Raw genomic sequence first — 144179 nt, 5'->3', positions numbered from 1 at the left:
GAGAGCCCCTGTGTGCCCAAACATTGGAGCTCCCCCACAAGTGATCCCATTTTGGAAACTAGACCCCCCAAGGCACCTATCTAGATGCATAGTGAGCACTTGGAACCCCCAGGTGCTTCACAAATTGATTCATAAAAATGAAAATGTGTTTTTTTTTTCACTTTTTCATTTTTACGAATCAATTTGTGAAGCACCTAGAGGTTCCAAGTGCTCACTATGCATCTAGATAGGTGCCTTGGGGGGTCTAGTTTCCAAAACGGGGTCACTTGTGGGGGTGCTCCAATGTTTGGGCACACAGGGACTCTCCAAATGCAACATGGTATCCGCTAACAAATTGAATATAAAATCGGCTCAAATTGTTAGCGGACACCATGTTGCGTTTGGAGAGCCCCTGTGTGCCCAAGCATTGGAGCTCCCCCACAAGTGATCCCATTTTGGAAACTAGACCCCCCAAGGCACCTATCTAGATGCATAGTGAGCACTTGGAACCCCCAGGTGCTTCACAAATTGATTCGTAAAAATGAAAAAGTGAAAAAAAAAACAATTTTTCATTTTTATGAATCAATTTGTGAAGCACCTGGGGGTTCCAAGTGCTCACTATGCATCTAGATAGGTGCCTTGGGGGGTCTAGTTTCCAAAATGGGGTCACTTGTGGGGGAGCTCCAATGTTTGGGCACACAGGGACTCTCCAAATGCAACATGGTATCCGCTAACAAATTGAATGGAAAATCGGCTCAAATTGTTAGCGGACACCATGTTGTGTTTGGAGAGCCCCTGTGTGCCCAAACATTGGAGCTCCCCCACAAGTGACCCCATTTTGGAAACTAGACCCCACAAGGCACCTATGTAGATGCATGGTGAGCACTTGGAACCCCCAGGTGCTTCACAAATTGATGCATAAAAATGAAAAAGTGAAAAAAAAACACTTTTTCATTTTTCTGAATCAATTTATGAAGCACCTGGGGGTTCCAAGTGCTCACTATGCATCTAGATAGGTGCCTTGGGGGGTCTAGTTTCCAAATGGGGTCACTTGTGGGGGAGCTCCAATGTTTGGGCACACAGGGGCTCTCCAAACGCAACATGGCGTCCGCTAACAATTTGAGCCGATTTTCCATTCAATTTGTTAGCGGACACCATGTTGCGTTTGGAGAGCCCGTGATGTGCCTAAACAGTGGAGCTGCCCCACAAGTGACCCCATTTTGTAAACTATACCCCTCAAGGATTTTATTAAGGTGTATAGTGAACATTTTGAACCCAGAGGTACGACGCAGAATTTGTTTACATTAGGTCATCATATTGAATAAGTTGTCATTAGTCTTGAGCGCAAGTGCTCACTACTTGAGTTTGCATCGGGTACTCAGGTATGCACCATGTACAGCGTGTGCTCGAGTGACATGCTCGAGACCCTGCTCCGCATGTTTCACGGTTATTAGACACCCAAAAAAAAACATGCGGGGATCGCTCGTGCATGGCAGGCAATCCCTGTAAAGTTTTTTTGGCCGCGAAGCCTATGGGGCAGAGACTCGAGCATGTCACTCAAATACCCACGATACTCAATGCAACCAGAGCACCCGATGCAAACTCAAGTAGCGAGCACTTGCGCTCAACACTAGTCGCCATATTGTCATCTTTTTTTCTTTTGAAAAAAATCCCAACTCCATCACAACCCTAACCCCAACCCTAACCCCAACCCCAGCCCTAACCCTAGCACAACCCTAACCCTAGCACAACCCTAACCCTAGCACAACCCTAACCCCAAACCCAGCCCTAACCCTAGCCCAATCCTCACCCAAGAGTTTATTTTTGACGCCGTTCCTCGTGCGGTATAAGTGATTAGACGACTTTATTCTTCGGGTCGATGTGATTACAGCAGTACCAGAATCATATGGGGTTTTTATGACTGACAGCTGTCACACACTAAAAGACGCATTTTTTGTAAAATCTAGTTTTTGCATCGCCATATTTTGAGAGCTATAATTTTTCCAGATTTTGGCAGACAGTCATGTGATGGCTTGTTTTTTGCGGGATGAGTTGACGTTGTTATTAGTGCCATTTTCAGGCACGTGACATTTTTTGATCGCTTTCTATTCCGATTTTTGGGAGGCAGAATAAACAAAAACCAACAATTCAGGAATTGTGCTTTTTTTGTTTTTTTTTATTCTGTTCCACGTGTGGTAAAATTGATAAGGTAGCTTTATTCTTCGGGTCAGTACATTTACAGCGGTACCACATTTATATCGGTTTTCTATGTTCTCCACTTTTACATAATAAAAGCAATTTTATAGAAAAAAATATTTTTTAGCATAGCTTTATTCTGAGAGCTATAACTTTTTTATTTTTCGGCTGATGGAGCTGTATATTGGCTTGTTTTTTGCGGGACGAGATGACGTTTTCAGCGGTACCATTTTTATTTATATTTGTCTTTTTGATCGCGTGTTATTCCATTTTTTGTTTGGCGGTATGGTGATAAAGCATTGTTTTTTGCTTCGTTTTTTTTTTTTTTTTTTACCGTGTTCACTGAAGGGGTTAACTAGTTGGACAGTTTTATAGGTCAGGCTGTTCCGGACGCGGCGATATCAAATATGTGTACTTTTATTGTTTTTTTTTTTTTGTTTTATAATAATATTTATTGATTGGTACATTATATTTTTATTTTTGGTGAATTATTATTTTTTTTATTTTTTTATTTTTTTTTTAATTTTTTTTTCACTTTCTGGGTGTTTTTACACTTTTTTACTCTGTCCCACTCTGGGACTTTCATTTTTTTTCTCTGATCGCCTGCATGGCACAGGAATGCAGCACCATCCCTGTGTCATGCAGGCTGTCAGCGCTGGACGGGGAGAAGATTGTTTGGAGATGCACTGCGCATGTCCAAACAATCTTCCTGCTGCCTGGTGACCCTGATGTTGTCAGGACGACATCGGGTCGTCATGGCAACACCCGGGAAGCCTTTGCAGACAGCGCTGGAAGCCGGAAGAGGAGGTGAGTATCTGCGATCACCTCCCCTTGCCCCCGCAATGCTGCGATCGACTTCGATCGACTCCGATCGCAGCATTGCGGGGGTTAATGTGCTGGGAGCGGTGCAGGGCCGCTCCCTGCACATAGTATCGGGTGTCAGCTGTGACAATCAGCTGACACCCGGGGCGATCGCGCCCGCACAGCCTGTGTGCGCGCGCGATCGCCATGACGTACTAATACGGGTCTGGCTCTTAAGTCCCAGGGCACAGACGCGTATTAGTACGTCAGATGTTGTTAAGGGGTTAAACTCCCAAAAAAATAAAAAAAAATTTTCTGGATTGAATTTGTCAGTTTTACGTGCTTTGTGTTAAATTACGGTAGTATATTAAAACAACAAAAGAGAGAGACTATGACAGTGATATAAAAATAAAGCCCCATTTATCATGGAAAAAAGACACAAATATCACTTGAATATTCGAACATGAAAAAGTCTTATAGCTCTTTAAATCACATGTACTATAAAGACCAAAAATGTGTCTATTTAGGGGGTAATGAACTGGTCAAACTAAGTCAGTTGTTTTGTTGCTTTGTTTACTAAGCATTCTGTCCTCTGTGATAGAGAGAAGAAACTGATGCAAACACACTTTTTATATTTTGTGCTCTTTATTTTTCTTCTTCTTTTATACTATTGTGTTGCCAGAACCAATAAAATAATTTCTTTTTGGCTAGGCTTTATTGGACAAGTTCATGGTTGTATATTTATCAATAGCAATCATAATAATTATTTAGAATAAATGCCAAATACATTATTATATTGCTGTGTTAATGCCAATTGAAAAATGATTCTGGAATCAACATTTGCAGAATGTTTTTCTCTTATAAAACATAATGAACATTATATTAATTTAGAGATCCTTCATGTACACAAGTGAATGATTAGTGTTCCTAAGTATATTGTAACCAGAAAATATTGATCTTATATATCTACAGTAATTAATAGCAAAATCTTACAGGAGTTTTCCATTATTAACCCGTAAACGGCCGGTTCATTAATTTTGACGTTACGCATGCTAGTAATAATAAAGGGCTCATTGGAGTATGATGCACCAAATTCATTAAGAGGTGCAAGCCACTTAATGAATTTGGTACATTTTCTCAGAGGCACGTGTGGTATCCCAGTACCCTGTTAACTGCTGCTGAGTGAAACAGTTGTCGTGTGGCAGTGGATTTCTTCCAGTGTGTCAGAATTACTTTGAGCACTGAGAGTTAGGAGATGTAATACATTTCATGTCCATACACTGAGGATTCATAAATGTACATTGTAAATTGTACTTTGCTGCCATCTACTGGACAATGTATGCGCATGAAAGTTAAGTGATTAATTTCCTCACAAGCTACCATAGAAACAGCAGGGAGGAGCCTCCCAGCTCCATGCACACACTTCCAGTGAGCTGGTACAAACCAGTTTGGTCTATTCCTGGAATAGAGAAGGAAGGAAGGAAGCTCCACTGCTCCCTGAATCAGTTCCAGTCCACGCTGAGAGGACATCATTCTCCACATAATCACCTCCAAAAAGGAGTGAAGCTTCAGGAAAGATGAGGCTGAACAAGTGCTTTCCTGCATACCAATCTTCCTATGTGCTGCCAGCCAGAAACCAGATCCACATGTCTGCCACGCCACAAACTTAGGGCCTAAACTGTGAGTACCTTTATAATGCAGGTAAACAGTATGCAACAGTGGAGACGCAGGCGGATCAAAAGTATATTTCTTTTATTTAAAAACTAATATTAATTGTAAAACACGTATTATACGGTAACAATTTCTTAACAATGTTTGACAGTAAAATAAGCAGGAAATCACATAACAGAATAAAATATCAGAATACAAAAATTCAGGGACTGGTAGTTTAAAATGATGTGCTGGAGGGAAGGGGAACTAGATTGTCATAATAAAAAAAACAACCACAAATACTACCGCGCTAAGTACACTCAGAGCTGGTGGCTCTGACCAGATGGATGTAGATAAATACAAAAAAAGGAAAATGAAAATGCAACCCAAATGGATATCTTACTTCTAACTCTATCCTCAGTGAGGATACACACATTGATCCTAGCTATAATCAACAATAGCTCTATGAGAAGGAAACAGAGAGGGAAAAGTGGCTGCACTTACTCTGAGAAGTGTGGGCTACTTCCATGGAAAGGTGTGTTGATTAGGCAGGCTTTGCAGAATCACAGCCATCAGCTGTTGGTTGTGGCATGGAGGTCCTCAGCCAGCCAGACCGAGCGCAATAGTTCAGCAGTTGATGCGCGTTTTTACCATACATCCCGCTGGTTCTGTACTGATGAGCCGACGGGGTAAAGCGGGAGCGTCTACCCGAAAAGGTGCCTCTTACCCACTCTGTAACGCTGGTACAAACGCGGCGTGCTCCGGCCGGAAGCTTGGCCGCGTGAGGGCAGAGCTGGTGAGGGCGTGGCACTGTCCAAGGTACAAGATGTACAGGGGGCCACAAAAAAACCAACGCGTTTCGAAGGTCGCAGTCCTTCTTCCTCAGGGTGTGGCTCACCTAGACCTCCTGCCTTTAACTAGCACTGCCAGCCTGCCACCAACCAATAAGAACAAACAGGAAAGAGAAAAAAAAAAAGGGAGAATATCCAAACAGAAACACATACTTAAAAAGGAAAGAAAAAAAAACCTGTATACTCCATACACACCACCACTGGTAGATTCAACTGTTAAAAAACTGTTTATTTCATAATTAAAAGTGTAAACTAAAAACCTGTGTGGTGATGCAACTATACTATATACCTATGTGTCCCAGAGCATAGGAACCTAATAGGGATCGTTGCCTAGTTGTAAGATATGTGAATAGATAGCACCTAATTATATACCTCTATATACTTTTTACTGTCAGACTATACGATGTCAACATGATTACCTGACGGTAAGTGGAAATAAAATGCTCCTACTGATACATGTAGTTAAAAAAGATTAAAATTCAACACACAAAATGTTAATTTAAAAGGTCCCATATATGTGAAAATGTAGTGTTAGCTCGTACCCTGAGATACCCTTAAAAAGAAAAGGTCAGCAGTGCTTGGTAAATGAAAAACGCGCACAAGCGCATCTCTGTGTGTGCAAACTATAGGTTTGCCCCTCTTAGATGTACCTAACTGAGGGGCACCTCATATTGTGCGCTAGGATCTACCTGATCGCATGCGCTTAACACGTGGCCTAACCAACCAATCTGCCACCTTTTGAGGGGATAAATCCCATGAGCACTAGATTTAAAAGGCGTACAATTCAATTTCGTGATTTAGCCCTTTCGGTGCCAAACTGTCCAGAGTAAATATCCATTTGTACTCCACTCTGGACATTTGTTTTAAAAAATACCCTCCTCTCCAGTTTCTTTTGACCACCTGAATACCACAAAAATGGACCCCCTCACAAGACTGATTGTGCTTTTCAGCAAAATGGCGTGACAATGGGTGCCCTGTATAGCCTTTGTTGATATTGTCCAGATGTTCCTTGATTCTTTTTGTTAACTGCCTTTTCGTGCGCCCAATATAAATTTTCCCGCATGGGCACTGGAAAATATATATGACGCCCATTGTGTAACATGAAATTGCTTCTTTAATAGTAAAATGATTATTACCACTTGAATTAGAAAAGCTAGTTTGAAGGCTTTTCTTGATCTTTGTGCGAACACAACATGAGCACCTCCCGCATGGGATGAATCCCATATGGGAGGGCAAAAAATTGTTTGCATACGCCATTGACGGTTTGCTAGCCTTTGTTTTCATTTTAGTTGTCGGCGCTACCAGATTACCCAAGGTTTGAGCTTTTCTATAGGTGAACCATGGATGTTTAGGTAAGAGTTCACCTATAACCTTATCTTGTTGGAGAATCGGCCAGTATTTGCAGATGATATTGCTGAATACCCTATGGTTCGAATGATATTGGGTCAAAATGGCTAATTTGTTAATTTGTTGGGAGAGGCTTGGGATCTCTTTTACTGCTTTTTCTTTATACACCAGTTCTTGTCTCGGAATGGATCTCACCTCCTTTGCAGATCTTTCCAGCAAAGATGCCTCATAACCCTTGTTCAAAAATTGTTGCTTAAAATATTCACCTTCCGTAATAAAATCTTCCATCTTCGTGCATTTGCGACGAATCCTGGTGAACTGACCTTTTGGAATATTGGTAAGCCAAACAGGTAAATGACAGCTAGAAGTATGTATATAACTGTTAGAGTCTACTTCCTTTCGGTAACATTTTGTAGTGAGATGATTTTGTTCTACACAAATAGTCAGGTCCAAAAAATTAACCGTAGACATACTTACAGTAGGAGTAAATTCAAGACCAAAATCATTATCATTTAGTTCAGACAGAAATAGACTAAGGTCTCCTAGTGATCCATCCCAAACAAAAAGAATGTCGTCAATAAATCGACGCCAAAGAATGAGGCCTTCACGTAATTTACCATTATTGAAGATATTGAATTCCTCCCACCTCCCTACATATAAGTTTGCATAGCTAGGGGCAAATTTTGTCCCCATGGCAGTGCCCCATGTTTGGAGGTAAAATTGTTGGGCATAACTAAAATAATTATGAGTTAGGATGAATTCAATGCAATTCAAAATTAATTGAATTTGGGTTACCTCATATAAATTAGATAATTCTAGAAAGTGCCCCGCTGCTTCACATCCCTTCTCTTGGTTGATCACTGTATACAGAGATTTAATGTCCAAAGTCCCCAAAATGTAACTGCTCTTCCATTCAATAGGGGCCAAAAATGTTCTTATTGGTTGGTGGCAGGCTGGTAGTGCTATTTAAAGGCAGGAGGTCAAGGTGAGCCACACCCTGAGGAAGAAGGACTGTGTCCTTCGAAACGCGTCGTTTTTTTTGCGGCCCCCTGTACATCTTGTACCTTGGGCTGTGACGTCACAGTGCCACGCCCTCACCAGCTCTGCGCTCACGCGGCCAAGCTTCCGGCCGGAGCACGCTGCGTTTGTACCAGCGTTACAGAGTGGGTAAGAGGCACCTTTTCGGGAGGACGCTCCCGCTTTACCCCGCCGGCTCATCAGTAACGTATGGTAACAGCGCGCATCAACTGCTGAACTATTGCGCTCGGTCTGGCTGGCTGAGCGCGCATCAACTGCTGAACTATTGCGCTCGGTCTGGCTGGCTGATGACTTCCACGCCACAACCAACAGCTGATGGCTGTGATCCTGCAAAGCCTGCCTAATCAACACACCTTTCTATGGAAGCAGCTCACACTTCTCAGAGTAAGTGCAGCCACTTTTCCCTCTCTGTTTCTTTCTCATAGAGCTATTGTTGATTATAGCTAGGATTAATGTGTGTATCCTCACTGAGGATAGAGTTACAAGTAAGATATCCATTTGGGTTGCATTTTCATTTTCCTTTTTTTGTATTTATCTACATCCATCTAGTCAGAGCCACCAGCTCTGAGTGTACTTAGCGCGGTAGTATTTGTGGTTGTTTTTTTATTATTATTATTATTACATTGTGCTGGCAGGTTTTTATTATTATTATTATTATTATTACATTGTGCAGGCAGTTACACACAGAGCCTGCTTACTACCAGCAGCTTTTATATCCTGTGTGAAGCGCCAGTGTGTTTTTTAGTTTTTTATATTTTGAACTAGATTGTCATTAACTATACTGAGCGAGGGGCAGTCTTTTAAAGCTTTGGCAATACTCTGTTCCTATCACAACTTGATGCCCGTTTCCCCCATCATCTGCTGGTCTCCGTCTTACTACTAACTTTCCCTCTACCCGTGCCTGGTACCATATGTCCCTGTCAGAGGTAACGGCCCATCTCGCGTGTCCTTCCTGGTCGCCGACCCGACTGTGAATCTCCGCTCTGCCACCTTCAGAGTTTCTGCAACCTCCTGTCACTGGCACACACGTCTGAGAACTGTGCCGCCGCAACCTGTTTCTGTCCTGTCGACCGACGTTACCCGGGTGAGGAACCTTGACTGGCATCGCTCGAATCTTCGGGGCTTCACAGTCAACGTCTGGGCTGGAAACCTTGACTGGCGTCGCTCGGGTCTTCGGGGCTTGACCGTCGACGTCTGGGCTGGGTGGATATCTGGCATCTTTCTTCCTGACAGGAGCTCCGGATGCTGCTGTTGCTTCTCCCATCTCTCTCTTCGGCGTCAGAATGACCTCAGAATTTGCACACGTTCTGTTTTTCTCCTCAGCTCGTTTCCCTGACAAAGCTGTACTCAGAGTCCTGATCAAACTCCTCCCCTCTGCCATGCCTTCATGCTGTTCTGGTTCCACAGTGTCTTGTCTCCTTACACTTTCACACTACTAGTGTGTCACCATGGGTAGCCAACCTGTGAAGGTCCCTCCATCAGTGTACAGTGGGTACGGAAAGTATTCAGACCCCTTTACATTTTTCACTCTTTGTTTCATTGCAGTCATTTGGTAAATTCTAAAAAGTTAATTTTTTTTCTCATTAATGTACACTCTGCATCCCATCTTGACTGAAAAAATACAGAAATGTAGAAATTTTTGCAAATTTATTAAAGGAAAACTGAAATATCACATGGTCATAAGTATTCAGACCCTTTGCTCAGTATTGAGTAGAAGCACCCTTTTGAGCTAGTATAGCCATGAGTCTTGGGAATGATGCAACAAGTTTTTCACACCTGGATTTGGGGATCCTCTGCCATTCTTCCTTGCAGATACTCTCCAGTTCTGTCAGGTTGGATGGTGAATGTTGGTGGACAGCCATTTTCAGGTCTCTCCAGAGATGCACAATTGGGTTTAGGTCAGGGCTCTGGCTGGGCCAATCAATAATGGTCACAGAGTTGTTCTGAAGCCACTCCTTTGTTATTTTAGCTGTGTGCTTAGGGTCATTGTCTTGTTGGAAGGTGAACCTTCAGCCAAGTCTGAGGTCCAGAGCACTGTGGAAGAGATTTTCATCCAGGATATCTCTGTACTTGGCCGCATTCATGTTTCCTTCAATTGCAACCAGTCGTTCTGTCCCTGCAGCTGAAAAACACCCCCATAGCATGATGCTGCCACCACCATGTTTCACTGTTTGGATTGTATTGGGCGGGCAGGTGATGAGCAGTGCCTGGTTTTCTCCACACATACCGTTTAGAATGATCACTAAAAAGTTTTATCTTCGTCTCATCAGACCAGAGAATCTTATTTCTCATAGTCTAGAAGTCCTTCATGTTTTTTGGAGCAATCCAATTTTTCGCACTGACTGACCTTCATTTCTTAAAGTATTGATGGCCACTCGTTATTCTTTACTTAGCTGCTTTTTTCTTGCCATAATACAAATTCTAACAGTCTATTCAGTAGGACTATCAGCTGTGCATCCACCTGACTTCTGCACAACAGAACTGATGGTCCCAACCCCATTTATAAGGCAAGAAACCCCACTTATTAAACCTGACAGGGCACACCTGTGAAGTGAAAACCATTTCCGGTGACTACCTCTTGAAGCTCATCAAGAGAATGCCAAGAGTGTGCAAAGCAGTCATCAAAGCAAAAGGTGGCTACTTTGCAGAACCTAGAATATAAGACATATTTTAAGTTGTTTCATACTTTTTTGTTAAGTATATAATTCCACATGTGTTAATTCATAGTTTTGATGCCTTCAGTGTGAATGTACAATTTTCATAGTCGTGAAAATACAGAAAAATCTTTAAATGAGAAGGTGTGTCCAAACTTTTGGTCTGTACTGTAAGTCTATGGGAAACTCGAGCATTTTTCAGGTGGCTCTCCCCGGCGGTCTGCAGAGGGCCTAAAAATTGCCCAAATCGATGGGAACAGTGCTCAAATGACATGGGAACCGCATGGGGAAGACCGCTGGAAGCATCTCTGATGTCAGAGTATTACACCACTTTTACGGACTCACAATAAAACATACAAAAATGAAAACAAAATGGATTTTCCTGGGAAATATGTTAAGGAACATCCTTTCCAGGGTAAGGACTTGTATATAAGGCAAAATAAATAACCAAAAACAAAAATACTCCTCAACACCTTGGGCTATGTTCACACGTAGCGTTTTTGATGCGTTTTTGCACTTTTGCATTGCTTTCAACCAAGACAAATGCATTCGCCAGGAAATGTCATTTTAACATTTTACAACCTTATCTGGCCATGTGGTGTGTGACACATCATCAGACACATGCATACAGTGCTGAAAATACATGGGAACAGCATGGGAAAGACCTCTGGAAGCATCTCTGACTCCCAGGTCACTGCCTAAAAGTGTGCCCATTTTAAGTGATCTTTGGCGCATGCGAAGATGCCTCCCGCCATGCACCTGTTGTTGCAGACTTGCAACAATCACCGTCCACGTCCTTGTCCCAGTGCAGCGTTCAGTTGTCCCTACCGCATTCCTTGGAATGCAAGCGCAAGTATGCAGCCAGCCACCCACCAACCCACAGGCTGCAATACTATACTGCCAAATTTTTGACAGCTGCTTGCACTTGAAATGTGGCCTTTTAGGCTCGTGGAGACGGAAGCTGTCCACAATCTTATGGCGACGGCGACCGGGTATCTATACTCTGTCCCCAGCCACCACTGTTTCTCCTGGTGTCGTCTCCGCCTTCCACAAGCACGGGTCCCACAACATTACCCGTGCCCTCCCCAGTGCACTTACTGGGCAGGACCGCCTAACCACAAACACGTGGACAGGTGAATGTAGCTAGGGACGGTATGGAGCCAGTCCACAGCTTTTTTTGCTGAGAGTTGTATTTCAACACAGCCATATTCTTTAGCTCGGTGAAAGGACTGGCATAGAGGGAAACCGTATCTACTCTGTGTGTCATTTCTCCCAGGAAGTCCTCTAAAGCAGCTTTTGCAGAAGCTATGGCAGCCCGTCCAACATCAACTCGCACTTCTCGGTGGTGCTTTGACACACAAACATCTTTCTTTGCGCATTTAATTTCATGACTACAGAGTGACTACAGAGTTGATAGAGGCCACCATCTGCTTAGTTTTCTGTTACTTGGAATGCAAGTATGCAGCCAGCCACACACCCACAGGCTGCAATACTAAACTGCCAGATTTCTGGGCTGCTGCTTGCACTTGAAATGTGGCCTTTTAGGCTCGTGGAGGTGGAAGCTTTTCACAACCTCATGCCTCCTGTCCATACTCGGTCCCCAGCCGTCACTATTTCTCCCGGTGTTGTCTGTTATGATCTGCAAACAAGAACTAAGGAAAGCAGGGGAAAGCTTTCCCTACAGTAAGACTAAGCTGAATCCCTACGATGTAGCGGGCTGCCTGTTCCTAGCGAACAGACTCGCCTAAGTCCTAGGCTAGTCTGAACGAAGACCTATAGTATAAAGGAAAGGGGTCCCTAAAAGAACTTGCAACTGGAACAAAAATGGGACACCTCCTGAACAGAGAAAGTTGTTGCAGAAAACAAAAGATAAACTGACAAAAGGTACTAGAGGTCCCAAAGGACCAAGTGAACTGAGAGATATAGGCACCGAAGCACATGGCTAGCAAAACAGTCAAACAACACTGTAGTCCAGCACAGCCAAAAAGGCGGAGCTGGAATATAAAGGCAGATGGTCACGTGACCGCAAAACACAAGATGGAAAAAACAAACAGGAGGGTTCTAACAGTACCCCCTCTTTTAAGAGGATCCTCCAGATCCTCCAGGCCCACGCCTATCCGGAAACTTCTTGTGGAAAGCTCTAATAAGCCTAGGAGCAGAGACATCATCAGCCCTTACCCAGGAGTTATCTTCGGGACCGAAACCCTTCCAGGAGACGAGATACTGTACTCTCCCTCTATACCATCTAGAATTCAAGATACGTGAAATTTCACATTCGCCGTCTTCCACCACAGGAGGAACTGAGACAGTGGCATCCCTATCAGATACATCCGCCTTTTTCAACAAGGAAACATGAAACACAGGATTAATCTTCCAGGAAGTACGAACATCCGACCTAACCGCAGACGGGTTAACAACCTGAAGCACTTTAAATGGACCCACAAACTTAGTTTTTTAGAGGGAAACCTCAACCGCAGGTTCCTTGAGGACAACCAAACCATGTCACCCACAGTAAACAAAACCTCCTTTCGTTTCCTGTCAAAATACTTCTTGGACTTCTTGTTAGCCTCTTGAAGGTTGCAACGTACATTAGTCCAAACTCTCTCCAAATCACCGGAAAAATTCTCCTCCTCCGGCACCGCCGACCCCAATTTGGAGAACGAACCAAAAGACGGATGTCTCCCGGTACAACAAAAGAAAGGAGAACACCCAGCTGAGGAGGATGTATGATTGTTAAGAGCAAATTTTGCGAAAGGCAGAAACTCAGACCACACCTCTTGATTGTCTGCCACAAAACATCGCAAAAACTGTTCTACATCCTGGTTCTTTCTTTCAGTCTGTCCATTAGACTCAGGATGATACCCAGACGAAAATGACAAATGGACTCCCAACCTGTCACAAAAAGTATGCCAAAGGCGAGCCACAAACTGAGGTCCTCTATCAGAAGCAATATCCGTGGGAACACCATGAAGCTTGACAATCTCCTTAACAAGCGCCTTAGCAAGTGTCTTGGCGCAGGGCAACTTAATGAATGGAACCAAATGACACATCTTACTAAAACGGTCCACGACCACCCAGATGACAGTAAAACCCTCGGACACGGGCAGATCAGTAATAAAATCCATTGTGAGATGCGTCCAAGGCGCACTAGGAACCTCCAGAGGGCAAAGCAACCCCGCAGCAGAAGTATGTGAAGCCTTTGACCTAGCACACATCGTACATTGACACACCCACTTGATGACTTCTTTCTACCATCCAGGCCACCAAAAACTGTGACTGATAAGTCTCTTAGTCTCAGAAATTCCTGGATGACCTGCCAACCGAGACTCATGACACTCCACAAACAAGTCTCTCCTAAAGGTTCTAGGCACTAGCAACCTCCCATGGGGAGTGTTAGATGGAGCATCATCTTGAGCTTTTAGAATCCCATTCTCCAAAACGGAGTCCAATGCCGCCACCACAACTCCTTTCTGTAAAATGTTCTCCTCCTCCTCGGCACCGACCGCAGGAGAGAAGCTGCGAGATAAAGCATCGGCTTTAACATTCTTAGTACCAGGGATATAGGTAACAGAAAAATGAAACCGAGAAAAAAAAAAAGTGCCCACCTAGCTTGATGGGCATTCAAGCGCTTGGCAGCATCCAGACAGATCAAATTCATATGATCTGTGAAAACCTGAATAGGAAATCTAGCGCCTTCCAAAAAATGACACCAATGTTCAAACCCAAGTTTAATAGTCAGCAACTCCCGATTTCCAACATCATAATTCAATTCGGTTTCTGAATTTTTTTTCGAAAAGAAGGCACAAGGATGTACTCCATCCCTGTTCTCCTGAGACAAAACTGCTCCAACCCCCACCGATGAAGCATCTACCTTTACCAAAAAAGGCTTGATCTCATCAGGCTGCAAAAGGATGGGGCTGAACTGAACCTCTCTTTGAGATACTTAAACGCTTCAATGGCCTCAGTAGTCCATTGGACCGTATTTGCACCTTTCCTGGTGAGATCGGTTAGAGGTTTAACAATTACAGAAAAATTCTTAATGAATTTCCTGTAATAATTGGCAAAACTCAAAAATCTCTGTATAGATTTCAAACCAATAGGCCTAAGCCATTCCTGCACAGCCTGAACCTTCACCGGATCCATCTCAAAGCCCTCGCTGGAGACAATGTAGCCCAAAAAACTAATTTTCTGCACAGCGAACTCACATTTCTCCAGCATAGCAAAGAGTGAATTATCACTCAATAACTGCAAAACTTCACGTACCCTCTGCCAATGGGACTCCAGATCTGGCGAATAAATCAAAATGACATTCAAATACACAACCACATTCTTACCAATCAAAGGTCTCAAAATGTCATTAATAAGGTTCTGAAAAAATGCAGGTGCATTGGTAAGACCAAAAGGCATCACCAGATTCTCAAAATGACCACCGGAGTGTTAAAAGCAGTTTTCCATTCATCACCCTCCTTCACTCGTAACAAATTGTATGCCCCCCAGAGATCAATCTTAGAGAACCACTTGGCCCCCACTAACTGGTTAAACAAGTCAGGAATTAACGGCAATGGGTAGGAATTGCGTTCGGTAATCATATTAATTTCACGAAAATCCAGACGTGGACCCAAACCCCCGTCCTTTTTTTTAACAAAGAAAAATCCAACTGCCACAGGCAACTTAGAAGGTCTAATGTGACCAGCAGCCAGGCTAGTCTGTATGTACTCCTCCAAGGCCTTTCTTTCAGGGATAGTTAGATTAAACAAGCGACTCTTGGGAAGAGTAGCTCCCGGAATAAACTCAATGGTGCAATCATAATCCCTATGAGGAGGTAAAACTTGCGACTCCTCCTCCGAAAAAACCCTCCAAAAATCTTGAATAGGTACAGGTAATTCCCCTTTTCCCACAGCCGCAATGCGACCATTACAACATTTATCATAGCATTTCGGACTCCAAGACTTTATCATATTAGTAGACCAGTCCAGCAAAGGATTGTGCAGTTTTAACCAAGGCAATCCTAGAACGACTGGAGAGGGTAAATTATTTAATACAACCAAGTCCAAAATTTCTTGGTGAAGACCATTGATAGTGAGGGGAAATGCAGCAACCTTGTGAGTAATACATTTCAAGGGAGTGTTATCAATTGAAATAACAGAAATAGGTGATGACAAAGGTTTGGATTTCAATTTAATGTGATTGATAAAGGGTTTTTGGAAAACCTTAAGTGTTGAACCACAATCCACAAATACCTGAAATAAAATCAAATTTTCCTGCAAAGTATTACTCCCTGAAAGAAATACTCCTGCAGAGCGTAAACAACTTTCTTTACTTAAACGAAGCTCACAATACTTAATCAAATGGTCAGTTTTACCACAATAAAGACACAATCCCTCGGCGAACCTCCAGTCTCTTTCCTGAGAGCGGAGCGACATCGCCCCAACCTCCATCGGTTCACCACCATCTGAGCAGATTTTCTGGGGACGAGGACCTGGCATTACAGGAGTCTTTACCTCATTCTGCCTAGATCTCAGCCTCCTGTCCACACGAACAGCTAATTGCATGGCATCCTGCAGAGTCTCAGGTGCAGGGAATGCAATTAGCAAATCCTTAACCCTTTCACTCAGACCAGCAAGAAATAGGATCATTCCATCTGACTTCAGAAGCTCACCTTCTAAAGTGTGTGCAATACATCTCAGCATCATCTGACCCCTGATTCAAATGCCTGAGTTCTGCCTCAGCAGATGAGATTCGATCAGGATCGTCATATAATAGACCCATAGCAGAAAAAAACTCTTCTACCGACTTCAAACATGGATCATTAGGTTGAAGAGAAAAGGCCCACCCTTGTGGTTCATTGCGCAAAAGTGACATAATAAAACCAATGCGCTGTGATTCATTCCCAGAGGACCTTGGTCTCAAATGAAAATATAACAAACAAGCATTCTTAAAGCAAAAAAAATCTTGCTGTTTATCATAAAAAAACATCCGGCAGTCCTACCTTGGGTTCCACAAAATGCGCACCGGAACAGCTATTCACGTGTTGCTGGAGCTCGGCCACCTCCAGAGTCAACCTCTGCAAGCATTGAGCCAAATCCTGGACGGAAGCTATACTGATCCCCATATTAAAATTTCCTTATTTTTTTTGGGCTGGACTTACTGTTATGATCTGCAAACAAGAACTAAGGAAGGCAGGGGAAAGCTTTCCCTACAGTAAGACTAAGCTGAATAACCTGCGATGTAGCGGGCTGCCTGTTCCTAGCGAACAGACCCGCCTAAGTCCTAGGCTAGTCTGAACGAAGACCTATAGTATAAAGGAAAGGGGTCCCTAAAAGAACTTGCAACTGGAACAAAAATGGGACACCTCCTGAACAGAGAAAGTTGTTGCAGAAAACAAAAGATAAACTGACAAAAGGTACTAGAGGTCCCAAAGGACCAAGTGAACTGAGAGATATAGGCACCGAAGCACATGGCTAGCAAAACAGTCAAACAACACTGTAGTCCAGCACAGCCAAAAAGGCGGAGCTGGAATATAAAGGCAGATGGTCACGTGACCCTCAAAACACAAGATGGAGAAAACAAACAGGAGGGTTCTAACATTTTCTCCGCCTTCTACAAGTGCGGGTCCCTGAACATTACTGCTGGTACTTTTCTGTGGGAATTTGCTTGCCTCCTACCAGCCTGGAATATTTCCAGTAAACTATGGTACAACGCCATGGTATTAGCACTGCCCTCAGTAACAGTAGTGAAGCCATCCCCAATTTCCTTCTCATAAATTTTATTTGGTAGACTGAGTGGCTGCCCAAATACATTATTTTCTCACAAAGGAGCTGAAGATAGAGTGGCAGTTGGTGCAAGTTTCTCCAGCCTGTTAGATATTAAAGGGTGAACGGCAGCACATTGGATCAGTGGTTAGCACTGAAGCCTTGCAGCACTGGGATCCTGGGTTCAAGGACAACATCTGCAAGGACTTTGTATGTTCTCCCCACGTTTGCGTGGGTTTCCACCTCAGTAAAAAAGCAGCCATAGAGTGTCCGGGAACCTTCCCACATACTTTTCTTAGCCAGGACTGCTTCTCGGCAGGGTTTGACGGTCCCACCAGAGAATCCTCCGCTGTACCCTGGCTTCTACATCAGGAGAGTTCATGATAGCGCTAACTTTGCAGCTGCTCTTGAGCGGGGGAGAAAGGTGATCCCTCAGAATCAAATCCTCTGGTGGGCACAATGTTTTTCAATCTGAAACAGCTTCTCAGTGGGAGTTGTATTTCACCACAGCCATATTCTTTAGCTCGGTGAAAGGACTGGCATAGAGGGAAACTGTATATACTCCGGCTGTCATTTCTCCGTCACCAGGTTCCACCCATTAGCACATGACCATGCCTGGCTGTATGTTCAGCGGTGAGAGCCACAGATCAAGCTGCTGTGTTACAGGTTTCAAAAACTCTGCAGTGCTGGGCGGTTTGTCACCTATGCATTAAAAGGGTATTCCCATCTCCAAGATCCTATCCCGATATGTAGTAGGTGTAATAATAGTAATATTAGCAAATATCTCCAATTAGAAATGTAGTATATTTTTTCTGATTCGCTATGTCTCTTTTCTCATGTGCAGGCATCACAGGATCTTAGGTATCCATGGTTACGTCCACTGATAAAGTCACAGTTAGTTGGCTAGCTGCTAGTAGTCGTAACCATAGATACCTAAGGTCCTGTGATGCCTGCACATGAGGAAAGAGAGATAGTGAATCAAAAATACTATACTACAGTTCTAATTGGAGGTATTTGCTAATATTATTATTATCATTACACCTACTACATATTGGGATAGGATCTTGGAGATAGGAATACCCCGTTAAGCATGTTATCTTCAGCACAGCCTGTTGCCGCTTGGCCAAGGCAGTGCTGCAGTGCTTTCAACTTGTGCCTGATGTGGTCATTTCGAAGATGGAGGAGGAGGTGCAGGAGCTGAACAATGTGATTGCATTGAAGTTACATTGGTGACTCAGTTTTTATACTAAAGAAAGATCCTACTGTTTTTTTTTTTTACGTTATTTTTTAAGGCAAATGCATTCACCGGGAAATGTCATTTTAACATTTTACAACCTTATCTGGCAATGTGGTGTGTTTAATTGATGTGTCTGATGATGTGTCACACACCACATTGCCAGATAAGGTTATAAAAGGAGAGAATCTGCTATACAGTTATAGGGTATGCAGTGAGTCTAACGGCTGACCAAATTTAGGAAAAACCCTACTAAGAATTTAAAGACACATAGAGCAGGCCCCCAGTAACGACAAATTCCCATTAGAAAGGAGAGAGTGTTGGACTATGCAGTGAATGCAAGGGCTGCCAAAAATTTGGAGGCACTGTCAGGGTAAGAAAGAATATATATTTTCTCTACTTTTATACGCTTTGCTTATGTACTAACCACCATTTTGTGTCTTATAACAATAAGCTTTCCTTGCTACGTGTTACTTAGATCGAAATTTATGCTAAGATGGCGCCGGTATCAGCCAGCACCTGTTTCAGAGAAATGAAACCGGATCATCAACTGACGGTTGTCTGCCCAGAGACTGAGTTAAGGAGACGTGGACCAATCAGGAGTGGCCGGATACTAGACATTTATGGCTTACCCCGCCCCGAACAATCCATTTATGGCTTACCCCGCCCCGAACAACCCCTTTCCCCTCCCCATTATGTAGTGTATTTAGGTTTGTGCATGCGGAAATAAAAGCAGAACATTGCTGAGATCGTGGCTTGCCAGTAGCCTTCTGAGCATGCTCTGAGTTTGAACCAGCTTGTTGTCTGACTCATTCTTTGAATGGTTGACCCATGCTCATAGCCTTAATTTGGAGTGACTGGAGGACGAGTGGAATGTCGCTACGACCCCGACAAATGGCGCCCAACGTGGGGCGTGGCTAGCAGTACGCCGCCCTCCCGGACCCATATTGTTGACTTCCCTGGTGGTGACCGCGGCGGCTGAATTTGAGGCCTGATCAACCTCCATCAAACACGGTAAGTCGAGATATATTTTATATGTTTCACTTGCCTGTGTGTCAGCCGTAGCGGTTCCTGTGGGGTTGTCAGGTTGGATCTGGGTGGGTGACCGGTCGAGTGGTGAGACCTCAGGCGTCCCGCGCCACGTCCTGAACCAGCAACTGTGAGACCGAGTGACGTCGCATGCCTGCGCGTGCTCGTGTGCACACCACCTCCTCCTCCCCCGGTCACTGTACTTTTCTTAGATAGTTGCCTCCCGTGACTGATAGTCGATTCCAAGCCATCCCTAAATTGAAGTGTAAGGAAGAAAGAATCTGTGACGAATTGAGGAGTGCTCTTCGTCTACCACAGAGACTGCTGTAAAGTCAAGGTTAAGAAAGGAGATAGATGAGGTGTCTCTCTGTCTCACCAGTGTATTGAGGTGTGCTCTACACTGACGGGTGGCGACCTGTACTCAGGGTGCCGTGGTGAGTCGCACTGTAAAGTCGCCATTCAAGGTTAGGGAAGGAGATAGATGAGGTGTCTCTCTGTCTCACCAGTGTATTGAGGTGTGCTCTACACTGACCGGTGGCGACCTGTGGACTGCACCAGTGATCTGAGTCGCGACAGATCATTGCATTCTATAAGAAAATGTTGCGTATGTTCAAATCTGAAAGACCTCACAAGTTGCCGGATGGTGCAGTGGGAGTCATCCAGCTAGTAGAGTCACGGGAAGGCAAGAAGGCTGTTAAGAATGTTAGGAATCTGTATAAAATGATAAGCTTACCCAGTACGGGCAGGCTCCAGCCTTCAGTGTGGAAAGAATACGTTATACAAAATAAGGGGATGTTGAGTGACGAAGGACTCCTGCACCAGGCTCAGGCACATTTTAGAGTAGCAAATGATTTAAAGGTTGAGGGCTGGAAAGAAGTAGATGGTGCAGGGGGAACAGAGAATGCCGAGCCTTTGTTCGGATACATGAAAGCTGCAGAATGTGATTTGTTATGTGACCCTAAATTGGCCGTAACCCCGTTGATGCCTGTCACTACACCGAGCCCTCAGCCACCACCCTATAATGGCGCCGACGCCAAATCATCGGAAGGATGGACGTGTCGTATGTGCGGAGAGCAAAACCCGCCCTGGGCGAAGTTCTGCTGTGTCTGTGGGGCGGGCCGCCCATGGCACGATGCCCAGCCTGTCTCCAAGAACAATCCCACTCCCACTCCAACTCCTCCCTCCAACGGCCATCTTACTACACCTTTCCCTGCCCCCGAGAACAATCCCACCCCCACTCCAACTCCTCCCTCCAATGGCCATCTTACTACACCTTTTACTTGTTGTGGGCGGCCCGGGAGACCCCAATCCGGCCTATATCCACTACTAGATTCGTCCGGTGCTTATTACCAGCCGTCAGCACGGGTGGAAAGCCCGCAGTCCCAGAGCACCCATCTGAAACTAATGTGATACCCTCTGCTCCAGTCCACGATGCTGAGGCGCTCCCTCTGTTCCCCATGGGGGTCGCCCATAACTCTGGGGATATCCTCCTCAACTCCCCAGAATTTCAGGCCAGACTGCTCTCGCTCCGCCAACATACTGTTACTCAAGATGATACGGAGCCAGATGAGGGATGGGCTCAAGATACTCCAGCGCCCCCCCCTTTACCCCATACGTCTCCTATGGCATCCTCCACCCCACATTCATTACCCATACTCCGGCCCTTGCTCCAAGCAACTGCTGAAAGAGCACCACCCCCCAGCCCCTCAGAAGTCTGGGACCCCTGCCGCTCCCGGAACCTAGTAGACCCATCAGGACGCCCCGTCACTCTGTCAATAGGCTATGGTGACATCCTTACACATCGGGTGGGGGCCATAGTCAAACCTGCAAACACCCGTATGAGCCATGCTGGAGGATTGGCTCGTAAAATTGCCCTTGCTGCTGGTTCCACTCTGACTGCAGAATGCCAGGCTCACTTAGCCGAAAACGGAGAGCTTTCAAAAGGCCAGACCTTAGTCACCCGTGCGGGTAGACTGCCTGCTGATGTCATCATACATGCAGTGGGTCCTATTTATGACCCCCAGAACCCCGAAGAGTCACGTTCCACTCTCGCATCTACCATCCGTTCAGTACTCCTCCATGCAGGAAAATTGAGTCATCAGTATATGCCCAGACGCACTTTAGCGATACCACTTATATCTTCTGGAATTTTCGGCTACCCACTCGGGCCGTGCATGGAGGAACACGTACTAGCCCTCAAGGAAGGCATGGAGACCCTCCCCCATGGATTGGACTCAATACGCATTGTATGTGTCCGTAGTCCAGCAGTTCATGCTGCTATGCCTTTGGCCCTTAAGCTACTAGTGGCAACCTCCTCCCCGACACCGATACCTAATGCGGTTCTGTTGCCTGAAGAATCCTCCCTAGCGGCCACCCCAAACACCGCCAAGGCACACGCGACGCTGCCCGGTCCCCAACAAGTTCCTGGACCTTTAGGGATGATCAAATATCAACCCTTTACCCCAGTACAAGTAGACACTCTGGTCTCAAAGCTTCCTGATCCCGATAAATCTCCCATGCAGTATGCTAGACGCTTGGACACAACCAGAGCCATTTATGGTGCAACCTGGGCTGATTTGGCAGGTATCACATCTGTGAAGGCCAAGGAATATTTCTTGCCTACTATCGAAAAGGCCATGGATTCCACAAAAGCAGGATCCCTTAGTACGTATGAATCCGGCCTAGAATACATGAAACAGTTAAAAGCCTGGGCTCAGGATCGCTTGTCAGATCAAGCTGGGTCTGTACAAGATGTTCAACAAGACCCTGATGAATCTGTGGAAAGATATGCTGCAAGACTCAGCATGCATTTTGAGGATCTCGGATACAGTCCTCAAGTCAAGACGCAGGCCGCCCTGTTGGTTCAGGCCCTAGTAGATGGCCTACAAGACGCTCTCAGAGATGAGGTTCTGAGGGTACGCCCCGAGATTCGTTCTTCTTCTTTTAACGACGCGGTGGACATTGTCAAAGCTTTCCAAAAAGCCATGCTAAAAATGGAAAAGGATACTAAGCCAAAGAAGAAAGCCGCTCCTGCCATGGTATATCAAGCTCAAGAAAGCTACCCACCCCCTGGCAACCAACATGGAATCAAGTGGGTAATGGTTAAAGGCACAGGTGATGATACTCCTCCCACATATAGAAAACAAGACAGAAGAAATGACAGGGGGCCACCTAGAGACAAGAGACAATCTTGTGATTCTGAAGGACGCATGCTGTGTTGGGAATGTGGTAGCCCTAATCACATTCTCATCAGAGACTGTCCAACCCGCAGACAGTACCATGACCGCTCGTTTCATGACGGTCCACACAACCATGGACCTTCCCGTGAACCATCTCACCCACGCCAATGACGGCCCGGTCAACCAGTGTCCACTTTCCCGGCTACGCACCCCACAGCCGCCTGTGGGACTGTCACTTTACAGGTGGACCATCAACCATTGAAGTTCCTGGTGGACACTGGGGCGGCCACATCTGTCATTTCTTCCACACAGCTCCCTCCCTCGCTATCCCTATCACCGGATACCCTCACCTGTGTTGGGGTGGAAGGCCAACATATTTCCTCTCCACTCACAGTCCCTGTGTCTGCAGGACCATTCACTGGAGTACTCACAAGATTCTTGGTCTCAGAAACTTGCCCCGTTAATTTGTTGGGAGCCGATCTCTTAGAGCGGATGAAGGCAACTATTACCTTCGGAAACCATGGCATGGAGCTTCTTCTGCGAGATCCTCATTCCGAACAAGGGACTGAAGACCGCTGCGTTCTCAAAGCCTTCCCTCTCATGATGATGACCATACAACCTCACACTCTTCTTGATACCTCACAGTTCCCTCACTCTCTGTGGTCCAGCGGGCCAGAGGACGTTGGCCTCCTGCAGGTTCCCCCGGTCCAAGTACACCTCAAGCCTGGACACAGGTACCCACGGTTGCCACAATACCCCCTCAAGGCGGCACAAGAACAAAGCTTGGGTACCCAAATCGCTTCCCTCCTGGAGTCAGGAGTCCTTGTCAGATGTGTATCTCCATGCAATACACCCCTCTTTCCTGTAAAAAAGAAAACCGCTCCGGGAGAGCCTCCAAGATACCGGTTGGTTCAGGATCTCAGAGCCGTCAATGCAGCTACCATTTTAGAAACTCCAGTGGTACCCAACCCAAACACCCTCTTGTCTCAGGTGCCTCCAACGGCCACCTTGTTTACGGTGTTAGATCTGGCCAACGCCTTCTTCAGTATACCCTTGCATGAAGATTCGTGGTTTCTTTTTGCCTTTACCTTTCAAGGAGCACAGCTTACATGGACCAGGACTCCACAAGGAGCCCAGAACTCTCCTAACCAATTCATTCATTCTATGAAGTCTATTCTGGAGCCATGGGTTCAAGAGAACCCTCAGGTCACTCTTCTACAATATGTGGATGATCTTTTACTCTGCGGTACTGAAGAAAATTTGCCAGAGATGTCAGCATCCCTTCTCTGGTTTCTTCACTCAGCTAACTGTAAAGTCTCGAAAGGCAAAGTCCAATGGTGTCTGCCCAAGGTCATTTTCCTCGGACATTGTATATCACAAGGTGCTAGACATCTGACTGAAGAAAGAAAACAAGCCATCATGGATATCACCTTCCCAACCACCTACTCCGCTATGCAGACTTTCCTTGGTCTCATCACTTACTGCAGGCAATGGATCCCGGATGCCTCAAAGCTTATGCAACCCCTGTATGACTGTCTTAAGGACCAAGGCTCCGTCTGGTTTCATGCTGAAGATTCACGTATCTCTCACCAACGCAGACTATGTTTTGACCGCCTTAAACAGGCTGTTGTCTCTGCCCCGGCCTTGGGCTTACCAGACTATACTCAGCCATTTCACCTCTTTGTCTCTGAATCGGAAGGTCATGCCTCTGGAGTTCTAGCACAACGCTATGATCATAAGTATCGGCCTTTAGGCTACTACTCAGCCCGCCTGGACCCTGTCGCCCGAACTGCCCCCACGTGCCTTAAGGCGGTCCACGCTGCTCACATCCTCCTTGACAAGTCAGCTGATATCGTCCTTGGACATGATCTAGTTATACAGGCTGGCCATGATCTCTCGGCTGTTCTGCAACAAACATCTCCGAAACATCTAACCAACCAAAGACACCTGCGGCTGCAGTGTTCCCTATTGTTGCCCTCCAATATAACATTTACCAGATGTCTGACTATCAACCCTGCCACTTTGCTTCCACCTTCTAGGGGGGAAGACGAACAGGGTGAAGGTCCATTGGTGGAACCTCATGATTCTCATGATTGTATAAAAATTTTGCAGGAAGAGACTTCTGCTCCAGAGAATATGGTGGCACATCCGCTCGCACACCCTGCCTTGCACCTATGGACTGATGGATCCCGTTTCGCAGACCCTCAAGGGAAGTTCCACACAGGATATGCTGTCACAACAGACCTAACAGTCCTCAAGGCTGAAGCTCTACCACCATACATGTCTGCACAAGAAGCTGAACTTGTAGCTCTCACAGAAGCCTGCCACCTGGCAGCTGGAACAACGGCAAACATATATACCGATTCTAGGTATGGACATGGAATTTGCAATGATTTTGGACTCTTGTGGAAGTCTAGAGGATTCATCACAGCTGCAGGTACACCAGTGAAACATGCCTCATGGATTAAGGCCCTAATGAAGGCCCTGGAACTACCCATTCAGGTTGCTGTTATCAAGGTCAAGGCTCATGGAAGACTAGATTCCAGGGAAGCCAGGGGCAACCACCTAGCTGACCAAGCAGCCAAGACTGCGGCAGTGGAGAATGTGTCATCAAAGTGGCAGGAAAAGGAAGAAGAGATGGGGGAGACCCTGCAAACCGTAGCTGTGGCGCTCATTAGAGCAAGAGCCAAAGAACAGCCGGCGGAAGACTATACAAGTCCAGCGGAGACACGAGTGGAATCCAGGGGGGTCAGGATGCCTGAAGAAAAATTGTGTGAAGAACAAAGGAAGACCCCACTGAAGAAGTCAAGCAATGGAAAGCGGCGGGAGCTGTGCTGGCAGGTCGCAAAGATTTAAAGGTCGACTCAACTCTTTATCAAGTGGACGGAAAACCTTGCTTGCCCAGGCGCATGTACTCAACCGTGGCAGCATGGGCTCACGGGCCTACACACAGAGGAAAGAATCAAGCCTTGGCATGTATCAAGAAACTGTACTTTGCACCCGGAATCTCTTCCACTGTGACTGCATACTCAAAATCCTGCTCTGTCTGCGCTACTTGCAACCCGTGTACGGCACAGGTCCCTCTCCAACACCTGGCTAAACCAGACTACCCTTGGCAGAGAATACAAGTCGACCATATCCAAATGCCTAAAGCAGGAAAATATGAGTACGTTTTGGTAGCCGTGGATATGTTCTCAGCCTGGCCCGAGGCCTACCCGGTTGTCAACATGACTGCATAAAGTCACAGCCAAGAAACTGATCACTGAAATTGCCTGCAGATTTGGAGTTCCCCAAGTCATAGAATCGGATCAAGGACCAGCTTTCACAGCAAATATCTACAAAGAACTTTGGAACATGTTGGGAACAGATTTGGGCCTCCACACTCCATACCATCCTGCCAGTTCAGGCAAAGTGGAAAGGATGAATTCCACACTCAAGACCCAGCTCTTGAAAATGACCCAAGATCATCCCCTCCCCTGGCCCGACCTACTCCCTATAGTATTGTATCATATCAGACACAACCCACAAACTAAACATGGGCTAACTCCCTATGAAATTTTGTTTGGGACCCCACCTAAAATAGGAGAAATTAGGCCCCAAGAGTTGTCTGAAACACATGATAGAGTAGTAAAATTTGTGATTGCTCTGTCTAAAGAATTGACTAACACCCGCTCTACAGTATCTGCTTCTCTCCCAGAATCCACAGGTGATGCGGTACATGATTTCACCCCAGGCGACCTGGTGTACGTAAAGAAGTTTGTCCGGAAAGACTGTCTCCAACCCAGATTTGAGGGCCCCTACACTGTGATCCTGACTACTCCTACAGCTCTGAAGCTTGAGAGCAAGAGCACCTGGATTGACGCCTCCCACTGCAAGAGAGACAAAGCGAGCCTATAAAAGATGACTACCTTCTTCTATATCCTTTCCATATGCTTACTGTCTGTCCCAGGGTGGACAGCTGCCACATTTTGGGTAGATACGCAAAAATTCAGACGTATCGATTTGATTACTGTGACATAGTGAATTGCGCAGGAATGACATGGTATGCTATATAGTCCCCTTATACAGGAAAGCTATAAACAATGCTGTTCCAACCTCTGGGACCTTTTTGAATCAAGAAACCACATCTCTGTTACATGATGATACCAGTAAGGAAGATATGGAGAAATACACTCCTTTGAACAAGCCTGACCAGACCCCCCATGACAGAGTCCAATTGAGAGATTTAGTTTAGGGTCAGTTGGGAGAACTCCATGTGTCATTTAGGGTAGGGCTCAATTGTTTGGGGCGTCCCATAAGGGGGCAGCTTCTAAGATAATTGGGTGAAGAAATCCACCTCCCCTCCCCCACACATGGACAGTCTCAAAGGCCCCGAAGCAAGGGAAAGCTTAGTGTTTAGGGGGGAATGTCAGGGTAAGAAAGAATATATATTTTCTCTACTTTTATACTTTTATACGCTTTGCTTATGTACTAACCACCATTTTGTGTCTTATAACAATAAGCTTTCCTTGCTACGTGTTACTTAGATTGAAATTTATGCTAAGATGGCGCCGGTATCAGCCAGCACCTGTTTCAGAGAAATGAAACCGAATCATCAACTGACGGTTGTCTGCCCAGAGACTGAGTTAAGGAGACGTGGACCAATCAGGAGTGGCCGGATACTAGACATTTATGGCTTACCCCGCCCCGAACAATCCATTTATGGCTTACCCCGCCCCGAACAACCCCTTTCCCCTCCCCATTATGTAGTGTATTTAGATTTGTGCATGCGGAAATAAAAGCAGAACATTGCTGAGATCGTGGCTTGCCAGTAGCCTTCTGAGCATGCTCTGAGTTTGAACCAGCTTGTTGTCTGACTCATTCTTTGAATGGTTGACCCATGCTCATAGCCTTAATTTGGAGTGACTGGAGGACAAGTGGAATGTCGCCACGACCCCGACAGCACTTCAATGCCCCTTGGAAGAGACGTGGAGGAGGGCCTCATAAAAAAATGTTCCCATTAGAAAGGAGCGGGCCTCCTATACTTGTAATGCCCATGCACTAAGTGTATGGGCTGACAAACATTTACCCCTGGGGGGTATACATGAACATACTATATAATTTATTTTTTTTACGGGTATCATAAATACCCTTTAAAAAAATTATGTGGGTGTTGCATCACAGACCACGGTCACCCTGGTGATATGGTGGTGGAGGATGAGGAGAAAGAGGAGGACAAGAGCAAATAGCCAAAATCAGGAAGCGCATACCCATGTCTGGGTGTGAAAAGGTGCATGGAAATACACCTCCCAAGAAAAGACACTGGATTTGAGTTTATGTTACGCTGCTATCATTCAGTTGTGTTGAGAAGTCTGGCCCAATCCAGCCCTTGTTCATTTTAATAAGAGTCAGCCTGTCAGCATTTTCAGTTGACAGGCGGATGCGCTTATCAGTTATAATTCCACCAGCGGCACTAAAAACCCGCTCTGATAAAACGCTGGCGGCAGGGCAGGCCAGGACCTCCAAGGCATACAGAGCCAATTCATTCCACGTATCCAGCTTGGATACCCAATAATTATAAGGCACAGAGGAATCACGGAGGACGTTGGTACGGTCGGCAAGGTACTCCCTCAGCATCTTCCCAAACTTTGCACTCCTTGTGAGAGTACCCCGCGCCTCAGGGCCTGTGTGATGGGAGGGTCTGAGAAAACTGTCCCAGAACTTTGACAGTGTTCCCCTGCCTCTGCTTGATTGGAGTTGTGTCTCTCTCGCCTGTACTCCTTGGTTGTCCAATGAAGTGTGCCCTCTGCCCCCAGCGTTTTCAGATGGGAATTTTTTTAATAGTTCTGCAACATGGGCCTTCTGGTACAGCCCCATTTTTGTAGACCTGTTCGCCTCAGGAATAAGAGATATAAAGTTCTCCTTGTAGCGTGGGTCTAGAAGTGTCACCAAACAGTAATGACTGTCACCCAAAATTTTGAGAACGCAAGGGTTATGGGAAAGGCAGCGTAACATAAACTCAGCCATGCGTGCCGGACTACTAACAGGCAAGACTTCCGTGTCCTCACCAAGAGGATGACTGACCATGCTCTCCTCCTCCTCTCTGTCCTCTGGCCATCCACACTGAACAGACGGTATGACAGCTGTGCAGGTAGTACCATCTATAGTGCATGAAACTAGCTCATGTCCTTCCTCCTCCTCCCCTTCCTCATTGTGACCCAATCCACGTTGGGATGAGATGAGGCTGGGCTGTATGTAATCACCCTGTATGGTTCCTTGCTCCATCTCATCGTGCTCCGCCTGCAATGCATCCTCTTTGATTGTGAGCAGAGAGCATTTCAGAAGACAGAGAAGCGGGATGGTGATGCTAATTATGGCACCATCGCCGCTCACCATCTTGGTGGAGTCCTCAAAGTTTTGTAGGATGGTACATATGTCTGACATCCATATCAACTCCTGAGGTCTTATGTGTTGAGTCTGAACTGAATACCGATGGCCTTGTTGATGCTGGTACTCAACAACTGCCCTCTTCTGCTCACAAATCCTTCCAAACATCTGCAGTGTAGAGTTCCAACGCGTGGGGACATCAGACACCAGTCTTTGAGCCGGAAGCTGCAAACGCTGCTGAAACACGGCAAGGGCGGCGGAAGCTGTAGCTGACTTTCTAAAATGGGCACACAGGCGGCGTACTTTAACAAGCAGATCCGGCAGCTCCGGGTAGGATTTGAGAAACCGCTGAACCACGAGGTTAAGCACATGGGCCAGGCATGGTACGTGTGTGAGCTCACCTCGCCTCAGAGCCGCCACCAGGTTCCGCCATTGTCACATACGACCATGCCTGGCCGTAGGTTCAGCGGTGTGAGCCACAAATCTGCCTGCTCTTTCAGAGCTGTCCACAACTCTTCAGCATTGTGCGGTTTGTCACCTAAGCATATTAGCTTCAGCACAGCCTGTTGCCGCTTGGCCAGGGCAGTGCTGCAGTGCTTCCAGCTTGTGACTGATGTGGTCATTTCGGAGATGGAGGCTGAAGAGGACAAAGAGGCTGAAGTGCAGGAGCTGTAAACTGTGGGGGCAACCCTGATTGACCTAGGGCCCGCAATCCTTGGCATCAGGAGGACGTGTTCCGTCCCAAGGTTCGACTGGGTCCCAGCTTCCACTATGTTAACCCAGTGTGCCGTCAGCGAGATGTACCATCCCTGCCCACAAGCACTTGTCCAGATGTCCGTGGTTAAGTGGACTTTACCGGTAACTGCGTTGTTGAGGGCACGGCTAATGTTTTGGGTCACGTGCTTGTGTAATGCGGGGACGGCATACCGGGAGAAATAGTGGCGGCTGGGACCGAGTACCGAGGGACAGCCGCCGCCATCAGGTTGCGGAATGCTTCTGTCTCCATGAGCCTAAAAGGCAACATTTCGAGCGCAAGCAATGTGAGAATTTAGTAGTGTGGCCTGTGGGGCATTGGCTGCATATTTGCGCTTGCGTTCCAAGGACTGGGTTATGGACAACTGAACGCTGCGCTGGGGCAAGGACATGGACGTGCTTCCCGATGCTGCTACTTGAGAGTGCGCAACGACAGGTGCAGGGCAGGAGGCATCTTCGCATGCACCATGGACAGGGGATTGGCTTGCAAGCACAACAGCGGAAGAAGCAATGGTGCCACCTGCAGACACTGTTCCTGGACCCTGGGGTTCGGCCCACAAAGTCGGGTGCTTTGCTGCTATGTGCCTGATCATGCTGGTGGTGGTCAGGCTGGTCGTTTTGCCACCCCTGCTTATGCTGGCCTGGCAGGTGGTGCAAATGGCCTTTTTGGGGTTATCGGCAGAGTCTTTAAGAAACAACCAGACTCAGGAAGACCTAACAGTTGTACTGGCAACTTCCTTCGTGTTGGTGTTACGGAGAACGGTTGCCTGCCTTCTGTCTGCGGCCACCACACTGCTTCTTCCTGCCTGTTGGGGTGCTCTGCCTCCCTCCCCCTGTGTGCTGCTGTCCTCACTCTGCATGTCCTCCTGCCAGGTTGGGTCAGTTACTATATCATCCACCACCTCGTCTTCCACTTCCGCACCCTGGTCCTCCTCCTGACTTTCTGGCAATGGTATCTCATCATTGTCCACCTCTTGTGACACTTTCCCACCGTCGCCTTCGTGTGACCGTGGCTGCTCAAATATTTGGGCATCGCTACACGCGATCTTCTCTTGCCCCGCTTCAAGTGGACCAGGCGAGAGGCCCGAATCTATAAATAAAAAAGTGAACAGCTCTTCAGAGTGTCCAAGTGTGGGATCAGTTGTCTCCGGGCACTCGGCATGGTGGGAGGAAGGAGGATCAAGGTGAGGAATATGCGGTCCAATCTCACGGCTACTGAGACTTGACCGTGTGGAAGACAGGGTGGTGGTGGTGGTGGCTAAGTGACTGGAAGCATTATCCGCTATCCAACCAACAACCTTTTGACACTGCTCTGGGTTCAATAGTGGTGTGCTGCGGTCCCCTAGGAATTGGGACAGGAAGGTCAGGAGAGATGATGTGGGTGTTTGTTGCGGCCTTGTCCTCGGCCTCTGCATGCACCATCACCATCACGTCCAGTTCCCCGTCACTTGCCAAGTGCCTTGCCCATTTTAAATGGAGGACAGTATCTTCCACGCTCACTACAAATAACTGAGTTTGGAGCGAACTTATATGTGATCCGTGTGACGGAGAAAACAGAGTTTTAAATTCCTGGCCTGTAGGTATGTAGTTTGAACAGCAAACTGGTGTGAATTGCTTCACTGACACACTGAAGGAAATTTTTAATGGAGGTCAGAAATGGCAGTATTTTCTGACAACATATATGTGATCCGTGTGACGGAGAAAAAACAGTTTTAAATAGCTGCATTTCTAGCGCTGTAATATGGAAAGGACCTGGCTGTATTCTGCAGTGCCAACAAGCACATGGCGCAGAAAAACGGTGTTCTCTGGATTGCTTTTTAAGCAAATAATGAGGATTAAGATCCAAAAAATAGTATTCCTGGCCCCTGAGACCTGGGCCTTTGTATAGAAATATCTAACAGCAGCAGAAGGCAGAATTGAAATGGAGCCTCTTGTGCTATATGCACTGCAGTCTGCTATATACCCTGCCTGCCTGCCTATATACACTGCCTGCCTGATATCTCTGCAGATGGATTAGTTAGTCCTCCAAAGGACTGTTTGTTAAGATGGATATGTGTAATGTACGTTTTTTCTCCCTACACTACCTAATACACAAGCAAATCTATCCCTGATGCAGCAGCACCTCTCCCTACTCTGCCTGATTCCGGAGTGACTGTGAAGAGCACAGCGGCGCCAGGTCTGATATAGACCTGATGACGCTCTGCGGCCATCTAATCACTGTAATGCCACAACCACCATGGCTGCGGCATTACAGTGAGTGGCAGGCAATCCCTGCATGTTCACTGCTCTAAAGAGCGCCAAACATGCAGGGAGGGGACCCGAGCTCCCGCCGAGCAACCCCGGAAATACTCTGCGAGCGCCGAGCATCTCGAGCAGTGAGATGCTCGGGCGAGCACCGAGCAGTAGCGAGCATGCTCGCTCATCACTAGTAGACATATGTCTTTTTAAGATCTAGAACGCTAGAGGGGCTCATACATCTAACCAACATGCAGATGGGGTCCCAGGTCAAATTTTGCACTGGGGCACATAAGACTCTAGTTACACCTCTGGATGTCACTGCTGATATTTTGTCAACTAGGCAGTGATAGGGGAACTGTAGACCATGTGTCTGGTAGACATTAAATAATCTAGGCTGGACCACAATACAGCCACTGCATTCATGAATTACAGGAAGGAGGCACTTTTGTCAATGTAAGTAAATGATAAAAGAGTTATTTAGGATGCTAGGCTATGAATTAAAAGAAAAAGTTGACTCATGAAAAACTCCTTCAAAGTAAAGATCAGTTTATTTACTATGCATGGATTACCCATCACCTATGGAAATGCAGAAATGTAAACACATAGCTGCAAAATGTTCCAGTAACTGGATTCAACAGATTTCAGTTTGTTACAATTATTCTTTATTGCTGCGAGTTTCTGATACATAGCATGCCAACATCTAATCACATTATGTGGTTTGCAGTTATAGCTTATGCCTTCTTAAATCTGAGGAAATAATAATAAAAATTGGATAACAAAACACATGCACATATGGCATCCAAATGTAGAGTTTTAGTGAGGAGTAGACCACCAGATGGAGCTAGAACCATTAGAAATGCTTAACCTATTTTGGCTTGTTGTTCCTACTGGCATACAGGATCCTTGAAACAATCTTGACATGAAAGAAAATGTGTTTAATGTAAAAGATAAAAAATGTCCAATCAATTATATGATATTTATACAATTTTTTTATACATCTGTTCACTGGGGTTTTTAAGATACCTGTCATTAATGTCCATTTTAATTCAATTCAAATTTTAATATTAAATTCAATATATTGTGCGGTGCTTTACAGACATAGTCATCACTCATTGTGCCCGGTGGGGATTTCAAGAAGAATGAAATTAGATCTGCCACATTGGCACAAAAATGAATGACTTGGGCCACAACAATTGTCCAGGGCTGATATTTCCTCTGCTGGTTGATGTGGCTTAGGCACTCACCGTAATGCCTACAGTGGCATGAAAAAGTTTGGGCACCCCTGGTTAAAATTACTGTTATTGTAAATAGTTAAGCAATTTGAAGATTCAGTTATCTCTAAAAAGCCTAGAGTTAAAGATGACACATTTCCTTTTTGTATTTTAGGCAAAAAATATATATATTGTCATCTTTTACATTTTAAAAATTACAGAAAGGAAAATGGGCCGATGCAAAAGTTTGGGCACTCTACATGGTTAGTACCCATGTACCCGTGCACATTTACCAACTGCGCTTGGTTAAAGTCAGATGTTCCATCTTCACACCTGATATTTCTGACTTTTACCACGCTCGACTGTAAATGTTAACATTTACCAAGACTTCACAGTTTTCATTTTGAGCTTTTACCGACGGCCTCGGTAAATGTCCAGATTGACCGGTAAATCCTAGGTTTTACCGGCCTTCTGACTTTTACAGTAACATACACATTTGCATACATACATACACATAGATTATTCCATCATCTCTATATTGATTCACACAGATTAGGTAATCTATTAAAAGAAACTAATTGATTTTCTATAATATATATATTTTACCTTGACAGACCCCCCTAAAATCAATTATTTGCTTTTAATATCCATATGCTAAAAATCAGAGGGGGAGAAGAAATTGACCCTATGTTAAGGCTATTCTAGAACACTACGATGTGACGGGTGCCCCGTCCCTTTTAGAAGGACCCACCGATGTTCCTAAATCTAACTCGTACGAAGACCTACAGGAAAGGGGTGGAGACCCTAAAAGATCTAGTGACTGGGTAATCGAGGGCCATCCCTAACACAGAAATATGGATATTAACTTTACAAACTCATTTACTTCTGGTAATCTCTCTGGTACAACACTTTTGTTCTAAGGGGAACTGTTTGTTCATAGATTTTGAGAGCTTTAGTAACTTTCCCTGTGGGGCTGGTATTGTCTGGGATATATGTACAACAGTGCTCGCCTATCATTTTGCATACCCCTCCTTTCTCTGCAAGTAACATATCCAGAGCTATTCTGTTTTGGAAAGCCATGGTAGATGTGGGTGCTAGTTGGTCAGCTATTCCTTGTTAGGCATCTTTGGTGTAATTGACAAACCTTTGTTAGTTATAATATATGTAATTTATCCATTCTACGTTCTTGTTAACGGTTATTATGGGTATTATGGACTGAAATCCCGCCTTCACTTGGTCTCAGGCCTTGAATTCGTCTGGCACCCCCCTAAGCACTCCGAGAACATCAATATATATATGTGGGGCAAAACTGCCTTTGGGGTTAACTTCTCTCTTGGCCCTGTATGTGCCTGTAAACGCAACCTCTATTTCCTCTTTGGATTCCTGGGACTCAGATATAAGGTAAACAGACACTATTGCTTTAATTATGGCACATTCCCCAGTCTATTTGCCCTCCAATCTAATCCTAATCTTCATGTTACCACATTCAAGGAAGTGTTGTACCAGAAACTGGAATATCATTTTCTCTAGTAATAATTGCTTGGAATGCACGTGTTACCGTAACAAAGGCTTCCACCCCAGCTACTGTCATCAGACAAAGGAACATCAGGGTTGTGGGTTCTTTCTCCAGACAAAATCTCCAGGTTGGATGCTGTGAGCACCTGGTTCTAGATCTGAGTCTGGAATAGAAGAGTACACTGTAGCATCTTAGTTTTAACTCTTTAGCAAGTCCGACAACAAAATTCACAAGCTTATCATTCCCTGAACTAAGCTGCTGTGGGTAATATCGACCCATTCTAGGTGGCCCCCAAACAAGATCTCATATGGTGTGAGCCCTGTGGGTTGTCTTGGGGTATTTCGGACTGAGTATAGGGCAATAGGCAGCACCTCCGGCCATGGAAGTGACAATTCTTTACTGGCTTTAAGAATTTTGTTTTTTTAAAGTGCCATTCATCCTTTCAACTTTGCCATTACTTTGAGGATAATAAGGAGTATGCAGGCCCACATCCGCCCCAATCATCTCCCAGATTGATTTGGTAACTTCTGCATTGAAGGCAGGTCCTTGATCACTTTCAATCACTTCTAGAATCCCGAATCTGTTCTGCCAGAAGCCTTTTCACTGTAGTTCTAGCAGTCATGTTGGCCACTGGGTAAGCATCTGTCCAGCCGGAAAACATATCCACCACCACTAGAACATATTCCGATCTTGCACTCTTCCACTGATCAATTTGGATTCTCTGGAAAGGATACTGTGACTTTGCCAGTTTCTTCTTTGACACATGTTCTGTTCTTCCGGGATTACAAGTGTTACAAATCGCACAGCTCCTAGTATAGTTTGTAGCAAGAGCTAAGATCTCGGGTGCAATATAGAGTTTATTGATAGCTGAAATCATTTGTTTCTTCCCTCTATGTACCTTTCCATGAGCCCACTGAACCACTGCAGGATACATTGGTCTTGGCAGACATATTCTTCTTCCCACTCTCCAGATTCGGTGCTTACAAAACGTTCCTCCCCGTCAGATCCATCCTTGTTTTCCTTCTTCCGTTACTGAATTCTGCCGGTCCACTTAAGTCCTGTGTGTCGTATTCTCTTCCAGTCTTTGCTTCTCTTCATCTTCCAACCCCTTCTTCTTCCAACCCCAAATTTCTCATTCCCGTTTCTTCCTCATCTCCTCGTTGTCTCTGACTTCTGGTGAGCACAAACACCGCCGTACCCCCAGACACCTCTGCTTCCTCTGGAAATATTGGTTCCATAGCTGCTGCTTTTGCTGTAATGTCAGCCCTTGGCTTCCTTTTAATTCAGTTTCCCATGAGCCTTAATTTTGATCACAGCCACTTGCCTAGGTAACTTCAGAGCTTCTAGCCGACTTCTCACTGCCGCTGCATTCCGGATTGGAGCTCCACTGGCTGTCTTGTAGCCCCTCAGGGCCCATATCAGGCCAAAGTCGTGGGCAATGCCGAATCCGTACCTCGAGTCCATGTAGATATTGGCCACTCGACTCTCTGCCACTTGCATGCTTCGGTCAGAGCATAAAGTTCGGCCTCTTGAGCTGACATATAAGATGGCAGTGGTCCAGCAGAAACAACCGTTGGTGGGGACACCACCGCTTATCCGGTATGGTAAGTTCCATATTCATCTGCGTATCTGGACCCGTCAGTATACAGTATTAGATCCGTTTCAGGCAGTGGCTGCTCAGAGACAGTAGGGAGGTGAGATGTTTCTGCCTTCATGACCTCAAGGCAATCATGGTCACTCGAATCAGGGTGTTCATGGTCTTCTGAGGACCCCCCTAAGTCTTCAGGGCAGTCCTCCCTTGACAGAGGAAGCAGAGTGGAGGGGTTTAAGACAGTACATCGCCGAAGAGCTATATTTTGTGGTAAAAGGAGCTCACATTGGATTCTGACACGACGTTGCATAGATATATGGTTGTTCTGGGTTTGTGCAAGGATAGCTTTTAACCCCCATAGTTGTAGGATGGCCAAGTACAACATCTGCTCTTCTGTGGAGGAGTTCTGTAGCTGTAGCTGTAGTAACTTTGCATCCGATGGTGGCCAGAAATTGGAGCAAAGAATAGCTGAACCTGTAGCAAGTTTGGTCATCTGGACAGCAGAGGAATAGATCATCCACATATTGTATCAATGTGACTTCAGGGTTCTCACTCTTCCAGGGTTGGAGACAGGTAGTTTAGGCCAGTGTGAAGTGATGAGGAGAGTTCTGAGCCCCTTGAGGCATAACGGTCCAGGTGTACTGTACTCCTCTGTGCGTAAAAGCAAAAAGATACTGACAGTCTGGATGCAGAGGCACACTGAAGAAGGCATTTGCCAAGTCGATTACTGTAAAATGCGTTGCCTCAGGGGGAATTTCACTGAGTAATGTATGTGGATTTGGCACCGCTGGGGTCTCCAGGATTGTAACTGCATTCACAGCTCTCAGATCTTGCACCATCCTGAATTTATCTGGCTCTCCTCTGCAGTTTTCTTCTTCACTGGAAACAATGGAGTATTAGCAGGAGAAACACAGGGAATTAATGCTCCTTTCTTATAGCAGGAGGTGGGCTTGTTTGTCTAGGAAATAGTTCATTCAGGTTATCTTGTTAGGTCATCTGGCGGCTGAGTGAGTCTGATCTAGCTGTGGCACTTTCCACAGCTCAGGTGAGAATTTGAGATTTGTGATAGTCATTGCTGATTAGTCTTATCTCCTCCAACGTAGTTAGTCCTCTTTACTCCCCTATAGCTTGGACTATCACTTGGGCACAGGCTTGTATAGGAAATCCATTCATTCCAGAACTTATAGCAGGAAGAGCAATAGAAATAAGGTTCCTTGTTCCAACATAGTTCAGAATATTGTTGATTGTAGCTCTAAGTTGTGTCACACACTGATCATGATGATCTTCATCATACACATTCCGGGTGTAGTGTGTATTGCTGCCTGTATTCCTGGTGTGCCAAAATGACCGCCACTGGAAGGCAGCACAGGAAGAGTGCGCCAAGATGGCCGCCACTAAAGGGACATCTGGTCAGAGGCCGGAGGTGATGCAATGGGTGTAGCAACATGGCCGTTGCAGGAAGGGTTGGAACTTTGGGCGGACATAGGTATAACAGATGAGGATGGGGCACTAGGAGTGGCTTGGGTAGTAGCAAGGGGGGGGGTCTTCCTGGACGGGGCGCATGACATGCAACACAATAATCTGCTGACTGCAATTTGTACAGGTCCATCCCTCCCCGTCCGCCATTATCGGGCGGTGGCTGGAGAGCAGTATCTTTGTAATACACATAACATAGCATCTTTGCCTTATTGTCTGTATTTTCTTCCCCAATCCACCCTTCTTTGACAAATTCTCTGCTGTTCTATATCAAGCCAAGGCTGTTTGTAACAATCCTTTATCTTTTAGCTTGCCCTTTTCCTTCTTCAGAATTCCTTGCTATTCTAGCAACTGTTACCGGCCCTTATCTGGTAGCTCGCATATTTTAGTTATCTGTTTAAGTTTCTGCACATACTTTTTCCCTTCTTTCGACAAACTCAGCGCAGCATTTTTCTACATATATGCACTTTCCAACAACCCATTATCTTCCTTGCTGCATCTCGTATTGTAATCTACCCGCCCTGGTACGACCGACACAATGACATTACTCTTTTGGTTTTCTCTACATATTTCCTTCCTTCTCTTCTATTTCAACATATCCTTCATCACAAATCTCATGTGCAACTTTCCTAAACTTTTCTAAACTTAAACACTTTTGGTGCATTCTTAAATGATCTTTTCCCCTCTCGACCGACCATGATAGTCATCACATCCTCTACCTCCTGAGGGGGAGACGCTCTCTTTCTGCTCCACGGAAACATTGATTAATCACTACTGCCTTCCAACTGACAAAGATCCTTGATTTGTGCACAGTACGAGTCCGGCCGGCCTCAGCTGCTGTTCCACTGACTCACCCCTCCCGTCGGGGGAGTCACGTATGGCACTAGGTGAAAGGAGGAGAGCTCTCGTCCGCAGCTCTCCGGACACTCGATATAGTTATATCTGTGTGTGCATCCTACCCAATCTTCGATCACCTGCCGCGACTGAAACTAATAGTGTTCAGTCTCCTAAGAATCTTTGTCAGAAGTTAAGGGAGATTCATACACAGAGCAGCAGTTAGCCAGGAGCGACTAACTACACACCAGAGTTCTTGGAATCACACAGCGGGGACCCGCCCAGTTGCACGGGCTGTCCCTAAGGGCCAATCTAGACACCACAAACTCACCAGAGACCGCTCAAAATACGAGTAAGTACTACGGATTCATTAAATCTGCAGACTTACCGTATTCAGTGATGAGAGTTGATCAGGTTCTCGCTTTGAGCAGTCCCGGCTCGTCCGTAGGTGGTCCGGTGATGGGCACCCCGAGACCTAGAGTTCCCCTCGAGTGTGATCCGAGTCACGGCACCATTTGTGAAGGTTTCACCAATTTAAAATACACTAGGTAACTGCTCTCCTCCAAATTAAAGATGTCCGAGTGCATGCAGAGAAGCTAATTAACCAAATCTGCTAATCTGGTTGATAAACTTCACTCAGAGACTGAACCACGCAAATGGCATACTTTATTACGTAGACATGGGGTTAAATAGCATTCTCCTTCTAGGTGGGATTCGTAAAATTTATTGCTCTTTTCTGATAACTCGGCACGCTGTAATTTGTTCGTCCATGTATCTTTTGACCTCAGTAACGCCTTAGGAAGTCCAATGGGAGGGGTGAGTTCGTTTCTCATCGCCATCTTTGCCAACTGGACATGAATCTCTCTGTTACCAGCTGTGCACATGCATACGTCATTCCCAGGAAATCATTTAGTTGTTCGTGTCTACAAATTAGAACAGAAACTGTTAGTTATATATTATTAACTATTAACATAATCCATGTGCATATACACATTTGCATACATACATACACATAGATTATTCCATCATCTCTATATTGATTCACACTGATTAGGTAATCTATTAAAAGAAACTAATTGATTTTCTATAATATATATATTTTACCTTGACACTTCAACTTGCTTAACTGTCCACAATAATAGTAATTTTGACCATGGGTCCCAGACTTTTACATGCCACTGTATTTACACCATGCTAATGCAGACATTGTTGTTTATTGCTTCATGTACAAGTGAGGGTGCACACTGTTTGTTGTACAACTATTATACAAAATATATGAAAAGTTTAAAGGGTTTCACCACTATTTGGACAACAGTTATACTCACCTCCTGTGCCGACACCATTCCAGTGATGTTGGCTGTCATGTTCCCGATGCTCTCGTGAGGTTGTTATGACATGTGAGCCCTGCGCCCAATCAGCGCTGGTGTTACTGCCCCCGTCTTCAGACGTATAAGTAATCAAGAGGAAGTGAGCGCAGGAGCGCGATGGAGGACACTGTGTGGATGATGTAAAATGTGTCATCCACAAGAAGCGAGAAGACAGGAGGCGCTGGATCAAAACAGCAAAGCCCATCTGTCCAGACTGCCCCGTAGGTGAGTATATTAAAAGCAATTTTTTTGTTTTATGAAGAGCGCATTGGGGACATATATACAGCATTCTAGAATGCTGTCACATAGGGCTTACAATTGTTGGTCCTTCTTTATATGGGAAAAACCTGGAGACAAGGTCCCTTTAATCTCAAGCTACCCTAGAAACAGCTGGGAGGAGCCTTCCAGCTCAGTGCACATTGTGAGCTAGTACAAACCTGTCTAATCCTTTTTAGTGTAAGGAAGGAACAGAAGAGAAGCTTCTCTGCTCCCTGAATCATTTCCAGTCCATGCTGAGTGGACATCATTATCCACATAATCGCCTCCTCAAATGAGTGAAGCCTCAAACAGTCAGGAGTGATAAGGCTGAACAAATGCTCTCACTGGTTTTCCTATGTGTTTCTAGTCGAAACCAGATCCTTGTGTCTTCCATGCCATGAACTTTGTCTGACCTAGCCCTGCAATAGGGAATGGTAGGCCAAATCTGTGAATAATTCCACACTACTAATGTGTCACCATGGGAAGCCAACCCGTGAAGGTCCCTGTCACTGCACAGTTGGATGGTGACCAGGGAACAGGGGCACCTACCCTGTCCCTAAGACTAGGGGGAGCCCTAGATTACCCTATTCCCCGGGATACCTCTGAAGGTGAGGATTCTGGGGCCTCCGCCCTTGCCCTAACTCCTGAGTTAGCCCTCCGTCTGTTCTCCTTCCCCACCCAGGGAAGGGAGCACTACTGTGGACCATAGAACACCCACCCAACAAACAAGACTACACAGACAGGGTTAAACAGAAAACTCCAGACACATGAAATATTCACTCACATATAACAGAGGGAAGCACCAGGGAGTGAAGGTAGGGGAATAAACCAAAATGGAGAAGGATAAGGAATTACCATCCGTACAAACCACACAACAGTCTCTGATAATCCCTCCAACTCTCCTTCTCATAATAACTCCTCTCCCTCCATTAGCCATGCAGCAAGCTAGCTCTGACAAGGACTAAAATCAGAGACCAGATGATAAAGGGAAAAGGAATGGCTAACCAAACTCAGCTGTGAGCACCAAGATTTCCAACATGGCCGTTTAACCGCTGTTCTGCCAGAAGAAATAAAACATGTTTTAAAATGAAGAAGGGCTTCTTCTCGGAGCCGGAGTAGGAGCCCTCAGACGTTGCAGTCTTCTGTCTCTACCCCGTTGCGGTAAACCCGTGACAGTCCCTCAATCAGTGTAGCATTACCAGGACCGTGGATATATTTCCTATAATAGCAAGTGAAAAGAATTTGCTCCTGCCGCCCTGACAGGCCCTAAACTTGCTTGTCAATTCTATATTGAGGGACTTCTTTATATATACATTGATACACACAATCTGCAATGAAAGTAATACTGTAAATTACAGCCACTTTGCCATTAAGTGAGAGACTGTACCCTGTTTTCCACTTCAGTAAAGTGTTATGCTTACAAGTTCACACGTGTGTCTGGCTGCTTGAAATTGCATCAAGGGCGCTCTAACACCTGCACCTCTACAGGATTGCCCCCGAGGGGTCTTACACCATCTGCATAAGTGCCATCTCCCACTATTAACAATTATTGTAGACATGAGGGAATCGTTTAGTGGTCCAGCGATCCACTTCAGCTACCATGACATTAAAATCTGCTTCCAGTGGAACTACATGTCCCAGCTTGCCGCCCTGCTACACCTGGTGCCTCCCGCGTGGCTCACCACATTTATTTTTTGCTCATTCACTTTGCATTTTGTTAGTAGTTTATTTTTTTAATAATCACCACTTTTATTTTTTTATAAAAGCATTTCTTACTTTGTAGCATTTTTTCCATAAATAAATCATAAAGAAATATATTGTTTTATGAGTGAATTATTGCCATGACAATGTGGCAATGAATTTTCATGTGCATGTTGTGACAGAGTCACTGGTGTGATATATGAGGGGAGGTATATGTCACTCAGGTTGCTAGCCTGTGTGAAGTAAAACCTGCAAAATTTCTGCCAGCATGTTATATGCTGGGGGTTAACTCACTAAAGGGTGTGTGGTTTTATGTGAATGACAAAGTAGGTGGGAAGCCATTCACACTACCTCCCCTCAGGGTGTGGCTGAGCAAGGTTTAAATGCTCAGTCACCATTTTTTTTTCTGTTGTTGAGTTTGGAGAGGCAAGGGCTCCAGACTGGAAGGCCACAGCTCAGAGAGGAGCTGAAATCTGGGACTACAACCTGTGTGGGCGAACCCCACACTGCTATGGACCCTATCGTTTATCTTTTGTTTTGTTGTTTTGCCAGTAAAACTGTTTATTTTTGCTGGAGCTGCAGGACTTTATGTTACATAATAAAGCCTTCAGAGAAAACACGGTTCCTGAGTATACTTCTGGAAGCGGCCGAGTGCGGCATCTTACCACAGTTGGTGCGAGAGTGCGTACAAGATTCCAGGAACACGTGTACCTGCCACAGAGACCGGTGGATGTCCTGGGTAAAGGCCACCAGCCAGCCAGAGAAGTCCGGCAGCATGAAGGAGCTCATTAAGCACCTGGTTCAGAGCCAACAACAGATGGACCAGCAGCACTTGCAGACTCAGCAGAGCATGCAGCAGCACCGAGAATAGTTTCAGCAGCAACAAGAGCAACATCAGGAGACAAATAAACTCCGGATGCAGCAAATTCAACTCCTAGCAGAGCAGATCCGAGGCAGGACCACCGCTCCACCCCCAGATCCAGGTGACTCACACATCAGGAAGACAGTAAGGAGAGAGTTACAAAAGATGACCCCGGGAGATGACGTTGAGGCACTCCTGACTGCTTTTGAAAGGGCGGCGGAATGGGAGAGATTGCCTCCGGAGCAGTGGGCAGAGGTTCAAGATGCAAAAGAATATGCCAAATTAAAGACAGAGATATTGGCACGCTCAGGAGTGACTATGTCTGTCAGAGCGCAAAGGGTCCACCACTGGGCATATGCTGGTGACAAACCCCCACGCTCACAGATGTTTGACTTGTTACTTCTTGTCCAGAAATGGCTGTAGCCAGAGTCTTCCTCTCCTGCCCAGATGGTTGAGCGTGTGGTGATAGACAGGTTCATCCATTCCCTACCCAGGCCGGTGCAGACCTGGGTTGCCCAGGGCAACCCTCGAAACGCAGACAACCTCATGGGTCTGGTAGAGAGGTAACAAGTGGTCGAAAAATCCCTGGGGAAACCCGACATAGCCACTTCCCCATACTGGAGTGCCCAAAAGGAGGTGTGTTCACCACGGAAGGGGTTCAGAGCCACAACTGGGGGGCGTCCTACTTCCACTGAAGGGGCTGCAAGGACTGATGTGAAGGATGTGATCTGTTGGCGATGTCGCAATCCAGGACACGTAGCCGCCCAGTGTCATACGTCTGCTGAGCCAATGGATTGCAGCTTAGGTAGACGATATTCATACTATGCTTACCCAGCCTGCAGTGTGGACTGTCAACCCGGTGAGGGGCCACAGGCGTGTGCCGTATCTGTTAATGGAGTAATGGTCCTGGGGCTGTTGGACTCCGTGAGTCTGGTAACCTTAATCAGCGCCACCCTTTCCCACCAGCTGATCCTTACCAAATCTGCATACATGGGGACGCAAAGAACTACTTGGTGGCCAGAGTGACAGTCTCAATAGACTATGGCGCCCAATCCCACAAGGTCGGGGTGGTCAAGGACCTGATACATCCCTTCATATTGGGGTGCGATTTTCCCTTGTTCTGGGACTTGTGTGGAAAGAGATCCAGACTGAGTCATGGGGACAAAAGCCAGGACCCTAGAGAAATACCCTGGTCGACATCAGAAGTGGAGGAGTTCCCACTGTGTGTCCTTGTCAGCGGTGAGGACGAGACTGTGACCGAGGGGGCCGACCTCCCTGAATTAGAGGTGCCCGGAGAGAACTTTGGGTAAGCTCAAGTTCGGGACTTGACCTTGAAAGGGGCGTGGGACAATGTTACGGTTTGTAATGATGTTGCTCAAGAGCCAGGGGCGGACATCAGGTACCCACACTTTGCAGTTCAGGGGGAGCTATTATACCGGGTAGCCAAACTAAAAGGCGAAGAGGTAGAGGAACAGCTCTTAGTTCCAGGGCCATACCGTTGGAGGGTATTGGACATGGCCCACTCACATATTCTGGTGGACACCTGAAAAAACTCAGGAGAGAAATGCCAAGAGTGTGCAAAGCAGTCATCAAAGCAAAAGGTGGCTACTTTGAAGAACCTAGAATATAAGACATATTTTCAGTTGTTTCACACTTTTTTGTTAAGCATATAATTCCACATGTGATAATTCATAGTTTTGATGCCTTCAGTGTGAATGTACAATTTTCATAGTCATGAAAATACAGAAAAATCTTTAAATGAGGAGGTGTCTCCAAACTTTTGGTCTGTACTGTATGTTCAGTAAATGCACTCAATACTTGGTCGGGGCTCCTTTTGTGTCAATTACTGCATGAATGCGGCGTGGCATGGAGGCGATCAGCCTGTGGCACTGCTGAGGATCTTCATGTGGGCACAATTTCCAACAATTATGGGGCACAAAGGTCCAGCAAAAGACCCTCACATTTGAAGCTGCTTTTGAGGCCGTCACTTGAAGCTATGAACTAGTTTTAAATTCAATTTAAATGACCTACAAAATGTGCAAATGTAAAACAGCAAAGTTTATAATCTAAATTAAGGAGGACACACACATTTGTACAGTTTGTATCTGGGCCTGTTCAATTATTCAATAATGTAAAGATATATGTAGAAACAGGGGCGGACACTGACAGCTTGGGGCCTCTGTGCAAGAAGTGTGTCTGGGCCCTTCTGCATTTTTTGCAACAAAGCTACAAATTATATAAACTGTGTGTATATATGTATGTGTATATGTATGTGTATATATATATACAGTTATATGAAAAAGTTTGGGCACCCCTATTAATCTTAAGCTTAATGTTTTCTTAAAATTGGTGTTTTTGCAACAGCTATTTCAGTTTGATATATGTAATAACTGTTGGACACAGTAATGTTTCTGCCTTGAAATGAGGTTTATTGTACTAACAGAAAATGTGCAATCTGCATTCAAACAAAATTTGACAGGTGCATAAGTATGGGCACCCTTATCATTTTCTTGTTTTAAATACTCCTACCTACTTTTTACTGACTTACTAAAGCACTTTTTTTGGTTTTGTAACCTCATTGAGCTTTGAACTTCATAGCCAGTTGTATGCAATCATGAGAAAAGCTACTTAAAGTGGCCACTTGCAAGTTGTTCTCCTGTTTGAATCTCCTCTGAAGAGTGGCATCATGGGCTCCTCAAAACAACTGTCAAATGATCTGAAAACAAAGATTATTCAGCATAGCTGTTCAGGGGAAGGATACAAAAAACTGCCTCAGAGATTTAATCTGTCAGTTTCCACTGTGAGGAACTTAGTAAGGAAATGGAAGAACACAGGGACAGTTCTTGTTAAGGCCAGAAGTGGCAGGCCAAGAAAAACATCAGAAAGGCAGAGAAGAAGAATGGCGAGATCAGTCAAGGACAATCCTGAGACCACCTCCAGAGAGCTGCAGCATTAACTTGCTGCAGATGGTGTCACTGTGCATCGGTCAACTATACAACGCACTTTGCACAAGGAGAAGCTGTATGGGAGAGTGATGCGAAATAAGCCGTTTCTGCAAGCACGCCACAAACAGAGTCGGGTGAGGTATGCAAAAGCACATTTGGAGAAGCCAATTTCTTTTTGGAAGAAGGTCCTGTGGACTGATGAAACCAAGATTGAGTTGTTTGGTCATACAAAAAGGCGTTATGCATGGCGTCAAAAAAACACAGCATTCCAAGAAAAACACTTGCTACCCACAGTAAAATTTGGTGGAGGTTCCATCATGCTTTGGGGCTGTGTGGCCAATGCCGGCACCGGAAATCTTGTTAAAGTTGAGGGACGCATGGATTTCACTCAGTATCAGCAGATTCTTGACAATAATGTTCAAGAATCAGTGATAAAGTTGAAGTTACGCAGGGGATGGATCTTTCAGCAAGACAATGATCCAAAACACCGCTCCAAATCTACTCAGGCATTCATGCAGAGGAACAATTACAATGTTCTGGAATGGCCATCCCAGTCCCCAGACCTGAATATCATTGAACATCTGTGGGATCATTTGAAGATGGCTGTCCATGCTCAGCGACCATCAAACTTAACTGAACTGGAATTGTTTTGTAAAGAGGAATAGTCAAAAATACCTTCATCCAGGATCCAGGAACTCATTAAAAGCTACAGGAAGCGACTAGAGGCTGTTATTTTTGCAAAAGGAGGATCTACTAAATATTAATGTCACTTTTCTGGTGAGGTGCCCATACTTATGCACCTGTCAAATTTTGTTTGAATGCAGATTGCACATTTTCTGTTAGTACAATAAACCTCTTTTCAAGGCAGAAACATTACTGTGTCCAACAGTTATTACATATATCAAACTGAAATAGCTGTTGCAAAAACATCAATTTTAAGAAAACATTAAGCTTAAGATTAATAGGGGTGCCCAAAGTTTTTCATATAACTGTGTATATATATATATATATATATATATATATATATATATATATATATATATATACAGTACAGACCAAAAGTTTGGACACACCTCATTTAAAGATTTTTCTGTATTTTCATGACTATGAAAATTGTACATTCACACTGAGGGCATCAAAACTATGAATTAACACACGTGGAATTATATACTTAACAAAAAAGTGTGAAACAACTGAAAATATGCCTTATATTCTAGGTTCTTCGAAGTAGCCACCTTTTGCTTTGATGACTGCTTTGCACACTCTTGGCATTCTCTTGATGAGCTTCAAGAGGTAGGCACCAGAAATGGTCTTCCAACAATCTTGAAGGAGTTCCCAGAGATGCTTAGCACTTGTTGGCCCTTTTGCCTTCACTCTGCGGTCCAGCTCACCCAAACCCATCTCGATTGGGTTCAGGTCTGGTGACTGTGGAGGCCAGGTCATCTGGCGTAGCACCCCATCATTCTCCTTCTTGGTCAAATAGCCCTTACACAGCCTGGAGGTGTGTTTGGGGTCATTGTCCTGTTGAAAAATAAATGATGGTCCAACTAAACTCAAACCGGATGGAATAGCATGCCGCTGCAAGATGCTGTGGTAGCCATGCTGGTTCAGTATGCCTTCAATTTTGAATAAATCCCGAACAGTGTCACCAGCAAAGCACCCCCACACCATCACACCTCCTCCTCCATGCTTCACGGTGGGAACCAGGCATGTAGAGTCCATTCGTTCACCTTTTCTGCGTCGCACAAAGACGCGGTGGTTGGAACCAAAGGTCTCAAATTTGGACTCATCAGACCAAAGCACAGATTTCCACTGGTCTAATGTCCATTCCTTGAGTTCTTTAGCCCAAACAAGTCTCTTCTGCTTGTTGCTTGTCCTTAGCAGTGATTTTCTAGCAGCTATTTTACCATGAAGGCCTGCTGCACAAAGTCTCCTCTTAACAGTTGTTGAAGAGATTTGTCTGCTGCTAGACCTCTGTGTGGCATTGCCCTAGTCTCTAATCTGAGCTGCTGTTAACCTGCGATTTCTATGGCTTGTGACTCGGATAAACTTATCCTCAGAAGCAGAGGTGACTCTTGGTCTTCCAGAGGTGACTCTTGGTCTTCCTTTCCTGGGGCGGTCCTCATGTGAGCCAGTTTCTTTGTAGCGCTTGATCGTTTTTGCAACTGCACTTCGGGACACTTTCAAAGTTTGCCCAATTTTTCAGACTGACTGACCTTCATTTCTTAAAGTAATGATGGCCTCTCATTTTTCTTTACTTAGCTGTTTTTTTCTTACCATAATACACATTCTAACACTCTATTTAGTAGGACTATCAGCTGTGTATCCACCAGATTTCTGCACAACACAACTGATGGTCCCAACGCAAGAAATCCAACTTATTAAACCTGATAGGGCACACCTGTGAAGTGAAAACCATTTCCGGTGACTACCTCTTGAAGCTCATCAAGAGAATGCCAAGAGGGTGCAAAGCAGTCATCAAAGCAAAAGGTGGCTACTTTGAAGAACCTAGAATATAAGACATATTTTCAGTTGTTTCACACTTTTTTGTTAAGTATATAATTCCACACGTGTTAATTCATAGTTTTGATGCCTTCAGTGTGAATGTACAATTTTCATAGTCATGAAAATACAGAAAAATCTTTAAATGAGAAGGTGTCCAAACTTTTGGTCTGTACTGTATATATACACAGTATATTATATACAAGTGCTTCTCACTAAATTAGAATATCATCAAAAAGTAAAAAAAAGTTAATTTCTTTCAGTTCTTCAATACAAAAAGTGAAACTCATATTATATAGAGTCATTACAAACAGAGTGATCTATTTCAAGTGTTTGTTTCTGTTAATGTTGATGATTATGGCTTACAGCCAATGAAAACACAAAAGTCATTATCTCGGTAAATTAGAATACTTTATAACAACAGCTTGAAAAATGTTTTTAAAATCTGAAATGTTGCCTACTGAAATATATGTTCAGTAAATGCACTCAATACTTGGTCAGGGCTCTTTTTGCATCAGTTACTGCATCAATGCGGCGTGGCATGGAGGCGATCAGCCTGTGGCACTGCTGAGGTGTTATAGAAGCCCATGTTGCCTTGATAGCAGCCTTCAGCTCGTCTGCATTGTTGGGTCTGGTGTCTCATCTTCCTCTTGACAATACCCCATAGATTCTCTATGGGGTTAAGATCAGGCGAGTTTGCTGGCCAATCAAGCACAGTGATGCTGTTGTTTTTAAACCAGGTATTGGTACTTTTGGCAGTGTGCACAGGTTCCAAGTCCTGCTGGAGAATGAAATTTCCATCTCCAAAGAGCTTTTCAGCAAAGGGAAGCATGAAGTGCTCTAAAATTTCCTGGTAGACGGCTGCGCTGACTTTGGCCTTGATAAAACACAGTGAACCTTCACCAGCAGATGACATGGCTCCCCAAACCAATCACTGATTGTGGAAACTTCACACTAGACCTCAAGCAGCTTGGATTGTGTGCCTCTACATTCTTCCCCCAGACTCTGGGACCTTGATTTCCAAATGAAATGCAAAATTTACTTTCGTTTGAAAACAACACCTTGGACCACTGAGCAAAAGTCCAGGTCTTTTTCTCCTTGGCCCAGGTAAGAAGCTTCTGCCATTGTTTATTGGTCATGAGTGGCTTGACACAAGGAATGCGACACTTGTAGCCCATGTCCTGGATACATCTGTGTGTGGTGGCTCTTGAAGCAGTGACTCCAGCAGCAGTCCACTCCTTGTAAATCTCCCCTAAATTTTTGAATGGCCATTTCTTAACAATCCTTTCAAGGCTGCTGTTATCCCGGTTAGTTGTGCACCTTTTTCTACCACACTTTTTCCTTCCACTCAACTTTCCATTAATATGCTTGGATACAGCACTCTGTAAACAGCCAGCTACTTTAGCAATGACCTTTTGTGGCTTACCCTCCTTGTGGAATGTGTCAATGACTGCCTTCTGGACATCTGTCAAGTCAGCAGTCTTCCCCATGACTGTGGAGCCTACTGAAACAGACTAAGGGACCTTTGTAAACGCTTAGGAAGCCTTTTCAGATGTTTTTGTTAATTATTCTAATTTACTGAGATAATGATTTTTGTGTTTTCATTGGCTGTAAGCCATAATCATCAACATTAACATAAATAAACACTTGAAATAGATCACTCTGCTTGTAATGAGTCTATAAAATATGAGTTTCACTTTTTTTTATTGAAGAACTGAAATAAATTAACTTTTTGAGGAAATTCTAATTTAGTGAGAAGCACTTGTATTTATATATACATATATATACATACAGTACAGGCCAAAAGTTTGGACACACCTTCTCATTTAAAGATTTTTCTGTATTTTCATGACTATGGAAATTGTACATTCACACTGAAGGCATCAAAACTATGAATTAACACATGTGGAATTATATACTTAACAAAAAAGTGTGAAACAACTGAAAATATGTCTTATATTCTAGGTTCTTCAAAGTAGCCACCTTTACCGCGAAGGAAAAAATGCGATCAAAGCTACACAGCAGGTAGTTGATCATAAAATATAGCTTTTATTAAATATATGATTTAAAAAAGAATACATCACATAATATGGCAGAACAGTGCACAACGTACATAACAAAAATATCTTAAAATACCATCATGCTCAATGGACAAAGAAGTCCACACGTGAGGCGCCCACCAAAAATATATATAGTATAGACACTAGTGGTCCTGATCAACAGATCTCTAATGTATATGTCCAAGTAGTGTATCATTGGTGGTCAGCTAGTGCTGCCCAACTGTATAGCAAGATACCCATGTCAGTGACCATATAATGTAAAAGTAAAGTCTACCTGGACAGAGGGCTGACAACGAGAGTGCTCACATGTGGACCACGCGTCCACCCCGACGCGCGTTTCGGCGTTACCTTCTTCAGGGGGCGTGGTTGCAAACCGGGGGTGTGTCCTTAAGAAGCTATCGCTGGCCAATAGGAAGGTGTGGGCGGACATCTAATGACGCGCCCGGCGTCTCCGCTGCCTCGGCAACCCGCGATGCCGGCGTCATGCGAAGGACCCCCCATGAGTCACGCGGGCCCACGTGACCCGCAGGTCCTAGCATAGAGACGCCGGACAGCGCGAGCCAACCTCAGCAACCGAGAACGCCTGCACGTACCTGTCCAAATGCCGCACCTTCAGTAAGACATTCATAAGCCCAACTAGAGATCCATCTGAAAACTGCCCACAGTTATTCCAGGGATAACAAATAAGGATGTATGTGGTAAAGTGTCCAATTGTAAGATTATAGCTACCCACATTCATCCAATGGTAGAGCATAATATAGGAATCTCCCATCGAAGAGGAATACATATATGCCTCGCAATATATATCCATATAGGGACAATTTTACGCATACCATGGACCTCACTATATGTGTCAAATCGCTCACGACATTGGCACATCATCACTGCATAGAATGCTTATCAAATATACATGATCCACTATATGTGTGGTTATTGTTCCTGTCTGTTGGACAACATTGTTATTGTAATTTATTTGACATAACATTACCGTGATCATATATCTTGTACTAAAATATTATGTCATTTTGTCCATTAAGATCATGTATATTTGATTTCCTATATTATGCTCTACCATTGGATGAATGTGGGTAGCTATAATCTTACAATTGGACACTTTACCACATACATCCTTATTTGTTATCCCTGGAATAACTGTGGGCAGTTTTCAGATGGATCTCTAGTTGGGCTTATGAATGTCTTACTGAAGGTGCGGCATTTGGACAGGTACGTGCAGGCGTTCTCGGTTGCTGAGGTTGGCTCGCGCTGTCCGGCATCTCTATGCTAGGACCTGCGGGTCACGTGGGCCCGCGTGACTCATGGGGGGTCCTTCGCATGACGCCGGCATCGCGGGTTGCCGAGGCAGCGGAGACGCCGGGCGCGTCATTAGATGTCCGCCCACACCTTCCTATTGGCCAGCAATAGCTTCTTAAGGACACACCCCCGGTTTGCAACCACGCCCCCTGAAGAAGGTAACGCCGAAACGCGCGTCGGGGTGGACGCGTGGTCCACATGTGAGCACTCTCGTTGTCAGCCCTCTGTCCAGGTAGACTTTACTTTTACATTATATGGTCACTGACATGGGTATCTTGCTATACAGTTGGGCAGCACTAGCTGACCACCAATGATACACTACTTGGACATATACATTAGAGATCTGTTGATCAGGACCACTAGTGTCTATACTATATATATTTTTGGTGGGCGCCTCACGTGTGGACTTCTTTGTCCATTGAGCATGATGGTATTTTAAGATATTTTTGTTATGTACGTTGTGCACTGTTCTGCCATATTATGTGATGTATTCTTTTTTAAATCATATATTTAATAAAAGCTATATTTTATGATCAACTACCTGCTGTGTAGCTTTGATCGCATTTTTTCCTTCGCGGTATATGTATCATTAGCGATTTGCCTACAGTAAATGTCATTAGGTGCTAGCCATGGAGCTCTAATTATTAGTTAATATGCACCTGCTGAGAAACTTTGATTATATAAAGTAGCCACCTTGTGCTTTGATGACTGCTTTGCACACTCTTGGCATTCTCTTGATGAGCTTCAAGAGGTAGTCACCGGAAATGGTCTTCCAACAATCTTGAAGGAGTTCCCAGAGGTGCTTTGCACTTGTTGGCCCTTTTGTCTTCACTTTGCGGTCCAGCTCACCCCAAACCCATCTCGATTGGGTTCAGGTTTGGTGACTGTGGAGGCCAGGTCCTCTGGCGTAGCACCCCATCACTCTCCTTCTTGATCAAATAGCCCTTACACAGCCTGGAGGTGTGTTTGGGGTCATTGTCCTGTTCAAAATATATGATGGTCCAACTAAACGCAAACCGGATGGAATAGCATGCCGCTGCAAGATGCTGTGGTAGCCATGCTGGTTCAGTATGCCTTCAATTTTGAATAAATCCCCAACAGTGTCACCAGCAAAGCACCCCCGCACCATCACACCTCCTCCTCCATGCTTCACGGTGGGAACCAGGCATGTAGAGTCCATCCGTTCACCTTTTCTGCGTTGCACAAAGACACGGTGGTTGGAACCAAAGATCTCAAATTTGGACTCATCAGACCAAAGCACAGATTTCCACGGGTCTAATGTCCATTCCTTGTGTTCTTTAGCCCAAACAAGTCTCTTCTGCTTGTTGCCTGTCCTTAGCAGTGGTTTTCTAGCAGCTATTTTACCATGAAGGCCTGCTGCACAAAGTCTCCTCTCAACAGTTGTTGTAGAGATGTGTCTGCTGGTTGAACTCTGTGTGGCATTGACCTGGTCTCTAATCTGAGCTGCTGTTAACCTGCGATTTCTGAGGCTGGTGACTCGAATAAACTTATCCTTAGAAGCAGAGGTGACTCTTGGTCTTCCTTTCCTGGGGCGGTCCTCATGTGAGCCAGTTTCTTTGTAGCGCTTGATGGTTTTTGCAACTGCACTTGGGGACACTTTCAAATTTTGCCCAATTTTTCGGACTGACTGACCTTCATTTCTTAAAGTAATGATGGTCACTCCTTTTTCTTTACTTAGCTGCTTTTTTCTTGCCATAATACAAATTCTAACAGTCTATTCAGTAGGACTATCAGCTGTGTATCCACCAGACCTCTGCACAACACAACTGATGGTCCCAACCCCATTTATAAGGCAAGAAATCCCACTTATTAAACATGACAGGGCACACCTGTGAAGTGAAAACCATTTCCGGTGACTACCTCTTGAAGCTCATCAAGAGAATGCCAAGAGTGTGCAAAGTAGTCATCAGAGCAAAAGGTGGCTACTTTGAAGAACCTAGAATATAATACATATTTTCAGTTGTTTCACACTTTTTTGTTAAGTATATAATTCCACATGTGTTAATTCATAGTTTTGATGCCTTCAGTGTGAATGTACAATTTTCATAGTCATGAAAATACAGAAAAATCTTTAAATGAGAAGATGTGTCCAAACTTTTGGTCTGTACTGTATATTTTACATGTTTATTTGTCTGCTGAATAAAGAACCCTCCACATTGCGCCCCTGAATACAAATATGTACCATGCCATTATTATAAAATTAGCCACACAACATTCAAAATATAAATTGATGAGCCAGCACAGTGCTCCCCATTAACTATAATTATCCATATTACGGCACTTAATAAATATACATTAATTAGCCATTGTGATTCTTCCCAAAATTCATTGCTAATCCCTGTTCTTTGTCTTACCTCCCACCCTCCAATTCATTATAAATCTCTGTTCTGTGTTCTCTGGGACACCCTCCAATTCATTTTAAGTTCTGTATATTGTCCTATCTCCCAATACCTCAGTTCGTTGTAAGTATCTGTTCTGTGTCCCAAGAATGTACGTAGAAATCACTGGGTCCCTTAGCAAAAGTTTTAATTCGGCACGCCCTGGCCCCTCTCCCTTCTCTTTTCACAAGAATATTCAGAGCAGTAGCCAGGATAATATCTCCCAACTTTTATAAACAGGGAAAGGCACATGTATTGTAGTACCTACTCAGTAATTCTGATCCTATTGAAGCTCCTTAACCCTTTTGCGCCAGAGCCTGTTTTCGCCTTCGTGACCAGGCCAATTTTTTCAATTCTGACCACTGTCATTTTATGATGTTATAAATCTGGAACGCTTTAACGGATCCCACTGATTCTGAGATTGTTTTTTCATGACATATTGTACTTCATGATAGTGGTAACATTTCTTCGATATGACTTGCGTTACTTTGTGAAAAAATCGGAAATTTGTCGAAAATGTTGAAAATTTTGCAATTTTCAAACTTTGAATTTTCATGCCCTTAAATCAGAGAGATATGTCGCACAAAATAGTTAATAAATAACAAATAACATTTCCCACATGTCTACTTTATATCAGCTCAATTTTGGAACCAAATTTTTTTTGTTTGTTAGGAATTTATAAGGGTTAGAAGATGACCATTGATTTGTCATTTTCTAACAAAATATACAAAACCATTTTTTTTGGGACCACATCAAATTTCAAGTAAATTTGAGCGGCCTTTATGACAGAAAATACCCAAAAGTGACACCATTCTAAAAACTACACACCTCAAGGTGCTCAAAACCACATTCAAAAAGTTTATTAACCCTTCAGGTGCTTCACAGGAATTTTTGGAATGTGGAAGAAAACAATGAACATTTAACTTTTTTCAAAATGTTATTTTAGACCCAATTTTTTTTATTTTCACAAGGGTAACAGGAAAAAATGGACTACCAAATTTGTTATGCAATTTCTCCTGAGCACACCGATACCACATATGTGGTGGAAAACCACTGTTGAGGCGCACAGCAGGGAAGGGAAGGAGCGCCATTTGACTTTTTGAATGTAAAATTTGCTTGAATAATTAGCGGACGCCATGTCGTGTTTGGGGAACCCCTGATGTGCCTAAACAGTGGAAACCCTCCACAAGTGACACCATTTTGGAAACTAGATTCCTCAGGGAACTTATCTAGATATGTGGTGAGCACCTTGAACCCCAAGGTGCTTCACAGAAGTTTATAACATCGGGCCGTAAAAATAACATTTTCACATTTTTCCCACAAAAATGTTTTTCAGTCCCCAATTTTGCATTTGCATAAGGATAACAGGAGACATTGCACCATACCATATTTTGTGAAATTTCTCCCGAGTAAGCCGATACCTTATGGGGGGGAAAAACACTGTTCGGGGACACGGCAGGGCTTGGAAGGAAAGGAGTGCCATTTGACTTTTTGAATGTAAAATTTGCTGGAATCTGGAATAATTAGCGGACGCCATGTTGCGTTTGGGGAGCCCCTGATTTGCCTAAACAGTGGAAACCCCCCACAAGTGACACCATTTTGGAAACTAGACCCCTCAGGGAACTTATTTAGATGTGTGGCGAGCACCTTGAACCCCCATGGTGCTTCACAGAAGTTTATAACATAGAGCCGTGAAAATAAAAAAATATAACTTTTGCCACAAAAATGATCTTTTGGCCCCAAATTTTTTATTTTCACAAGAGTAAGAGGAGAAAATGTCACCCAAAAACTGTTGTGCAATTTCTCCTGAGTACGTCGATACCCCATATGTGGTGGAAAACTACTGTTTTGGTGCATGGCAGGGCTTGGAAGGGAAGGAGCACTATGTTGGCTGGGATAGGTTGCAGACACCATTTCACATTTGAAGAGTCGCTGACATGCCAAAACAGCAGAAACCCCACAAGTGACCCCATTTTGTAAGCTACGCCTCTCAAGGAATTCATCTAAGGGAGTAGTGAGTATTTTTTAACCCTCAGGCGATACACAAACTTGTATAACAATGGGCTGAGTAAATGAAATATTACTATTTTTTTCCACTAAAATGTTGCTTTGACCCCAAATTTGCAATTTTCAAAAGGGCTAATAAGAGAAAATGTTACACAACTTCTCTTAAGTACATCAATGCCACATATGTGGTCTAAAACTACTTTTCAGGCACAATGCAAAGCTCATAACGGAAGGAGCGCCATATTACAGTGCAGATTTTACTGTTGTGGTTTGCAGGTGACATGACCCACTGGGAGAGCCCCTGAGGTCCCAGAACAGTAGAAACACCCTATAAGTGACCCCATTTTACAAACTACACCTCTCAATGAATTCATTTAGGGGTGCAGTGATCATATTGACACCACACGTAACTCACAGAAATTTATACCATTGCGTGGTGAAGAAAAAAATTATATTTTTACAACAAAAAAATAGTTGTAACCCCAGATTTTACATTTTCACACAGGGGAATGGGTAAAAATTATGCCGAAATGTGTCACACAATTTATTCTAAACGTAGAAATACCCCATATGTGGCTGTACAGTACCTCTTAGCCATACGGCGAGACCCGGGAGGGACGGAGCGCTATTTAACTCTTGGAGAACACATTATTGTAGAATAGATTGCGGACTCCATATACAGAACCCCTAAGCTCTAGAAGAGCAGAATCCCCCTCAAATGACCCCATTTTGGAAATTATACCCCTTTAGGAATTTATCTACAGTAAATACAAAGACAGAGAAACACATCAGAGTAAATATAAATTCAAATTTATATGTAGGGCAAGTATATTTGTACAATGGATCAAAATCTATTGCACTACTATGTTCTTTGCTCGTGCCCCTGTTTGTTTTTTTGCTATTTTATTGACCATTGTCCCCTGTTACTGTGCATTCCCTCCTTTTTCTTCTATTTATGATTCTGAATTAATAAAAGTTTATCAATATTACATAATTTTGTGGATCTTTATTTGAAGCTTTATCTCTCCGTTTTGTTTCTGAATTTATCTGCAGGTGTAGTGACGATTTTGACTTCATGGGTGTTTTCTAGAAACAAGCAGTAGTGGATATTGCTGAGTGAAAATTTCAAACTGCCATTGAAGTGACCAGTACGTTGTAGTGACCAGTACTTTGTGCCCAGCTCATGCTTCTGGAGACATGCACCTGTAAATTTGGCGGGTTTTCATCGCTACAGAAATGCCAAACATGTGGACCCTAAGTGTAGTTTAGGCACGCTGTGGGGCTCAAAATGAGGGGGGGGGGTGGCATTTGGATTTGGGAGCACAGAATTTTCTTAATTTCTGTTGGGGGGCAAGGGTCATTTCGTTTTTCCAGAGCCTTTGTGCTGCCAGTAACGTGGAAGCCCCTTATATTTTCGTTAACAGATGATGGAACTGAGTGGGGACTTGCTTATTTTGTGGATTGAGTTGAAGCTTTCATTGGGAACATTTTACATAACATTAATCCAGTGCTCTAGGCTGAGCATTTACATCGGGGCTTCCATCTAAATCTCCAAGTGATGTAATTCCGATGAAACCCCCACAGGATCCATTCACTATAATGAGGCAGCAGAGTTACTCTGGACTCCGTCTGGCCTCTGTTTAGCAGTGTGCCAACTACACTTTTATGCACGCCTAAAAAAACTGACACCGTGGGATCATACGCCGGACGGCTTCCACAGTGCCTCCATCTGCCTCATCACGGGGAATCTTTCACTGGGGGTTCCGTCTGAATCACGTATTTTAGAGATTTACATGGAAACCCCCGTGTAAGCGCTCAGCACAGAGCGCAGGATAAATGTGAGCTGAGCCTTACTGCGTTGTTTTGGGAAGCAGAATGAACAACTCAGCAGCAGGTGAAGTATTGGCTTTATTTATTTTTTACGCCGTTCCTCATGCAGTATAAGTGATTAAACGACTTTATTCTTCGGGTCTGTGAGATTACAGTGATACGAGATTTACAGCTGGTTTTTATGTTTGGCAGCTGTCACACACTAAAAGACACTTTTTTTGCAAAATCTAGTTTTTACATCGCCATATTTTGAGAGCTATAAATTTTCCATATTTCGGCCGACAGAGTCATGCTAGGGCTTGTTTTTTACAGGACGAGTTGATGTTTTTATTGGTACCATTTTTGGGCATACAAGAATTTTTCGCTTTCTATTCTGTTTTATTGGAGGCAGAATGAACAGAAAAAAGCAATACAGGAATTGTTTTTTGAGGTTTTTTTTTTATATGCCGTCCCGCATGTGGCAAAAGTGATAAGGCAGTTTTATTGTTAGTGTCAGTATGTTTATACCCCTATACACAATAAAAACTATTTTATAGAAAAAAGAATTGTTTTTGCATCACTTTGTTCTGAGAACTATAACTTTCTTATTTTTCTACTGATTGAGGTGTATGGCAGCTTGTTTTTTGCGGGACAAGATGATGTTTTTAGAGGTATCATTTTTATTTCCATTTGGCTTTTTGATTGCATTTTATTCCACTTTTTGTTTGGCGGTATGATGATAAAGCATCGTTTTTTTGCTCCGTTTTTTTTTTTGCTGTGTGCACAGAAGGGGTTAATTAGTGTGACAGTTTTATAGACAGGGTTGTTCTGGATGCAGCAATACCAAATATGTGTACTTTTTTTGTTTTTGCATAAATATACGGATTTATTGGTTTAATATATTTTTTTATTTTTTATTTATTTTGTAATTTTTTTTTAATAGTTTGAAAACATTTTTAGACTTTTTTTTACCTTTTTTACTTAGTCCCTGTATGGGACAATTTTTCTTTTTCTTTTTACATTGTCAGATCTCCTGTTAGACTCAGCTGCTGGCTGAGCCTAGCAGGCCACCGTACATGGCAGACCCGGAGGTCATCACATCGTCACTGACATCTCCAAGGTTATCGGGAAAAAATTCTAAATGGGAGTTCAGGAAATGTATCTTGAGAGACATATTGCATCCCAATTTCTTTGTAGTGTTGTAATAACTCAGTCACAAGATCTTTATAGTTTGGTGCTTTATTGTTAAACACTACACATCAGGGCCTCAGTCTCGCTTAGTTTTGTGTCAAAAACATTGTCTTTCATAATTTCCCATATTTGTGGCCCAAAAAAAAAATACCTTCCTTGATCTTGGCCTCCCTGATTTGTGGAAACTCGTTTCTGAGGTATGCAAAACCCTCGCCATCACGATCCATCGCCTTGACAAAATTCTTCAGCAGCCCAAATTTTATGTGGAGTGGTGGAAGGAAAACTTTTTCTGGAGCTACCAGAGGCTGATGCAGGACATTCTTTCTTCCAGGAGTCAAACTATTTCTTGGTGGGCACTGATTTTTTGTGAAATGTTTTTTGTGGTCTCTGGGGTCCCATTCACAGAGAAAAGAACAAAATGGTCCAAAATGTTGGTGGAGTGGCGACGGGCAGCTCTGAGCTATGTGAGACTGGCCTAATTGCTGAAGGAATGTTTGGATATGTGACTGAATTTCTTGTTTTACTTGTTATTCCAACAAACTTAGTCATACAGAAATAGCAATCTGTACAATGGTCTCTTGGCTCCAACCATACTATTGCAACAGCAAATGTCATGTGCCATGGTTTACCATTGAGCCAACTTGTGAGAAATTGTCTCAATGATAAGCAACAAATATGGGGGAACCAAAATTTGTCTTGCTCTCCAATTTTGCGCTGAAAATACAGGAAATAACTTTTCTTCACTAATGGCATTATGCATCTTTTCTGTAATTTTTAAAGTCACTTTGCCCTGCAATATAGAAAAAGATGTTGGGGTGGTTTACACATCTGAGCGACATGTTTAACAAAATGTCCTACGGCACAAGAACAGAATTAAAATTAAATTTATTCCAATAACAGTTTAAAGTACAAGAAAACTTAGCAATAAAAATACAACTGATATTCGCAAAGGACAGTGAGATAATGAAGCTTTTTGGTATGAAACCCCAAAGATTATTCAACCTTGAAAAAAACCGAAGACCTCTGTTTGTTACCAAAGTATGAAAACAAACCAACTTCATAAAAACAGTGCAAAGTTCTAACAATCCCAGCACCTAAAAAAGCAAAGGGTAACTTATGAAGGGGCAATGTATGCTAAATTTATTGGAAATACCAAAATTATGGAAAATTGGTGCCTGATAGGAAAATTCTGATTGCAGATTCGGAATTCGCACAAGAACAACCAACATTACTCATTTGGCAAAATCTTTGTTGATCAGTGTTTCTTTTAACTGTCTGACTCCATTTCAAATTATTTTTTGGGGGGGTGGACCGCCCCTTTAGAAAATAAATTAAAATGTAATTCTGCAGTATGATGAATGTTGCATTTCAGTTTTATATGTGTCTCTCTCACTATTCTGAAATTAATCTAAGATCAAATGTATATGTTAAGTCCACCATGTCATGAAGAAAAACTTCATCTCAGTCTAAAAATATTTACAAAAGGAATTTAGTCCATTGCATGCCTCATCATTGTTAGATGGATGGAAAAAGGATTAAATTAACAGAACACATACAGCATAGGAAGGAAATCATTATCTCATTCTGTCTGCAAGGAACTTATACCAGGATTACATCCATCTACCCTAATTAGTGATGCTGTAACCTGGTTCATATTTAAATGTAGCCTTTTCCATATTCACTCTAGTAAATGGGACTATCACCTACAGTGAAGTCAGTCTCCGGCATAACTACGTACATGACAACACATTTATAATATTTCATCCAGATGAAGTCATGATTAAATATTTTATCTCACAAACATAGAGGGTTACACCACGTTTAGAAAGGTCAAGAAAGACAAAAAAAGGAAGATGCGTGTGCATTTTCATGAAATCCAACTTAAGACCTGTGCTCAATGATGACATTGGGGTGTGCTACGACAATGTAGAGTCAGTATGGGTAAAATCCATAGGGCTGGTAATAATGTTAAGCTGCTTATTGGAGTTTCTTATAGGCTACCTAACATACAGTAGCTGAACAGGTAGGAGATTAAATGCTGCAACTAGAGATGAGTGGATTTATTGGCGGGACTCCGTTCCAGTGTCCACGTCAGTGGCACCTGGCAGATAGGCAAGAGGACAGTGAAACTCTTACCTTCCAGGTTGCTCGATGCAGCATTTGGTTAGCCAGGATTGGCACAACATCATCTGTGATGACCTGCAAAAACATATTACAGAGAATAATATAATAACTGACATGGATTCATGAAAGATAAGTTGTGTCTAACCAATATGTTGGGTTTCTATGAGGAGGTAAGTGCAAATCTGGATGCTGGTCCTGCGGGCGATGTGATTTATCTGGACCTTGCAAAGGCATTTGATACTGTACCACATAACAGCCTTATACTGAAGCAACAGAAGGAAGGACTAGGGAAACTATATGCAGATGGGTAAGATGGCCTTGTGGATGGGATTGAGAACAAAAGTGTCAGTCTTTGCTGATAACTAGTGTTGAGCGATACCTTCCGATATCAGGAAATATCGTATCGGATTGGATCGGACCGATACCCAAAAAGTATCGGATATCGCCGATTCCGATACCGCAAACCAATGCAAGTCAATGGGACACAAATATCGGAATGAAAATAAACCCTTTCTTTCCTTGTAGGTTAATTCTACATGAAGGAAAACAACTAAGAATAATGTAGAATGTATTACGCGAAAAGCCGACACTTCATCAGCGGCATACACCGGTACCCGACAATTTACAACAGAAAGAATATAGCTTCACACATAGCTTAGATAGATAGAAACATGTCAGTCACATATATATGAAGTACAGTGACAGTGTTGCTTACTGTGCTTGTCATTTAGTGTAAAGGATTTATTTAAAAAAATAATAGTGTTTTCATGCACCGTCTCTTTAAAAAAGCCGGCCGGCAATTCAGCAGCGGTACCCGACAATTTATAACAGAAAGAATAGAGCATCACACATAGATTAGATAGATAGAAACATGTCAGTCACATATATAAGAAGTACAGTGACAGTGTTGATTACTGTACTTGTCATTTAGTGTTAAAATAAAGGATTTATTTAAAAAAAAATTGGCGTGGGGTTCCCCGTAATTTTAGGCTCTAGCGGAGGTTAAGCAGACAGCTGGGCAGATGTTTGAAGCCTGGGAATGGGGTAATACCCACGGAGCTTCCCAGGCTACTAATATCAGCCCCCAGCTGAATACCTAGCCTTTACTAGCTATTAAAATGGGGGACCTCCCCAAAAAAATGACGTGGGGTCCCCCCTAATTTAATAGCTAGCAAAGGCTAGGCAGACAGCTGGGGGCTGATATTAATAGCACAGCAAGGGTGCCATGAATATTGGCCCCCTCCCAGGCTAGAAACACCAGCCGTCAGCCGCCCCAGAAATGGCGCATCCATAGGATGCCGTCACAGAGACACTGAGGAGCGCAAGCAAGCCTGCGCTTCTCAGTGTCTGCAGGATGACAGGCTGGATGGCAGCGTTCTGCTGCGGTCCAGCCTGTCATCTCGATGTAGCAGAGCTGAAGCTGTAGCGGGAACCATGGAAAGGTAAGGATGATGTTGCTTTATTATTTTTCTTTTATTGCAGGAGAGCGTTGACTTCAGCTGGAATGGGCGTGATGGTAAGTATGGTTTAATTTAGAACAATAAAGAATTGTGTGTTTATTTCAATTAAAGGACTTTATTCTGGGTGTCGTGTTTTTTTTTTTAAATACTTTACTAGACATGGCGGTCATGTCTAATATTGGCGTGACCCCATGAATTTTGGGCTTAGGGCCAGCTGATAATGCCAAGCTGGCCCTAACCCCTTTATTACCCAGTGAGCCACCGCACCAGGGCCCTGGATGAGTTGGGTACAGCGCCAGAAGATGGCGCTTCTATGAACGCGCCATTTTCCGGGGTGGCTGCGGACTGCAATTTGCAGCGGGGGTGGCCCAGAAAGCTTGGTCCTCCCAGCGCTGCGGATTCCAGCCCCGAGCTGCCTAGTTGTACCTGGCTGGACACAAAAACAGGGCGAAGCCCCACGTCAATTTTTTTTTAATTATTTCATGAAATAATTTAGAAAAAAAGGGTTTCCCTATATTGTTGTGTCCGGCCGGGTACAAATAGGCAGCTGGTGGTTGGGGGCAGCCCGTTCCTGCCTGCTGTACCTGGCTGGACACAAATATAGTGCGAAGCCCCACGTAAATTTTTTTTTAATTATTTCATGAAATAATTTAGAAAAAAGGGCTTCCCTATATTGTTGTGTCCGGCCAGGTACAAATAGGCAGCTGGTGGTTGGGGGCAGCCCGTTCCTGGATTCTGTACCTGGCTGGCATACAAAAATATGGCGAAGCCCACGTCAAAATTTTTGGGAAAAAATAATTAAAAAATAAATAATAATTTAGGGACTGCATCTTTATTAACTCCTCAAGTGTCATTTAGTGTTAAAATAAAGGATTTATTAAAAATAAAATTGGCGTGGGATCCCCCATAATTTTAGTCTCTAGCGGAGGTTAAGCAGACGGCTGGGGCAGATGTTTGAAGCCTGGGAAGGGGGTAATACCCACGGAGCTTCCCAGGCTACTAATATCAGCCCCCAGCTGAATACCTAGCCTTTACTAGCTATTAAAATGGGAGACCCCCCCAAAGAAATGATGTGGGGTCCCCCCTATTTTAATAGCTAGCAAAGGCTAGGCAGACAGCTGGGGGCTGATATTAATAGCCCTGGAAGGGTGCCATGAATATTGGCCCCCTCCCAGGCTAGAAACACCAGCCGTCAGCCTCCCCAGAAATGGCGCATCCATAGCATCTGGCACTTAGCCTCGCTCTTCCACGCTGCCCTGGTGCGGTGGCAGGGGGTAATAGTGGTGGGGTTCATGTCAGCGCCAGCTGCCATAAAGCCCAGGTTAGTAATGATGGGCGTCTATAAGACACCCCCATTACTAACCTACAAAGTGTTAAAAATAAAAAACACACACTACACCCAGAAAAAAATAATTTATTTGAAATAAAACACACCATTTTATTTAATTCTTAGTTTACTAAAAAAAAAATAGTTACCTGTCCACGTTCCTGCGCTGATCTCCCATGCACAGCTGTCACATCTGGAGATGGTGACAGCTGTGCATGGCTGCTGTAAGCTCACGCTGCCGGGAACACGTCCGCTCCCGGCAGCGCGAGCCACTGACTGAGGTTACCGGAGTGCATTCAGTCAGCGCTGCTCCGGGGACCTCCTGTACGGCACTGCTGTACCGTGGGAATTTCTCACGGTACAGCAGGGCCGTAAAGGAGCTAACCGGAACAGCGCTGCCTGAACTCCGGCGAACCCGCTTATGCAATGACGGGGCTGCTTTACGGGCTCGTCATTCTAGCGGCGGCAGCGGTTCAGAGCGGTCACATTCTATGTGGCTGCTCTAAACTGGAGATCATCATGGGACACTCGTGGACTACTATGGAGGGGTAAAGATAAGGTTGTGTTTTATTATTTTATATTTTATTACAGGAGATCAATGGCTTCGGGGAATTAGGTGTCTAGGTGAGTATAGGTGTATTTTTTTATTTTTTACTTTATTTTAGGTGGCGATCGGCGGGGACAGGTAATGTATAAACTAATTTATGTTAGGTAACCACTGGCCACCAATGAAATGTATTTAAAATTTATTGGGGACCAACAACCCCAAAAAAAAATATGAGGGCTTAAATAAAACATCTATAGGGGCAAAAATAGAAAACTATGGGGGACAAAATAACATATGGGCCAGTTTAAATAGTAGGATCAGGCTGATGGGAACTACTCCCATCAAGCTGATCCTGCTGGCACGAGTGGACGGGGGACAGACATAGGCCGATGGGAGTAGTAGTGTCACATCAGCCTATGTCTGCCTGCACACACACACCAGCACATACGCACAGACACCGCACACACTCCGCGCACTACTGATAACTAGTGTTGAGCATTCCGATACTGAAATATCGGGTATCGGCCGATATTCGCGGTATCGGAATTCCGATACTTAATTCCCATACTTTTACAAAATCGAATACCGAAATCGGACGTTCACATAATGCCTGCGCTCTGCAGTGTCTCTGAAGGATGACAAGCTGGATGGCAGCACTCAGCTGCGATCCAGTCTGTCATCAGAATGCCATCCCAGCTTGAAAGAATTCTCCTGATTGTTTAAAAACCGGCGGGCGGTAAAAAGCCGCCGGCTTTTAAACAATCACACAGCCCCATACTGCTTCCCCGCAGCCTCCCACGCCGATCCTCTGCTCCCCCCATCCTGATCGTAAGTTAGGACCGGGCGGGGAGTGCAGCACCAAGGAGCGGGGAGCGAAGGACCCGGGCGGGGAAGCCGGCAGTGAAAAGACTTCACCGCCGGCTTTCCTGTTCTGTGCTGCGCTCTCCCTCCGGTTATTTCAAATGAACAGCTGAGGTATCAGCTGATGCTGATCAGCTGTTCACTTGAAGTAGCCGCGGTGCCCTCAGAGGGTTCATGTGAGTTCATGCTTCACTGCATTGCATGAACTCACATGAACTTTCCCACAGCCGCACAGGTCAGCCTCACCTCCCAGACCATCAGCCCGTCATGATTAGTGTGTGCCGGGGTGTCTGTGCGATGTCTGCGGGTGTGTGCGGTGTCTGTGCGATGTCTGCGGGTGTGTGCGCGGTGTCTGTGCGATGTCTGCGAGTGTGTGCGGGTGTGTGCGTGCAGGCAGACATAGGCCGATGTGACACTACTACTCCCATCGGCCTATGTCTGTCCCCAGTCCACTCGTGCCAGCAGGATCAGCTCGATGGGAGCAGTAGTTCCCATCAGCCTGATCCTGCTATTTAAATTGCCCTACTGTGTCCCCAATAATTTTTAAATACATGTCATTGGTGGCCAGTGGTTACCTACAATAAATTAGTTTATACATTACCTGTCCCTGCCGATCGCCACCTAAAATAAAGTAAAAAATAAAAAACTACACCTATACTCACCTAGACACCTAATTCCCCGAAGCCATCGATCTCCTGTAATAAAATATAAAATAATAAACCACAACCTTATCCTTACCCCTCCGTAGTAGTCCACGAGTGTCCCACGATGATCTCCAGTTTAGAGCAGCCACATAGGATGTGACCGCTCTGAACCGCTGCCGCCGCTAGAATGATGGGGCCGTAAAGCAGCCCCGTCATTGCATAAGCGGGTTCGCCGGAGTTCAGGCAGCGCTGCTCCGGTTAGCTCCTTTACAGCCCTGCTGTACCGTGAGAAATTCCCACGGTACAGCAGTGCCGTAAAGAAGGTCCCCGGAGCAGCGCTGACTGAATGCACTCCGGTGACCTCAGTCAGTGGCTCCCGCTGCCGGGAGCGGATGCGTTCCCGGCAGTGTGAGCTTACAGCAGCCATGCACAGCTGTCACCATCTCCAGATGTGACAGCTGTGCATGGGATATCAGCGCAGGAACGTGGACAGGTAACTATTTTTTTTTTAGTAAACTAAGAATTAAATAAAATGGTGTGTTTTATTTCAAATAAATTATTTTTTTCTGGGTGTAGTGTGTGTTTTATTTTTAACACTTTGTAGGTTAGTAATGGGGGTGTCTTATAGACGCCCATCATTACTAACCTGGGCTTCATGGCAGCTGGCGCTGACATGAACCCCACCACTATTACCCCACTGCCACCGCACCAGGGCAGCGTGGAAGAGCGAGGCTAAGCGCCAGAATTGGCGCATCCTATGGATGCGCCATTTCTGGGGCGGCTGGCGGCTGGTGTTTCTAGCCTGGGAGGGGGCCAATATTCATGGCACCCTTCCTGGGCTATTAATATCAGCCCCCAGCTGTCTGCCTAGCCTTTGCTAGCTATTAAAATAGGGGGGACCCCACATCATTTCTTTGGGGGGGTCCCCCATTTTAATAGCTGGTAAAGGCTAGGTTTTCAGCTGGGGGCTGATATTAGTAGCCTGGGAAGCTCCGTTGGTATTACCCCCTTCCCAGGCTTCAAACATCTGCCCCAGCCGTCTGCTTAACCTCCGCTAGAGACTAAAATTATGGGGGATCCCACGCTAATTTTTTTTTTAATAAATCCTTTATTTTAACACTAAATGACACTTGAGGAGTTAATAAAGATGCAGTCCCTAAATTATTATTTATTTTTTAATTAATTTTTCCCAAAAATTTTGACGTGGGCTTTGCCATATTTTTGTATGCCAGCCAGGTACAGCATCCAGGAGCAGGCTGCAGCCAACTCCCAGCTGCCTAATTGTACCTGGCCGGACACAACAATATAGGGAAGCCCTTTTTTTATTATTTCATGAATTTCATGAAATAAGTAAAAAAAAAACAAAAACGTGGGGCTTCGCCCTATTTTTGTGTCCAGCCAGGTACAACTAAGCAGCTGCGGGCTGGAATCCACAGCGCAGGGAGGCCCAAGCTTTGTGGGCCCCCCTGCTGCGAACTGCAGTCCGTAGCCACCCCAGAAAATGGTGCGTTCATAGAAGCGCCATCTTCTGGCGCTGTATCCAACTCATCCAGGGCCCTGGTGCGGTACTCACTGGGTAATAAAGGGGTTAAGGCCAGCTTTGTATTATCCGCTGGCCCTAAGCCCGAAATTCATGGGGTCACGCCAATATTAGACATGACCGCCATAAATTTCTAGTAAAGTATTTAAAAAAAACACAACACCCAGAATAAAGTCCTTTAATTGAAATAAACACACAATTCTTTAATGTTCTAAATTAAACCATACTTACCGTCACGCCCATTCCAGCTGAATCCAACGATCTCCTGCAATAAAAGTAAAATAATAAAGCAACATCATCCTTACCTTTCCATGGTTCCCAGGACAGCTTCAGCTCTGCTACATCGAGATGACAGGCGGGATCGCAGCAGAAAGCTGCCATCCAGCCTGTCATCCCGCAGACACTGAGAAGCGCAGGCATGCTTGCGCTCCTCAGTGTCTGGCTGTGACGGCATCCAGATGAGCCGACAATGAACTCAGCTCACCTCATGCACGTCACTGACAGCGTGGGAGAATTCTCCTGCGCATGCGGTGAGCGTGAGAGACTCGGCTCATCTGGATGCCGTCACAGCCTGACACTGAGGAGCGCAAGCATGCCTGCGCTTCCCAGTGTCCGCGGGATGACAGGCTGGATGGCAGCTTTCTGCTGCGATCCAGCCTGTCATCTCGATGTAGCAGAGCTGAAGCTGTAGCGGGAACCATGAAAAGGTAAGGATGATGTTGGTTTTTTATTAGTTTTCTTTTATTGCAGGAGATCATTGGCTTCAGCTGGAATGGGCGTGATGGTAAGTATGGTTTAATTTACAACAATAAAGAATTGTGTGTTTATTTCAATTAAAGGACTTTATTCTGGGTGTCGTGTTTTTTTTTTTAAATTCTTTACTAGAAATTCATGGCGGTCATGTCTAATATTGGCGTGACCCCATGAATTTCGGGCTTAGGGCCAGCGGATAATACAAACTGGCCCTAACCCCTTTATTACCCAGTGAGCCACCGCACCAGGGCCCTGGATGAGTTGGGTACAGCGCCAGAAGATGGCGCTTCTATGAACGCGCCATTTTCCGGGGTGGCTGCGGACTGCAATTTGCAGCGGGGGGGGCAGAAAGCTTGGGCCTCCCTGCGCTGCAGATTCCATCCCCCAGCTGCCTAGTTGTACCTGGCTGGTCACAAAAATAGGGAGAAGCCCCACGTATTTTTTTTTTTAATTATTTCATGAAATTCATGAAATAATAAAGAAAAAAAGGGCTTCCCTATATTGTTGTGTCCAACCAGGTACAAATAGGCAGCTAGTGGTTGGGGGCAGCCCGTTCCTGCCTGCTGTACCTGGCTGGACACAAATATAGTGCGAAGCCCCACGTTAATTTTTTTTAAATTATTTCAGGAAATTCATGAAATAATTTAAAAAAAATTGATGTGGGGCTTCGCCCTATATTTGTGTCCAGCCAGGTACAGCAGGCAGGAACGGGCTGCCCCAACCACCAACTGCCTATTTGTACCTGGCCGGACACAACAATATAGGGAAGCCCTTTTTTTTTTTAATTATTTCATGAAATAATTAAAAAAAAATTGACTTGGAGCTTCGCCCTATTTTTGTGTCCAGCCAGGTACAACTAGGCAGCTGGGGGCTGGAATCCGCAACGCAGGGAGGCCCAAGCTTTCTGGGCCACACCCGCTGCAAATTGCAGTCCGCAGCCACCCCGGAAAATGGCGCGTTCATAGAAGCGCCATCTTCTGGCGCTGTACCCAACTCATCCAGGGCCCTGGTGCGGTGGCTCACTGGGTAATAAAGGGGTTAGGGCCAGTTTGGCATTATCAGCTGGCCCTAAGCCTGAAATTCATGGGGTCACGCCAATATTAGACATGACCGCCATAAATTTCTAGTAAAGTATTTAAAAAAAAAAACACAACACCCAGAATAAAGTCCTTTAATTGAAATAAACACACAATTCTTTACTGTTCTAAATTAAACCATACTTACCATCACGCCCATTCCAGCTGAAGCCAACGATCTCCTGCAATAAAAGAAAAATAATAAACCAACATCATCCTTACCTTTCCATGGTTCCCAGGACAGTTTCAGCTCTGCTACATCGAGATGACAGGCTGGACCGCTGCAGAACGCTGCCATCCAGCCTGTCATCCCGCGGACACTGAGAAGCGCAGGCATGCTTGCGCTCCTCAGTGTCAGGCTGTGACGGCATCCAGATGAGCCGAGTCTCTCACGCTCACCGCATGCGCAGGAGAATTCTCCCACGCTGTCAGTGACGTGCATGAGGTGAGCTGAGTTCATTGTCGGCTCATCTGGATGCCGTCACAGCCAGACACTGAGGAGCGCAAGCATGCCTGCGCTTCTCAGTGTCCGCGGGATGACAGGCTGGATGGCAGCGTTCTGCTGCGGTCCAGCCTGTCATCTCGACGTAGCAGAGCTGAAACTGTCCTGGGAACCATGGAAAGGTAAGGATGTTGTTGGTTTATTATCTTTCTTTTATTGCAGGAGATCGTTGGCTTCAGCTGGAATGGGCGTGATGGTAAGTATGGTTTAATTTAGAACAATAAAGAATTGTGTGTTTATTTCAATTAAAGGATTTTATTCTGGGTGTTTGTGTTTTTTTTTTTACTTTGACTATGGGGTTAGTAATGGGGGTGTCTTATAGACGCCTCTCCATTACTAACCTGGGCTTGATGTCAGCTGGCATTATAAGCTGACATCAACCCCAACCCTATTACCCCACTGCCACCGCTACAGGGCAGTGGGGAAGAGCGAGGCTAAGCGCCAGAATAGGCGCATCCTATGGATGCGCCATTTCTGGGGCGGCTGACGGCTGGTGTTTCTAGCCTGGGAGGGGGCCAATATTCATGGCACCCTTCCTGGGCTATTAATATCAGCCCCCAGCTGTCTGCCTAGCCTTTGCTAGCTATGAAAATAGGGGGGACCCCAAGTCATTTTTTGGGGGGGTCCCCCATTTTAATAGCTAGTAAAGGCTAGGTATTCAGTTGGGGGCTGATATTAGTAGCCTGGGGAGCTCCGTGGGTATTACCCCCTTCCCATGCTTCAAACATTTGCCCCAGCCGTCTGCTTAACCTCCGCTAGAGACTAAAATTACGGGGAACCCCACGCCAATTTTTTTTTTAATAAATCCTTTATTTTAACACTAAATGACAAGTACAGTAATCAACACTATCACTGTACTTCATATATATGTGACTGACATGTTTCTATCTAATCTATGTGTGATTCTCTATTCTTTCTATTCTAAATTGTCGGGTACAGATCCTGAATTGCCGGCCGACTTTTTTAAAGAGACAGTGCATGAAAACACTATTATTTTTTTTAATAAATCCTTTACACTAAATGACAAGTACAGTAATCAACACTGTCACTGTACTTCATATATATGTGACTGACATGTTTCTATCTATCTAATCTATGTGTGAAGCTCTATTATTTCTGTTATAAATTGTCGGGTACCGGTGTATGCCGCTGCTGAATTGCCGGCTTTTCATGTTTCACTGTGAGCACTGTTCCCATCGATTTGGGCAACCACCTCCCCCAATACATTCTACATTATTGTTAGTTGTTTTCCTTCATGTAGAATTAACCTACAAGGAAAGAAAGGGTTTATTTTCATTCCGATATTAGTGTCCCATTGACTTGCATTGGTTTCCGGTATCGGAATCGGCGATATCCGATACTTTTTGGGTATCGGCCCGATCCAATCCGATCCGATCCGATATTTCCTGATATCGGAAGGTATCGCTCAACACTACTGATAACACAAAACTATGTAGGGATTTAAAAACTGAGCTTGATAGTATAATATTACAAAATGATCTGGATAAGATGTCTGCATGGGAAAACACTTGGCAAATGAGGTTTAACCCCTTCGTGCCATGGTCATTTTAGTTTTTGCTGTCCCTTCTTCAAAGAGCCATAACTTTTTTTCTGTCAATATAGCTGTATGAAGGCTTGTTTTTTGCAAGATAAGCTGTACTTTTGAATGACACCATTCATTCTACCACATAGTGTACTGGGAAACGGTAAAAAAAAATTCCAAATGCGCTGAAATTGCAAAAGAGGTGCATTTCCACAATTGTTTTTTTTTTTCATTTACCATGTTCACTATATGGTAAAACTGACCTGGCAATGATTCCCCAGGTCAGTATGAGTACGTAGTTACTAAACATGTATAGGTTTATTTAAGTGGTGAAAAAAAATTTGGAAATTTGTGTAAGAAAAGGGACTTGAAGCTTCGATCGTTTGATCGCTTGTACTATATGTTGGAGTGCATCAGCACTGCTACGTATTGTGAAAATCACAAGCTCCTATGAGCTGGCTTTCACAGGAGGATCGTAATGACAGGCACAATGGGATTCAGTAGACCCTCGGCTGTCATCACATCCCATCGGCGCACCGCGATCAAGTCACAGGTGTTCAGATGGGAGCGTGGAAAGACGCGCGCTCCTGTTGGCGCATGTTAAATCCCACTGTCAATCTCGGTTAGCGGGATTTAACAGGTTAACAGCCACGGGTGGAGCAATCATGTGCAGGGAAAGAAGCATGCTTGGCGTTTGAGCCTGCATCAAAGTCAGGGAGCCGGCATATGGTGTATTGAAATGTCATACAGGTGCATCTCACTAAATTAGAATATCATCAAAAAGGTAATTTATTTCAGTTCTTCAATACAAAAAGTGAAACTCATTTATTATATAGAGTCATTACAAACAGAGTGATCTATTTCAAGTGTTTATTTCTATTAATGTTGATGATTATTGCTTACAGCCAATGAAAACACAGAAGTCATTATCTCAGTAAATTAGAATACTTTTACAACAGCTTGAAAAATGTTTTTTAAATACGAAATGTTGGCCTACTGAAATGTATGTTCAGTAAATGCACTCAGTACTTGGTCGGGGCTCCTTTTGCATCAATTACTGCATCAATGCGGCGTGGCATGGAGGCGATCAGCCTGTGGCACTGCTGAGGTGTTATGGAAATCCAGGTTGCTTTGATAGCAGCCTTCACCTCGTCTGTATTGTTGGGTCTGGTGTCTCTCATCTTCCTCTTGACAATACAAAAGGTCAGGCGAGTTTGCTGGCCAATCAAGCACAGTTATACTGTTGTTTTTAGACCAGGTATTGGTACTTTTGTCAGTGTGGACAGGTGCCAAATCCTGCTGGAGAATGAAATTTCCATCTCCAAAAAGCTTGTCGGCAGAGGGAAGCATGAAGTGCTCTAAAATTTTCTGGTAGATGGCTGTGCTGACTTTGGTCTTGATAAAACACAGTGGACCTACACCATCAGATGACATGGCTCCCCAAACCTTCACTGATTGTGGAAACTTCACACTAGACCTCAAGCAGCTTGGATTGTGGCCTCTCCACTCTTCCTCCAGACTCTGGGACCTTGATTTCCAAATGAAAATTGGAACTCTGGGACCTTGTGGAGTGTGTCAATGACTGCCTTCTGGACATCTGTTAAGTCAGCAGTCTTCCCCATGATTGTGGAGCCTACTGAAACAGACTAAGGGGCCTTTTTAAACGCTGTTTTTTTGTTAATTATTTTAATTTACTGAGATAATGACTTTTGTGTTTTCATTGGCTGTAAGCCATAATCATTAACATTAACAGAAATAAACACTTGAAATAGATCACTCTGTTTGTAATGACTCTATATAATATATGAGTTTCACTTTTTGTATTGAAGAACTAAAATAAATTAACTTTTTGACGATATTCTAATTTAGTGAGATGCACCTGTATATAGGTACGGGGTCAATGTTAATAAATGTAGAGTAATACACCTAGGATGGAGTAACCCCATTGCTGAAAATATAATAAATTGAAATATACTGAGTATTACAGAATAGGAGAAGGACTTGGGTATTCTGGTTACAAGTAAGCTAAGCAGCAGTGCTCAATATCAGGCAGCAGCTGCAAAAGCAAACACAATTTTAGAGTGCATAAAAAGAGAGGCAAAATCTTGTGATCAAAATGTATTGTTACCACTCTATAAATCACTTGTAAGGCCACATCTAGAATATGGGATTTATTTTAATAAGGATATTTGGAAGTTGGAGACAGATCAAAGGCAGGCAACTAGAGTACAGGGTAATATATGACTAGTATATAATACAATATAAAGGTGTACTGGTATAATGATATACAGACATCAGATGTCATACAGGATAGTATCTAATGGTATGATATTATACTGTGAGTGCAGAACATCAGATGTTATACCAGCCACATATTATCCTGTACATAACATCTGATGTCTGTGCATATAGTATATTACATCCAATATACAGAATAAAATTGACTGGTATATGATATGACTACCGACATCCAATCAGGTATATAAAATATGTGCATTATACAGTATATACACTGTCATATGTATATACATACAATATTCTGTATACTATATAAGATCTCATATCTGTATCACAGTGTACCAGCACTGTTACATCATGTACCAGCACTGTATGTGCTATACTGTATGCACTGACATTAAGTGATATATGCACTGAACAGGAGTGGGCAATTAATTAGGCTGGGCAACCAATAGGATGCAATTAATTCTGCTCAATAATATTATTAACACACTAATTATAATTATTTTACATAAATATCAATTTTATCACTTAATATTGAGTAGAATTAAGTATGCTGACAACCTCTATATACAGTATGAGCCTCACACAGCCCCCTATATATGGTACAGTATGAGCATCCACACAGCCCCAACATACAGTTTGAGACCCCACATAGCTCCCTATATACAGTATTAGCCGTCACATAGCCTCTTTATATACAGTATGAGCCCCCACAGAATCCTCCTATATAGAGTATGAGCCCCCACATAGCCCCCCTACATACAGTATGAGCAAGACATAGCCTCTGTATATACAATATGAGCCCCCACACAGTCCCACTATATATAGTATTAGCTCTCACATAGACCCTCTATACACAATATGAGCCCCCACACAGCCTCTCTATATACAGTATGAGCCCCCACACAGTCTTCCTATATAGAGTAATATCCCACACATAGTCTCCTATATACAGTGGGTACGGAAAGTATTCAGACGCCTTTACATTTTTCACACTTTGTTTCATTGTAGCCATTTGGTAAATTCTAAAAAGTTCTTTTTTCTCATTAAAGTACACTCTGCACCCCATCTTAAATTAAAAAAAAACAGAAATGTAGAAATTTTTGCAAATTTATTAAAAAAGAAAAACTGAAATATCACATGGTCATAAGTATTCAAACCCTTTGCTCAGAATTGAGTAGAAGCATCCTTTTGAGCTAGTACAGCCATGAGTCTTCTTGGAAATGATGCAACAAGTTTTTCACACCTGGATTTGGGGATCCTCTGCCATTCTTCCTTGCAGATCCTCTCCAGTTCCGTCAGATTTGATGGTGAACGTAGGTTGACAGCCATTTTAAGGTCTCTCCAGAGATGCTCAATTGGGTTTAGGTCAGGGCACTGGCTGGGCCAGTCAAGAATGGTCACATAGTTGTTCTGAAGCCAGTGGTTTGTTATTTTAGCTGTGTGATTAGGGTCATTGTCTTGTTGGAAGGTGAAACTTTGGCCAAGTCTGAGGTCCAGAGCACTCTGGAAGAGGTTTTCATCCAGGATATCTCTGTACTTGACCGCATTCATGTTTCCTTCAATTGCAACCAGTCATCCTGTCCCTGCAGCTGAAAAACACCCCCATAGCATGATGCTGCCACCACCATGTTTCACTGTTGGTATTGTATTGGGCAGGTGATGAGCAGTGCCTGGTTTTTGCCACACGTACCGCTTAGAATTATCACCAAAAAGATCTATCTTCATCTCATCACACCAGAGAATCTTATTTATCATAGTCTGGGAGTCCTTCATGTGTTTTTGAGCAAACTCTATGCGGGCTTTCATATGTCTTGCACTAAGGAGAGGCTTCCCTCGGGCCACTTTGCCATAAAGGCCCGACTGGGGGAGGGCTGCAGTGATAGTTAACTTTGTAGAACTTTCTCCCATCTCCCTACTGCATCTCTGGAGCTCCGCCACAGTGATCTTGGGGTTCTTCTTTACCTCTCTCACCAAGGCTCTTCTACCACGATTGCTCAGTTTGGCTGGATGGCCAGGTCTAGAAAGACTTCTGGTGGTCCCAAACTTCTTCCATTTAAGGATTATGGAGGCCACTGTGCTCTTAAGAACCTTGAGTAATGCAGAAATTCTTTTGTAACCTTGGCCAGATCTGTGCCTTGCCACAATTCTGTCTCTGGGCTCCTTGGGAAGTTTTTTTGAGCTCATGATTCTCATTTGGTCTGACATGCTTATATAGACAGGTGTGTGCCTTTCCAAATCAAGTCCTATCAGTTTAATTAAACACAGCTGGACTCCAATGAATGAGTAGAACCATCTCAAGGAGGATCACAAGGAAATGGACAGCATGTGACTTAATTATGAGTGTCTGACCAAAGGGTCTGAATACTTATGACCATGTGATATTTCAGTTTTTCTTTTTCTGTTTTTTTTCAGTGAAGATGGTGTGCAGAGTGTACTTTAATGAGAAAAAAACAATGAACTTTTTAGAATTTACCAAATGGCTGCAATGAAACAAAGAGTGAAAAATTTAAAGGGATCAAAATACTTTCCGTACCCACTATACCATATGAGCCCCCACAGTCCCACTAGATACAGTATTAGCCCCAACATAACCACTCTACATACATTATGAGCCCCCACACAGCTTCCCTACATACAGTATTAGCCTTCATTTAGCCTTTCTATATACAGTTTGAGCCTCCACATAGCCCCTCAATATACAGAATGAGCCCCCCCACAGCCCCCTTAGAGTATTAGCCTTCACGTAGCCTCTCTATATACAATATGAGCCCCACATAGCTCTTCTGCATACAGCATTAGCCTCCATACAGTCTCCCTATAAACAGTATGAGCCCCCACATAGCATCCTATATACAGTATGAGTCCCCACATAGCCCCTCTATATACAGTATGAGTCACACACAGTCCCATTATATACAATATTTGCCCTCACATAGCCCTTTTATATACAGCATGAGGTCTCACACAGCCTCTCTATATACAGTATGAGACCCCACATAGCCCCTCTATATACGGTATGAGCCCCACACAGTCCCCTTATATACAGTAATAGACCTCACATGGCCCTCTAAATAGTATGAGCCCCCACATAGCTCTTCTATATACAGCATGAGTCTCCATACAGTCCCCCTATAAACAGTATGAGCCCCCACATAGCACTCTACATACAGTATGAGTCCCCACATAGCCCCCCTATATACAATATGAGTCACACACAGTCCCATTATATACAATATTAGCCCTCACATAGCCCTTCTATATACAGCATGAGGTCTCACACAGCCTCTCTATATACAGTATGAGACCCCACATAGCCCCTCTATATACAGTAATAGACCTCACATGGCCCCTATAAATAGTATGAGCCCCCACATAGCCTCCCTATACACAGTATGAGCCCTCACACAGACCCCTACATAAAGTTTGAGTCCTTTATACAAAGCCTCTCTGTATATAATAGGAGCCTCCACATAGCCCCTAACTACAGTATTATCCCCCACATAGCCTCTCTATATGAAGCATGAGCCCCCCCACACTGCCTCTCTATATACAGTATGAGCCTCCACATAGCCCCAGATATACAGTATGAGCCCCACATAACCTCCTATATACAGTATGAGACTCCACATAACCTTCTATATAGAGTATGAGCCCCATTTCAGCCTATATACAGTGTGCCCCCAAGATAGCTGGCAATACACAGGCACAGATCACATACACATATAGAAATAAAACAAAAACAACCACACTGACCTCATGACCTCACTCCCGTTCCCCGGCGCTCTGCTCCGGTCTCCAGCATACTGACTCTCCACACAGCAGACATGATGTGTTCACCGAAGAATACAGATAGTGATGATTTCGGGACGCTGGCCTTGGAAGGGTATGGTGCGGTCCATGAGCCACTCCTGCAATATAGGCTCAATATACTGATATATAGAGATACTGTACATTTCTATATACCACTGCATTTCTGTGTACCTTTATTCTAGAGTTCAGAGATTTTTTTTTCTTCCTATAAAATTACTACAAAATAATGAAAAACAATTACAATAATGGCATATGAATGCACCTCTTTTTTTTAAATAAACGTCACAAATCAGCAAATTTACCAAACAGGATGAAAACACTTTTAAAAGTTGGCTGCTGAAAAAAAAGTTTCTTGCTGAAGTAATGTTTGAAGATCCTTTATTGTCCACTATGCATTTCAATGCCATACTGGTGTCTTTATCAAGTGAAGAAACCGACAGTGCAGCCAACATTTAAATGTGTTTTTATGATACTTGGTAAATTTATTTGGCAGAAATGCTCCCCCAGCCACAGGCAGCAGCAGCTGGCCCTGACACCTTCACAGTGGTTGTGTATCACACAACACCCCAGGTGAACACCCGTGATTGATAAATTCAGCCCTTATACTGGGGCTTTACCCTATATGTGCGCTTCCTTTCCACAAATCAGCAAATAACAGGCTTATTTGGTATTCCTGTAATCGAAACAACCTGTACCACACAGTGATCAAACTATTTATGATTGAAAAAAATGGAGTAAAAAATGTGATTGATTTTTAATAAACCCATAAAAATGTAGGAAAAATGTAATGATGAGGCCGTGTTCACATGTAGTGTATAAGCAGCATTTTTCTGCTGCTTTTATCTGCATGTTTTCTGCAGGTGTCCGCTCCAAACTACACAATAACAATCTTCTCTGATCATTGCATTTTTGCTGCATATTTTCCCCTTTGTTTGATGTATTGTTTGTGTGGATTTGAGTCAGCATTTTTAATGCTTTTTTATACTACAGAAAAGCTTTGATTTTGCAGTTAAATGCGTTTTTTACATGTGTTTTTATAGGCTCCCCAAAAAAGCTTATAGTTAAAAAAGCACCCAAACACACAGTACAGTGGGCAAGAGTTTTCATTTAATCACATCCACTTTGCTAAGCCATGTTCACATGCCGCATAAATGCAGCATTTTTTTCTGCTCTGTTTTTTTGCACAGAAAATCTGCTGCATTTAACTGTAAAAGCAAATTGGATGTGATTTCATGAAAACTTCATAGACTGGGTGTCTATAGACGCTGTTGAAATATGTGGTGTTGGTGAATTTTTTATATATGCTTCTATGAAGAGTCGGAAAAAAATACTTTTTAAAAAAACAAAAGCACAGTTATGTTAATAAGAGAAGAATATAACTTAAAGGGAATCTGTCATATAATAAAATACTATTAACCTGCAGGTATGGGGTTAATCTGCAGGTTAACAGCATTCTGAAGTTGCCCGGTGCTTGCACTGAGAGCCCCGCAGCTGGGATGACATCAACTTTATTACTCCTGGCAGCCTTGGGATTTCAGTCATGGGGGTGGGACAGTGAGGGTTCAATCACCGCTCAGTGCCTTATGTGGGGCTGCATGAGTGCTGCTGGTGTCGGGGAGCTACATTACATTGATGGTATTGTGAATTCACAGATGTACTGCTCTACATTGAAAGAGAAGACACTACCACCACTATACATGCACTTTTCCAACATGACATTGATCCAAATCACACATCTATTGCATTCCTGAAGAATAGGATGAAAGTGATTCAGTGGCCAAATATGTCTCCTGATCTGAACCCAACAGAAACACTTATGAGAAATTCTGAAGAGAAAAGTTGTCATCACTCTCCATCCAGTATCAAGGCTCTAAGAGAGGTCGTTCTTGAAGAATGGAAAAAGATAAATGTTGCAATATGTCGCCAACTTGTTCCTTCCCTGCCTAGAAGACTTGATGCTGTCCTTAAAAATCATGGAGAACATACAAAATACTAGATGTAGTAATTTTTGATGTGGAGTGTATTAATTTTTGTGTCATCTAATTTGCGTAAAACTGAAGATTTTGTTATGAAAGTTATATTATTAACATTACTTTCATGTTATGGGTTAAAAAAATGTTCTCTGAAACTCAGTCTTGTAAAAATGTTGGAAATTGTTCTTGTGTTTAGTAAGATATTGATTAAAATCTTCCTTTTCATGGGGGTGCACTTATTTATGCTAATCACTGTAAAAATTCCACTTACCTTTGGAATTTGGAAATGCAAACCAAGTCTATAAGGCATTATGGGAAGCAGCACTGCAAAATGGGAGCGCTGATCTCTGACTCACAACTGCAGGGCATTATGGGGAAATGAGTGCCACAAATACACAGAAGTTTTTTTTAAAAAGAACTAATTAATATGGCAATGATATACCTCTGTACCGTTAATGGATCAGAATACTACTAGCAAAAGCTATACAGTCATGTCGGTAGATTTATAAACAAGTATAAATCTAATGATATATTGATCTTTATCTATTCAACTTTTGCTAGTATAATTCTGATCCATTAATGGTACAGAGATATAACATCACCATATTACTATTATTTTTATAATATTTGTGTCTGTGATTGTTTTTATTATTTTAATAAATAGGAGTCAACTAAAATTTTGAGTGACATTGTACCCTTCCCTTATACAATAATCATCAATAGGTACAATATATAGTGTTTCATAGCAAATCCTGGATCCCTAGCACATTCATCACCACATATCTCGGCCTCAGTGGCTCACATTTCTAGCATTCTTCCCTGGGATCTTCAGTCTGAGCAGTGACCTCTTAGACCAATGCAGTGAAACGTTGATTGGTCTGGTTAACTGCAAGTGATTGCTAGCATTCCATGAGAGTCTTTTCTGACTGGCTACAAATGCAGCTTCTCAGCAATACATAATAATATAATAAAAATCTTTATTTTTATATAGCGCTAACATATTCCACAGCGCTTTACATACATTGTTGTCGCTGTCCCCATTGGGGCTCACAATCTACTGTAGATTCCCTATCAGTATGTCTTTGATGTGGGAGGAAACTGGAGAACCCAGAGGAAACCCACACAAACATGGGGAGAACATACAAACTCCTTGCAGATGTTGTCCTTGGTGGGATTTGAACCCAGGACCCCAGTGCTGCAAGGCTGCAGTGCTAACCACTGCACCACCATGCTGCCCAACATGAGGGAATCATAGAATCATAGAATGGTAGAGTTGGAAGGGACCTCCTGGGTCATCTGGTCCAACCCCCTGCTCAAAGCAGGATTCACTAGATCATCTCAGACAGATGTCTGTCCAGCCTCTGTTTGAAGACGTCCATTGAAGGGGAACTCACCACCTCTCGTGGCAGCCTGTTCCACTCATTAATCACCCTAACTGTCAAAAAGTTTTTTCTAATATCTAATCTGTGTCTCCTCCCATTTAGTTTCATCCCATTGCTTCTAGTCTTTCCTTGTGCAAATGAGAATAAAGATGATCCTTCTACAATGTGACAGCCCTTGACATATTTGTAGACAGCTATTAAGTCTCCTCTCAGTCTTCTTTTTTGCAAGCTAAACATTCCCAAATCCTGCAACCGTTCCTCATAGGACATGGTTTGCAGACCAGTCACCATTCTGGTCGCTCTTCTCTGAACTTGCTCCAGTTTGTCTATGCCTTTTTTAAAATGTGGTGCCCAAAACTGTACACAGTATTCCAGATGAGGTCTGACCAAAGAGGAGTAAAGACCGATAATGACTTCACGTGATCTAGACTGTATGCTTCTGTTAATACATCCCAGAATTGTATTTGCCTTTTTTGCTGCTGCATCACACTGTTGACTCATGTTCAGTCTATGATCTATTAGTATACCTAAGTCTTTTTCACATGTACTGTTGCTTAGCTCTATTCCTCCCATTCTGTATATGCTTTTTTCATTTTTATTGCCCAGATGTAGTACTTTGCATTTTTCCCTGTTAAAAACCATTCTGTTGGTTGCTGCCCACTGCTCCAGTTTATTTAGGTCTTTTTGAATCCTCTCTCTCTCTTCTCTAGTATTAGCTATCCCTCCTAGCTTTGTGTCATCAGCAAATTTAATCAGTTTACCCTCAATTCCTTAATCTAAATCATTGATAAAGATGTTGAACAATACAGGTCCCAGGACGGAGCCCTGTGGTACCCCACTTGAGACATTCATCCAGCTGGATGTGAAGCCATTTACAACCACCCTTTGAGTCCGATCACTAAGCCAGTTATGAATCCACCTAACAGTTGCCTGGTCCATTGCATACTTGGTCATTTTTTCAATAAGGATGGTGTGAGATACTTTGTCAAATGCTTTGCTGAAGTCAAGATATACTATATCTACAGCATTTCCCTGATCCACCCAGTCAGTGATTCTGTCATAGAAGGAAATTAAGTTAGTCTGACATGACTTGTTAGTTACAAACCCATGCTGACTCTGGTTAATCACTTCATTCTTATCCATGTACTTACATACATGTTGTTTAATAATTTGTTCAAAGATCTTTCCTGGTATAGAAGTCAGACTCACCGGCCTATAGTTCCCTGGGTCCACCTTCTTCCCCTTTTTGAAGATAGGAACAACATTTGCTCTTCTCCAGTCTTCTGGGACTTCTCCTGTTCTCCAAGAATTTTCAAAGATTATGGAGAGTGGTTCTAAAATTTCTTCTACGATCTCCTTCAGTACTCTGGGGTGTAATTCATCTGGACCTGGAGACTTGAACTCATTTATGTTAGCTAAATATTCCCTCACAATCTTTCTGTTTACAGATAACTTGGATTCCTCTATTCCTTTAAAAGTACAGTGAAGATCAGTTGATGTTACATTTTCTTTCTGAGAGAAAACAGATGCAAAATAGGAATTAAAAAGTTCGGCCTTCTCAACATCCTCTCTTACCATTTCTCCATTTTCATCCTGTAAAAATCCTATAGCATCTTTGACTTTTCTTTTACTTTTGACATACCCCCAAAATCCTTTTTTATTGCTTTTGACATCTCTTGCAAGCCTTAATTCATTGTCAGCTTTAGCTAACCTGATACGTGCCCTGCAGGATCTGCAGACTGCATTATAATCTTCTTTAGATATGCCTGCCTCTTTCCATTTAATAAACATTTCTTTCTTTCTTTTTAGCATGTGTTTAAGTTCTGTGTTCATCCATCCTGGTTTCCTTAAATGCTTCCCATTCTTCCTACTTTTCGGGATTGTTAACGATTGTGCTTTGAGAATCTCATTTTTAAAAATTTCCCATCCTTCCTGGACATTTTTGTCCTTAAGGACATCCAGCCATTGGATCCCTCCTATTCTCTTTCTGAGTCTCTTAAAATCTGCCTTTCTAAAATCTAACCTTGAAGTTTGAGTCTTCACATGTTTTCCTCCTCTAGTTATCCAAAATTCTATAATAGCATGATCGCTGCCTCCTAGGGTCCCAGCCACCTTTACCTCCTCAACCATTTCCTCCCTGTTTATAAGGATTAGATCCAAAGTAGCAGATCCCCTTGTTTTCTCCCCTACCTTTTGGAAGATAAAGTTGTCAGCAAGAGAGGATAAGAATTTGCTTGACCTGTTAGTTTTACTTGAGAGAGATTCCCAACAAATGTCTGGATAGTTGAAATCTCCCATGACCACTACGTCATATTTTTTGGAGAACTTGGTCATTTGATACATAAAGAGTTCATCCATATCTTCAGCTTGCCCAGGTGGCCTGTAGTAAATGCCTACAATGGTGTCCTTTCCGTTGTTCTCTCCTTTTATTCTTACCCAAACAGTTTCCACAGAACTCCCAGTCTCTGAAGCTTCAATCTCTGTGCAGATATACGCTTTTCTAACATACAATGCAACACCTCCTCCTCGTTTATCAAGTCTGTTTCTTGCAAATAAGTTGTATCCTTTTAGCCTTTTATTCCAATCATGTGTATCGTCCCACCAAGTTTCAGTGATTCCAATGACATCATATTCCTTTTCCTGCATTAGTAGTTCCAATTCTCCTTGTTTGTTGCCCATGCTTTGTGCATTTGTATAAAAACATTTTAGTTTGTGATTGGTTTCTCTTCCTCCCATATTTTTATTATTTAAATTGTTTTGTCTTTGTTCTTCCTTTCCACTTCCAGTAGCAGAGATCTTAATAGTATTTGTCAGCTGTATGGCTTTTTCTGGCCTTTTGCTTCCCTTCCCACATTGTTCTAGTTTAAAGCTCTTCTGATGAGTGTAGCAAGGCGACTTCCAAATACATGTTTTCCAGTCTTCGTAAGGTGCACCCCATCTCTAGCAAGTAGTCCATCGTATAGGTAATTCATTCCGTGATCCAGAAATCCAAATCCTTGTTGACGGCACTATCGACGTAGCCAGTTGTTCACCTGTAGAATCTTATTCCACCTCATTGTTCCATGGCCATCCACTGGGAGGATGGATGAGAAGACCACCTGCGCTCCCAATTCTTTCACTTTCTTGCCTAAGTCTTCAAAGTCACTGCAGATGGTTTCCAGGTCCTTTCTTGCGGTGCCATTTGTCCCCACATGTATTAGCAGGAATGGGTAGTGATCTGTAGGTCTGAAGAGTCTTGATATCCTGTCAGACACATCTTTAATTTTTGCTCCTGGAAGACAGCACATTTCTCTTGAGGTTATGTCTGGTCTGCAGATAGCGGCCTCTGTTCCTCTTAACAGGGAATCCCCCATGACCACCACTCTCCGTTTTTTCTTCACAACATTCTTCTTTCTCCATCCAGGAGGATTCTGAGGGCTTACAAGGTTATTCATTGCTGGCAAAGTCTTATTTTGCTGTATTTCTTCATGGTTCTCCTGCGTGAGAGCCTGGTACTGGTTCCTGAGCAGTATGGGTGCTGACTGCCTCTCGATCCTCCTGCTTCTGTGGGTCACATGCTTCCATTCCTCTGTTTCGTCAGGTGCAGTTAGAATTTCTTCTCTTTCTGAATCATGAAGAGATAATTCTGCTCTGTCTAAGAACTCTTCACCTTCCTTAATGATTTTCAAGGTAGTTAACCTCTCTTCTAGATTTCACAACTTTTTCTCCAACAGGGACACAAGCTTGCATTTCTGGCACGTGAAGTCTGGCTTTTCCACTGGCAAGTCTGTGAACATGTAGCAGGATATGCAGCTCACCAAATGGCTCCTGGACTCTTCCATGTTCTTATTGTTAATGTTCTGAAAACAGTGAAAAAAGCTTAAAAAAAAAGCTTCAAAATGCGCGCGGTTTACCGATGCAAATTATCTCCTCAGGACTCCTCCCCTGGTTTACCGATGTCCTCTTTTCAGCTCCAACAGCCAAAATCCAGTGTTCTTTGAGCTCGCGGAGACTCTTCACTTACCCCAAAATGCAGTGGGAATATGCAAATTATCTCCTCAGGACTCCTCCCCTTGGCAGGGGTTCTTTACATGAAGTTTTAGGAATTTGAATTAGGACTATTTGATTGCAAAAAATGCATGAGCCTTTTAAGACACAAAGTAGATGCAGTTGCAACAAGTCTTACTATTATACATTTGTTTTATTTTGGATCACCCTTGAATTTCAAGTTTGTATTTAAAAATGTAAGTCACATTGTGTGGGATCATTTATGGCAATTTTAACCCCTTTACCTCAAAGCCTGTTTTCACCTTCCTGATGTAGGGGGCTACTGGGTGAAGAAGACGTCGGGTCAAGAAGGGGTTAAGTGTTTTATATTCGTTATATGTTTGTGTGATTTATGATAAAGTGTTTGCTGTGATATCCTAATGGCCGATTATTTTATGCTGGTTCTCCTATAGGCTTTGCCTAATGCCATCCCTGGGATGCAGGAGGTCTGCCCAGAAGGGGGAACTATACCATAGATAGGGATTCATCTCCACTACACGACTTAGACACCAGAGAGTTAGGACAAGGGTTACATCATCAGCTGGGAGGAGTTACAGCATTAGAGCAGTTTTTATAGAAAAGCATTTCCTGGTTACAGACAGTTGGGGGAGAGTGAGGAGTGAGGAACATTAGGCAGTGTACGCCTGCCGTTAAGAGAGGCCTGTGCCAGGCTACTCCATTCCTGGGTTCAAGACCTGAGTGCACAGAACCGGGGTAGGTTCTGTTCCCATATACAGAGAGAGTCAGAGTGTGGAGGACCACCAAGCAGGAAGGAAAGCAGACTACAACAGCAGTATCAGCAGTGAAGAGGTGTTTTACTAGTACAAGTTATCGGAACAGAATGAAGACACATTTGAGCCAGAATCTGGACGCTGGCTATGTCCTAGGCTCATGGCCTGTAAGAGGTGCTCAGTGCGAGGCCTCTTTTTCCCTAAAGGGGAGTATCTCAGCCGGGTCCCAGAAGATGTGGAAGATGTTGAGTCTCAGGAAGGGACGAGAACAGACACTGGAAAGGCACATTCCCAAGGGGGTTTCACTAACCAAAGATCTTGTCTTGATCTGTATACTGCAGCCGTGTATGGAAGAATTGCACAGTAAAAGTGAGTCTGTTAACCCGGATCTACAGTCTTCTGTCTTGCTTGCGGTCGGTGTTGGTCCTGGTCCAAGGGACGGCGTAACAGTGAGTACAGCAAATCCTCCATTGTAGCACACACTCCGGTCTCAGTCCTTAATAGTAGAGGGGGCATTTGGTGAAGAAAAGATAGTTCCGGCACACAGCATGATGGTAGCGGCCCTAGGTGCTCCCCTCTTACACTGACAGGGCCAATTTTTTCAATTCTGACCAGTGTCAATTCATATGGTAATAATCTGAGATGGCATTTTTCGTGACATATTCTTCTTCATGATAGTGGTAAAAGTTCCATATGACTTGCATTTATTTGTGAAAATATTTGTTTATTTGGTGAAAATTTATTTGGTGAAAATTTCACAATTTTCAAACTTTTATTTTTTTTGCCCTTAAACCAAAGCATTATGCCACACAAAATAGTTAATAAATAACATTTACCACATGTCTACTTTACATCTGCATCATTTTTGAAACATACTTTTTCGTTGTTAGAAAGTTAAAAGGGTTAAAAGTTGATCAGCAAATTTTCATTTTTCCAAAAAAAAATTACAAAACTGATTTTTAGTGACATCACGTTTGAAGTGACTTTGAGGAGCCTATATGACAGAAAATACCCAAAAGTGACATCATTCTAAAATCTGCACCACTCAAAGTGCTCAAAACCACATTCAAGAAGTTTATTAACCCTTTAGATGCTTCACAGGAATTAAAGCAATGTGGAAGGAAAAAATGAACATTTTAAGTTTTCCCACACAACTGTTCATTTAACCCCAAATTTTGCAACTTTACAAGAGTAACAGGAGAAAATGAACATTACAGTTTGTTGTGCAATTTCTCCTGAGTATGCCGATATCCCATACATGGAGGACAACCACTATTTGGGTGCACGGCAGGGCTCAGAAGGGAAGGAGTGCCAATTGACTTTTAGTGCGCAAAATTGGCTGGAATAGATAGAGCATGCCATGTCGTGTTTGCAAAGCCTCTGAGGGCGTAAACAGTTGAAACTCTCTGCAAGAGACCTCATTTTGGAAACTTCATCCTTCAAGTAACGTATCTAGAGGTGTAGAGAGCACCTTGATCCCAGAGGTACTTCACAGAATTATATAATGTTGAGCCATAAAAATAAAAAAACAAATGTTTCCTAAAAACATGCTACTTTTGCCCCAAACTTTTCATTTTCACAAGGGTAACATGAGAAAATGGACATTAAAATTTGTTGTGCAATTTCTCTTGAGTACGCTGATACCCCATATGTAGTGGAAAACTACTATTTGGGCTCACGGCAGGGCTCAGAACAGAAGTGCCATTTGACTTTTGGAGCGCAAAATTGAAAGGGAATAGATAGTGGACACCTTTTCACGTTTACAGAGCCCCTGATTTGCTCAAATAGTGGAAAACCTCCAAAAGTGATGCCATTTTGGAAATTGCACCCCTCAACCCTCAAGAACTTATCTAGAGGTGTAGTGAACACCTTGAACCCACAGGTGCTTTGCAGAATTTTATAACGTTGAGCTGTGAAAATGAAAAAATACATTTTTCCCACAAACATGTTCCTTTTGGCCCAAAATTTTCATTTTCACAAGGGTAACAGGAGAAAATGAGTACGCTAATACCCCATATGTGGTGGTAAAACTACTGTTTGGGCACATGGTAGGGCTCGGAAGTGAAGGAGCACCATTTATTGGCTGGAATAGATAGCGGACGCCGTGTTGCGTTTGCTGAGCCCCTGATGTACCCAAACAGTGGAAACCCATCACATATGACCTTATTTTGGAAACTACACTCAGGGCCGCCACTAGGAATTTCAGGGCCCCATAATGGCAAATTTTTTGGGCCCCCTTGAGGCTCCGCCCAGGCTCCTCCATCCCTCAAACCTTCCACAGTCCCACCGCCCACTCTTGGAAAAACTCCACTTCTGCACCACGTCCTCACCAATCACACATTGACAGTTCCCAGTGAACACCAGATCACATGCATAGCCATCAGCTTTTGTTTTGGCCAAAAGATTTTTAAAGCCGCCTCCACGATAAGGTAGACTCTTCTGGCCGGATCCTCCTCTGCTCTAACCTATTAAACATTTCTTAAAATATCCAATACTCTTTTAGGTATATTTTTATTTATATTTCTTTAAGGAAATGCAATATACATTTTTTAAAATGACCAATAATATCACATACAAGGATCAAATACCACCACACCATGACCCGACCACATATTACCACCACAGTGACCGAATAATGCCACATAGAAGGGACAAAAACCACCACGCCATGACCAGACCACATATTACCACCATATAGTGACCAAATAATATCACATAGAAGGGACAAAAACCGCCACACCATGACCAGACCACATTTTACCACCACTTAGTGACCGAATAATACCACATACAAAGGACAAAAACTGTCACACCATGACTGGACCACATATTACCACCACATAGTGACCGAATACTACAATACTGATCGTTAATAAAAAACACAATACTAATATTACCATAAGTGCCATTATACACGGGAACTCTGTACATAGTTTACAGTGTATAATGTAAGTGTACAGGTAATACAGTGATCACCAGTGACATTATACACAGGAACTCTGTATATAGTGTCAATATACAGGTAATACAGTGATCACCAGTGACATTATACACAGGAGCTCTGTATATAGTGTATAGTGTACAGGTAATACAGTGATCACCAGTGACATTATACACAGGAGCTCTGTATATAGTGTACAGGTAATACAGTGACATTATACACAGGAGCTCTGTACATAGTATATAGTGTAGTGTCAGTGTACCAGTAACACACTGACTCTCCGGTGACGTCTCTAAGTGAAATCCTTCATCTTTTCTCCTTCATCCAGCACAGACCGCCATCACTTCTTCCAGCCTGGACTCGTCTCTGCATAAAATTACACACAGTTATCTAGAGCACATTCCCCAACTTTTACATTACTCAGCTGAATACAGATTTACACCCACCATTAATATACAGTACAGACCAAAGGTTTGGACACACCTTCTCATTTAAAGATTTTTCTGTATTTTCATGACTATGAAAATTGTACATTCACACTGAAGGCATCAAAACTATGAATTAACACATGTGGAATTATATACTTAACAAAAAAGTGTGAAACAACTGAAAATATGTCTTATATTCTAGGTTCTTCAAAGTTGCCACCTTTTGCTTTGATGACTGCTTTGCACAGTGGTGCAAATTTGTGGTGCAATTTGTGCTGAGCACACCGATACCCTATATGCAGTGGAATACTACTGTTTGGGCACACTGCGGGAACAGATTTTGACATGCCAAAACTCTCACAAGTGACCCCATTTTGTAAACTACACCTCTTTATTTATCTAGTTGTGTAGTGAGCATTTTTAACCCTCAAGTGATTCACAGAATTGTATAACCTTTGGCTGAGTCAATTGAAAATTACCATTTTTTTCCACTAAAATGTTACTTTGGCCTTAAGTTTTCAATTTTCAAAAAGCATAATAGGAGAGAATGGACTGCACAGGATGTTAAGCAATTTCTACTGAGTATGCCAATACCTCACATGTGGTCAAAAACTACTTTTGAGGCACAGCGCAAAGCTCAGAAGGGAAGGAGCGCCATATTGTAGTGAACACTTTACTGGAATGGTTTGATGGTGCCATGTCACGTTGGCAAAGGCCCTGAGGTGTCAGAACAGCAGAACCCCCCCATAAGTTACTTAATTTTACAAACTACACATCTCAATAAATTCATCTAGGGGTACAATGATCATATTGACACCACAGGTGTGTCACAGAACCTTACACCATTGGGCAGTAAAGAACAAATAATTACATTTTTACCACAAAAATATTGTTTTAGACCCAGATTTTACATTGTCACACAAGGAAGTGGGTAAAAATGGCAACAAAATTTATCACACAATTTCTACTGAATGTGGTAATACCCCATATGTGGCTGTACTGTACTGCTTAGTCACACAGCTAGACTTGGGAGGGACAGAGTGCATTTATCCTGCACTCTATGATGATTACTTACATCGGGGTTTCCATTTAAATCTCTGAATTACGTGACTCAGATGACACCCCCGAGGGTTCCATTCACTATAATGAGTTAGTCCGGACTCCATCTGGCCTCTGTTCAGCAGTGTCCTTCTTTTCAGAGGTGCACAAAACAGTGGCCGACTGTGCTTCTATGCATGCTTAAAAAGATGGACTCCTCTGAATCATAGGACAGACAGCATCCACAGTGTCCCCATCTGCCTCGTTATAGGGAATCTTCTGCCGGAAGTTCCGTCTGAATCATGTATTTCAGAGATTTACACGAAAACCCCGATATAAGCACTCAGTGCAGAGCACAGGATAAATGTGATCTGTGCCTTACTGTGATCTTTGGAAGAACAAATCAACAGCAGGTGAAGAATTGGCTTTAGTTATTTTTTACGCCGTTCGTGTGGTATAAGTGATTAGACAACTTTATTCTTTGGGTCTATGCGATTACAGTGATACCAGATATATATTGTTTTTTTAATGTTTAGCTGCTATCACACACAAAAGTTCTTGCATCACCATATTTTAATAGCTATAATTTTTCTATATTTCTGAGTCATGCAAGGGTTTGTTTTTTGCCGGACGAGGTTGACGTTTTAATTGCTACCATTTTCAGTCACATAATGTTTGTTGATTGCTTTCTATTCCGATTTTTGGGAGGCAGAATGTGCAAAAACTAGGAATTCAAGAATTGTTTTTTAAAGTTTTTTTTATGCACAATAAAATCTATTTTATAGAAAAAGGAATTGTTTTTGCATCACTTTATTCTGAGAGCTATAACTTTTTTACTTTTGCGTTAATGGTGCTGTATTGCGGATTATTTTCTGCTGGACAATATCTCGTTTTCAGCGATACCATTTTTTTACATTCAACTTATTGATCGTGTGTTATTCCACTTTTTGCTCAATGATATGATAAAAAAGCAATAGTTTTTTGCCATTTTTTTTTTCACGGTGTTCACTGAAGGGGTTAACTAGTGAGACAGTTTTATAGGTCAGGTAGTTTTGGACGTGGCGATACCAAATATGTGTACTTTATTTGTTTTTTGTTTTTTTTACATAAATGTATTTATTGGATTAATATATATTTTTTTCGTTCTTTATTTTGTGTTTTTTAAAAAAAAATATTTTTACAATTTTTGAAAACTTTTTTTTTAACTTTTTTAACTTGACCCAGTATGGGACATCGACCTTCCCTGCCTTGATCGCTGATCTAATACTCTGCAATGCTTTTGCATTGCAGGGCTTTCAGATCAGTGTCTTGCAGACAGGGAGGAGGCATGTCAGCTTCTGCTCTGAGCAGAAGCTTACAGGCCACCTTACCTTGGTGACCCTGCAGCCATCTTTTGGCCCGGGGTCACCATGGAGACCACCGCACAACGTGATCAAAGAAGAGAGGGAGCTCCCTCCCTCTGTCACCATTGATAGTTGCATCAAAGGGGTTAAATGCCCCAAATCGGCGCTAGCACCGATCTTGGGCATTGATGCAGGGTGTCAGCTCTTATATAGAGCTGACACCTGCATTTGATTGTGGCAGCACTTACATGTACAGTGGTTTGCGTAAACGCACCTCCCACGGCGCCGTATATGTATGGCACATGTCGTGAAGGGGTTACATTTAACCAGTCATCAAGATATTTACAAATGATTTAGAAATAAGCCTTAAAGTATGCTGTATCTATTATATTAACTTGTATTGTATATATTACACTCCTTACATGTACTGCTTATTGTAGGGTGTCTGAGCCCTTAAACCCTTCCCGATTGCTCAAAAAACTGTTTTGAAGTGCACAGCTCATCAGAGCAGTGTACGGACTTAATGGAAAATATATGGGTCACTATATCTCTCTGTGTGCACATCCATGTAGGAGCTGAGTGTCTCTGCCAGCTGCACCCTTCAGAGCAGGCTTTAAGTGATCAGTGAGGGTTTCAGGACCCACCAATCAGCAGACTGTCTAAGGCTGTGTGCCCACAATGAGTATTTGGTGAGTTTTTGATGTTGCAATGTAAGGAGATGAAAATGCTTTCCACATTCCCCCATGAAGAAACAAGTTTTATTGTATTGTGTAATGTGAATAGTGATATGCGTTGATAATGTTTGAATGTGTAGTGATCTGTGTTGTTGGTGATGAAACTGTATTCTGCCAAGCAATAGATAGGTAACAGGGACAGTTAAAGTTAAGTTTAGGACTAGCCCAGAGTGGGAGGGGATAAGCTGAAGAGAAAGATAGACAGTTTACTGGTTATGAATCAGTAAGAGCCCAGAGAAAAAAGAACTCAGATCTAGTGTGAGCAGTGCTGCATGCAGTGGGTGTCTGTCATGGTACTGTTGCAGGATATCCAGGGCAAGGGGCTCCTTCCCTATCCCTCAAGCTAGGGGACACCCTAGTCTATCCCTATCCCCTATATTACCTCGGAAGGTGAAGACACCGGGGTCACGTGCCTTGCTATGCTCCTGTCTTACCCTTATTTGTTCCCTCCCCCACCCAGGGAGGTGTGAGGCCGAAGTGTATAGGACTACACTTACCAGACAGACAAGGGAAGACAGACAGGGATAAATGAAAACTACAATCATACAAGGTACACTCACCAAACAACAGAGTGGTACACAGGGGAGGGTAAAGTAGATGAAGATGAACACGCAAATAAACTCCACGCAGGCAAAATAAACTATCACTGGCAATTCCCAAATGCCAGTGGCAGGCATATATACTAGAGTGGAGTGTCCAACACAGAACAGCTGAGGCAATCCAGTATGGAGAGATCAGGAAATCAACTGACCAGAAAAACCCTAGCAATGCCAGAGCAAAGAAAACTTGCACTGTTTAGTAGGATGGTAAAGCAGTTCTAACCAGTGCAGGAGATCAGGTAACCAGACGCTGCAATCTTCTGGCCCCTCTCTGTCGCTGTATCCCCATGACAGTACCCCCCTTCCAAGAGGGACCTCCAGAAAATCAGGGCCAGATTTATCTTTATGTGCAGCATGAAAAGATAGGACCAACCTGATCGCATGAACGTCAGATGCTGTCACCCACATTCTCTCCTCAGGACCGCAACTCTTCCAGTGTACCAGATACTGAAGCGACCGGCGTACCAAGTGAGAATTGATAATTTTTGCTATCTGGGAAAGGTGGTGGTTGGGATGGTTTAGAGGAAGCAATGTATTTGAGAAGTGATCGGTGAAACACATTATGAAACTTAAAAGTGGGTGACAAAGCAAGGTGAAACGCTACAGGATTAACGATGGCCACAATCTTATAGAGACAGATGAACCTGGGTCCCAGTTTCCAAGAAGGAACCTTCAACTTAATGTTCTTCGAGCACAACCACACCAAATCACCAACACACAGGTCCAGACTCACCAAACTTCTCCAATCAGCCATACTCTTATATTTGGACCCCATCTTCTTTACATTATCAAGAACACTTTGTCACACTGATGTAATAGACTAAGTAAACTGTTCCTCCTCAGGTACTCCTGAAGAACAATTTCTATTGAAGGAGCAGAATTGAGAATGAAATCGGTATGTCCCAAAGAACAGCGACTTGCCAGTAGATTCATGACAATGGTTATTCACAGTGAACTCAGCTTGAGGTAAATAAGAAACCCAATCCTCCTGATTCTTGGGCACAAAACAGATAAGATATATCTCAAGATTCTGGTTCACTCGTTCAGTTTACCCATTAGACTGTGGATGAAAGGCGGATGAAAGGGGGATGAAAATGAAAGATGAATCTCCAAGCGAGCACAAAATGTTTTCCAAAATTTATATATAAACTGCACCCCTCAGTCAGAAACAATATCAGATGGAATCCCATGTAATTTCACGATTTCATAAATAAAAACTTGCGCCAAAGTCTTGGCATTAGGTAAAGCAGGTAACGCAATGAAATGAGTCATCTTTATTGGTAAGAGTTCCCTATTACCAATGTCTTAGTTGTTCTCAGTGGACGACAGTTTCTTTGAAAGGTATGCACATGGACGCCATTTACTTGGAGATTAACACTGCGACAATATAGCTCAACCCCCACTTCTGATGCGTCAACCTCTCCAATGAATAGCTGAGTGACGTCAGGCTATATAAGAATCGCGCAGAGCAAAACATATGTTTAAAGTAGTAAATGCCTCACTGGCCAGAATATGTCATTTACGAAGAGCTGAAATCATTAGTCAACCTGAATGGCGTAATAAAGTTTTTATAGTGTCCCTCAGGTGTATTAAAAGCAGTTTTCCACTCATCCCTCGCCTTTATAAGAATGAAATTATATGCCCCCCTGAGGTACAGTGTAGAAAGCCATTTTGCCCCAACGATCTGGTTAAAGAGGTCCAGAATGAGAGGATATGGATCCCGGGCCGTGATCCAATTTAGTTCACGGAAATCTAGGCAGGGGCTTAAGTCCCCCTTTTTATTTTAACAAAGACTAATCCTGCTGCAACGGGAGATGAAGAAGGTCTGATATGACCCATAGCCAGACTTTCTGCGATATAGTCCTTCATGGCCTGCCTCCCCGGACCTGAAACATTATATAACCTGCTCTTTGGAAATTTGGCCCCAGCAATTAGACTAACAGCGCAATCTTATTGACGTTGAGGAGGGAAGTCTTGAGACCGTTGTTCTGAGAACACATCCTCAAAGTCAGACTGGTATGTCAGCAGAGACAGAGTATGAACCCTGGCTAAATGGATGCCCAAGCAGTGTCCTTGACAGTGCTCGTTCCACCTTACTACCACCTGAGTCTGCCAGTCCACCACGGGATTGTGCAACATAAGCCAAGGTAGTCCAAGAAACACAGGAGCGGGCAAGCCCTCTAGCACATAACGATCAATTGATTCAGAGTGCATGGCCCCTACCTGCAGACGTATCTCTTGAACTACCTGAGTAAAATACCCAAGAATCAGGGGTGCAGAGTTTATAGCGATTATGGGTATAGATCTAAACAATTTATGTGGATTGAGACCCTGATTCTGGATGAACCGGACATCAGATTAAACCACGCCCCACTTTTCAAAAAGGCTGAAATTACCACCTTACTTTCACCAAAATGGATCTCGGCCGGTAAAAATAATTGTGACCTACCCACAGAGGAAATATGCACACCCAGGTTGCTAATCTTCCAGAAACCTAGGCTCCTTAGTTGTCTGACATCTGTTTGCGTTTTGGATGGACAAGTACCCACACATAATGGCCCTTCACACCACAGAAAACACACACTCACTCTTTCCGTCGAACTGCAGAAGGGCCGATATAATGAGACATCCTCCCCAACTGTATGGGCTCCTTGGTAGGCTCAGCCTTAGATTCCCTTGAGCCTAGATCCCCGAAAATTGGGGCGTCTCTTCATGTCTCTGACGTAGACGATGGTCCACATGGATATCCAGAGACATTGCTACCTCCAGGGAAACTGGAATCTCATATAAGGCAAAGGCATCCTTTACTGTCACAGAAAGCCCCTGACAGAACTGACTATGGAGTGCAGGGTCATTCCACTTAGTATCCGTAAACCACCTACGGAACTCAGAGCAATACTCTTCCTCTGGCCGGTCTCCCTGCTGATGCCGATGAAATTTAGGCTTGGCCAGAGAGACGCGGACAGGGTCATCATAGATATGATGCACAGCCTGAAAAATTTCCTCAACTGTCTGAAGCAACTGAGAGTCAGACGGGAGAGAAAATTCCCAGCTTGGGGGTCACCCTGGAGGAGAGAGATTAAGATCCCCACTTGTTGCTCCTTGGTATCTCAGTAATTTAAAATAGTGTTTGCAGGCCTTCCTGAAAGCTCCTAGCTTATCCTGACCCCCAGAGAATCTGTCCAGTAGAGCAATCTTGGGCTCCACCAGGGGTTGCCCGAGAGCCGCAGGCCCTAAGCGTGGAGTGAATGGGCACTGCAAAGCAACTACGCGTAAGTCTGCCACCTCTAGGCTGAGTTGTTGTAGCTGCCCTGCCAGAGCATTCACCGGATCCATCATGGATCCAAAAAGGTAAGGCCAATAATAATGTCACGGTACTGTTGCAGCATATCCTGGGGCAAGGGGCTCCTTCCCTATCCCTTAAGCTAGGGGTCGCCCTAGTCTATCCCTGTCCCCAGGATTATCCCGGAAGGTGGAGACGTTGGAGTCATGTACCTTGCTATACTTCTGTCTTACCCTTATTTGTTCCCTCCCCCACCCAGGGAGGTGTGAGGCTGAAGTGTATAGGATTACACTAACTAGACATAAAAAGGAAGACAGACAGGAATAAATGAAAATTAAAATCATACAAAATACACTTAAACAACAGAGTGGTACACAGGAGGGGTAAGGTAAGTGAAACCAAATAGGAAAGGATGAGGATGAACAAGCAAACAAACTCCACGCAGAAATCTCCAGAACAACTCTCCAACCACCAACTCCAAACACCATACAATTCCTCCAACTCCAATCCAGGCAGAATGAACTATCACTGGCAATTCCCTAATGCCAGTGGCAAGTACAGTTATATGAAAAAGTTTAGGCACCCCTATTAATCTTAAGCTTAATGTTTTATAAAAATTGGTGTTTTTGCAACAGCTATTTCAGTTTGATACATGTAATAACTGTTGGACACAGTAATGTTTCTGCCTTGAAATGAGGTTTATTGTACTAACAGAAAATGTGCAATCTGCATTCAAACAAAATTTGACAGGTGCATAAGTATGGGCACCCTTATCATTTTCTTGTTTTAAATACTCCTACCTACTTTTTACTGACTTACTAAAGCACTTTTTTTGGTTTTGTAACCTCATTGAGCTTTGAACTTCATAGCCAGGTGTATGCAATCATGAGAAAAGCTACTTAAAGTGGCCACTTGCAAGTTGTTCTCCTGTTTGAATCTCCTCTGAAGAGTGGCATCATGGGCTCCTCAAAACAACTGTCAAATGATCTGAAAACAAAGATTATTCAACATAGTTGTTCAGGGGAAGGATACAAAAAGCTGTCTCAGAGATTTAACCTGTCAGTTTCCACTGTGAGGAGCATAGTAAGGAAATGGAAGAACACAGGGACAGTTCTTGTTAAGGCCAGAAGTGGCAGGCCAAGAAAAACATCAGAAAGGCAGAGAAGAAGAATGGTGAGATCAGTCAAGGACAATCCTCAGACCACCTCCAGAGAGCTGCAGCATCAACTTGCTGCAGATGGTGTCACTGTTCATCGGTCAACTATACAACGCACTTTGCACAAGGAGAAGCTGTATGGGAGAGTGATGCGAAAGAAGCCGTTTCTGCAAACACGGCACAAACAGAGTCAGCTGAGGTATGCAAAAGCACATTTGGAGGAGCCAATTTCTTTTTGGAAGAAGGTCCTGTGTACTGATGAAACCAAGATTGAGTTGTTTGGTCATACAAAAAGGCGTTATGCATGGCGGCAAAAAAACACAGCATTCCAAGAAAAACACTTGCTACCCACAGTAAAATTTGGTGGAGGTTCCATCATGCTTTGGGGCTGTGTGGCCAATACCGGCACCGGGAATCTTGTTAAAGTTGAGGGACGCATGGATTCCACTCAGTATCAGCAGATTCTTGACAATAATGTTCAAGAATCAGTGGCAAAGTTGAAGTTATGCAGGGGATGGATCTTTCAGCAAGACAATGATCCAAAACACCGCTCCAAATCTACTCAGGCATTCATGCAGAGGAACAATTACAATGTTCTGTAATGGCCATCCCAGTCCCCAGACCTGAATATCATTGAACATCTGTGGGATCATTTGAAGAGGGCAGTCCATGCTCGGCGACCATCAAACTTAACTGAACTGGAATTGTTTTGTAAAGAGGAATGGTCAAAAATACCTTCATCCAGGATCCAGGAAGTCATTAAAAGCTAGAGGAAGCGACTAGAGGCTGTTATTTTTGCAAAAGGAGGATCTACTAAATATTAATGTCACTTTTCTGGTGAGGTGTCCATACTTATGCACCTGTCAAATTTTGTTTGAATGCAGATTGCACATTTTCTGTTAGTACAATAAACCTCATTTCAAGGCAGAAACATTACTGTGTCCAACAGTTATTACATATATCAAACTGAAATAGCTGTTGCAAAAACACCAATTTTTATAAAACTTTAAGCTTAAGATTAATAGGGGTGCCCAAACTTTTTCATATAACTGTATATATACCAGAGGGGAGTGTCCAACACAGAACTGCTGAGGCAATCCAGGATGGAGAGCTCAGGAGATCAGATTAACCCTAGCAATGCCAGAGTGATGACCAGATGCCACAATCTTCTGGCCCCTCTCTGTCATGGTATCCCTGTGACAGTGTCACTGTGGCAAGAGAGGAACTACCGGGCAGATAGTAATAGCCTGGAAGAGAAGAGATAGCAGAGAAGAGAAGCGAGCAGCAGTCCGGAATCAGGACAGAGACAGAGAGAGAGTGAAAGAAAGAATATCGAAGCCTAGGGCAAGAAGCTTAGCAGTACGGTACCGAGTCTTCGGTCAGAGAGGTGACGGAAGACAAAAGCAAGAGGAAGAGAATACAGATATGGAGTCAATGACTCATGTGAACTGGACTTTGGAAAAGCTATTGAGAAGTCATATCAACAAACCCCACTCCACAGGGTCCTCATTAGTCAGCTGGGAACTGAGAGTAGCTGTGAGGGGCCGTAGCATTACACCTCGACCCGTGTGGTCCCCACAGAGGAAAATGGAAGCTCCCAAGATAGTGTGCTGGGCTGCACAAAGAGTAGAGGAAGTAACTGAGGAAGATAGAGTTTTTCCAGGAAAGAAGGAAATGTGTGTGATGATGTTGCTTGTTGTTAAAGAAATGTCCTTAAAGATAAATTAATACTATCTGCTGTATATAGTTCATACCAAATTATCCTACAGTAAAAGGAAGTTTATTTTTAAATGGTGGTCTCTCTCATTGAACTGTAAAACGTCTGGAACTGGCAAACCAGCAACATTGGTTACATGCAGCTTGCACGGGCGTAGCACCCTCACAGCCCACACATCCAGACAGGAGCCCCACTTTCATGTAATGTGTCGGGGCGCAACAGATGAGTACCTCTCACGACTCCTGCCCCGCACCATGTTGCACATATTTTCGCTGCATCAAAAACACAGCCAGCATCTCACAGTTCCAGCAAACTGGATGCAATTCATAGAAATCTTATGCCCACTGTGCTATTTTTTTTTACTTCGTATAAACTGATCTGAAGAGCGTGTTTCAAGTGAGCAGCATGTCAATTCTTTTTGCAGGTATGATGAGTTTTACATGCAGATTTTCTCCGTAAACTTCAATTGCATTCAGAAAATCCACAGGTAAAAAAAATGCGTTTTTACTGCATTTCCATCAAAAACACGTTATCCACACATGACTACAGTATATCAATAAAGTTTTGTCAAAGCCAAATAACAGGAAGTATCAAAAACAAATCAGCTTTATTTATAACATGACATACCAAAAAGAGACAAAAAACAGTGTGTGAAAAACGCTATAAAATGCATGTAAAAAAATGCACTAAAAATATAATGAAAAAAAATGCAAGTAACCTAATATTTTTAATAGTGTAGAAATGGTGCCTGGAATCTGCAACATCAAAAACTCACCAAAAGCTCATCCTGGAAACGTAGCTTATGGGAGAATTATATATATTAAAAAAAAGTTGAAATAATAGGTAAAAAAAAAGAAAAAAAATCACAATCACTCCAGCTGTATATAACTGTTATATGGAACCTGTCAGCTGATTCCTGTTTCCCAAACCACGGGCAGCATGAATCAGATCGTTACTGCACGATTGTAGCCAGGGATATTTTTCTCTGAAATACTGCAATGTTTCAGACAAAACATAGTTTGAAAAGTCGTAATGCAGGTGATTGATACGTCTCTTGCCACAGAGTTTTAGACAAAAATATACCTAACTGCAATTATGCAGCCAGGCTCTGATTTATGCTGTCTTTAGCTTGGGCAACATGAATCAGGTGACAGGTTCACTTTAAATGTAGTAAAGTCAGAATTTCTTTCAAGTATTATCAATGAAGCTGGACTACTTTTTTGCAAAAGTTACAATTGTGTTGCACGTCAATTTTATTTAGTAACTTTTTTTCTTAAAATATGTAGAAATGCCCCAATGACTGTCATAATGAGCCCATCACGTTCTGTTACTTAGAATTGGGGACGCCGCAGCCTTTGGATTGATAATGTATATTTTCTTCCAAACATGAAGCTACAAACTCAGAAACTCCTCAAACACCTTATTCCACATACTCATAGATCTCTTTTTGAATAAAAAGTGAGTTTCAAGTCAATACCTTATTGAAAAACACGAACATCCACCCATACGACAGGTTCCCTCATACAGTACCAGCCCTTAAAAGTGCCTGCTATACCATGCACCAAATACAATGGAGTTAGGGCAGGGGCAGATGGCCATAGATTCTCTCATCCTAGGGAATTGGGTCGATTATGCAAACGACACTTTAATCAAACTCTGATCAGAGTTTGATCACAGTGTGAGCATAGTGTGATGTTTCTCTTGGATGAGGAGATGGAGAAAAAAAAATCTCCATCTTCTCCATTCTGTGAGGTTGCAGAAATTGGACGCACTCAGATGTATTCTGAGTGCAGTCCAATGTTTCACACGGACTCATTGACTTGCATGGCCTTGTGCAAACTGAATATCGAATCAAACTCAGGAATGCAGCAATTTTTTCCTCGGACAGACATTGTTCGAGAAAAAAGTCGAACATGTGCACAGCCCCATAGAATAACATCGGTCCAGGTGTGATCCAATATTTTGTCAGATAGCACTTGGATCGAAAATACAGTTGTAGGTGTAGCGGTGCCTGAATGACACTACCGGGACGGACTCACATACGGTACAGTAAACGAGGAGGCAGAAAGAAAACACTAGCTTTATTGAAAGACAGAAGGTTATATGCTGGAAAATAAGGCTAATGTTTTTTGTAATGATAATAGCAATAATAGATGCAAGGAGAGATAGCTGGAGTGTGTCACACAAGCTGGGCTCCAGCTATGGCAATGCAAAGTTCAATACATACAGTATGAACAATTTCTTTAAACTACTCTCTTCTAACTTCCTATGTGGCTTCCAATAATCAGGCCGCGCTGCTACAGTGCTCTAGCTAAATAAACCTGCTCTATACCCTGACACAGTTGAACACCGGTGTCACACTCACAGTTCTATAGTGATTAGGAGAAAGGCTGCCAGCTTCTGCTTGGTCCCGATGTAGTGAAGCCGAGTTTGTTGTGTTGCACTCTTCCTTCAGGTTAACTGATCTGTCTTCTTCCGGGTCCGGGCAAGTGTTGTTCTCATTTTCAATGCTGAGGGATTACTGGTACCACAGTGATGTTTTCTCTCTCAGGCTACAGGTGCTAGGGTAGAACCACCTTGGCTGTGCGATGTGACTCTTTCCTTCTGACATGGTCCTGGTGATCGATTCTGCGGTAACCGGGCACTATCTTTTTCCTTGAAGTCGATAGTTCATTTACCAGTCTCTCAGGTTTAGGACAGACTAAGGGTATGTGCCCATGGTCAGGAGCTGCTTGCAGCCCCTATGCTGTGGAAAAGCCGCACGGCTTCCGTGTTCATTTTTTGCAAATGAGCGGCGCTTTTTTTTTTTTTTTTTTTAACATGCAGACTTTCCTCATAGATGTTAGTCTATGGTGAAAGTCCACTAGTGGACCTGCAAGACAAATTGACACACTGGGTCTGAAAGACGCGTCGCATGTCAGTTTCCGCAGGTGATCCGCAGGTGCACAGAGACGCATAGTGGATATGGGAAATCCCATACACTATGCTGTAACATCTGGACAACAGCGTCAAACCCGCAGTGGCTCCTGGCCGTGAGCACATACCCTTATTGTCCTGTCTCTCTGACACAGGCACAAGTCTCCTCTTTACTTCCTGCCCTTACTGTGTGCTTCCATAACGCAAGCCAGGAACAATGAGCCCCACTAATGTCAGCCAAAATAATCTTGTTGACAATCAAAAACATTATTGGTGCCAGTTTCAGTTTTCCTACCTAGTGTCCTTGTTCTCTCGTCTTTGCCAATGATGAGTGACCTGTTGGTAGACTCTCACAATTATTTTCCTGTACTGTTGATGGTGCCGGGAATCTCCTACCACAAACTGTCTGCCAAGATAGAGTTTAGCAATGCCTAGCTGCTGCTCATCTCTGTGTAATTCTGATTTATGGACGTGCCAGTTATTCTACTATAATTCGCACACACATCAATGGAAAACATTTATTTAGAAGTTTTATTGAAGCAAATTTGACAGCCATGGGTGTTTTGTGCTATTTTGCTTTTCACAATAGTTTAGCCAAGTAGGAAAGTACATTGAGATCCGACTAGGCTAAGACTAGCAGCACTTGGGCAGTATTCCTCATTTTCTGTTCCAGTTTTATTGCAATCATATCCTGTCACTTTCCTATTACTAGTTACTACCATTAACCTCACAATAACACATTCATCTTTGCTCACAGCAGGAGGGCAAGGAAAGCAAGCAAGAACAACATTCATAAAGGTTTATAAGTTCTTTTCAGATCTTTCCCACCAATGTCACATACATATCAAATAATATAACTAACAACATGAAAACTTCCTACCACCTTGAGGCTCTATAAACATTTGTCAAATGTCAGGATATTAGGATATACAGAAAGGGAAAACTGTGCTTTCTGATCTGTACGAGAAGCTTCATCACATCCATATTACATTTTGATCAGTTCAGGTTACTGTGATCACTTGAAGAAGCATTAACACTGAGAAACAAAGAAGCTATAAAATGCTGAACAACTTTCATAACCATAAATTCATGCTTTAGACCTCCATAGCTGTTAATCGAAACTTCGCTGAACAGGCTGAAATTGTCGGGATTGGCCAACAGTCTAATATATGTGGACCTCCCAACTAGCCTGAAAATAATGTTGAATTTAAAGGGAATCTATCACCAGGTTTTTGCTACTTGAGGGCAGCATGATGCAGGGGCAGAGACACTAATTTCAGTAATGTGTCATTTACTGGAAAGACAGGAGATCTGTCCCTACAATAGAACTAAGCTAGATCCCTACGATGTAACGGGGAACCTGATCCTGCGATCAGACCCGCTAAAGTCCTCAGCTAGTCTGAACGAAGACCTATAGATGTGAGGGAGGGATCCCTACAAGAACTAGGGACTGGGAGAAAGATGGACACCTCCTAGCAGAAATTGTAGCAGTAAAAAGACAAACACACAACATAGAACATAAAGGTCAAAAGACCTAGCTAAACTGACAGAGAAAGGTTACAAAGAACCTGGCTAGCTTAAGAGTAGAAATTACAATGAAGTCCAGCATGGCCAGAAGGGCGGAGCAGGATTAAACAGGCAAAACGGTCACGTGACCAGCAAAATAGAAAAAACCTAACAGGAGAGTTCTAACAGTACCCCCTCTTCTAAGAGGATCCTCCGGATCCCCTAGGCCCAGGCTTATCAGGAAACCTCTTGTGAAACGCTCTGACAAGTCTGGAAGCAGAAACATCATCCGCCCTCACCCATGAGTTATCCTCGGGACCGAAACCCTTCCAAGCGACGAGATACTGCAAACTCCCCCTATACCGTCTAGAATTAAGGATGCGGGAAATTTCATATTCCCCGTCCTCCACCACCGGAGGAAAAGTGGCAGTGGCATCTCTATCTGATACATCAGCTTTTTTCAATAGAGAAACATGAAACACCGGATTAATCTTCCAGGAGGTAGGAACCTCCAACCTAACAGCAGATTGGTTAACTACCTGAAGCACCTTAAAGGGCCCTACAAACTTGGGACCCAATTTTTTAGAAGGAATCCTCAATCGCAGATTCTTAGAGGACAACCAAACCATGTCACCAACCGTAAACAAAACCTCTTGACGTTTCCTGTCAAAGTACCTCTTAGATTTTTTGTTAGCCTCCTGAAGATTACGACGCACATCCGTCCAAACTCTCTCCAAATCACCGGAAAAACTCTCCTCCTCAGGCACAGCTGATACCAATTTGGAGAATGACCCAAAAGACGGATGTCTCCCAGAACAACAAAAAAAGGCGAACACCCAGCAGAAGAGGATGTATGGTTGTTAAGAGCAAATTCAGCAAGCGGCAGAAACTCAGACCACCCCTCTTGATTGTCTGCCACAAAACAACGCAAGAACTGCTCAACATCCTGATTATTCCTTTCTGTCTGGCCATTAGACTCAGGATGATATCCAGATGAAAACGACGAATGAACTCCCAACCTGTCACAAAAGGCATGCCAAAAACGAGCCACGAACTGAGGTCCCCTATCAAAAACAATGTCAGTAGGAACACCATGGAGTCTGACAATTTCCTTGACAAAGGCCTTAGCGAGTGTCTTAGCGCAGGGCAGTTTGATGAAGGGAACCAAGTGACACATCTTGCTAAAACGGTCCACGACCACCCAGATGACCGTGAAACCCTCAGAGGAGGGAAGGTCAGTAATAAAGTCCATAGCCAGACGTGTCCAAGGTGCACTAGGAACCTCCAGAGGGCAAAGCAACCCCGCAGCAGGAGTATGAGAAGACTTAGATCTAGCACCCACAGTACATTGATGCACCCACTTAATGACTTCCTTCTGCCATCCAGGCCACCAAAAACTGCGACCCTCAAGTCTCTTGGTCTCAGAAATTCCTGGATGACACTCAACAAACAAATCTCTCCTAAAGGTCCTAGGCACAAACAACTTCCCATGGGGAGTGTTAGATGGGGCATTCTCCTGTGCTTTAAGAATCTCATCTTCCAAAACGGAGTCCAATGCCGCAATCACAACACCTTCTTGTAAAATGCTCTCCTCCTCCTCAGCACCGACCATGGGAGAAAAGCTGCGAGACAACGCATCAGCTTGCAACGGGTCTGGGAGGCGGAACCTCAGAGCTACTATACAAGGGGGCAGTCCTTGTAAGGGAGCGGGTGGCGACCAGGGAAGACGGGCAGGAGGTCACAGCAGGTGACCGGGACAGTCTCTGAGTGAACGGGCTGGAGGTCACGGCAAGTGACCGGGGCAGTCTCTGGATGAACGGGCTGATGGTCACGGCAAGTGACCGGGGCAGTCTCTGAGTGAACGTGCAGATGGTCACGGCAAGTGACCGGGGCAGTCTCTGGATGAACGGGCAGATGGTCACGGTAAGTGACCGGGGCAGTCTCTGGATGAACGGGCAGATGGTCACGGCAAGTGACCGGGGCAGTCTCTAGGTAAAGGGTTGGTACGACCTGTGGCGGCTGATGATAGACGTGAGCTCCCAGGTGAGCAGGCAAGAGTCTCTGGATGAACGGGTGGTCACAGCATGTGACGGCGGAGCCTCCAGGAAGACCAACAGACAGGCGGCAGATGAGCGCTCCCAGGTGAGCGGGCAGAAGTCTCTGGACAGGCGGGTGGTCACAGCACGTGACGGCAGAGCCTCCAGGTAGGCTAGCAGACAGGCAGCAGATGAGCGCTCCCAGGTGAGCGAGCAGGAGTCACTGGACAGGCAGGTGGTCACAGCACGTGACGGCGGAGCCTCCAGGTAGACTAGCAGGCAGGTAGCAGGTGTGTGCTCCCAGGTGAGCGGGCAAGCTGGTCCATAGACAGACTGACAGGAGTTGGAAGGCAGACCGTCGGACCTCAGACTAGCAGGCAGGTAGCAGATAATCAGGCAGGAATCTGGCAGGTAACTGGCAGGTAACTGGCAACGGGACCTGAGGGCTGAAGCAGAGTAGTAAACAGTGCAACAACATTGCTCGGGCACCTCCATTTTGGAGGAGGTGCCTTATATATGGTGAAGTCCTCCGGCCATTGGCCGGGGACTCCTTAGGACGGCGCGCGTGGCCCCTTTAAGAGGGAGGGAGAGCGCGCGCGCCCTAAGCACAGTGGCCGGGAAGGAGCGCGCGCTGCCAGCAGAGCGGGAGGAGGACGCCGGGCACGGAGCAGGGAGGTGAGGGGAACAGCGTCCCTGCCTAGCAGAGGGCAGGGACGCCGGCGCTACACAGCTTTAACATTCTTGGTACCTGGGATGTAAGTAACGGAAAAATTAAACCGCAAAAAATAAAGTGCCCACCTAGACTGATGGGCATTCAAGCGCTTGGCAGCATCAAGATAGATCAGATTTTTATGATCAGTGAAAACCTGAATGGGAAATTCAGCACCTTCCAAGAGATGACGCCAGTGTTCAAATGTGAGTTTAATAGCCAGCAATTCCCGATTACCAATATCGTAATTAAGTTCAGTCTCAGAAAATTTTTTTGAAAAAAAGGCACAGGGATGTACTCCATCCTTGTTTTCCTGAGACAACACCGCACCGACCCCCACAGAAGAAGCATCAACCTCAACCTAAAACGGCTTAGTCACAACAGGCTGCATAAGGATGGGAGCAGAGCTGAACCTCTCCTTTAGAAAGACAAACGCTTCAATGGCCTCAGTAGTCCACTGAACCGTATTAGCACCTTTCCTGGTGAGATCGGTCAGTGGTTTAACAATAATAGAAAATTTTTTAATGAATTTTCTGTAATAATTGGCGAAACCCAAAAACCTCTGTATCGATTTCAAACCAATAGGCCTAGGCCATTCCTGCACAGCTTGAACTTTCACCGGGTCCATCTCAAAGCCCTCGCTGGAGATAATGTAGCCCAAAAAACTAATTCTCTGTACAGCGAACTCACATTTCTCTAGCTTAGCAAAAAGCGAATTGTCAATTAATAACTGTAATACCTCACGTACGCTCCTCCAATGAGACTCCAGATCAGGCGAATAAATCAAAATGTCATCCAAATACACAACCACATTTTTGCCGATCAAAGGTCTAAGGATGTCATTAATAAGATTCTGAAAAAATGCTGGTGCATTGGTAAGACCAAAAGGCATAACCAAATTCTCAAAATGACCCACAGGAGTGTTAAAAGCAGTCTTCCATTCATCACCCTCCTTCATGCGCAACAAATTGTATGCCCCCCGGAGATCAATTTTAGAGAACCACTTGGCCCCCACTAACTGGTTAAACAAATCAGGAATCAATGGTAGTGGGTAGGGATTACGTACAGTAATTTTATTAATCTCGAGAAAGTCCAGACAAGGACGTAAACCGCCGTCCTTTTTTTTAACAAAAAAAAATCCAACAGCCACAGGTGACTTAGAGGGTCTGATATGACCGGCGACCAAGCTCGTCTGTATGTATTCCTCCAAAGCCTTTCTCTCAGGAATAGTAAGATTAAATAAACGACTTTTAGGAAGAGTCGCTCCAGGGACAAATTCAATGGTACAATCATAGTCTCTATGGGGAGGCAAAATTTGCGACTCCTCCTCAGAAAAAACTTTCCAAAAATTATGAATAGGTACAGGTAATTCCCCTTTATCCACAGCAGCAATGCGCCCGTTACAACACTTGTCATAACACTTAGGGCTCCAGGACTTAATTTCATTAGTAGACCAATCCAGTACAGGATTGTGCAATTTTAACCAGGGTAACCCCAAAATTAGTGGAGAAGGCAAATTATTTAATACTACCAAATCCAAATTTTCTTGGTAAATACCATTAATAGTGAGGGGAAATTCATAAACCTTGTGAGTAACACATTTCAAGGGAGAGCCATCGACAGAAACCACGGCAATAAAGGATGACGAAGATTTGGGTTTTAATTTTAAGTTTTTCCAAGAATCCCCCATCAATCACATTCAGAGTAGAACCACAATCCACAAATACCCGAAATTCAATTAATTCTTCCAGAGCTGCAGTAGTAGCAGAAAGAAATACCCCCTTAGTGTTTAAACAGGCTATACGGGCGTAACTGACCTTTTTTTTTTCTTTGTTCATACGAAGCACACAGTTCTTAATGAAATGGTCAGATTTTCCGCAATAAAAGCACAAACCTTCAGAAAACCTGCGGTCTTTTTCCTGAGAGCAGGGTGACATCGCCCCAATCTCCATCGGCTCTCCAATGTCAGTACAGACCCTCTCAAGACTAGGAGCTGACATGGCAAAGGATTTACTCTCATTAACCCTTGCACACAGTCTCCTGTATAGCTAATTGCATTGCCTCCTGCAAGTTTCCAGGTGTAGAATAAGCAATAAGCAGATCCTTAACCCTTTCACCTAGCCCAGCAAGAAACAAACGTTTCAGAGCTGAATCGTTCCACCCCACCTGAGCAGACCACCGACAGAAGTGAGTACAATAATTTTCCACATTACCTGATCCCTGTCTCAAAAGTCTCAATTCCGTATCAGCTGATGAGACACGATCAGGATCATCATACAACAACCCCAAAGCAGAAAAAAAACTATCAACTGATCTAAAGCACGGATCACTAGGTTGGAGAGAAAAGGCCCATCCCTGAGGTTCTTTGCGCAAAAGTGACATTATGAACCCTATGCGCTGTGATTCATCACCAGAGGATCTGGGTCTCAAACGAAAATACAATAAACAAGCATTTTTAAAGGAAAAAAAATCTTGTTGTTCACCAAAAAATAAATCAAGCGTTGAGCCAAATCCTGAACCGACACCATGATGGAAACTGGAGGTCTTTCCTTAGAAATATTTTTGGGCTGGACTTACTGTTATGATAGGCTACAAACACTAAGGAAAGACAGGAGATCTGTCCCTACAATAGAACTAAGCTGTAACGGGGAACCTGATCCTGCGATCAGACCCGCTAAAGTCCTCAGCTAGTCTGAACGAAGACCTATAGATGTGAGGGAGGGATCCCTACAAGAACTAGGGACTGGGAGAAAGATGGACACCTCCTAGCAGAAATTGTAGCAGTAAAAAGACAAACACACAACATAGAACATAAAGGTCAAAAGACCTAGCTAAACTGACGGCGAAAGGTTACAAAGAACCTGGCTAGCTTAAGAGTAGAAATTACAATGAAGTCCAGCATGGCCAGAAGGGCGGAGCAGGATTAAATAGGCAAAAAGGTCATGTGACCAGCAAAATAGAAAAATCCTAACAGGAGAGTTCTAACAAAGTGGACTTACATATTTGGTTATGAATTGCCATTGCAAGCATCAGACCACACAATCGTGATCTCAAGGTTCTGATGGAGTTACAGAGGGAGACCCCACACTCTGTTAAACATCTAGGTGCTGTAGTCACTATTGACAGCAGCATATAAGGGGTTAAACTGCCATGGTCAGGCATATCACCGATCGTTGCTGATGCGGCAGGGTGTCAGTTATAGTATACAGCTGACAGCAGCTGCATTTTCATATCTCAGGTCAGTAAAAAGATGTATTGTTGACCACTAAGGGATTAATTGTGATTACCCATGTTATAATTCCATTCAGCAGATCAAAACTTTAGTGAAAAAAAGGTGCAGTTGAGTGAGAGATAGGGTACCTTGTGATAACACTGCTCAAACTCCAACCACAAAGGCATCCAACTCAACAATAGAAAGACACTCTAAATCAGGCTTAACCAAAGCAGATCAGATGAAAAAACATCTTTAAACTTAGGGAAGTCAAGGATTGACCCAGTTAACCACATCTGCCTTGTTTTTAGTCAAGTCGGTCAGTGGTTTGGTAGCATGGAAAAGTTTTTCATGAATTTAAGCTAGCACTTTGCAAACCCAAGAAAACACTGCAAAGATTTCAGAGATTTGGGTTGCACCCCTTTCTGAAAGGGATGACCAGCCTTAAACTACAAGTCTGAAGTCACTTTATGTGACTGCAGACTTGTGAATTGCCACATTGCAGGCATTGCGCTCGGTGACGATTCTCTGATGCCAGCATCGTCAACAGGCGGTCATGTGACCGCAAGTATCCAATATGCATACTCCCGGCCACATTCCGATTAGACTGTTTCTGGCCTTGCTCAATAGACTTGCATTGAGTCCGTGCCCATCTAGTCGGAATATGCCCGGGAGTATCTGGAACACGTTCCTTTACCAAGGCGTAGGGGTAACAGAATCAAGACTTTGAAATGGTTTAAATCATTCTGGATTCATAGGCTGGACACCTTAGAACCAAGGGGACTAAATAAAGAATATGAACTGCTAAGTTTTATTTGCATTCAGTACTAATATTTTGTCCTTTTACATTTATTCACAGACTCGCACTACTTGATTCCCTTTTCTGGATGGGTATGGTGTCACACTTTTATTACTTTTTATTTTCCTCACTTTATTGGGTGCTCTAATTTCCTTTTTCCTTATTCCATTATATAAGGTGCCAGCTCTAGAATGTATTTAAATTCCTCTTTGTATTAGGTCTACCATCACCTTATAATCCCTCTTTAGGCATATTACTTCATGTGCTCTTACTCTGACTTTTGATTTATTATTGATTATGAAGGCATAGTCGTCGGTTCATTATTGATTTTTTTTTTCTTTCATTTACTTATATGAGGTTGCTTAAAATGACTACAGTTGTATATCTGTTGAATTTGTATACTTACTGTAATATATTTCTTTTGTAGTTCTTAGGAAGGCCTTTATGGCCGAAAAGTCAATTTTTTGCAACTAAATGGACACTGTATTTAATAAATCTCTTTGCATCACAATCCGGAGTGCCAAATTCTTTTTTATTTACTGGAGTGGATTCCTATTTGTGCACCCAGAATACGTAGTGTGTGCCGTTATATGCCTGGGAGTATCACTTGGCCCCCCCACTCCCGGTGCCACCACCAGAGAATCCTCACAGTAGACAATACACGAGATACATGAGATGTGCGTATTCACAAGTCTGCAGTCACAGACTTATAGCTTAAGAGCAGACAACTCCTTTAATAGCTTGGACCTTTGAGCAGTTCATTCTGAAACCTTTAGTAAACAATAATTGTTTCTGAGTCTTTAGAATACAGGAATATAAGGAGTAACATTTGTGGAGAGTGACCTGTCTGGCATGCCAGTGTAAGGAGACTTATAAGCCATACAATGCTCCTCTAGGAAATGAATTATGCAAAGTGCCTCTTCAGAGAGGAAGATGACTTGAACTCTAGTGCCACCTATTTTAAGTACCAATCCTAAAAGTCAATATCAACTATATATCAAAATAAAGCGGGTTTATTATGCGACAAAAACTCCAGCAGTGTCCCATAAAAATGAACAGGCCCTCTCGGGGGTTAACGGGAAAACAAAAAAGAGAAAGTACAACAGAGTCTATTAGCAAGCAAGGCTCGGCTTGCTCCAGGTAGCACAGCGAAGTCTTCAGCAACACCTGTCCTCCGGTGTTGCTCTCTGCCTTCAGCCCAACGCAGCCTGGAGACTTCCCTCTCCAGGCCACACACTACTCAGAGAAAAAAATCTGATTGAACATTTAAACCTTGCTCAACCACACCCTGAGGGGAGGTAGGGGAATGGCATCCCACCCTCTGCCATTCCCATAAAACCACACCCTTTAAGTGAGTTAACCCCCAGCATATAACATGCTGGCAGAAAGTTTATTGGTTTCAGTTCACGCAGGTTAGCAACCTGTGTGACACATACTTCCCCTCATATATCATACCAGTGACACTGTCACATATTCCTTCCCCTGCCCAAAGCTGGGGTTTTAGGCACTTTCCGATACCAGGCAGGGAATACTAGAAAGGGCATCTGCGTTCCCGTGTAATTTCCCGGGCCTATGCTCCACGTGAAAGTTAAAATCCTGAAGACTTAGGAACCATCTAGTTACCCTGGCATTTTTACCCCTCTTTTCCCTTAATCATCTCAAAAAAGCATGGTCTGATGAAAAATTTAAACTTCCGGCTTAGTAGGTGATATTTTAGAGTATCTATGGCCCACTTTATGGCTAAACACTCTTTTTCCACTATTGCGTAGTTCTTCTTGCAGGATGAAAGTTTCCGGCTCAGGTAGAGAATGGGATGTTCTTCCCCATTTATCTCTTGAGAGAGTACAGCTCCTAAATCAACCTCTGAAGCGTCTGTCTGGACCACAAACTCTTTCTTGAAGTCTGGTGCAACCAGGACTGGCTGCTTACACAGTGCTAGCTTCAACTGTTGAAACGCGGTTTCTGTTTCCTCCGTCCACTTCACCATAGTTGATCTGGTGCCTTTTAGGAGATCCGTCAGCGGCGCGGCCATCATGGCGATATTCAGGATAAACCACTGGTAATATCCCACCATTCCCAGGAATGCTCTTACTTGCTTGTTGGAGAGTGGTTGCAGCCAGGTCTGGATTGACTCCACTTTATTAACTTGCGGTTTCATTTCGCCTCTCCTGACGACAGAGCCCAAGTACTTGGTCTCCTCTTTCCCAACGGCACATTTTCTCGGATTTATAGCAAATTATGCCTTTCTCAGCACATCCAGAATGGTCTGCAGTTTAGGTAGATGACTAGCCCAGTCTGGGCTAAAAACTACAATGTCGTCAAGGTAGGCTGCTGCATACTTCTTATGTGGGGCTAGGATCCGATCCATAGCCCTCTGGAAGGTGGCTGGGGCCCCCTGTAGTCCAAACGGCATCCGAGTGTACTAAAAGTACCCATCAGGTGTCAAGAAAGCCGTCTTCTCCTTGGCCGTCTGGGACATGGGGATCTGCCAGTAGCCCTTTGTCAGGTCAAGAGTGGTGATGTACCTTGCTGGTCCAAGCCTCTTGATGAGGGCATCGGGTACGCGTCACACTTAGATACCTCATTCAGCCAGCGGTAGTCATTACAAAACCTCCACTCTCCGTTGGGTTTTGGCACGAGGATGATTGGGCTCGACCACCCACTCTTTGACTCCTCTATCACCCCGAGGTCTAGCATCCTCCTCACCTCGTCGGAGATCACCTTTTGTCGTGCTTCCAGAATCCGGTACGGCTTCAGATTCACTCTTCCATTTGGCTCTGTCAGCACGTCATGCTCTACCACCTGAGTATGCTCCAGCAACTCTGAGAACAACTCCCGATTTCGCTGTAGTAGTTCTCGACACTGTTGTTTTTGGGCCAGTGATAGAGTCTCTGCTATAGTGACCTCCTCCACCTTACCTTTGGGAGCGGCTCCCAGGCAAGGCGTTTCCTCAGGTTCCCGGTCCCGCCACGACTTGAAAAAGTTCACATGGTATACTTGGTGCAGCTTTCTTTGGCCAGGCTGGTGGACTTTATAATTATCTTCGCTGACTTTTTCCACCACCTTGTACGGACCTTGCCATTTGGCCAGGAACTTGCTCTCGACTGTAGGGATTAGCACTAGTAATGAGCGAGCACTAAAATGCTCAGGTACTTGTTGCGCGGGTCGAGCAAATTGGAATGCTCGAGTGCTCGGTCCAAGTAACGAGCCCAATGTAAGTCTATGGGAAACTCGAGCATTTTTCTCGCGGCCCTCCTCCGGCGGTCTGGAGACCCAAATTGATGGGAACAGTGCTCAAATGGCATGGGAACAGCATGTGGTAGACCCCTGGAAGCATTTATGACTCCTAGGTCACTGCTGTCATCAATGTTGTCAGAGATATTACGCTACTTTTACAGACTCACAATAAAACATATAAAAACGAAATCAAAATGGATTTTCCTGGGAAATGTGTTAAGGAACATCCTTTCCAGGTTAATGACTTGTATATAACGCAAAATAAATATACAAAAACAAAAATGCTCCTCCACACCTTGGGCTATGTTCACAAGTAGCGTTTTTGATGCGCTTTTGCACTTTTGCATTGCTTTCTTTTTCAATAATTTTTGTTAACATTTTATAACATTTCAAGGGGTAGGGATTGGGTTAGGGAATAGATGAATATATGGGGGATGGGAGAAGAATGGATAGGTGTGGGAAAATGGATTGGGGAGGGAGAACTCAAAATTGAATAAACATTAGAATATATAGTATTACAACAAGTAAATTAATATGAAAATCAAAACATGGTTATAGAATAACTTAGTCATAACATAACATATAACCAATTAAACTATATTAAGTATATGCATTCATAAATTAAGTAACAATCAAGAATATATTTCAGGCCAATTTGTCCATTTTTTAAAATATTTGCTAAGGTTATTATTATAGTTTGCAAATCTGTATTCATATCATTTATGTAAAGCCATTTTTTCTTTAATACCTGAAAAGATAGGTACATCCGTTTTTTTCCAGTAAGATGCAATTGTGTTTTTAACTACTAATAAAGTATGTATTATGATGGGCCTGTCTTGAGATGGAATATCTTCTAGGCCTATTGAAAGTAGGGCCATTTGAGGAGTAAGTGTGATATTACTTTTTGTTAATGCTTTAATAAATTCAGATGTTTGTGTCCATAAGGCTTGGATTTTAGGGCAACTCCAGAAAATGTGGAGTAAATTTCCATGGAGTCCACAATTCCTTCAGCAAAGTGGGGAGTTGTTAGGGTTAATGTAAGAGTCTAGAAGGGGTGTAATACCATCTTGACATTAATTTATAGTAAGGCCATGTGCCCACGTAGCGTTTTTGTAGCGTTTTTGCGGCATTTTTACGGCCGTGAAAACACTGCGAAAATGCTTGTAAAACCATCTGCGAAAATGCTTGTAAAACCATCGGCCATGCAAAGCAATGTGAATTCGGATGTGCTGTGCACATAATGCGCTAATTAGTGCGCCGAATTCGCATTGCGTTGCAAAATGCAGCATGACCATTTCTACCACGATTACGCTGCAAATTCGCGGCCATTGAGGAACATTGAAACGCAGCAAATCCACATATACCTGGGGGTTTCAATTAAATTCAATGGCCGCGAATTTGCAGCGTAATCGCGTTGCGTGTGGTACCCAGGATGAAGAGGAGACTACAACTCCTCTTCATCCCAGCTACCACGCGGTGAAAAAAAGAAATAAAAAGGTTAAAAATAAAAAAATCCTGTATATTCACCTCTCCGGCGGCCCCCAGTCTGCTCCCGGCGGCGTCCTCTCTCCTCGGCGTCCCGCGGTGTACTTGCAGGACCTGCAGTGACGTCATTCAGTCAGCTGATGGTCAGCGGTCAGGTGATGGTCGCGTGACCATCAGCTGACTAAATGATGTCACAGCAGGTCCTGGCAGTACACCGCGGGACGCCGAAGAGAGAGGTCGCCGCCGGGAGCAGACCGGGGGCCGCCGGAGAGGTGAATATACAGTTTTTTTTTATTTTTAACTTTTTTACTATAGATGCAGCATTTAAAGCATCTAAGTTGGTCACTAGTGTTGAGCGAGTATGTTCTGTTCCGAGTATGCTCGGGTGAGCTCCGAGTATTTACAGCTGCGCGGTGATGTGTTTAAATCGCTCCCGTGTGCATGATTTGCAACTGTTTGACAGCTTTATTACATGTGAGGAGTGTGTAAGAAATAGACATTCCTCACATGTAGTAAAACTGTCAAACAGTCACAAATCATGCACACGGGAGCGATTTAAACACATCACCGAGCAGCTGTAAATACTCGGAGCTCGGCCCGAGCATACTCGGCGAAAGGGTTAATAGAACATACTCGCTCAACACTATTGGTCACACAACATACATCCATGCCAGTTGCATGGATTCATATTGTGTGACCAACTTGTCAAGCACTTTTCCAATAGATGCTCAAAATCGCTTGGAAAAGTGCTTGAAAAAAACGCATGTAAAAACGCTGAAAAAACGCTTCTCTCTGGCAGAAAAAACGCATGTAAATCTGCATGCGTTTTTTTTCTGCCAGAGAGAGGCAAAAGCACTCTGCATCAAATCTGCTACGTGGACACATAGCCTAAGACTCATGGAGTGCCATAGATATGTTGGAACTGTAAGTATAAGTTAAAGCATTTTCCCATTTATCAGGGTTTTGCATTGCTTTCAACCAAGACAAATGCATTCACCGGGAAATGTCATTTTAACATTTTACAACCTTATCTGGCCATGTGGTGTGTGACATGGGAACAGCATGGGGAAGACCCCTGGGGCTGGAAGCATCTCTGACTCCCAGGGCACTGCCTAAAACTGTGGTCATGTCATCAGACGTGATCCTATATTACTGCGGTAATAATACAGACATTTTTGGCAACGTGACAAATCTTAAACTCCTTTTAAAATGGGCAAGCTGTGTGTCAAGGGACGGGGAAGTGGACGTTAAGGTGATGGTGATAGTGCACGCAGAGGCCATGGGCAAGATGAAACTGTGCCTGCTGAGGGAAGACAACAAACACCCACGTCATGTCGAACTACCTTCCTGTCCCAATTTCTAGGGGGACGCGGAACACCACTATTGAAGCCAGAGTAGTGTGAAAAGGTTGTTGGTTGGATAGCAGATAATGCTTCAAGTCACTTTTCCACAACCACCGCCCTGTGTTCCACATGGTCCAGTCTCACTAGATGTGAGTCTGGATCACATTATTATTATTACTTTAATCGCCATTTATTCCATGGTACTTTACATGTGAAAAAGGGGTATATATCGCAAAAACAATTACAATAATCTTGAACAAAAATGTGACAGCGACTGGTACAGGAGAGGAGAGGACCCTGCCCATGAGGGCTCAGTCTACAAGGCATGGGTGAAGGTATGGTGAAGCGAGGGTTACTACAGGTTGTCGCAAGAGGGGGGTCTTCAGATTCCTTTTAAAGGTTTCAACAGTAGGTGAGAGTCAGAAATGGTGGGGTAGAGAGTTCCAGAGAAGGTGGGATGCACGGGAGAAATCTTGTATGCGATTGTGAGAAGAGGAGATAAGAGGGGAGTAGAGAAGGAGATCTTGTGAGGATCGGAGGTTGCGTGCAGGTAAGTACTGGGAGACTAGGTCACAGATGTATGGAGGAGACAGGTTGTGGATAGCTTTGCATTCCAACGTTAGGGTTTTGAACTGGAGTCTCTGGGTAATGGTGAGCCAGTGAAGGGATTGACAGAGAGGAGAGGCCAGGGAATAGCGAGGAGACAGGTGGATTAGTTGGGCAGCAGAGTTTAGGATAGGAGGAATGCGAGAATGTTAGAAGGGAGGGCACAGAGCAGGAGGTTGCAGTCATCAAGAAGGGAGATGATGAGCGCGTGCACTAGGGTTTTTGTAGATTTGTGGTTGAGTAATGTGCGGATCCGGGAGATTTTTTTATTACTTGGAGTCGGCATCTTTCTCACCCTGTTTCTCCTTCGTCCCACCATTCTGAGTGCCCTGAGACAAATGATCCCACACTTGGACACTTTGAAGAGCTGTTTTGTTCATCTTTCCATTTATAGATTCTGGCCTCTCACTCGGTCCGCTCGGAAGTGGAAAGAGCTTGGATATGTGGTTTGAAGGAGAGATTAAAGTCCATGGTTACCCCAAGAGCGGTTCACTTTTCCATCGATAAATTTGGCCCTCTCGACAAGCCATCTTCAAGCAGGGCAACAGGAAATCACATGTAGCGATTTGAGGAGCCATGGTCACCCGAAGGTGATGGTGGGAAAGTGCAAATACTGTTGCAAGAGGTGGGTAATGATGAGACGCAATGGACAAAAAGTCAGGAGGAAGACCAGGGTGTGGAAGTGGAAAACGAAGCGGTGGACGATGAAGTCATTAACCTAACCTGGCAAGGGAACATGTAGAGCGAGGACAGCAGCATACAGGGGGGAGAGGCATAGCACCACAACAGGAAGGAACAAGCAGTGTGGTGGCCACAGACACAAGGCGGGCAACTGCTCCCCGGAACATCAACACGACGGAAGTTGCCAGTACAACTGTTAGGCTTTCCCGAGTCTGGTTCTTTTTTAAAGACTGTTTAGGTAACCCCAAAAAGGCCATTTTCAACATCTGCCAGGCTAGCATCAGCAAGAGCACCAAAATTACCAGCCTGACCACCACCAGCATGTTCATGCACATGACAGCAAAGCACCTGACAAGCTAGGCCAAACACCAAGGTCCAGAAACAGTGTCTGCGGGTGACACCACTGCCTCTTCCACTGTTGTGCGTGCACACCAATCCCCTGTCCATGGCGCATGCGAAGATGCCTCCTGCCCTGCACCTGTCATTGCAGACTTGCAACCATCACTGTCTACGTCCTTGTCCCTTTGCAGCGTTCAGTTGTCCCTACCACAGTTCTTGGAATGCAAGCGCAAGTATGCAGCCAGCCACCCACCCACCCACAGGCCGCAATATTAAACTGCCACATTTCTGGACTGCTTGCGCTTGAAATGTTGCCTTTTAGGCTCATGGAGGCAGAAGCTTTCCTCAACCTCATGGCGGCAGCGCCCGGGTGTCCATATTTGGTTCCCAGCCGCCACTATTTCTCCCAGTATAGTCTCCGCCTTCCACAAGTGTGAGTCCCAGAAAATTACCCGTGCCCTCCCCAGTGCACTTTCTGGGAAGGACCGCCTAACCACAAACACGTGGACAAGTGAATGTGGCCAGCGACAGTATGGAGCCAGACCACAGTAAAAAGAAAAAAAAACAGCCATAGAGTGTCAGGGAACCTTCCCACACACTTTTCTTAGCCAGGGCTGCTTCTTGGCAGGGTTGGACGGGCCCACCAGAGAACCGGAGACTCTTCTGGTGGGCCCTGGCTTCTCCATCAGGAGAGTTCATAGTGCCGAGGTGAGGTCGTGATGATGATAGAGGTCACCATCTCCTTAGCTTGCTGCTGGTACTTTTCTATGGGAATCAGCTTGGCTCCAACCAGCCTGGAATATTTCCAGTGAACTATGGCACGACGCCATGGTATTAGCAGTGCCCCCAGTACCAGTAGCGAAGCCATCCACAATTTCCTTCTCAGGAATTTTATTTGGTAGACTGAGTGGCTGCCCAAATACATCAATTTCTCACAAAGGAGCTGAAGATACTGAGTGGCAGTAGGTGCAAGTTTCTCCAGCATGTTAGATATCAGACGGAGAACAGAGAGGGCAGCACAGTGGCTCAGTGACTAGCACTGAAGTCTTGCAGCGCTTGGGTCCAGGGATCAAATCCCACCAAGGACAACTTCTGAAAGGATTTTGTACGTTCTCCCCGTGAGTGGGTTTCCCCCTCAGTAAAAAAAGCAGCCATAGAGTCTCCAGGAACCTTCACAGACACTTTTCTTAGCCAGGGCTGCTTCTCGGCAGGGTTGGATGGGCCCTCTGGTGGGCCCTGGCTTCTCCCTCAGGAGAGTTCATAGTGCCGAGGTGAGGTCATGATGATGATAGAGGCCACCATCTGCTTTGTTTTCTGTCACATGGAATGCGAGCGCAAGTATGCAGCCAGCCACCCACCCACAGGCCACAATACTAAACTGCCACATTTCTGGACTGCTTGCACTTGAAATGTTGCCTTTTTGGCTCGTGGAGGCGGAAGCTTTCCAAAACCTCATGGCGGCGGCCAGTTGTCCATACTCGGTCCACAGCCGCCACTATTTCTCCCGGTATCGTCTCCACCTTCCACAAGCGCGAGTCCCAGAACATTGCTTGTGCCCTCCCCAGTGCACTTAAATGGGAAGGACCACCAAACCACAAACATGTGGGCAAGTGAATGTTGCCAGGGACGGTTCATCTCACTGACACATTTCACTGGGTTAATATTGTGGAAGCCGGGACCCAGTGGGACCCTGGGACGGAACACGTCCTCCCGATGCAGAGTATTGTGGGCCCTGGGTCAATCAGGGTTACCCCTACATTCTACAGCTCCTGCACCACCTCCTCCTCCTCCTCTTCAGTCTCCATCTCTATCACTTGATTCAGTTTTTCAGGACATATTCCAGATTATTTGCTTAAACTTTGTGTTTGGCAATAACAATAAGCAGGACTGTATGCTTAGGCAACAAACCGCACACCGTTGCAAAGTTGTTGAAAGCTATATCAGAGAACCTGGTGTCAGCTCTGAAGCTAGGCAAGCTCGCACATGTACCATGCCTGGCCCATGTGCTCAACTTAGTGGTTCTGCAGTTTCTCAAAATCTACACGGATCTGCCAGAGCTGCTTGTGAAAGTACGCCGCATGTGTGCCCAATTCAGAAAGTCAGCTGCAGCTTCCACCGCTGTGGCAGGGCTTCAGCAGCGTTTGCAGCTTCCAGCTCACTGACTGGTGTGTGATGTGTCTACGCATTGGAAATCAACGCTGCAGATGTTTGCAATGATTTTGAGTACCAGCTTCAACATGTCCGTCGGCATTCAGTTCAGCCTCCGCACATAAGCGCTGATGAGTGGGTTCCCTCCTCCAAAACTTTGAGGACTTCTCCAAGATTATGAGCGGTGATTATGCCATAATTAGGGTCACCATCCCGTCTCTGTCTACTGAAACACTCAATTAAAGAGGAGGCATTGCAGGCGGAGCAAAAACTGTACAGGGTAATGCTACCCAGCCCAGCCTCATCTCAGCGCGGATTGGGTGATAATGAGGAGGAGGATGAAGAGAACATAGACAGTAATACTCTTGGTGAGAACAGGGAAGTCTTGGCTGTTGGAAGTCTGGCACACAAGGCCGACTTTATGTTCCCCTGCCGTTACCGTGACCATCGCGTTGTATGCATTTTGGGCATTACAGAAAACTGGCACGGCATGAGAGAATTCTTGGAGAAGGAGATGTGAGGTTCTGATTAAGGAGGATGTCTGTATTAGAAAAGTTGCATAATGGAGGGCACAGGAGGGGTGATACACAGAAATGAGGGAAGAGATATAGGCCGGTGCAGAACTGTGGACAGCTTGGTGAGTGAGAGAGATGAGTTTGTATTGTATTCTGTAGTGATTGTTTAACCTAACTCGTGAATTGACTAGCACAGGGTAGAGGCGTCGGTGAAGTGGCTTGATAGAAATACGACCCTGGCTGCTGCATTCAGAAGGGATTGGAGAGGAAACAGTTTGTTTAGAGGGAGACCGATTAGAAGAGCGTTGCACTAGTGAATAAGAGTGACAGTTAGTTTTTTGCAGTATCAAAGGTGAAAAAAGGTTGACTTCTGGAGAAGTTTTTAAGGTACAGGTGATATGAGCGAGTGAGTGATTTTCCAAGTTGAATAAAGGAAAGTTATGTGTCAAATATGACTCCAAGATATCAGGCATGCCGAGTGGGAGTTATGGTGGCAGCACCTAAAGGAAATTGCAAAGTCAGGTATTGGTAGGTTAGTAGAGGGAGGAAACCGAAGGAGTTCATTTTGAGAGATATTAAGTTCAGGCTCTTGTTGAAGAATTATAACAAAAAAAAATTCCCATCTGACAACGCTGTCGGCAGAGGTCACAGTCAGACAGTGCATTGGACAACCAAGGAGTACAAGCGAGGAAGACACAAACCAGATGCGGCAGAGGCAGGAGAACGCTGTCAAAGGGTCTGGGAGAGTTTTCTCAGATCCTCCCAGCGCCCAGGCCCTGATACATGGGATACTCTGACAAGGAGGGAAAAGTTTGCAAGCTAGACATGTGGCATGAACTGTCTTTCTACGCCTTGGAGGTCCTGGCCGGTAGCGTTTTGTCAGAGATAGTTTTTAATGCCACCGGGAGCATTATAACTGATAAAACTGATAGGCGCATCCGCCTGTCAACTGAAAATGCTGACAGGGTGACTCTTATAAAAATGAACAATGGCTGAATTGGGCCAGACTTCAACACCACCAGATGATAGCATCAAACATAAACTCAAATCCAATGGTTATTTTTTTTTGGCTCTATTCTCATGCACCCCTTCGCACCCAGACATGGGTATACCCTTCAGGAATTGTTCTATTTTATGTCGCCCTCCTCATCCTCCACCACCATATCACCAGGGAGATCGTGATGCAACACCCACATACTTTTTTTAAGGGTGTTTCTGATTAGAGACGAGCAAATATTTCAATATTAGTTTCGGATTACAATCGCTGTTTTTGCAATATTCGCCAATGTAATTGTCGAATATTCGCCGAACATTGCCAAATGTCATTGGATTCAATGGATGCCAAAACCAAATGTATACACAACATCTTCAAACGGGACCAAAAGCTGCCAAAACACATCAATTTAGGGGCAGTCACCAGGAAAGTGCCATCAATTGACCCAGACTACAAGTAGTATAATTCATAGTATTCATTATTATAGCGCCATTTATTCCATTGCGCTTTACATGTGAAAAGAAGTCACTGACTGGTACAAGAGCAGAGAGGACCCTGCCCGTGAGGGTGCACAAACAGTCTATAAGGGATGGATGAGGATACAGTAGGTGAGGGTACAGCTGGTCGTGCAGCGGTATGGTGAAGCGAGGGTTACTGCAGGTTGTAGGCTTGTCGGAAGAGGTGGGTCTTCAGCTTCCTTTTAAAGGTTTCAACAGTAGGCGAGAGTCTGATATGTTGGGGTACACAGTTCAAGAGTAGAAGGACAAATGTTGTATGTGATTGTGGAAAGAGGAGAGAAGACGGGAGTAGATGAGGAGATCCTGTGAGGATTGGAGGTTGCGTGCTGGTATGTAACGGGAGAGTAGGTCACAGATATATGGAGCAGACAGGTTGTGTATAACTTTGCATGTCATGGTTACAGTTTTGAATTGAAGTCTCTGGCCAATGGGGAGCCAGTGAAGGGATCATAGATTGCAATCTTATAGATTGCTGGAGCCAGTCCACAGTAAATAAGCAGCCATAGAGTGTCCAGGAACCTTCCCAGGGCCGGCTCCAGGTTTTTTTGGGCCCTGGGCGAAAGAGTCTCAGTGGGCCCCTTTAACATATACCATAATTCATGATGCACAGATACTGCAGATAAATATATATATCTATCTATATATATACAGTACAGACCAAAAGTTTGGACACACCTTCTCATTTAAAGATTTTTCTGTATTTTCATGACTATGAAAATTGTACATTCACACTGAAGGCATCAAAACTGTGATTTAGCACATGTGGAATTATATACTTAACAAAGAAGTGTGAAACAACTGAAAATATGTCTTATATTCTAGGTTCTTCAAAGTAGCCACCTTTTGCTTTGATGACTGCTTTGCACACTCTTGGCATTCTCTTGATGAGCTTCAAGAGTTAGTCACCGGAAATGGTCTTCCAACAATCTTGAAGGAGTTCCCAGAGATGCTTAGCACTTGTTGGCCCTTTTGCCTTCACTCTGCGGTGCAGCTCACCCCAAACCATCTCGATTGGGTTCAGGTCTGGTGACTGTGGAGGCCAGATCATCTGGCGTAGCACCCCATCACTCTCCTTCTTGGTCAAATAGCCCTTACACACAGGGGTGGATTAAGAGTAGCAAGGGCCCCGGGCAGTTTAGAAGGCGCGGGGCCCCCCACACACACACACCTGATGTATCACATGTCACATGATCCCCTGTGATAGATCATGCGATAGTTCACGTGAAATTAATTTGGCGCAATATTAATATATTAATTATAAGAATTTTTTTTAGGCTGTGTGCCCACTATGCGTTTTTTAAGTGTTTTTCCGCAGCGGCAATTCCGCTGCAGAAACGCTTAAAAAATGCTTGGTAGAAGGTCTGCCATGTTCCCCAATGATAATCTGCATGTGCTGTGCACATGCTACGGAAATTTCCGCTGCGGATTATCATTGCGGAAAAATCCACAGCACTACCAATTATTTTGCGGAAGCGCGGCGTTTTCGCCACCATTGACTTGCATTGGAACGCATGGAATACGCATCACTGCATCTGTACATGCGGATTACATGCGTTTCAATGTGCGGATGGTACCCGAGTCGGGAGAAGAGGAGACTCTCCTCCGGACTCGGTACCATAGAACCTGTAAAAAAAAGAATAAAATAAAAAATAAATATTATACTTACCTTCCAATGGTCCCCGGTGTCTTTATCCGATGCGTACTGGCTTGCCGGCAGCTCGCGGTAGACTAAAGGATCTGTGGTGACGTCATTTAGTCATGTGACGGGTCACGTGACCGCTGACATCGGCAGGCCATCAGAAGGTAAGTATATATTTATTTTTTGTTTTTTACCATTCTTTAAGGTCACAGTATATAAATCCATGCCGGTTGCATGGATTTATATAGTGTGACCAAGTTGTCAAGTACTTTTCCAAGTGATGCTAAAATCACTTGGAAAGCGCTTGTCAACCCGCATGCGGAAATGCATGTGAAGAACGCTTCACTTCCGCTTGTCCCTGGCAGGAAAAATGCATGTACAATCCGCATGCGTTTTTTCTGCCAGGGAGATGCAGAAATGCTCAAAAAAAAATCCGGGGCATTTCTGCATCGTGGGCACATAGCCTTACATTAATTGTATGGCTTATTATTGAGCACACGTAGCCATCTATACACAGCAGGAGGCCGCACGTAGCCATCTCTACACAGCAGGAGGCCGCACGTAGCCATCTATACACAGCAGGAGGCCGCACGTAGCCATCTATACACAGCAGGGGGCCGCACATAGCCATCTATGCACAGCAGGGGGCCCCCCATAGCCATCTATACACAGCAGGGGGCCGCACGGCACCATCTATACACAGCAGGTGGCCACACGTAGCTATCTTTACACAGTGGGAGGCCGCACGGTGCCATCTATACACAGCGGGAGGCCGCACGCAGCCATCTATACACAGCAGCTGGCCGCACGTAGCCATCTATACACAGCAGAGGGCCGCATGGTGCCATATATACACAGCAGGAGGCCGCACGTAGCCATCTATACACAGCGGGAGGCCGCACGGTGCCATATATACAAAGCAGGAGGCCGCACGTAGCCATCTATACACAGCAGGAGGCCGCACGTAGCCATCTATACACAGCGGGAGGCCACACATAGCCATCTATACACAGTGGGAGGCCGCACATAGCCATCTATACACAGCAGGAGGCCGCACATAGCCATCTATACACAGCAGGAGGCCGCACGTAGCCATCTATACACAGTGGGAGGCCGCACATAGCCATCTATACACAGCGGGAGGCCGCACATAGCCATCTATACACAGCAGGAGGCTGCGCGTAGCCATCTATACACAGCAGGGGGCCGCACGTAGCCATCTATACACAGCAGGAGGCCGCACGGCGCCATCTATACACAGCAGGAGGCCACACGGCTCCATCTATACACAGCAGGGGGCCGCACGCAGTCATCTATACACAGCGGGAGGCCACACGTAGCCATCTATATACAGCAGGGGGCCGCACGTAGCCATCTATATACAGCAGGAGGCCGCACGGCGCCATCTATACACAGCAGGGGGCCGCACGGTGCCATCTATACACAGCAGGGGGCCGCACGCAGTTATGCACACGCACAAACATATACAGACATATACATACACGCATAAACACATTTGAAACACAAAAATACATATAAACAAACATCACACAATGATATCTGCCTGCACACACACACATACTCACTCACTCAATAACTCACACACTCTCACACACACTCACCATCCCCCGGCTCGGTTTCAGTTCTCCTGCTCCTCCCCAGTGCAGCAGTGCAGGCCGGGCGCGCACTGCGTGACGTCACACTAGCAGACACGGCCACGCACAGGGCCATATCTCCTACAAGTGACGCGGCCGGGCCAGCACACAGGGAACTTAACAGGTGCAGTGCTGGCCCAGCCGAAGAAGATGTAGCGGCTGTGCGCCGCTGCTGGGGGAGCGGTCCGGGGGCCCCCCGCCTCTGACTGCCGGTATGTGCCGCACATATTATAATGAGGGCAATCTGGCCATGGACCCCTTGGGGCCCCGGGCGGTAGCCCAGATTGCCCTCATCATAATCCGCCTATGCTTACACAGCCTGGAGGTGTGTTTGGGGTCATTGTCCTGTTGAAAAATAAATGATTGTCCAACTAAACGCAAACCGGATGGAATAGCATGCTGCTGCAAGATGCTGTGGTGGCCATGCTGGTTCAGAATGCCTTCAATTTTGAAGAAATCCCCAACAGTGTCACCAGAAAAGCACCCCACACCATCACACCTCCTCCTCCATGCTTCACGGTGGGAACTAGGCATGTAGAGTCCATCCGTTCACCTTTTCTGCATCGCACAAAGACACGGTGGTTGGAACCAAAGATCTCAAATTTGGACTCATCAGACCAAAGCACAAATTTCCACTGGTCTAATGTCCATTCCTTGTGTTCTTTAGCCCAAACAAGTCTCTTCTGCTTGTTGCCTGTCCTTAGCAGTGGTTTCCTAGCAGCTATTTCACCATGAAGGCCTGCTGCACAAAGTCTCCTCTTAACAGTTGTTCTAGAGATATGTCTGCTGCTAGAACTCTGTGTGGCATTGACCTGGTCTCTAATCTGAGCTGCTGTTAACCTGCGATTTCTGAGGCTGGTGACTAGGATAAACTTATCCTCAGAAGCAGAGGTGACTCTTGGTCTTCCTTTGCTGGGGCGGTCTTCAAGTGAGCCAGTTTCTTTATAGCGCTTGATGGTTTTTGCAACTGCACTTGGGGACACTTTCAAAGTTTTCCCAATTTTTCGGACTGACTGACCTTCATTTCTTAAAGTAATGATGGCCACTCGTTTTTCTTTACTTAGAATTTGTATTATGGAAAGAAAAAAGCAGCTAAGTAAAGAAAAACGAGTGGCCATCATTACTTTAAGAAATGAAGGTCAGTCATTCCGAAAAATTGGGCAAACTTTGAAAGTGTCCCCAAGTGCAGTTGCAAAAACCATCAAACGCAGCAAAGAAACTGGCTCACATGAGGACCGCCCCAGGAAAGGAAGACCAAGAGTCACCTCGGCTAAAGAACACAAGGAATGGACATTAGAGCACTGGAAATCTGAGCTTTGGTCTGATGAGTCCAAATTTGAGATCTTTGGTTCCAACCACCGTGTCTTTGTGCGACGCAGAAAAGGTGAACGGATGGACTCTACATGCCTGCTTCCCCCTGTGAAGCATGGAGGAGGAGGTGTGATGGTGTGGGGGTGCTTTGCTGGTGACACTGTTGGGGATTTATTCAAAATTGAAGGCATACTGAACCGGCCTCCCCGCCTGCTCAGGGCCCCGGCACTTGCCCGGGTGCTGACGCCAGCCCTGAACCTTCCAACACACTTTTCTTAGCCAGGGCCGCTTCTCGGCAGGGTTTTACGGGCCCACCAGAGAATCCTCGGGTGGGCTGTGGCTTCTTCATCAGGAGAGTTCAAGATAGCGCAAACTTTGAAGCTGCTATGGGACAATTGAGCGGGGGGAAAAAGGTGAGCCCCCAAAATCAAATCCTCTGGTGGGCCCAATGTTTTTCACTGACACTGCTTCTCGGCGTATTCCTTGCCATCCTGCAGTGCCAAGTCGGAATATGCCTTTTGGGGTTCACCCGACAAATATGGCACCAGAACCTCTGCCCACTGTTCTGGTGGAAGTCTCTCCCGATCAGCCATCCTCTCAAAGACTGTCAGATATGATTCATCATCATCCCCGGGGGTCATCTCCTAGCATTGCTCGTCTTACTGCCTTCCTGATGTGGGAGTCATCAGTCGGCCCTGGGGGTGGGGCGGTTGCCCTGCCCTGGATGGCGTCTGTCAGAAGCTGTATCTGCTGTTGCTGCTCCTGCTGGTGCTGCTGCTGCGCATTTTGCTGCAATTGGATCTGTTGCAGCAACAGTTTTGTTGTCTCTTGGTTACATAGTTACATAGTTTATAAGGCCGAAAAAAGACAAGCGTCCATCCAGTTCAGCCTATTTCTTGTGCACTGCAGCTATTCCGCGGTGTTGATCCAGGGGAAGGCAAAAAAAAACCATGCGGTATAGGCCAATTTACATCATTGAGGAAAAATTCACTTCCCGACTCCAATCTGGCAGTCAGATTAAATCCCTGGATTTATTAACTATCACTAAGCATAAGATGTAATTTTTTTGTTCTCAAGAAAGGCGTCCAGGCCTCTCTTGAACTCATTAAGTGAGTTGGACATCACCACTTCCTCTCCCAGAGAGTTCCAGAGTCTCACGGCTCTGACCGTAAAGAATCCTCTTCTATGCTGGTGCAGGAACCTCCTTTCCTCCAGACGCATAGTGTGCCCCCTCGTCTTTGTCACCATCCTTGGTATAAACAGGTCATGGGAGAGATCTCTGTACTGCCCCCTGATATATTTATACATGTTTATGAGGTCTCCCCTAAGCCTTCTCTTTTCCAACGTAAATAGGCCTAATTTTGACAACCTCTCTGGGTATTCTAGCCCCTCCATTCCCTTTATTACCTTAGTTGCCCTCCTTAGTACCCTCTCTAGCTCCAATATGTCTTTCCTGAGCACCGGAGCCCAGAACTGTGCACAATATTCTAAGTGCAGCCTTACCAGCGCTTTATACAGAGGAAGAACAATGTTCTCATCATATGCCCCTATTCCTCTTCTGATGCATGCCATGACTCTATTTGCCTTCGCAGCTGCTGCCTGACACTGGGAACTCCAATTTAATTTGCTGTTAACCAAGACGCCCAGGTCCTTCTCCATGTCAGATTTCCCCAACGGTTTCCCATTTAATATGTATGTGTGACTGCTGTTTTTCTTTCCCATGTGCATGCCTTACATTTATCGGCATTGAACCCCATTTTCCATTTTTTGGTCCAACTCCCCAATTTATCTAAATCCTCCTGTAGCTGTGCCCTATCCTCATCTGTATTAACTACTTTACAAAGTTTAGTATCATCTGCAAATATTGCTATTTTACTATGCAACCCTTCCACTAGATCATTTATAAATATATTAAATAATATAGGGCCCAAGACAGACCCTTGAGACACCCCGCTAGTAACCCTGACACACCCTGAGCTTACTCCATTGATAACCACCCTCTGCTTTCTATCACTCAGCCAGCTATTTACCCACTTGCACACATTATCCCCCAGACCAAGCATTCTCATTTTATATACCAACCTTTTGTGTGGCACGGTATCAAACGCTTTGGAGAAGTCAAGGTATACAACATCCACTGACTCTCCCCGGTCCAGCTGTGAGCTCACCTCCTCGTAGAAGGCGATCAGGTTTGTTTGGCAGGAGCGATCCCTCATGAATCCATGTTGATATGGAGTTAGACAGTTATTATCATTAAGATATTCTACAATAGCATCTCTAAGAAATCCTTCAAACAATTTACCCACAACAGACGTTAAGCTTACTGGTCTATAGTTCCCAGGGTCACTTTTAGACCTCTTTTTGAATATTGGTACCACATTTGCTTGGTGCCAGTCTAGTAGGACAGTCCCTGTCCATAAAGAGTGCATGAATATAAGATACAGCGGTCTGTCTATCACATTACTTAATTCTTTTAGTACCCGGGGGTGTATGCCATCTGGGTCTGGTGACTTGTCTATTTTGATATTATTTAGGCGTTTCTGAACTTCCTCCTGGGTTAGGTGGGTGATATTTAGCGGAGGGTTTACTTTTTCAATCTGCATTTCCTCCGATAAATTGTTTTCTTTTGTGAAAACAGTGGAGAAGAAGCTATTGAGTAGGTTTGCTTTACCCTCATCACCCTCTATGATTTTACCCAGGTTATTTTTCAATGGGCCAACTCCATCAGTTTTAATCCTTTTACTGTTTATATAGTTAAAGAACAGTTTGGGATTCGTTTTACTTTCCTTGGCAATTAGTCTCTCTGTCTCCTCTTTTGCTATTCTTATTTGTTTCTTACAGATTTTGTTTTTTTCCCTACAAGATATTAGCGCTTCCTCGCTGCCTTCTTGTTTAAGTTTACCAAAAGCCCTTTTTTTGTTTTTCATTGCCCTCTTGACTTCCTTATTTAGCCACATTGGCTTCCTCCTATTCCTAGCCCTTTTATTCCCATAAGGTATGTACCTTCTACAGTGACTATGTAGGACTGTTTTGAAAATTTCCCATTTTCTATCCGTGCTCCTATTACTGAAGATACTATCCCAGTCTATAAGGTGAAGGGCATCTCTTAGCTGATCAAACTTTGCCCTCCTGAAGTTCAGTGTTTTTGTGACTCCCTTGCTGGGCACCCTACTGAAGCACATGTGGAATTGCATAATGTTGTGGTCACTGTTTCCCAGGTGCCCCCCGACGTGCACCTCAGTTATTCTGTCTGGCCTGCTGCTGGCTCTGCACCAGGTACTTAATGAGCTCCTCCATGCTGCCGTATTTCTCTGGGTGGCTGCCGGACTTCTCTGGCCGGCTGGTGGCCTTCACCCAGTACATCCACCGGTCTCTATGGCAGGTACACGTGTTCCCGGAATCTTGCCCGCATTCTCCACCAACTGTGGTAATGCGACTTGCTCGGCTCTCCGGAGGCAGAAACAGGACACACGGTTCGGATAAAACTTCCTGTGGGTTTATTATGTGGCATAAACTCCAGCAGTGTCCCATAAAAATGAACAGGCCCTCTGGGAGTTAACGGGTAACAAAAGAGAAAGTACAACAGAGTCTATTAGCAAGCAAGGCTTGGCCTGCTCCAGGTAGCACAGCGAAGTCTTCAGCAACACCCGTCCTCCGGTGTTGCTCTCTGGCTTCAGTTCAACGCAGTCTGGAGACTTCCCTCTCCAGGCCACACACTACTCAGAGAAAAAAATCTGACTGAACATTTTAACCTTGCTCAGCCACAACCTGAGGGGAGGTAGGGGAATGGCCTCCCACCCTCTGCCTTTCCAATAAAACCACACCCTTTAAGTGAGTTAACACCCAGCATATAACATGCTGGCAGAAAGTTTATTGGTTTCAGTTCACACAGGCTAGCAACCTGTGTGACACATACCTCCCCTCAGATATCATACCAGTGGCTCTGTCACACAACTTTTTAACAAGGCTAGCCATATGACTAAGGATAAAAGCCAAACCAGAATTTGAGATTCTAGTTTGACTTTTATCCTAAATCACATGGCAAGGCTCGTTAAAGGGTCGATATTGACTTTTATGATTGGTACTTCCAATAGGTGGCACTAGAGTTCAAGTTCTCTTTGATGTTTGTACATGACAACGATCCAAAACACAAGGCCAAGTTGACCTGTCATTGGCTACAGCAGAACAAAGTGAAGGTTCTGGAGTGGCCATCTCAGTCTCTTGACCTCAATATCATTGAGTCACTCTGGGGAGATCTCAAGCATGCAGTTCATTCTAGACAGCTCAGGAATTTACTGGAACTGGAGGCTTTTTGCCAAGAAGAATGGACAGCTTTACCATCTGAGAAAATAAACTACCACAAAAGACTTCAAGCTGTCATTGATGTTAGAGGGGGCAATACATGGTATTAACTGGGGTATGTGAACTTTTGTTCAGGGTCATTTGGATGTTTTTGGTTGTCATTAAGATTTAAAAGGAGAAAACACAGTAGTTTAACAATAAATGGCTTCATCCAACAAATAACCAGGAGTGGAGAAAAAGTTTTTTTGTTATCATTCATATTCTCTGAAACAAGGCCAAGAAAGCAAAAATTCTGCCGGGGTATGTAAACTTTTGAGAACAACTGTACATGTTTGGTCCAGTCCTGGATGATATACTAGAAAAGGCCTCAGATAAAAAGAAATCCCTTCCTGAACCTAGAAGCTCGAAAAGAAGAAAAGAAGACCCTTTCGGCCTCCCCAGGAGCAGACTCCTCAGTATAGAGGAAAAAGGAAGTCAGGTCGGTGGAGCTACCCAAAAGGAGGATGGGGCAGAAATCTTTTTCTCTCCCAGGGCCGGCGTCAGAACAAGTCATGATGCCAAGACAGTCGGGGGCCGCATTTCGAGTTTTCTCCCCCAGTGGCGCAGAATTTGCTCAGACCCGTGGACCCTAAAATCGGTCGAAACAGGTGTAAAGATAGAGCTTTCTTCCTATTCCCCACACAGTGTAAGAACAACGCAGCTCTCCTCTCCAGAACTACAAGCCACTTTAATGTCCGGTCTGGGAAACCTTAAATCTTCAGGGGTAATCTTCCTAGTTCCAAGGAAGGAGAGAAACAGGGGACACTATTCCAAGCTTTTCTTGATAAAAAAAAACAGGCGGTTATTATCGAATCATAATCAACCTGAAACCTCTAAATCAGCACATAGTTTACAAAAGGTTCAAGATGAAATCCATCAGATCAACAGTTCCCCTGATAGGGCATGACTTTGTCATGGCTACAATCGATCTTCAGAACACATTTTACCATGTCCCTATTCATCCAACGTATCGAAAGTTCCTAAGGTTCAAGGTGGCCCAAAGAGAACAGACAGTACACTATCAATTCAATGTTCTTCCATTTGGGATATCATCGGCACCACAGATCTGCACAAAGATCATGGCAGAGGTCATGGAGTACATCAGAAATCAGGATGTTTGCATAGTACCATACCACGATGACTTCCTCCTAGTTGCCCCCTCAATACCATTACTCCGGGAACATCTGCAGTTGACAACCCAGATCCTGACATCTCTGGGATGGTTAATGAACCACAAAAAATCAGATATGGTTCCCTCCACAATGAAGACATTCCTGGGAGTGCTGTTGGATTCCCACAACCAGACATCTTTTTTGTCCAGACAAAAGCAGATCATGTTGAAATTGAAGGTGAACATACTGCGAAGCAGGAAATTGGTGTCACTAAGAAGTGCCCTGTCAGTCCTCGGTTCCATGATGTTCTGCATCCAGATGGTGGCGTGGGCCCAGGCATACAGCAGAACATTACAGACTCACATTCTGGCAAATTGGAATGGATCGCCGCAATCCCTGAAAAAAAATAATTACTATACCACCACGAGTAAGGACCTCTTTATCTTGGTGGCTCAGCACAAGAAATCTGAGCAATGGGGTCCTTTGGACCCAGGACCCAATGTCACCATAAAAGTAGATGCCAGCAGAAGGGGATGGGGAGCCATGGTCTCCCAAGAATTGTTCCAAGGTGTTTAGTCCAGGGAAGTAAGTCAACAATCGTCCAACTTCAGAGAATTAAAAGGTGTAGAAGAAGTCCTCGGATCAGCAGGATTTCTGATCCAGAATTCCCACGAAAAAATTCTCTCAGATAATATGACTACAGTAGCTCACCTCCATCACTAAGGAAGTGCAAGACACGAGGACTTAAAATCAATCTTGACAAGAATATTTTCCTGGGCTGAAGAACACCTTCTCTCTCTGTCAGCTCTTCACATAAAGGATTCAATCAACTTCCAGGCCGACTTCCTCAGAAGGACAGACATTTACCCAGGGGAATGGAGTCTAAACCCAGAGGTTTTACAGATTCTGACCAAAAGGTGGGGCCATCCAGAGGTAGACCTCTTCACAGGATATCAGAACGCGAAGATACTTCATTTTTTTCTTTAAATCCAAATGATCCCTGTCTGGGTGCAGATGCATTCTCCCACCAATGGAGATTCAAGCTCTCATATGCCTTCCCTCCGCTTCCAATCCTGCCAAGAACCCAGCAGAAGATAAGAGCCGAAAGGACCAGAGTGATCCTAGTGGCACCTCTTTGGCCAAAAAGAAGCTGGTTCGGCACTCTAACCAACCTGAGTGTAGACGGTCCCCTAGTCCTTCCTCCCATCAGAGATCTTCTTCTCCAAGGACCAGTTCATCATCCGGACCCCAAGAGTCTACACCTGGCTGCTTGGCTACTGAATTCTCAATACTAAAGACCAATGACTTTTCTGATAGAGTCATTAGAACTCTCCAAAAAAGCAAGAAGCCAGTGACAAACTCCATATACCATAAGATCTGGAAGACATTTGTACCATGGAGTGCACCTAGACATCCAGATCCACATGAGGCGAACATCGCCCAGATACTGGATTTCCTACAAGAAGGCCTAGACAAGGGTCTCAAACCCAGTACCCTTAAAGTCCAAGTAGCAGCATTAAGTTCCTACTTCGATCAGAGCCTGGCCGAACATCAGTGGGTGAGAAGATTTATGACAGCAGCCTCTCGCATTCACCCTAGAGTGGCGAACTTAGTTCCCCCTTGGACCTTAACATTGTTCTTAAGGGACTAACTCTTCCACCCTTCGAACCCTTATCAACTGTAAGACCATACAGGCTTTCCTGGAAGACAGCCTTCCTTGTAGCTATAACCACAGCCAGAAGGGTAGGCGAACTAAAGGCTCTTTCATTTAACAAACCTCATCTGAGAATCCTAGAGGATCATCTCAATTTTCGTCTCGACCCTTCATTTTTACTTAAAGTGGTCTTGGACTTCCACCGATCTCAGGAGATAATTCTTGCCTTCTTCTGTCAGAATCCAATAAATGAGAAAGAAGAGGCGTTCCACGCCCTGGATGTTCGAAGAATTGTCCTGCATTACCTCCAGGAAACACAGGAAGGGAGAAGAGACCAAAATCTATTTGTCCATTCTCAGGGCCAAAATAAGGGTAAGAAAGCTTCCAAGTCCACGATTGCCAATTGGATCAAGAAAGCAATTACTGAAGCTTACCAGATCCAGAACCTTCCACTTCCAGAGATGCTCAAAGTTCACTCTACTAGAGCGGTATCTGTTTCCTGGGCTGAGAAAGCCAGCATCTCCATCAAGCAGATTTGCAGAGCTGCTACCTGGTCCTCGGTCCATACGTTCTCCAGACATTACAGACTACACCTAATGTCCATTAGAGATTTAGCCTTTGGAAGGAAAGTCCTCCAGGCTATTGTCCCTCCCTAGATAACTCTTGGGTATACCTCCGGTGAGCGGTCATGGGGGGTTAGAGAAAATAGAATTAGATTTACCGGTAATTCGGTTTCTAATAACCCACCACGACAGCATGGGTAATTCCCTCCCTTTGCTTATTATTTCTTACATTATCGTATCAGTGAGAATAAAATACAATTTGAAGCATTCATACTTTTGTGGTCCTTTACAATAACACTGGAAGGAGGATGTGGGAGGGGCTATTTAACCTCTTCATGTTTTCCTGTCCCTTTTAGGATGGGGTTACATCCTCCGGTGTGCTGTCGTGGTCGGTTATTAGAAATCAAATTACTGGTAAGTCTAATTCTATTTTTGCTTCAAATGTTTTTATTATTTTCCTCCTCTAAAACCTGGGTGCATCTTATAATTTGGTGTGTCTCATAAACCCAGGGGCGGACACAGACTGTAGTGGGCCCCTGTGCAAGAAATTTTGGGGGGCCCCCCCTGCCCTTCATAAGGCAACAAAGTTATGTAAACATAACCCCCCATGTGCATCTCTCACCCCCCCATGTGCAGCTCTCAACCCACCCATGTGCAGCTCTCACCCCCCGTGCATCTCTCATCCCCCCCATGTGCATCTCCCATCCCCCCATGTGCATCTCTCATCCCCCCCATGTGCATCTCCCATCCCCCCATGTGCATCTCTCATCCCCCCCATGTGCATCTCTCATCCCCCCCATGTGCATCTCTCACCCCCCCATGTGCATCTCTCACCCCCCCATGTGCATCTCTCACCCCCCCATGTGCATCTCTCACCCCCACCATGTGCATCTCTCATCCCCCCCGTGCATCTCTGATTCCCCCCACTCCTAGTTAATTAATTGTATTTAAAAAAAATAAAACTTGTTATACTTACCCCCATGCAATCCCTGCAGAATCCTGGCGCTCGTCCACGTCGCTGCCACCAGGTTCTCCTGACGTTCGGCCATGTGACGGCGCCACATACATAGCCATCAGCTTTTGTTTTGGCCAAAAGATTTTTAAAGCCGCCACCACGATAAGGTAGACTCTTCTGGGCGGGCCCTACTCTAACCTATTAAAATTTTCTTAAAATATCCAATACTCTTTTTAGATATATTTTTATTTAGTTTTCTTTAAGGGAATGTGTCATATACATTTTTTTTTTAAATGACCAATAATACCACATACAGGGAATACCGCCACACCATGACCAGACCACATATTACCACAACATAGTGACTGAATAATACCACACAGAAGGGAGAAAAACTGCCACACCATGACCAGACCACATATTACCACTAAATTACTAATATTACCACCACATTACTAATATTACCATAAGTGTCATTATACACGGGAGCTCTATACATGGTATGTATAACGTAAGTGTCCAGGTAATCTAGTGATCACCAGTGAAATTATACACAGGAGCTCTGTATATAGTGTCAGTGTACAGGTAATACAGTGATCACCAGTGACATTATACACAGGAGCTCTGTATATAGTGTACAGGTAATACAGTGATCATCAGTGACATTATACACAGGAGCTCTGTATATAGTGTCAGTGTACAGGTAATACAGGGATCACCAGTGACATTATACACAGGAGCTCTGTATATAGTGTCAGTGTACAGGTAATACAGTGATCACCAGTGAAATTATACACAGGAGCTCTGTATATAGTGTACAGGTAATACAGTGATCATCAGTGACATTATACACAGGAGCTCTGTATATAGTGTCAGTGTACAGGTAATACAGTGATCACCAGTGACATTATACACAGGAGCTCTGTATATAGTGTCAGTGTACAGGTAATACAGTGATCACCAGTGACATTATACACAGTGTACATGTAATAGACTGACTCACCGGTGACGTCTCTAGGTGAAGTCCTTCATCTTCGCTTTTCTCCTTCATCCAGCACAGACCGCCATCACGTCTTCCAGCCAGGACTCGTCTCTGCATAAAATAACACAGTTATCTAGAGCACATTCCCCAACTTCTACATTACGCAGCTGAATACAGACGTGCATCCACCATCAATATATGGTTAGTTATTATGCAACCTACCATTCCAAATATAAATTGTAATCCACCACTGTGCCCCCATTAACTGTAAATAGGCACTTAATATATAATTTAATTAGAACCTCTACTCTTTCCGCCAATTTGTTACCAGTCACACTCCTGCATCCGCAACGCCCCCTACTCTATACTTCCTGCTCCCCGCATTCAATATTTACATGCACCCCCTGCCCCAATTCATTATATCATGTCCGTGCTCTCCCCACCCCATCATCATTTATCATTTACTCTCCCCCACCCCACATTCGTTATGTGCAGCTCATTATCCCCCTACTCCCAATTCCCCCATGTGCAGCTCTCAAACCCCCCCATGTGCAGCTCACATCCCCCCCATGTGCACATCTCTCACCCCCTCCCCCACATGTGCCCCTCTCTCATCCCCCTCCCCCACATGTGCCCCTCTCGTCCCCCTCCCCCACATGTGCCCCTCCCTCATCCCCCTCCACCACATGTGCACCTCTCTCATCCCCCCCCACACATGTGCATCTCCCATCCCCCCCCACCACATGTGCATCTCCCATCCCCCCCCCCACACATGTGCATCTCCCATCTCCCCCCCCACACATGTGCATCTCCCATCTCCCCCCACACACACATGTGCATCTCCCATCTCCCCCCCACACACATGTGCATCTCCCATCTCCCCCCCCACACATGTGCATCTCCCATCTCCCCCCCCCACACATGTGCATCTCCCATCTCCCCCCCACACACATGTGCATCTCCCATCTCCCCCCCACACACATGTGCATCTCCCATCCCCCCCCACACACATGTGCATCTCCCATCTCCCCCCCCACACATGTGCATCTCCCATCTCCCCCCCCACACACATGTGCATCTCCCATCTCCCCCCCCACACACATGTGCATCTCCCATCCCCCCCCACACACATGTGCATCTCCCATCTCCCCCCCACACACATGTGCATCTCCCATCTCCCCCCCACACACATGTGCATCTCCCATCCCCCCCACACACACATGTGCATCTCCCATCTCCCCCCCCACACACATGTGCATCTCCCATCCCCCCCCACACACACACATGTGCATCTCCCATCTCCCCCCCACACACACACACACACACACACACACACACACACACACACATGTTCATCTCCCATCTCTCCACTCCTAGTTAATTGTATTTTAAAAAAAATAAAACTTGTTATACTTACCCCCATGCGATCCCTGCAGAATCCTGGCGCTCGTCCAAATCACTGACAGCAGGTTCTCCTGACTTCCGGCCATGTGACGGCACCGTCACATGACCGGAAGTCAGGGGAATCATGAAGGCGCTGCTGCAACAGCGCAGCTCAGCGCTGAAATGTCCCGGATCCGGCGCATAGCATGGGGCCGGGGGCCCCATGAGGAGAGAGACGCACAAGAGGGGGGCCCCCGAGGGGGCCCCTACCGGCCGGGCCCCATACTGGAGTCAGGGCAGTCATGCCCTGATGGCGGCCCTGCTGGAGGCTGGAGGGGCCCCCTCTCCCTCGGGGCCCCCGTTCAATGAACCGGCTGCACGGGCGGTAGTTCCGCCCCTGCATAAACCGCAAAATACGGTACTTCACATAGGATACACCAAGACTGCTGATACATGACATAGGATAAACATAGACTGCTGTATACATCACATAGGAGACACAGGGGCAGAAGCATGTATTGTACATCACATAGGAGATACTGGAACAGGAGCATATACATCACATAGGGGACACTTTGGATGCAGCATTTTCATCACATAGGATACACTGGGGCTGGTGCATATATATCCCATAGGATACATTGGGCCAGCAGCATGTAAATCACATAGGATACACTGGGGCTGGAGCATATAAATCACATAGGGGACATTGGGGCAGGAACATATACATCACTTAGAATACACTGGAGCATATAAATTGCATGGGAAACACTAGGGCTGGAGCATATACATTACATAGGAGACAGTAGTGCTGGAGCATATACATCACATAAAATACAGTGGGGATGGAGCATACACATTACATAGAATAAACTGGGGTCAGGAGCATATACATCACATAGGGGACACTGGGTCAGGAGCATATACATAACAGAATACACTGGGGCTGGAACATATACCTAACTTCGAAAACACTGGAGCATATACATCACATAATATACACTGGGGCTGGAGCACATACATCACATAGGAGACAGTGGGGCTGGAGCATATACATCACATAGAAAACACTGGGGATGGAGCATATACAGTACAGACCAAAAGTTTGGACACACCTTCTCGTTTAAAGATTTTTTTGTATTTTCATGACTATGAAAATTGTACATTCACACTGAAGGCATCAAAACTATGAATTAACACCTGTGGAATTATATACTTAACAAAAAAGTGTGAAACAACTGAAAATATTTCTTATATTCTAGGTTCTTCACGCTTTTTTGTTAAGTATATAATTCCACATGTGTTAATTCATAGTTTTGATGCCTTCAGTGTGAATGTAAAATTTTCATAGTCATGAAAATACAGAAAAATCTTTAAATGAGAAGGTGTGTCCAAACTTTTAGTCTGTACTGTACATCACAGGAGACACGGGGGATGCTGTCTTCATCAGTGTGACAGGAGCGCAGAGTGTGCTAACTCCGCCCACAAAGAACTCTGGCCAATGCCAGTGTCAGGAAGTAATCCTTCACTGCATGCTCAGGGACCGGGAAGAAGGACATCCCCTCCCCTACTTTAATGGGATGAAAACATGCATTTATGCATCTTTGTATGCAGCTTGCAAACAGAGGGTGAAACAAACCATCATGATACGCAGCACTGTCTGCCTGTCTTGTTTGACTCTGTGTCATTCATGTTCTGTTTTACCACCCATATTTCGTACAATAATTGTTCATATCATGCATTTCTTATTGGTAGATTCTTTTCTTTTCAGGTAATAGCTATCGCTTGTGCTCACTACCTACAAATCTATTGATATTCTGTGTATAAGATGGTGAGGGTATAATGATTGCCCTAACACCTCTATGCGCATATATTCTATAATTTCTTATTATGTCAGCATAGTTGGACAAGGATATCTGTGCAATATACAATCATTTGTTCAATTATATATGCAATTATATGTCTGCGGGTATATTAATATACACAATGCCATCTGTATTATTTTTTAATGGATTTTGAGAATGCACTGCGCTGCAAGCTAACTATGTTACTGTGACGACACTTAATGTAGGCGCACTCCTGTTATGTGCATGTGCATAATTAGTACATTGTTTGTATGCTTCTATAGCAACAATTACCTGTGGTATATATGAGTATTATTAGTAAGCTGTCATAGCAACATCTAAGTATTGCACACTTTATGACAAGTATATTTATGTGCGCACATTTTGCGATGATTTTGGTAATATAATGTTTAGTCTAATGTAAAGTTTTGACTATCACCATACCAAGGCTTGCATCAGCCACGGTGATTATCAATTAAATGCAAAAGAGCTGGGCTAACAGCAAGTGCTGAGTTTGGAACATACCTGTCCAAAAGACCAATCGTTGCTGATTACTAGCGAGAAATTTACAAGCAGAGCTATGTATAAAGTTCATTTCTGCTTGTATGTTGGGTTCAGCTTGTATGCTGGATGCACATTAAAACTCAAAGAAACATAGGAGGTGGTGAGAGCAGTTTAGATCTGCTAAACATGATGACAGAGGTTCCCTTTACTCCTTCATGACATATGATATACAGGGTATGTCATATGCTGACTTTGACTTTGCCAGCAGATGATGGCTGTAATAATCTGCCTCTAACAGCCAGGGATCGAGCGGATGTTACACGCATGCTGCTAGCTTCAGATAGGGCGAGACGGGTTTCATGAATTCGTTGGAATCCTGGGGCAACCGTTACTCAGGGTGACCACAGGCTGCAGCTTCTCTCAGGCACACGATAGATTCAGTTGCTGACCAGACACATCTGACAAGAGTCTTTTTCAACAGTTTAACAGTGGAATTTAATCTGAAGCACGGCCAATGCAATTCAGGGATATTACAGCTACAATATTCATTACAGTACAGTCTAATAAAGCAAGCACAGTAACATCAGTCTCTTCAGTAGCACAGATTAGATCTCTATGCATACACAACAGCAGGCTTTTCCTTCACAAGGACTCAATAGTACACAGCATTCTTTATCCTGCATGGAGATGGAGGGGGGAGGGTTTGATGAGGGAGATGATCCCTATGACATGATTCCTTCCAGTCCTTATCTTTCTGCCCGATAATACTCTACACTGTTAGCTCAGGGAGCCCATCTGACCTGTGTTTAGCTTCTCTCCTGACCTGAATTCTGTTCCCTTGCCTTCTGTGAGATACAGATCACATACCACCTTTCTCTTTGGCTCCAGCCCGACAGTAAACAGCTTCCCCACAATCCCCTTGGGGCTCTGCTAAAACACTCCCTGTCTCCTGTGACTGTGTTAACCCCTCTAGTTGCTGGATGCTTCTGGAGCATAACACTTCCTGTCTCCTGTGCTGGTGTTACTTCTAATAGTTGCTGGATGTTTTTGAAGCAACAGCACTACTTCTGCATGTCACATGGACCTCCGCCTGCTACTGTTAACCTGTTAAACGCCACTGTCAATATATCTGTTGTCTGGTTTAACATAATCGCTAGCTGAGGCTGGTTAGAGCAGAGCTCAACTCTCCTTCACAATTCCTTCATCCTTCGTCAATACAGCAGCATTTGTAGTTCCACCTCACTGGCTGACATAATCTGCAATATCACTCCTTTCAGTCACACCATATAAAACCCCATCCTTCAACATACAGTATCTTTCTGCTCAGCCCCCTACATAATACTTATTCTGCAGTAATCACTCCTTTTAGTTACTATCGCGTGCGCACGCACGCACGCACACACTGCTGTTTCCTGGTATGAGTTCTTTGCAAATTAAAGATGATCTGCCAGTAAGATCAAAGCCCAAAATGTATATAAGGACATGCAGTTCCAGAAATGTAGATCCATTGACACTTTTATAACTTCTATTTGTTGCTGCCTTCCCAAGTAATTAATGTTTTCAATCATATGCAATTGAGGTATTAAGTGCTTTGGGCATGATAAAGCACTTAAGAAGCCATTGCTTCCTGAAGTTGCCTCACTGTCCAATACTATTAAGATTGAAGGCTGTATCGTCATACTATCCTTTTTAGGTTGAGTGATAGCTCACTGTCTATATAATCTGTGTGCCCTAATTTGCATATGATTACAGCAACAGATAAATAATGTTAAGGTGTTACCGAATTTACATTTCAAAGATCTACCCATTTATGTGGTTTTTAGGCAAAGATAAAAAGGTATAAATGTTATTGACACAGAGTATAAGACAACACAAAAACATATAATAAAAAGACATGTGCAAGGGGGCTAGGAGCGGTAGCAGCGAATACTGACAGTACTAGGGGTGAGGGGGGGATTGGAATAACAAAGTGATACATAGCGGCAAAATCATGAATCAATAGATATAGCTTGCATCCATAAAGTGCATAGATCCCCGGACCCCCCTAACTGTGGCAATGGGGCTCCACAGAGTAGCAATGGAAAAAGTAATAAAACCCCTCATTGGGGCATGTAGAAAAAAACACCACAGTAGGGGAGGATGGCAGATAGACAATGCTTACCCTAGGTCAGTAATCCAGTAAATAGAAGGGAAAGCCCGCTTCCCGACGCGCGTTTCACGTGTATATTGATCGGCTTTCTCAAGGGAAGGTGTAATGATGTGGAAACAGGACCTTAAAATACATCATGTGGGAGGTCAGGTGGTGCACCACGTGACCGTCGGGTGGCCAATCACATCCATACTGCGGCGCATGCGCAGTGGAACAAGCAGGCCCCGCAGCTGCAACACGGCTGTCACCTCTGGGAGTACGCAGCAAAGGGCTGCATAGTCACAGAGGGGAAGACGCCGGGCGCAGCTACACGGGGCAAGGTCGCACCACACGCACGCGCACAGAATGTGGGTGGCAACAAAACAGAGGATACACTAAAAAGAACAGAGCATGGGAGTCGCTCTGTTGAAGGAAGCATACCACAATGAATGGGACACCTCTCCATATAAATCAATAAATTAGCACTGAATGATAATCACATACTGAAGCACCAATAATTCATAATACATGGAATACAGGGAAATCGTTAAGTCGGATGGATACATATAACAATCTCCATCCATAGTTATGATGCATACAGAGAATCGAAGCTTAGTGATTGCGAAGACGAGGTTGGTGCGTGGCTGTATATCTTGGGAGGATAGAAAGGACCTATACAAAAATTAGTAGACAAAAATATGCAAAAACAAAAATTAAGAAACATAAAAACCACACCAAAGAAAAGAATGAAAATAAAATAAAAAATAGAAAATAAAAATTAAAAACTGCTACAGAAAAATACAACAAATACGCAGAGCAGACCAAAGAGAAAATGTCACCAGGAGGAGGTACACGCAGGGAAGTTCATAAAAATGGAGCATAGCTAATGGTCTCGTTCAGACCATTAGGGGACAGAGTATCCAGTGTAACTATCCACTTTGTTTCTGTCTGGGCCAATATACGTTTCACGTTACCCCCTCTTACCCCAAGATGGACAATGTCTATGCCCCGAATAAGTAATGATGATGGATTACAATCATGAAAGAGGCGGAAATGACGGGGAAGAGTTTTTAGTTCAGAGGGGTCCGTCACGGACTTGGCCGCAGCAATGTCCCTAACGTGTTCCCGGACTCTGACCCTGAGTTCCCTGGATGTAAGGCCAACATAAATGAGTGGACATCCACACGTAGCGTAGTAAACCACATTGGTGGAACTGCAGGAGATACGGTGTCGGATGACAAATTGTTTATCCCCTGACGCAGAGTCAAAAGTCCGGGTGCGTAGGACATTGCTGCATGCCAAGCAGTGACCGCATGGAAAACACCCTAGAGTGGGTTGAAATGTTGAAAGAAAAGTTTTATTAGGAGGGACGTAATGACTCTTGACTATCATGTCGTTAAGATTTTTTGCCCTCCTTGACGTCATAGACGGAAAATCTCCAAGGGTGTCCACCAGAGCAGGTTCTGTCAATAAGATGGGCCAGTGTCTCTTAAGGATAGTGCGCATCTCGTTCCACTTTGTATTATATGTAGAGATAAAGCGAGTCTGATTGTCAGTGGACCTATTGATTCTCTGGCCATATAGAAGTTGGGAACGGGGTGTTGCTTTGGCTCTATTATATCCTCTTTTGATCGAACGCTTACTGTAGCCGCGTTCGAGAAATCGAGATTGAAGAGATTTAGCCTGGTCTTCAAAGGCCTCAGGGGAGGAACAGATCCGCCTCACCCTCAGGTACTGTCCAACCGGGACGGCCCCAATGGTTGCGGGATTATGTGCGGAAGAGGCATGGATGAGTGAGTTTACAGCAGTCGGCTTCCTAAATACGTCAGTTCTAAGGGAGAGGTCAGAATCCACCTCCAGGCTGACGTCCAGGAAGTCGACTTTAGCTGCATCCGCTTGATATGTTAGGCGGATATTCAAATCATTATTGTTAATCTCACTCATAAACCTTTTGAGCTAGGGCCTTTGAGGCCAATGTTATCGACAAAAAGGTCCTTGAGGGTCTTACTGTACGGTTTCCTAGGGTCTCCACCTTTTATCTGCTGCCCAAGGTCCACAAAGACGCCGTCAACCCACCGGGGCGCCCGATCGTGTCCGGTATTGAGAGCCTCTGCGAACCTATCTGTAAATTTGTCGATTTTTATTTAAAACCTCTCGTAGAGACTCTCCCTTCATA

The 144179-nt window shown here is 44.2% G+C and overlaps 1 long non-coding RNA gene across 1 annotated transcript; it reads right to left on the bottom strand.

Annotated features, from left to right (window-relative positions):
- Positions 1 to 59276: 59276 nt before the first annotated feature.
- LOC141252116 (uncharacterized) lies at positions 59277 to 136613 on the bottom strand. Its single transcript, XR_012313582.1, has 4 exons — positions 136166 to 136613; positions 77482 to 77636; positions 61244 to 61306; positions 59277 to 59897 (listed from the first exon to the last, which is right to left on the bottom strand). It is a non-coding gene; the product is annotated as an uncharacterized lncRNA (long non-coding RNA).
- Positions 136614 to 144179: the final 7566 nt, after the last annotated feature.

The sequence above is a fragment of the Phyllobates terribilis genome, unplaced genomic scaffold, assembly GCF_046119375.1.
Source record: "Phyllobates terribilis strain yellow unplaced genomic scaffold, ASM4611937v1 Scaffold_2__4_contigs__length_985480577, whole genome shotgun sequence".
In the NCBI taxonomy this organism is placed as follows: Eukaryota; Metazoa; Chordata; class Amphibia; order Anura; family Dendrobatidae; genus Phyllobates; species Phyllobates terribilis.
This window is presented reverse-complemented; position numbering and strand designations above follow the sequence as displayed.